This window comes from Pipistrellus hanaki, assembly GCF_964339955.1.
Source record: "Pipistrellus hanaki genome assembly, chromosome: 8".
Lineage (NCBI taxonomy): Eukaryota > Metazoa > Chordata > Mammalia > Chiroptera > Vespertilionidae > Pipistrellus > Pipistrellus hanaki.
In genome coordinates, this window is record NC_140510.1 from 64,157,829 (window position 1) to 64,302,007 (window position 144,179).

At 40.8% G+C, this 144,179-nt stretch overlaps 2 protein-coding genes across 4 annotated transcripts; both read left to right on the forward strand.

Annotated features, from left to right (window-relative positions):
• The first annotated feature begins 2,240 nt into the window (after window positions 1-2,240).
• On the forward strand, window positions 2,241-40,443 carry WDFY1 (WD repeat and FYVE domain containing 1). Of its 3 annotated transcripts, XR_014795799.1 has the most exons (14): window positions 2,241-2,448; window positions 17,081-17,148; window positions 21,252-21,325; window positions 24,455-24,509; window positions 26,159-26,309; window positions 28,306-28,418; window positions 30,232-30,358; window positions 31,466-31,571; window positions 32,041-32,142; window positions 33,672-33,773; window positions 34,225-34,277; window positions 35,147-35,277; window positions 36,386-36,494; window positions 37,204-40,443. XR_014795799.1 is itself a non-coding variant. In XM_084892917.1 (13 exons), exons 1-13 carry the CDS (start codon window positions 2,312-2,314, stop codon window positions 37,261-37,263), a joined length of 1,335 nt encoding a protein of 444 aa, XP_084749043.1. In that variant the 5' UTR covers window positions 2,241-2,311; the 3' UTR covers window positions 37,264-40,443. The 3 variants fall into 3 exon arrangements, 2 of the variants coding, with proteins under 2 accessions (XP_084749043.1, XP_084749044.1); XM_084892917.1 differs by lacking the exon at window positions 34,225-34,277; XM_084892918.1 differs by lacking the exons at window positions 33,672-33,773; window positions 34,225-34,277 and having other exon boundaries at window positions 2,242-2,448.
• Window positions 40,444-52,648: 12,205 nt separating this feature from the next.
• On the forward strand, window positions 52,649-106,240 carry AP1S3 (adaptor related protein complex 1 subunit sigma 3). The gene is made up of 5 exons (XM_084892632.1): window positions 52,649-52,772; window positions 91,335-91,513; window positions 93,290-93,398; window positions 98,817-98,954; window positions 103,734-106,240. Exons 1-5 carry the CDS (start codon window positions 52,770-52,772, stop codon window positions 103,767-103,769), a joined length of 465 nt encoding a protein of 154 aa, XP_084748758.1. The 5' UTR covers window positions 52,649-52,769; the 3' UTR covers window positions 103,770-106,240.
• The last annotated feature ends 37,939 nt before the right edge of the window (window positions 106,241-144,179 follow it).

Here is a 144,179-nt window from a genome sequence, read left to right on the forward strand (position 1 = left end):
GCACTCCTCACTCACTCTGCTCCCGTCGCCCTAGCTGTCTCACCAATCCTAGAAAGCCCTAGGCATGTGCTCTTCCCTTTCCCAGGACAGCACTTGCCCCTAATTTCCACACAGCTACTCCCTGCTCTCCTTTTCTGCTCAAATGTCACTTTCTCCATGAAGCCTTCCCTGGCCATTGTCCCAGGTCGCCTTCTTCTCTGCAAGCAGGTGCTGACACAGAGGTTGGCGTACAGAGTGTGTATGAGGATCCATAGCTGTGAAGGAAGGGAGGTGAAACAGGAGTAGGCAGATACAGTCAGCGGCAGTGCCGGCCTGGCAAAAACTCATCCAACCCAGGAGAGAGTTCTGGAGCCTGTGTCCATCAGAGTGTCCTGGGTCTGGTTGAAACAGCCAGGCCTTTGTATTCACGTCTCATTTAGTTACCGAATTCAGGCTGCCTGTGGAGGGCATGGCTGAGCCACAGTGGCTCTCTGCAGCAAAGGCAGACTCGGAAAGAGAGGAAAGCTAGAGGCTACCTGCTAACCACCCTCCTTCCAAGAAGTCACACGCGTGGAGTGTATCTCCGGGTCTACCCCACTATCCTTTGTAAAATTGCAACACCTCCTAGAGTCCCTATCACCCTGCCAGTATTTATTTTCTCCACAGCACTTGGCATCTGTTTATATACTAGATAATTTAGTTATTTATTTTATCATCTGGTTCTTTCACTGGAATATAAGGTTTTTTTTAAAAAATATATTTTTATTGATTTTGTATAGAGAGGAAGGGAGAGAGACAGAGAGTTAGAAACATCGATGAGAGAGAGTCATCGATCAGCTGCCTCTTGCACATCCCCTACTGGGGATGTGCCCGCAACCAAGGTACATGCCCTTGACCGGAATCGAACCCGGGACCCTTCAGTCCCCAAGCCGACGCTCTATCCATTGAGCCAAACCGGTCTCGGCTGGAATATAAGTTTTAATGACTGAGCGATTTTTGTCTCACTTAAGCATAGCTGTATTTAGAATGGTGCCAGGCTCACAGCCCATATTCAATAATAAAGACATATTTGTTGTTGGGGGGAAAAGTTGTTCATTAGCCTGTTTAGCCATTATACTGTACAGCCTTATAAGAACCACATCTCATTCATCTTGTCAGTGCATGGCACACAGTAGGTATACAATGCATTAACATCTCTGAAATGAAGATGCCTTCCAAACAATGGCTTTTTAGAATGAATACAAGGCAGTGGTATCATTTTCTGGTTTGGGGGACAATTCCTCTTCCCTGCCAACTGCTCAATCCATTCTTGTGTAAAGGACTTAACTTTTTGTGGACAAAACAAAGGGGCCACATAATAAACCTGACAAGCTCAGGGGAGGCCGGTATGTCAGGCCTTACAGACTCAGAGATCAAAAGCAACCACGTAGTGAAAAAAGCAACCACCTAACTGAAAGTGACTCATGGTGGGTCATCACACAAAGTGTGATCAGCTGCCTCTTGCACACCCCCTACTGGGGATGTGCTGGCAACCAAGGTACATGCCCTTGACTGGAATTGAACCTGGGACCCTTGAGTCTGCAGGCCGACCCTCTAGCCACTGAGCCAAACCAGTTAGGGCCCTCTACCTTTTCTTTTTTTTTTTTTTAATTTAATAAATCTTTATTGTTCAGATTATTACAATTGTTCCCCCCCCCCCCCATAGCTTCCCTCCATCCGGTTCCCACCCCACCCTCTGCCTTTACCCGTTACCTCGCCCCCATTGTCCTCATCCATAGGTGTACCATTTTAGTCCAGTCTCTTCCTGCACCCCCACCCCCCTTCCCCTCTGATAATGATCAATCCACTCCCATTCTTTGCCCCTGATTCTATTATATTCGCCAGTTTATTCTGTTCCTCAGATTTTTAATTCACTTGATTTTTAGGTTCACTTGTTGATAGATGTGTATTTGTTGTTCATGATTTTTATCTTTACTTTTTTCTTCTTCCTCTTCTTAAAGAATACCTTTCAGTATTATTTCCTCTACCTTTTCAACCTTTACCACTTTCCCTCCTTGGGGGAGAGGGGGGGGCGAGCGTCTCTTCCCCCGCCCACCCCTCCCCACACCCCCAACCTACTGTAGTAAATGTGGTAAATGTGGCTGCGCAGCTTCCCCAGGCAATACGGCGGTCCCGCGCAGCACTCGGGAGCTTACGGCCGCGCTTGCCGCAGTGACGCCCACGCGGCCGCAGCCCCTGGGAAACCGGCGGCCGCCGCCCCGCCCCGCCGCCGCGGTCAGCTGATGGGCCGCCCCCGCGAGGCCGCCGCCGCAGCCGCCGCCGCAGCGCGAACATGGCGGCCGAGATCCACTCCAGGCCGCAGAGCAGCCGCCCGGTGCTGCTGAGCAAGATCGAGGGCCACCAGGACGCCGTCACCGCCGCGCAGCTCATCCCCAAGGAGGACGGCGTGATCACGGCCAGCGAGGACAGGTCTGGCGGCGCGGGGCGGGGGCGGGGGCGGCCGGTCCTCCTCCTGCAGCGGCCGTGGGGTCCCGGCCGGCCCTCTGCGCGCGGCCCCCCGCAAGCCCTCCGGTTCCCGTCCCCGCCGCTCGGTCCCGGACCCCGGCCCCGCCACGCCCCTCCACCCGGACCCTCACTCCCGGCGCCCCGCCCGCCCGGCACCCCCCGTTCCTGGTCCCACTGCGCCCTCCCGCCCGGCACCCCCCGTTCCTGGTCCCACTGCGCCCCTCCCGCCCGGCACCCCCCGTTTTCGGCCCCACTGCGCCCCTCCAGCCCGGGATCCCCCGTTCCTGGTCCCACTGCGCCCTTCCCGCCCGGCACCCCCTCTTCCCCCGTTCCTGGGCCCACTGCGCCCCTCCCGCCCGGCAACCCCCGTTTTCGGCCCCACTGCGCCCCTCCAGCCCGGCACCCCCTCTCCCCCCGTTCCTGGTCCCACTGCGCCCCTCCAGCCCGGGATCCCCATCCAATGCGCCCGTGACTCGAGTCCCCGCCGCACCTCTCCCCGCGCAGACCCTCTCCCGGCCCCCGCCCCTCCAGCCCGGACCCCACGCCCGCCTCCGCCTGTCCTCGGTGGGATTTTGTCCGACCTGAAGGGCTTTCTTTGCCCGCCCTGGTCAGTTCCAAGCCTCCTGCTGTGGGGGCCGGCGGGCGGGGGGACGGAGGGGAGGGGAGGGCGGGGGGCGGGGGGGGGGGGAAGAGATGGTCCCGCGGGCCCTGGTGTCGGGGATTCTCTGATGGCGAGGAGCCTCCAGGGCTTCCACTCTCTTCCTTAGGCTTCACTGGGCTTCACAGGCCTCTTTCCGCAGCACCAAGGTCCCTAGAGCATTTATTTTTGCACAGCTGCAAGAACCACCTGAACTCTTCTTCTTTCTTTCTTTTTTAATTAAATAGTGTGGGTTTGTGTGTGTGTGTTTTCTAAAAGGGACTTCTTTTTTTTTTTTAAGCCTTAGATGTTTTTATTTTCAAGGAAATTTTACATTCCCACCGCTAATGGAAAACCAGCATCACTTGTAGTAAAGAATTAAACTAATAGCTAAAACATGTTCATCTGTGTGCGCCTAAAGTCTATTCTTTCTCCTATTAAGACGTCTTGCATTGAACGCCCACTGTTCTCTGGGAAACACTGGTCCGATCAGATTTTCTCATTACCCACGAAGAAATGGAGGCCCACGAAGAGTCACCGAAATATTGAGATATTGGTGAAGCCAGAAATGCATCCTGGCACTCCCCACTCCGTCTACCTCTCTGGTCTTCCCAGGGCCGCGTGATTGACTGGAGACATAGATGTTAGAACTTGAGCGTTTAGAAACCCTCAGCATTTGAAGGGTTACTGCTTTCCTGTGGGAATTGGGAGGCAATGACTTAGGTTTATTGCATTGAACCCTTTCCCTGGTACAAGGAGTGAGATTCCCAAAGTTAAAAGGCTTTCTTTTTGGAAGACAGAGGTCCTGCTGTTCTCGGAGAGCTGGAGGCATAGTGTCCGGCCTTTTGTAATCATGTTTGGGAATAACTAGCATTGAGAGCCTGTCCATCACTGGAAGCTTCCAGCGCCAATTGGACCTCTGTATTTTGCTATTTTATATATATATATATATATATATATATATATATATATATATATATATAAAATTGATTTTTCACAGAGGAAGGGAGAGGGATAGAGAGTTAGAAACTGTTGAGAAACATCGATCAGCTGCCTCTTGCACCCCCCCTACTGGGGATGTGCCCACAACCTAGGTACATGCCCCTGATCGGAATTGAACCGGGGACCCTTCAGTCCACAGGCCGACGATCTATCCACTGAGCCAAACCCGTTTTGGCTGTATTTTGCTTTTGAGTGAGTTTATTGTGAGCAGGTAGTGGCCTCTTCCTGCCAGCTTGTAAGTCACTGACCTCTAAGTGGGGAGTGATGGGTAGGACCTGGGTGTGGGGGAGAGAGGGGTGTGTGAGTCCCAAGGAGAAAAAGGGAATGTAAAAAAAGGTAAAAGACAATGATATTTGCATGATATGAACGTAGGTGGATGCACTCCATAAAAGTTAGCTGTTTTTTTATTCAGTAAAATATTTTATTTATGACTCATGCAAGTTGGATAAATTGCTGAATATTTGAGGTTATGGGGCAGGAGCAGTGCTGATAAATGTTTTATGGGAAGTGATTACATCCCTGCCCTGGGACAGAAATGTTCTGGGGGATCCATAGGTCAGCTCACTTTGCCACTCGGGCTCTGTAGGGCCCTGGTAGTGACTGGACCAGGTGAGGGGTGACGCTTTGGGATTCAGGCCCATGGAACTTATATGGCGCTGGTTAAAAAGGTAGGACAGCCTTTTTAGCCAGTGCCATATTTTATGAGATTTAAAAGCACATGCTATGGGTTTGTGTTCTGTTGTTGGTCGTGGTGGTTTGTTTTAACATTGTCATAAATATGTATCATACTCTTCAATCATTCACCCATTCACTCATTCATATATTTAGAAAAGCTGTGCTTATTGAGTACCAGGCCTGGGGATACAACAGTGATCAAAAATCTTCTCTCGCCCTAACTGGTTTGGCTCAGTGGTTTGGCTCAGTGGATAGAGCGTTGGCCTGCAGGGTCCTGCATTCGATTCCAGTCAAGGGCATGTACCTTGGTAGCAGGCACATCCCCAGTAGGGAGTGTGCAGGAGGCAGCTGATTGATGTTTCTCTCTCATTAACCTGTTAACCGAACAGGACCTATAAATACGTCAAACGTAAACAATATCGGGAACGGGTAGGACGTATGAATACGTCCTTGAAATATATGTTGTGCCCTGAGAGGGACGGTATATATTTTTTGTAATTTTTATAATTGTTTGTAAAATTTATAATTTTTTAATTCGATGTTTCCATTTTTTTTTGTTGGTATTCTTTTCTATTTGTTTGTAATTTTGTATTTTCCTTTGTGCTTGATATATAAATAAACAAAAAATATATATTTCATTTATTTTAATTAAGTATAAATTAAAAAAAATAATAATATGAAATTACGTCCTCTGGGCGTGATGTACTGACATGTCCTAGTGAAAGAGTACTTGCCCGTTACAGGTTGCATAATTAAAAAGGGAACTCCCCAGTTAACAGGTTAATGTTTCTGACTCTCTATCCCTCTCTAAAAAAACAATAAAATATATATTTTTAAAAAAACCTGCCCTCATGTAACCTCTGATTGATTGATTTTTATGGCCCCGACCTGATGGTACCAACATATTGAGGAAACAGATTGCTGATGGCCTTATTCACCAAACAAGCATTTATTGAGCACTTACTGTGTAAGTGCATTTATTGAGCACTTTGAGATAAAAGACATCTGCCTCCAAAATTGCTGTTTCCCAAGGGCTGGACAGAGCTCTCAGTTTCTAGCGCGCTGGGAAGACGGAGGGAGGAGTGTCATTAGGTGAGGCCAAGGAGAGCCTCCTAGGGGAGATGTCATTGGATAGAGCAGTGGTCGGTGTGAAGGAAGGAGGTTGTAGATGACAGTCCAGGCCGAGGGAGAGAACAGGAGGGAATAAAGAACTGGTTATTTCTACGTGACCAAAGCAAAAGGTGTATTGGCGGCCAGGCAGAAGAGAGTAATAACAGCCGGAACAGCCCGTGTCCAGTTTTGGAAGGGACTTCATTGCGGGCCACTCCTTGCAATTTGGATTTTAATTTGTAGGTAGTGAGGAACCATCAGAGTTCAAAGCAAGCAGGTGACATGGTCAGAACTTGCAGTTTCCCAATAATAATAGCTATTTAACCCTTTAAAAGTCCCTTCTCGTGTCAGTAGGAATGGGACCTCATGTGTGTTACCACATCCAATGCTCACATCTCCCCAGGGAGTGGGAGCAGTCACCTGCCCTTACCAGCAGTTCTACCACCCAGAACATTCTCAAAAGGTAACAGTGTGGGGGAGTTTGTTTTTGCTTTTTTGTAAATTGGACCTGAAAACTCATTGGTGCTAAAACTTGACCTGAATAGGTGAGACTATTTGTAATCTTTATCCCATGCAACGTGAAAATATGTTTTACTGCAGAAAAAGCAATGCATTTAATTGCAGGGTCTGTCCCAGGCCTCCCTGGGAGTGTTATTGGATACGCCTCCTATTGCAATGGACATTTGACAGTTTAGAAACTTAGGTACAAAAGACTGAAATAACTGCCTAAGGTCACATGGCTAGTAAATAATAGGACTGAGATTTGAAACTAGGTCTGAGTTTGAGGCTCTAATTCTTTCTCCTATGCATCCAGTTTTTCTACACATTTGGAGAAATGGAGTCCAGGCACTATCAATCAGTAAGTGACTATCTGGCAGGAAGTGTAAAATATTAGGATTGTACCTTTTGCTATGAATCAATTATCCTTCCTTTATACTAGTTTTCAGGGTTTAAAAAGATTGGCTCACACCTTTTCTCTACAACTTCTGCTTTAATGCCCAGAAAAATAACATAACTTTTAACCATTGAAGTAAGGCAGGCTGAAGTTAATTCATTTATGAAGTTAAAAGCAGTGAGGCCCAGTTGGCATGGCTCAGTGGTTGAGTGTTGACCTATGAACCAGGAGGTCACAGTTTGATTCCTGGCCAGGGTACGTGCTCCGGTTGCAGACTCAATCCCTGGTGTAGGGCGTGCAGGAGGTAGTCTATCAATGGTTCTTTCTCTTCGTTGATGTTTCTGTCTCTCCCTCCCTCTTTCCTCTCTGAAATCAAATATATATATATATATATATATATATATATATATATATATATATATAGAGAGAGAGAGAGAGAGAGAGAGAGAGAGAGAGAGAGAGAAAAGCAGTGAGAATGGCTGATAGCATTTGGAGAGGAAAAGTGGAAGATGTAAGGGTTATCTTTCTAGTCAGGAAACTGTAAAATAAAATAAACACAGCATTAAGTTGAAAAATGTCAGCTGTAGCTGTCATTTTCATGGGGGGGGAAACAGAAAATGAGACTCTGCTTTCAGAGCTGAACTGAATGTGGTGAGGCGGCAGGAACCGACGACTCTCACGACAGAGACTCATTTGCCTTTTGAACTTCTTTCCTGCGGAATGCACCAAAATTTTAGTCAGTTGGTTGAAGGATAGAATTTTTTAAAGGTAGAGCTTTATTATAAAGCAGCATAAATAAGGCTGTAGACTGGCTGTCTTCGTGTTTGAAAATAGAGTTTGGATATGAGTGTCCTTCGGGGACAAGACTGATTTGCAGAAGTCTTGCAGAAGAAACTCAGCTTTTCCTGGCCTACTTCAAACATAGGCAGACCTCGTGTTTGTTAAAATGTTTTAGAATATTGCACTCAAACTGATAAACAAGATTGCAGAAAAACAATTTCTTTTGATTTAACTTAAGCGTTTTACCCCTTAGACATTGCTAATGGTATGGAGACAGCTTGAGGGGAAAGTTGTATATTTACTAACAGTTCACATGGAAACAATCTTGAATAAACAACTTGATTGTTAAGTGTTATGCTCAGAAGGAAGCCTGGGGGAGTTGGGAGTTGCTAGTTTGTACAAAAGAAACCAGGCTGCTAAGTGCTGATTTATGTCATCTCCATTGCGGAAAAGTAGACCCCTACATTTATGTTATAAAGTAAAGTGAAAAAGTGAGAAGACGGGCAGCCTGGCTGGGAATGCCCTTATTCCTCTGTTGTGAGAGGGGCCCCTCATAGTTCACTCATTTTATTTTTATAGCATGGTTAAAAAAATGATTCTGGATCCAGGATGCCCGAGTTTGAATCCCATGAGACACTGGGCTGGTAACATAACCATAGTTTTCTCATTTGCAAAATGGAGATAATAATAGGACCTACTCATAGGGTTTTGAGATGCTGTGTAAAGCACCTAGAACAGTGCCTCGCACAGAGAAAGCACTGATGTTTTGACTATTATTATTTTCATTCCCACCTATTTTACATTTAATTACTGGTGTTTCATCACACACAAAAAATTTTCCTTCTGATGAATAGGACAGTACCATTTTGAGGGTCACTTACAGACCTGAGTTATAACTGAGTCATGCCTTTTCATCATTTCCGTATCTGTTCGCTTACAAGTCACATCAGCCATGTTTTCCCTTGTGAGATCTTTGCTCTGATGCGCTAGGGGATCCAAGACCACCACCATGTGCTGGTCCATGATGCATTGCAGCCAAAGGACATCAAACCAAATGGGCCAGGGAAGGAAGCGCAGAGGAAACCAGGCGTGAGCTTCCAGAGTCCTCTCCCCACGCAGTCACACCGGAGGGGCTTCCTTCCTCCAGGGTGGAGTTCTGACCACATGGGTGAGAAACTCCCAGGAAGTGCATGAGATTCTCGGGGTCCAGGGTGAAGGCGGGGCTGGTCACGTAGACACCCTCCGCTAGCGCCTGCGGAACTCCAGACTTTACTAGGACAGCGGTGTTCAGCGGTCTCTCAGATGCTAACTGAACCAGCCAGCATGGTGTAGGAATAAGGAAGGCTGGAAGGTGGGAGTTTAAAACAGGCTCCTCTTCCTTTCTGCCTCAGTGGTCTCTTTTGGCTGGTTTAACCTTGTGTTTCAAGACTTCCAGCTAGACTGGGGATAGAGTTGGAACTTTGTTTTCTTTGTTTTGTTTTGTATTGATTGCAAGTTAAGAAACCTTGTTTCCTGGACCACACACTGATGTGGTCCTACCTGGATGGCTCCTGCTTTTCAGACGGGATGGTTTTTAGCCTTCCTGGTGGCACAGAGCTCTCAGGAAATCACTTTGTTGCTAAGTGAAAAGGTAACAGCAGGATTTGTTTCTCCAGTAAAAAAGAACACATCTGTCTCCAGGTAGATAACCGGCCATCTGGCTTTAGGAGAGGAGTTACTAGTTTAGGTTCTGGTGCAGATGCCACGAAAGTGGTCCCCACCACCTACACCCCCACAAACACCTGCGAGCCAGGAAATCCACGGAGCGTCGTCATTGCCATGGGCCCTCCATCTGCCCGGGATTCCTTCCCCAGACTGTGGAAGGAATGGGAATTCCAATTTTTCATCGCCAACCTAATTCTCTATAAAAAGAGGCTAGTTTCCCTCTGCCTTTCCATTTAGATAATCGATTCAATAAAAATCTGTGCTTCCCCTCTTTGTGGCCAGAGGAGAAAGCCTTCTTTCTGCGTCAGGAATGCAGAGGGCAGAGTTGGGAGACTTGGCGGAAGGAAATTGCTGTTTATTTGATAAAAGCAGACTGTGCTGATGACCCTGTCTGTCCCTCTCCCCTTCAGGCTACATCCTGATGTCATAGGATCCGTCCAGGCTGCCAGAATTACACCTCTTTGTCAGACTAGGAAAAAATGTCCTTTTCAGTAGGTAACAGAAGTGCTTGGAGATTTACCAAGATACAAAATAGTAGCAGCAGCCCAAAGAGTGACTGGAAAATACATTTTTCTCAAACTTACTATTTTTGTTCTGAGTTTAAAGAAATCAGGCCTTGGGCTTAATTTGTAACATATGTTCTACTCTGTATTTTCTTTTTAATTCAATAATCCCTCTATCAGTTTATAATTTAAATATGGTTAAATTGCTTTAAGTTAGCTGTTTGGAGGTGATGAGGATTTTTTTGAGGAATTTTAAAAGTGTCTGATTTTAGAAATGCTGATTCGTCAGGTGTGGTGCAACTTGGCCTTGTGATTTTACAGACAAACTTGTGTACTTATTGGAATCTGTCTACTCAGGTGTAGGCACAATTTTCCCCATAATCGTACTGGATAGTAACATGTACTGAACCCAAATGCATGTTCTTATGGAGTTATAGGTTTAAACATGATATTGAGCATGACACCCACAGATGCCTCCTGGCTAGAGAGACAGTGCTTTTCAGAAGAAAATTCATCCTTTAAATTTGTCATTGCTCCCACTGTGTTTGGCTTAAGTAGATGAAGCTTTTTAGATTTGGTGATTCCCTGAAGTACTGTATTTTTAACTTCCTTTTAGTCAGCTCTTTGAGGGAGTGAAACAACGGGGCTGGAAGAAATTTAAAGGAGCCTCTGTACCTAGCCTGACCCTCAGGCATATCTCTGAGCAGATCAAAGATTAATCTTCCTGGAATAAATACCTTACTCTTAATCAGAACTGAGGTTTTTGTCTACTTTTCATGTATCTACTGCAGTGGGGTAAAAGAACATACAGAATTATTATCCTTGGTAGAGAGGGTGAACAATATTGAACATTTGAGTGATAACTTCACTTATGCTTTTACAGAAATTTCTTTCAGTTTCTTAGGGTTCGAGTTAGAATCTGTTCAAAGTGAGGATCCTGTATTTCAATTCAAAGTGAAAGTGGAGTTGTTTGTTTATTAAGGACTTTGGAATCCTTAGCCCTCAGTTAATATTATAGCAAAGGCTACTTTTCATTTTAATCTCAGATTCCCAAGTATTCTTAAAGGGATACTCTTTGGAACAGATGACATTGGATCAGTTAGCTATTGCTATGTAACAAACCACCTCTAAATTCAGTGACTTAAAACGGCAATTATGATCAATGTTCATGAGCCGGTGGGTCACCCAGGTGGCCCTTCTGGTCACACAGTCAGGCTCACTTGTGTGTGTGTCTGCCCTGGGGTCTTGGCGGGTCCTTTCCCCTAAGGGGTAGCTACTGCGAGCTGGTGGAGGATGGCTTCAGCTGGCTCCTCCGCAGGGGTTTGTCTTGTAGTGCTTCCTGGGAGGGTGCTGGGGACCTGCTCTTTCCCCACCTTCTCAGCTCAGCTCTGGGGGCCCCACAAGAAGCCAAAGTCATTGTCTGCCTCTCAGGTATGTTACCTTCTGACCTGCTTGCCCCTACTCAGCCGGCTCACCTGCCCTGTATAGCCTGACTCCACGTAGGTGTGGAATTTAGTTATATTATTTTATCGTATGCTTTTAAAAGTAATGTTTCATAAACTTTTTTCATGGTTCCATGGTCTTCATAACTAAATTTAATGACTTTATAAGCTACTGAATTAATGTCATTGACCTATCATTACTTAATGTTTTTTCTAATTTTTATTTCTTTAACGATGCTCATATGAATTTTGTATAAATGTATACCGTAGTTCTTTTTCTTCCTATTAAATAATGTCTTTAGAATCACTTGCCAAACCTGGAATTCCTGAATCAGTCTATCATGGTTGTTGTTATTACTGTTACATTATCATTAATATTATCACTATCAGGTGGGAAATATGTATGGAGCAAAATTGGAAAATTCTTGCCCAAGAGTCAGTTCTAACTTATAATGCTGGCCAAAAATTATGAGACCACCTAGAAATGGCATTTGATACTGTTTTCAGCTGTTTCTTTGCTTATTCCTACACAATAATACATTTTTAAAACATTTAAGTCTAAATAAAATAAAGAACTACAATCTAACTTTGGGATTTATTTCATTTATCTAGAAAATAAGTGGGTTATCTCCCATGCTGAACATCAATAGACAAGTAAGGGATGGTAGTGGTGTGTGTACATTGTAGTTATCCTATGAAATAAAAGGCTAATATGCAAATCTACCGAACTGCATACTGACCACCAGAGGTCAGACGCTCAATGCAGGAGCTGCCCCCTGGTGGTCAGTGTGCTCTCACAGGGGGAGCCCTGCTCAACCAGAAGCCAGGCTCATGGCTGGTGAGTGCAGCAACAGTAGCAGGATGTCCCCTGAGGGTCACCAACTGTGAGGGAACAGGCTGGGCTGAGGGCTCTCCTTCACCCCCCAGTGCGTGGATTTTCGTGCACCGGGCCTCTAGTGTATACATAACATTGCATAGAGATGCCTTTCCTTGTCTACCCAGAGAAGATACTGCAGCTACATGTGAGTCCTCTGACTAGAGGGCAAGGAGGTTGATGGTAGAGTTCTTCACAGGAATATTGGCAGCATGGGGAGGTTGGGAAAACATTTATGTAGGCCCTGAAAGAAATGACACGTTTCCGTTCTAAGAGCCTTTTGGAAACATATCAGACTATTGTTTTAAATTAACTTAAAAATAGAGCTGGGCACAGAATGACCATGTTCTTCAGGTTTTGGTTTAAGAGAAGACTTGTTTTCAGAGAGACATGGTCTTGGAATATCAAAGAAAATCTATCCTCTAGAAATATGGATAGAATAAACAGCAAGAAAAACATAAAATGAGTTTAGGTGAGTGGGTGTAAAGTTGTCAAAATATTAAAGGAAATGTTTTATCTTAGTAGAGAGAGTGGCTTAGATATCCACCAAGGTGGAATATATTGTGGTGTGTTTTTTTTTTTGTGTGTTTTTTTTAAATAAAGCCATATGACCTTAACACTTTTGTGATTATATAGCTTACTAATATCATCCTAGAGTTTTTAATAGTTTGCTCCTGTAATATGTTACAAGACTGTATTATTGTGTTGCTTTCAATTTTTTTGAATAGATTTTGCTTCCGTTCTACTGAATAGTGATTTTTTTGTGCCTGTGAAATTTGTTTACTTTTTAATAAGCAGCCAAACTTAAGTTTGTTTTTACAACCATTTATTAAATCAGTGAAACACAGTCTGAAGAAAACACAAAACGAATTTCTATATTATTTATAGAAATTTAGTAGTAATTGCACAACTTCATTAGGTTCTTGGGAGTGCTGGAGTGTTAGGGGTCAAATTTAACATTTTTTTTTTTTTTTTTTTTTTTTTACTTAATCTTGGAAGTGGGAGGTTTTAATGCATTGTCCAGGAAAGGGAAAGACTATGGCTTGAAAAAATTGAAGGAAGGGAATTCCAGGTAGAAGGTGTGAATGCAGAGGTGGAGCTGACTGTCAAGTGCCCAAGTAGGAACCTAATTCCTAAGCAAACTTGGTCTTTTCTCAGCCTGGATGTGATTAACAATTTTTAAAAGGAGAAAGATTTATGCGATCTGAAGAGAAACCAGAGTATATGATGATTAACAATTTTTAAATGAAACACCCCAAGAAATAATTTAAGTCTTGCTAATTTCCTAGTGTGTTAGCTGGGTACAGACCGAGTTGTAGTACTGATGCTTGTCCCATGGATATTATACTGTTTCAAAAACACTGGGGTCTAGGCAGGTTCCACTTCGACCTTGGGCTAGTTTAAATATTCCAACACTGCGTGAAATTAAAATTTGACTTTTCTAGGTTAGATGATGGGTTGAAGCAGACAGCCTTTAAGGTTTCCAGTTCACAGTAGACTCCTTTATTGTCTGAATCAGCTCTTCTCTCATGGGAACACAGGGAAGAGCATGTGCTCTCTATTGAGTCCTCTCTCTCTATTGAGTCCTCTGTTGAGCTCCCAGTGAATTCATGATCCACACTTTGGGGTTGATTTGAAGGATTTTACAATGCACCAGCATTCTTTTCTTTACACACTTACCTAACAGGTAACTCACAGGCTCAACTCCTTTGTGATACTGTGAGAGTGAGGTCAGTGAACTTGATGAGGCGCTGCACAAGGACCTGTCCTTCAAATGCCTTGGTTGGCCTTTCTGTCTCTGGGAATGGAGTAGAGTTCTTGATCAGAGTTAATGTTTCAGGGAAATTGGCCTTTCACTTACTGCAACTCCCTTAGCTGCATCCCCCTTGTTGAACGTAAGTAATAAAATGTATCCATAAGCCTTCTAAGTGAATTCAGTGACATAGACTGTAGTCAACAAAGTGTGACATAGTGTTGGTAGTTCAGGCCTAGGGATCATCCTTGTGAGCTTCCACTGCATTATTTTTGATGAGGGAGTCATCCTGCAGTGGTACCCAACCTGCAATGTGCCCAGATACACTGGAGAGGAAAGTTCTTGGTGGGCAAGGACGGCTTAGAAATATAACCTGAGCTCCTCCAATAGGGCCACTTGAGGATCACATCTCCGTGGGAAGCAGGGTCTGAGTTGGTTGGACCCGATTTGAGACAACCAACCCCTGGTGGGCCCTAAGCACAGGGCAGTGGGAGATGCAGTTGCTAGTTATGCCCAAGGTGGACCAGGCAACCTCAGAAGAAGCTGCACTGTGTTGGGCATGCTGAGAACAAGGGCCAGCGCCTTACTTAGGAATTGCTGCTTCTTAAAAAACAAACAACACCATATCACACCTAAAGAACAGTACCTTTTAAATAATGAAATATATAGTCAGTGTTTATATTTTCAATTGTTCCGTAATGACATACGTGTATTTAACAGTTTGATTGACTCAGAATCCAAATAAGTCTATGCATTGTGGTTGCTTGATATGCCTCTTAAACCTGTTTAATCACAGGCTCAACTTCCATCTCTTTTTTTCCTTCCTGGCAAATGATTTGCAGAAAAAACTAGGTCATTTATCCTAGACTTTGCTGCAATCTCAATTTTTGTTTTAGTGTTTATTATGTTTCTCTGTATTTCCTGTGATAGTTGGATCTAGGGTTTGGTCAGATTGCATTTTAAAGTAAAGATATTATACTGCATTTATCAGTTTTCTTTCACTTAACATCGTGTTGTGAATATTTTCCCATGCCATTAAGAATTTTTTGTAACTTGGTTTAAATGATTCCAAACTGGAAAGAGGCATATTATGAAAAAGTTATAATCTTTTAGATTTGTGAAAGAGGAAAGCCAGGTAATCATGAATAGTAACCAAGAACTCACAAGTAAGAAGAGTGGTTTAAATGTTATCTCAAAGAATAACTCATTTTGAATAAAGATGTTAAATTACAAACTGTAAAAATCAAAGTCTGTTCATACATGCTTTAGTCTGATCGCCCTCTCTCTTGTTTGGGATTAATTTTGGATGTGAACCTGGACTTTCTAGAACATCCTGTTACAATATAGGTACCTCACAAAAAGCCTGCCTATCTTACCTTGCTAAATGGTATTTGAATGAAGAGGCTGTATTTGGGATTTTTCTTGGTGTCTCATGCAAAATATATTAGTACGTGCAAACAACAGAAATAATGCAGACTGGTTTAAGCCACTAGGGGTGTTTATGGTAAGGATGTTGGGGGTCATAGCTTGGCCTCAGGAGCAGTTGGCATGATGGATTTTCTATCTCGACTCTTTTCAGCTCTTTTCTGCTTCTCTCTATAGGTCAGCTTCGTTCTTTCTCTTTTCTTGATATACACAATCCTCCATTCCCAGTTGCAAAACATATGACCACAAATAGTCATTTCAAGTACTGGAGACACACTGATCTTTTCTTTCCTGGTTTTCAATTTCTCAGGGAAGAAACCGATTTATCCACCTGGATTAGACGTCCATTTCTGGTCTAACCGGTTGTGATTAGGGGTGGGATATAAAGACAAATTCAGAGCCATTCAGCTTGGCAAAGGTCCTGTTGTGACCAAGGCATACTGTATTATTGCCTGCTCCTACAGGAAGGCCATATCCACTTCACTTACAAAACAGCATCATGCACACCATGCTTCTGGGTCATCTGATCTATCGTCTGATTTATTTTGATGACTGAAGGTCAATATCTAGTCTTTGATTTCTTTTATTACAGCCTAATCCTATGCAGTAATCTGTACAGCTCCTCAGTGTGGCTGGATCAGTTCTGACAAATGCTGGCACCCATATGCCCATCTCTCCACAGCTTGCCATTCATCATCCTAGCAAGTTCCCTCATATTCCTTTGTGTTCTGTCCTCCCACAGGATCAAACATTGTATCCTCATGGACCAGTCTTACTTGTCTTAAACTTCAATCAGAACAGACACACACAGTGTCATCTTTAGTCTTAATGTATTTTAGTTCAAGGTTGTGAACATTGATCCAGTGCTGGCTTGGTGCCGGGATCTGTGTTGCTGTTAGGGATGCAGGGATGATGGTGGCAGTGCTGACAGCAAGGGACATAAGACAGGAGTCGTACAGAGACAGAGCATGGCGGCGCTGGGGGCAGCGGGAGGCCTCGGGTTCAGAGAGGAAGAGGCCCAGATCGGTGAGGCGGTTCTGTGAAGGGACGAGCCAGGGTGCCAGGGTCACAGTATTCCCTGTTGTCCTTCAGGCGATAAGCTGAAATATTTAACTTGGGCGATTTGTCGTTTTCCTGCCTTATGCACCGGATTTCCTGGTCTTCCTGTGTGTGCTCTGATGAAAGCGAGGCCCCGAGGCCTGTGGTGGAATGGCTTCCTCCTAGGGATGGAGACTGGGAGTTCCCTGAGCCAGCCCGGCCTGGGCTCTGCTTTGTCCGCACATCTGCTTCTCCAGGAACGGCCCCTTCCACGCACATCTACGGCTCCCCTCACTCACCCAGGTGTCAGGCGACCAAGTTTACACTCAGTTTTACTAAGAAAATCTCTGTTTTCTTTATATGTTGATCATTATATCATGAGTATTTTTCATACATTAAAGTTATTTCAAACCTGACTCTTAACTACTATGTAACCTACCACATATGGTCATACTATAATATATGTAACCATAATTAACATGTACGTATACATATACGTATATATGTAGTTATGTAGAAACATACTATGTGTGTGTACAGGAGTGGGCAAAAGTAGGTTTATAGTTCATATGGAGACATGCAGGTTCTGATTAATACAATAACTACTAACTCTGATTTGCATACTCATATCTATAAACCTACCTTTGCCCACCCCTGTATGTGTTTAAGGTCAGCTGGGACATAGTATTAAAAACAAATAAGGTTTACAGGAGCATAAAGAAGATACAATTACTATGTGCTTTTTCTTTCCTCCACAGAACCATCCGAGTATGGCTGAAGAGGGACAGCGGCCAGTACTGGCCCAGCATTTACCACACATTGGCCTGTAAGTAGGGAACTGTTTCACTCGATGAACATGTCTTTAATGTCTTTGGCGATTTAAATTTCAAACTGTCTTATTAAAAAGTGCTGCTAGATTTCAGAATGAGTTTTTCAGTTGTCTAATCCCTCCCACTGGCGGTGCCTAACTTCAGGAAAATTGGTTTTCTTTTGCAAAGGAAGTTGGGTCTACTGGTTTAACTGAAGCAACCTTGAGCAAAACTGTGGGCAGAGGTGGGTGGGGGTGGGGTGGGTGGCATGCCCCTCCCAAACACAAACCCAGTTTTCCTTAATTTTTCCAACTTAAACTAGTAGTCACTTAGTACTTAGTAGTAGTTGATACTGACATTCTGGGTCCTCATAACCAGCCTTGTGCCCAACCTTTTCACAAACCTCTGGGTTCCAGTGGGAGATTTGGTCCAAAGCACTGCACATACTAAAAAGAGAATTTTCTCAGGAGCTAAATGTGTTCTAAAAATAAATGTAGATCAGTCTTCTGCGTTGAGATTTTTAAGGCAGCCCTAAGCTAACGTGCCATAAAATTACATTTTAGTTGTAGCCCGTCATGCAGATCTAAGCGGCATCACCATCCTCTCCCTCTTTCTTTCTCCACCATTTCTACAAAAGAGAGCCCTGGAGGATGCCTGGACCCCACCAGGCTCACCTGGGGTTGAGCCCTGCTGTCCCAAATGGCGACAGAAGCATCCAGAGTCTCATTTCCTTGTGATTTGGTCCTGAATAAGGGATTTTCCTCAGTTAAGTGATCCACTGTTTAGAGGGCCCCCGGGAAGAGAAGGAAAGAAGAAAGGCTGTGGGCATGCTCAGTGGTTTTACTTCTGAAGAAGTTCTAAAAAAGACCTCCTGCCAGTTGTTCCAGACACTGGTGACAACTTTCTTGAGAGCTGATGCAGAGGCAGTGGAGTTGTATACACAGAGTAGCCAGTTATTCAGCACATTCCCACGGTCAGCGGGAGCCACCCTCCCGGGCACTTTTATTCTTGCGAACATGCATTGTTCAGGCCCTGTGGACAGTCTCTACAAAACACCAGTTGGTTTGTCAGGGTTTTCATTTGTTCTGTCTTCCACTTGCAGCTTGGGCAGCCTCCTCAGCTTCTCTGTCTTGCTAATCATTCAGTGAAAATGAAGTAGACTTTTTGGACTATTGCTATAGAGATAATTATTGTAAAAGGCACCATAAAGCTTTATAATATGGAGTGCACTAGAAGAAAACCCAATCATATTGATGGGAGCAAGCAGTAGTATCTCCTCTTTCCATATGCTGTGGCTGCATAACTTTGGTCACTCCTCTGAAATATGAAGGACCAATGTCTTAATAAAGGTGCCCATGGGCCCATTTGATAAATTTACTTTGGGATTTTGTTGGGAGCAGGGATCAGAGGTGGGTGGGACATCTTGGGCTTTTGAGCCCACCTTCTACCCAACCAAAAAAAGGGGTTTCTTTTAGACTTCCAGTGGCGGTAGAAGTGAGTACTCTTCCGTGGCTCTGAGGTCCTGGGCATGTGGCTTTGGTCATCCCTTGCTAACTTGGCTTAATGGGACCTTCTGGAAGTAGCTCCCAGAACATTGTGGCTACAGAGACCAGTACAAACTGGAACAAACAGGCCCAGCATCTCTGCTGTTGGTGGCTGACCCCCACATGTTTATGTCTACACACATTTGGCTTGTTGTTTCTGAAGCTTCTTTATTGCATCCATCTGGAGATGTATCTGCTGATAAAACTGCAGGAACATTGCCAGAAGAACACAATGAATGAATTATGAGAAATAATTGCTTGGTATTTTAGGATGACTTTCATTTTAAAAATAAATTCAAAATACGAGAAGCAAAGTGCCATGTTGGCTCTTAAAACTATCTGTAGATTACCCAATTTAGGACATTTTAGTGGTCAGCCACCAATTCAGACTTTTTCCTGTGACCTGACTGTGATCAACGAGCCGAACCTTAGCATATTGCTCTGTGTTCTGATTAAGTTTCAGAATGTTTCCTCCCATAACAAAGATAACTTTCAGAATCTGCTTTAGCTGAAAAGAAATGGTAACTCTTAGTTCCTATATCTATTGGGTGCCTCATACCTTTATAAGAAATAACATCACTTTATGAGTAATCACACAACTTGGGAAGGTAGGTGACATTTTCACCATTAGTAGAAGAGGAAACTGAGGCCAGAGGGGTTACGTTGGTTGCTTGTGATTGGAATTCCAATCCATGCCTATCTGACTCCAAAACTATGCTCCCCACCACAGGTATGGGGTGTATCCATGAGCTTTTCCTGAGAGGGCCAGACAGTAAATATTTAGACTTTATAGGCCAAACAGTCTACATGGCAACTCTTCAACCTTCTGCCCTTGGAACTTGAAAGTGGCCATAAACAATGCTAAAAAGAGGAGCCTGGCTGTGTTGCAGAAAAACAAAAAAACAAAAACTTTATTTACAAAACTAGACTTGAAGCAAATGATTTGGGACTGCAATGATGCCTTTTTAAAAGGCCACAGATTTGTATTTTGTTTATAAAACTATGTGAGTATCTAAACTTAAAAAAAAAAAAATTGTATTGCTTATCTTGCTAGAAGCTTGTCTTCTAGGGAAAAGAGCCAGGACATCTTTATATACAAAGCAAATAAACTAGGACAGCTTTCTGTTTAAACTTCAGAATTCCATAGCCGCATAAAATAACTCAGCCCATTGTAATTTTTGCACAGAGGAGGGTTCCTACATATTTATGAGCAGTTTGTTAGAGGGTTAGGCATAAAAATAATTGAAAAGAAGTTTTAAAGCATTAAGATTTAGTACCACCTGAAAAGTAAAAATGATGACAGTGAATCTTTGAAATGATCAAAGTATAATTTGATGTGTCATTGATAATTTTATGTATGGTTATTAAAGAGCACTGTGTATGAAGATGCATATATCTTTGTGGTTATAATTCTTAAACATGATCATTCTTTGCAGTTTCAACAGCAATGTGGGGCTAAGGGGGTACAGGCTTCTTGCCACTTCTCATTGTTCTGTTTACAGGCAAAGGCAGTACCTGCCTTTCAGCTCGATGGTTCTTTGCCGCTCTAACAGTCTCTAACAGTTTCTTTCCATAAGCTGGTCATGCAGGTAGCTGTGTTCTTGCCTTTGAGTACAATCCAGTACTGTGTTATAGTTTATTGTCTACCTTTGGTGGAGAATACCCAGCCCATTGTAGAGAGAGAACTTTAAATTAAATTAAACAATTTTCAAATGGTGACTTCACGTATAAGGTTTTTTTTTTTTCTTTACTTTTTCATATGAAGTTTTTTTCAAAGCAAACTCAAGTTTGTTTTTTTTCCTGGCACACATTTATTTCCTTGTGATGGTTCCTTCCTGGGCAATTACAATTCTTAGGATGAAATGAACCCATACGTTCTTTTTACAAATGCTCCCTTTCCTAAATCACATTAATTCTGATGTGTAGCAGAAGACAAGGTGGAGTTACTCCTTTCTGAAACTCATTCTCCGGCCCTTGCTGTCTAGAGGGTAGCCAGAACCTGGAGGGAAGCAGGTGCTACCCAGTCACGTGATCCCGCTGTGGACAAAGAAAAGTATGCACACAGCTTCACGGACTACACGCAGGGTTGGTTGTCATTGCATTAGGGAAAATTTTTTGGCCATTGAGGAGGAAAAAAGTAATTCAAAAGTAATTCACATATGCCTTGGAATGGAAATTCTTGTGCCGGAACCCCTCTCTCCGCAGATCACAGCTACTTTTACTTGTGTTAGGGATGGGAGGCGGGAGCGGGATGACCCATTGAGTATAGGGTGCAGATCACCCACTGTAAGCACTGGTCCCCAAACCTTTCCAGAAACAGGTAGGAGTTTCAGTCAGATGAAACGTCAGGCTGGATCGCTTAACCCAAAGTTTTAAAAATAATTTTGTGTGAGGATTTTTAAACTGAAATAACAGAAAGAACTTTATTAGCATTTTCAATTTACATCATTGTTTTTTACAAAACCTTTTTACCCTCTTTTTTAACCTCAGTCGTATAGCTCTTTTTTAATAATGAATTTTGCACAATGACACAATGCTTAGCTTTGCTCATAATGTGATCTTTGTCTTTCTGGCAGCTCCTTGCTCGGCTATGACTTACCATCATGATAGCAGGCGGATATTTGTGGGACAGGATAATGGATCCGTCATGGTAGGTACTTTCCAGGATGCATGTATTATGTCGACCTCTCCATGTTCATATCCGTTGGGAAGTTTAAATAAAGTTAGCAATAAATGCCTGATTGGCATAAAATTTTTGAATTCGGTATAGGTGTTAGACCTAAAAATTGATTAATTTTATTATTTTTTAAAATATATTTTTATTGATTTTAGAGAGGAAAGGTGAGGGAGAGAGAGAGAGAAACATCAATGATGAAAGAGAATCATTGATTGGCTGCCTCCTGCATGCCCCCAACTGGGGATCGAGCCCCAAACCCTGGCATGTGCCCTTGACCGGAATCGGGACCCTTCAGTCCACAGGCTGACACTCTATCTACTGAGCCAAACCAGACAGGGCAGAATGGATTAATTTTAATGAGTGCTTAATTTTAAACCAGTTTTGTGGAACTCAGAATGCTGTTATGATGGATGGTTGTGTGCATAGGCTAACCACAAGGTACAGTCTCCATGCAGCCCCTATCCCTGAACCACAGAGAAGGCCAGGACAAGGAGGTTGTGGTGGAGAGCCTGTGTGTGTGTGTGTGTGTGTGTGTGTGTGTGTGTGTGGTGTGTGTGTATGCACTTGTGCACTACCTATAACAGAGGAAGGGGAAGGAGAACCAAGTTATGGACTAGCTGTTCAACCAACAATTTGTATAGCTCTTTAGGGCAGTGTTTCATAAGGTATCTGGTGAAGGATCACATATTTACATTTTTAATTTATTATAGGTACTTTTGTAGGTCAGATTGTGTGTGTGTGTGTGTGTGTGTGTGTGTGTGTACACACGCATTTTTTCTTAAGGAAACATAATTCATATATCAAAGTTCATCATTTTAAAGTGCAATTCTGTGGTTTTATGGTATGTTCATAAGATTATGCAATCATTAACACTCTCTAATTCCAAAACATTTTCATCACACCCCCTCCCCCAAGGAAACACCAGCCCATTAGCAGTCACTCCCCACTCTCCCCCACCAGGGCCCTTCTCCCCCAGTTCCTGGCAATCGCTAATCTACTTTCTGAGTCCAGAGATTTGTCTGTTCTGACATTTTATGTGAGTAGAATCACATAATGCATGTTGCCTTTTATGTCTGGCTTCTTTCACCTAGAGTAATAGAATAAGGTTCACTGCATTATAGTTTAAATCAGTACTTTTTTGTTGTTGTTTATTATGTAGATAGACCACATTTTGTTTATCCACTCATCAGTTGATGGACTTTTGATTGTTGCCACTTTTTTTTTTTATTGTGAATAATGCTGCTATAAACAGTCGTGTGCAAGTTTGTGTGTGAACATAAGTTTTTCATTCTGTTGGGTCTATATACCTAGGAGTGGAATTGCTGGGTCATATGGTAAATCTATTTTTAACTCATTGAGGAACCCCCAAGCTGTTTTTCAAAGTGGCTGAACAGTTGTACACTCCCACCACCAACATGTAAGGTTCTAGTTTGTCTACATCATTGTCAACAGTTGTTATTTTCTCTTGTTTTTACTGTGGCCATCCTAGAAGGTGTGAAATGGTATCTCATTATGATTTTTGTTGGCGCTTGCCTAATGACTAGTGATGTTGAATATTTCAATTGCTTGTTGATGATTTATATATCTTCTTTGGAGAAATACCTATTCAAGTCCTTTGCTCGTGGTGTGTGTGTGTGTGTGTGTGTGTGTGTGTGTGTGTGTTTAATTGTTGACTAGTAAGAGATGCAGACTTGCAGCTTGGAAGAAGTTACCGGAGAAACCACCTGATGTCCTGGGTTTTTCACTGTGGAAAGATTTTGGACTATTAATTTAATCTGTTCACTTGTTACAGATTTTCTATTTCTTCCTCAGTTCATGCTTGTTGTTTGTGGTCTTTCTGGGCCAAGAAGGGAAGAGGCAGTTCAAAGACATGTTCTCAGCCCAAACAGTAGGTGGTGGTAAGGACTTGGGGGCCACAGAGTTAGGGTTTGATGAGTTCCATGCCCTATGAAGTTGAGGCTGCTGTAAATACATTATGAAATATGGCTTTAATTAAAGCCAACATTCTCACTCTTCTTTTTCTGAAAATATTGTAGGAATATAATGGTGATGAGCATATACAAATATTATAAGGAGCCATGAACTGCAAGCCTCAAATAGTTTCTCCAATGGTGGCAATGGTTGAGCATTTCTTATTTTAGGGACCCTTCTTGTGGCTCCTGGTTCAAGGACATCAGTAATAGGATAGCCTATAGAAACCCTTATAGCTCTTCATTGGAAAGGAGCAATGTAAATCCAACTTATCATTCATTAGCTATTGATCTATTGATTTCCCACCCAATACAGATTAGTATCCTTAAGACGCTAAGACATATTTATAGTTTGCAAAACCAGGATGGAGTACAAGGAATTTATATTTTTTTTCAGTCTGAGTAGTTAACAAATTATAAAGACCATGTTACTTGGAGCCTTAAAAACTTACCAATTTAGCATTGGTCAATAGAAATTTTTATTAGGGCCTTTTTCTTTCTTTTCTTTTCTTTATCTTTTTTTTTTTTTTTTTAAGAGATTCATCTTCTTCGTTTTGTGTTAAAGCTTATTTTATTCATTAAGCGTATACTTTTAACTTTTTTCCTAGTTAAAGTATTACACAGTCTGTAACAATTTAGAAAATGCAAGAGTATAAAAAGAAGAAACCCACCCACAACCTCTTAATGTCCATTTTTTTGTGTATTTGTATATTAAATATGTTTAATTTTCCCCTTACATTAATTGGAATACCCTATGTTTTATTTTCACTATAGTTGACAGCTCTGATAGTAATGGGTTTTTATACTTTCACTTTATATATATCATCTGAGGAATTTTTGATGGAGCCCAGAGGGAAAAAATGAGCAAGTTGCTTCCTTTGCAGTTAGAAGCAGAGGGACTTCAAAGCTTTCACTGCGGAGAACTGGATAGAAATTCTGTGCTGGTCAGCGGCTCTGTTCCATCTGGTCCCAAAACAAAGGGCGGCCTGAGGACAGGTCCTAGTTATTGTTCTGTAGCTGATCCAGTCCCAGGTCTGGCGATAGCTATTTTTGGGTTTAACTGTTTTGTAAGTTAAATTCCTGTTGTTTTTAAAACCGTGACTATTTTCTTATTGCATGTGTTTACTTTTAGGAATTTCATGTTTCTGAAGATTTTAATAAAATGAACTTTATCAGGACTTACCCAGGTAATTATAATACACACACACACACACACACACATACACACACTCACACACATTAGCATACATAAATTAGATCTGCGTACACAAAACTAGAACATCTCATATGATCAAAAGTAGGTTTGGTGAAGGCCTGGGGACGGGGGCAGGGACAGGCTAGAAGGGGTCAATTCGGGAAACAGAGGGACATATGTAATATGTTCAGCAATAAAGATTTTAAGAATAAAGTTACAAAATATAAAAATAAAAATGTAGGTTTTCATATTAACTTTTTAGTTTTGTTACCTCAATTAAATAAGAGGCTATTACTACTTTGAAGTTATTTACCATTCTTTTTCTGCTTATTGATATTTAAATTATTGTATACTATTCTATTTAGGTGAAAGTTTCAGATTTAATTTAACTATTGCTCTATTTTTGAACATGAGTACTGCTTCTACTTTTTTATATTGCCTATTCATTAACACATATGATAGTGGATGTGGATGTACTAGTATGTGTATATATATCTGTGAGTCTATGTATTTCATATCTATGTATATACGTGTGTGTGTGTGTCCTTGACTGTTACTCTGACTCTAATTACTTCTATTTAAGACAAATTCATAAAAGTAGAGTAACTGGGTCAAACATTAAAATGGTTTATAATGCTCTAGATTTATTTGCAAACCTCTTCCCAGCAATTGTGCAAGTTTTGCAATCCTGTGAATGGTGGTTGAGAGTGCCTGCTCTTTAAATGTTTACGTTACTCCTTATAAATGCTTTTTGCCAGTTTGATAGTCAAAATAGTTCTCACGTTAAAAATTATTTAAGCTGTATTTAACGTTAACCCTTTGTCATCCTTTATTCATGTCTGGTTCATGCTTTGCCCATATTCCCAGAATCATTTGCTAATTAATTTATAAGAAAGAGTTTCTCAGTGCTCCCGAAGCAGCCTGTCCAGCTGAGAACAACTTAGAAGTTTCTCTGTCTAGTCTCAGACTTCATTCATCAGCCTGGGCATTTACTAAGCTCCTGCTACATCCAAGGTGCTGTAATCAACATTGCCCTAGTGGCTTACAGTTAATCTGCAAACACAGATATTTCATAAGTTAGGTCCCAGAAAGAATAGTTTCCTTATTCTCGGATCCTATTTTGGAATATAGAAATATTTTGTCTTTATAAATAGTAAAAAGTTACACACAAATTGCTTACAGTACTTTTTAGTTACAGAAAAGTATACTTGCTCTTGTTTACAAAGTCGTTTCTAAAGGGTTAAAACATTGAAGTTATGGACAATAAAATTTTTTTCTCTTTTAAGAAAAGACTCCTGCTTTCCTCATTGGGAGGTAGGGTTTTTTAGAGCAAAGTACAAGTCTGTTCTCTAATCTATTGTTGGAATCCCTCTTGAGCATTACTCTAACAATTGGTAGCTTCCATCTGTCTGCCATGTAGGCAGGCAGAGGACAGGGCCCAGGGAAGCCGGTGATAGAGAGGCAGGGCAGGGCAGATTACCTGACACCCGCTCCTGGTCGGGCATTCCCATGACGGAATGTTGTGCCTCCCCAGGCCAGCCAGGTTGAGAAGGTCAGCCTCAGTTCTCTCCCCACGAGATTCAATTCTGAAGGTCACATTTCTTCCTGAAGGGCTCAGACTTTCCGTTTCTGTTCCTGCAGCTCATCAGAACCGGGTGTCTTCACTTATCTTCAGCGTGGCCATCGAGTGGGTGATCAGCACCGGCCACGACAAGTGTGCCTGCTGGATGTGCGCCCGGACCGGGGACATTCTCGGGACACACCTCTTCCCCTCCTGGGCTTCCTGTTTGCAGTATCCTTCCAAGGGCTGGGCCTTTGCCTCCTTGTCTCAATGATTGATTTCTATTCTGATCATAAATTGTTGATTGACAAAAGCATCCAAAAACTAGAATAGAAAATATGAAAAACAAAACAAAGGAAAAGTAAAAAAGACTAAAAAAAAAAAAAAAAAAAAAAAAGAGAGAGGAAGAAAATAAAAAAAATAAGATAAGAAATTGTTAATTGAGATCCAAAAACTAAATGATTCCTGATATTTTACATAAAATCTAAAATTTGCTGTATTTACCTTTATTGGTATAAAATTGGCTTATTGAAAATAATTAAGTGACTTACTACTATTCCCTGCTGGGAAGTGCTGTATGTTTAATACTAAGTCTTAGAAAATCTAATCCTCATTAATGCAAACTCCTCCCCTCATTTCTTTACATTTCAAAGTGAAAGAAAAGACTTTTTGTATAAAGAAAGAAAAATAAAGAATTGGTCTTCTAGTAATTTATTATTTCCAGACCCTGCAATCCTATATAATAAAAGGGTAATATGCAAATTGACCAAACAGTGAAATGACCAGAATGCCTGCAGCCCCTTGCCCCAGCCGGCCCACTCCCAAGCAGGCTCCCCCACCCTGATTAGGGCCAGGGCTGGCCAGCAAACCACCCGTGGCCCTTCCCCCGGCTGGTCCCACCCTCAAGTGGGCACTCCCACCCAGATTGGGGGCGAGGCCAGCTGGCAACCCACCACGGCCTCTTCCCCCAGCTGGACCCCACCAGAGCATGAATTCGTGCACTGGGCCTCTAGTAGAATATAAATCCAGTAAGGCTTATGACTCTGGAGTTCATAAATGGGCTACAAGTTTTATAGTTGTTGTTTTTTTATGGATAAAAAGGGCTCATAATTCTTATAGTACTCTCAAAGGTGCCTCTGCATCCCTAGAATTCCTGCTTTAAAATTTTTTCACTGGTAAATGGAACCTTTCACGTGTAGTTTGCCCTTGCTTAAGGCTAGCAGTGGTAGTTGTGTATCTATACACAACTACCACTGTGTATCTGTCATCAGTGCCGGCAAGATCAAGGCTGTCAGCATCAGTAGTTCTTTTTCAGAGTTGGACACCTGGCTACTAAAATTCCTTTTTTCCATTGAAAGCCTTCATAGAAAATGTTTGCTACAAATGAATGTACCGAGAACATGAGATACTTAAAATAATCATATAAATTAGTACCATACACTTTAGAATCAAACAAAGGAAAATACTCAGATACTTTATGTGCTAATTGTTTCTGTTGCGAGTTAGGCTTTTCATATGGATTGGAAGAAAATGGCACAGAACCACAGTCATCACCTAGCCCATGGTTGTCCTTCTGACCTTTAAGTAGTAGTATCCTACTGTGTGTCAACTACCAATTTGCCACAAGTTTCTATGTCTATAATGTCACTGAGAAAGTTTTAAAATGTAAATTTACTATTGGCCCAAATAACTGCCTTTTGGTTGAATGAACTCTCCACAGCAATTTAAAGGGAGCCATCCTCTTTACTTAAAGCTAAATAATCTAGGGCAAAGGAAAGATGGGTCATGTCCGTATTGGCTGTCAGTTTTACATTATTTCCAGAGATATTTCACAAATAGCCATTTTCTTCCAGTTCTTTCTTGCTTTTTTCACTATTGAGCAGATCATCTTTTTTTGCATTTTATTATCATTTGCTTATAACTACGGTACTTGCTCTCATGTCTGTCTTCTCTGTTAGCTGTTAGCTTTTTTTTTATTGCCAAGTTCCAAATATTGCTTAGAGTAATGACAGATACTCAGTGAATTCTTGTTGAATGATTGCATATTAATTTTCTCCATGAGTCCAGCTTAAAACTGTTTTGTCAGTATTTAAATCTTACTTGATTTTCAGGTGGCGATTTCCTTTCTCAGAGTTTTGGGCTTGTGCTTAGTAGTCTCTTTAAAGCGAACATTTTCTGCTTTACAACTTTGAGATTGTGTTGGAGATCCTTGACTGCTTCCCCACAGATTCGATTTTGATACCCAGTTTGCTTTTGTTGGCGATTTCTCTGGAAATATCACCCTGCTGAAGCTGGAAAGGGCCGCCTGCTCCCTTATCACAACCCTCAAAGGACATGAAGGTAGTCTGCGTCCTCACCCACAGCTTTCCCACCTAATTTGGGCATCCGAGTTTAGTTCTCAGCCCTGTGGTTTCATGGATGATCACCTCCCCATGACCTGTCAGATTTCAATTTGATTGGCCAGACAGGGGATTCAGATCTCAAAGAGTGAAGGCTAAGTGAAGGTAGGATGCTGAATTAGGTTTTGTATTGTCAAAATCCCTCCTAGGTTGCTGGTGTGGATCATACTTTATACTTTGCTTACCGTTTTCAATGAAATTATTTTCAGACCTTTTAAAATTTTTTTTGTAAATGGTAAAACCTTTCCAAGAATGTTATTATTTTTAAATTACCAGTTTCTAGGACACTGAACAAGACTAGTGTAGTGGATCAATACAATGAAAAGAAATGTATGGGCCGGGTCAGCCTCTACTTGGGAAACTTCCCCTGGGTAGGGGCTGTGGAAAAAGGTTAGGTGCAATTTCATTATTTCTGCAGGGCAGTGAGTTGGCAAGACTCCAAGAAAGTGTTTTAAAATGCACTTGGCTGTGTTGGGTAAGAAATTAGAAGCTTTGAGGCCATTTGGTTTAGATTGAAGAATTGGGGATTGTTAAAAAGAATTAATGATGGACTTTTATGAAAATATTGTCTTAAGTTTAACAAATTAAATGTTCTCCACACTGTCTTAAGTAATCTATTTGGGTGAAATGAGGAAGAAGGAGAAAGAACAGTAAGTAGGAGTAGACATGGGCAGGAAAGCACAGCCCCTGAGGACACCTCTTTCCATTTATGACTAAGAGTCTCATGACTCCAGCCTCGTGAGTTTTCTCCAGGTTGCTAGTTAGAGTGGGTTCTGGTAACGGCTTAGTCGTGTTTGTATAGAAAGATCCTGTTTGTCTGCTATTAGGCCTCTAGCTAAAATGTGTGGGGCATCGGTTTAAACAGTGTCAGTGTATATACAAAATTATGCCTGAAGCCAGTTTTGCAGAATACCCCCCCCCCATACACACACACACTTTTGTTAAGTTTCTGTGAGAAACCGCTTGTGTTGTTTGCTTTGAATATGGTGTCATTCATTTTCTATATAGCCACAAAAATATTATGAGTTTGTATGACTGGTTCAGTTTTATTAAGTTTATTAATCATTTTCTTCTAGGTAAACAACAGTCACTGGAATAGTGATGAGTTCTGTTGAAAAGAGAAATCTTTAGAAAGAAAGGTTTTTCTCAAGAGTTATGTAATTTGATGTTTAGCCAATTTGGATTTTTTACCTAAATTTCTGAAATACCTGTAAACCTTTCCTTGGAGACACTTAATTTTCTCAAACATCGGCTCGGCATCTTGGGCTGTAAACCGCCTGCCAGGTCCCAGAGATCTGCAGTAGTCTCGCTTTCTAGCTTCTATAAGATGACCACAGTAAACCTAAAGGCCTGTTCTCATTAAATGTCAATGGCTATATTTTTTTAAAGTTTTTTTTTTAATAATCTTTTCAACAGCTGTTTTATAATTTTATGATACAGAACAAGGAAACATTTATTAAAACATCTTTGCCCTTTTGTACCTCTTTGATGTACAACCGAAGATTTTAGTCTTATGACCAGGAGAGTGGATGTACTGTGTCTTCTCATGACTCGTGATGAAGTGCTGAATGGCCCTTTGTACACGTTTCCTGAAACTCAGCTGTGCTAGTTGGGTCTTCAGCTGTCAGATGTGTGTGCCCTGACATGGAGTTATATTTAATATAATATAACAATCCTCTCTCTCTCCCTGCCCCTCCTACTCTCTCCCTCCCTCCCTCCCTCCCTCCTTTTCTCCCTCCCTCCTTTGCCCCCAGGTGGTGTCACCTGCCTCTGGTGGGATCCCATCCAGCGGTTACTTTTCTCTGGAGCCTCTGACAATAGCATCATCATGTGGGACATCGGAGGAAGGAAGGGCCGCACGATCCTGCTCCAGGGCCACCAGTGCGTGACTGTTCTGGGGGTGTGGAGAGAACCTGAGTTGAGGGAAAGCAGGGGAAACGTTAGTGTTTCAAAAACGGCCATCTGATAGGGCTGACGGGGTCCACTTTGAACTGTTTTTCTGATAGTCCTGAGTGTCTGGTGTTCTGTAGCCAAAAGGGAAATGAAGAGCACAGGGTTTTCTTCCTCCTTGGCCCAAAGGGCACTCCCCACATGTCTCTCCCAGTGAGTCACCCTGTTGAAATAAGCTGCTCAGGCCTGGGGCTCAGAACTGGACTTTGACCGTGGAAGAGTGTGTGTAATGTGATACTAAGCTATTCTGCAATCGGATGCCTAACTCGTTTTCTTAAATTATAAAATTATTTCATTAAGAAGGAATATGTGGCTTGATGTAGTCGTATGGCCATTGCTATGACAGTGTAATACTCAGGCTCTTGCCATCTAGTCTTGAAAGGAAAAGGAACCCTCTCCCCTTTGTTGGCTAGTTTGACACCATTTACCATAACCAGAGTCAAGCTGAAAAGTAGCCAAGGAAACATTCTCCGTACAGGCCTACAGGCCAGGAGATTGTTTCCCAGAGCCTCCACGGTATCTGCTTGTGTACATACATTTGAGCGTGTGTGTGTGCACGTATGAGCATGTGTGAGCAAATGTGTGTAGGTACATGTGATCATGTGTGAACGTGTATGTGCACGATGAGCTTGTGCACGTGTGAGCATGTGTGTATCAGTAGTCTCTGTAGTGTGTGACCACTTGTTGTGGTTGGGTTCAGGCAAGGCAGTTACACCTCCTTTGTCCTTTGTGTCTGAACAAGGAGGTAAATCTTGTGCACCTGACAAGGGAATCATGGTGATTGATCCAGAAAACTGTAGTCATCATCTCATCTCTGACCTGCAGTTCTTGAGGACTAGCTTGAAAGTAGTGTTTGTTTTGTAGAAACTATTATTCTTATAGTAAGTTACAGAATGCCAGGTAGTTTACCCCAGGATCCATGTTCCCATGCCAGAGTCAGCGATAAATGCCAAGGGCTGATGCTAGCAGGGGAGGGAGTTGCGCCTCCAGGGGCCTGTTTCCCACCCTGAGACCAGTACTGGCGTGTGTCATCTGCAGTGACCGGGTGCAGTCGCTGTGTTACCTTCAGCTCACGAGGCAGCTTGTCTCCTGTTCCTCCGATGGTGGGATTGCTGTGTGGAACATGGACGTTAACAGAGAAGAGGTAAGAGGAGGAGCAGGCAAGGCTGGGGGGCAGGGGTGGAAAATCTGTCTGACCTGGTGCCCAGCCACAGGAACTCTCCTATTAGGCACTGTGTGGTCCCACCATTGTGCCTCAAGTGGTTGTTTGCCAGATTCTGAAAAAGGGGTTTTTGCTCAACTGGTTGAACAATTTTCAAACAAATTTGGCATAACAAAAGAAATATACAAATACAACTCTAAGAGTTCAAATGAAAATTGAATAATTTCCTCTTTTCTATAAGTTGAAAATTGAGCAATCCTATAAACATTACTAAAATGATAATGATTACGCAGAACACAGACATAGTAGTGGATATGGCAATAGCTATAAAATATTGAGGAATTTTTTAAAATGCTAACCTCAGTTATGTTTAGAACTGTCGTATGAATTGCTGAAAAGCCAGTGTGAACATGCAGCCGCACTGATGTTGGCTCTGTCTCTCTCCGCCCAGGCTCCTCAGTGGTTAGAAAGTGATTCATGCCAGAAATGTGAGCAGCCCTTTTTCTGGAACATCAAGCAGATGTGGGACACAAAGACACTGGGGTTGAGGCAGGTACGTAGCCAACTTTGAGTCACCACCGGGTTAATCATGCATTCTTTCATTTGTGTAATTTTTGTTTGGAATCACACTTCTCCAGAAGTGTTAATTCATACTTTTTTGGATATGACCATCACTGTTAATAATGAGCAAGACCTTTTCTGGGCCAGTGATACTGTCTCCTACCTGTCCCATGGCTGGTCCTGCACTGGAGACTGTCCCTTAACTGTCCCATGGCTGGTCCTGCACTGGAGACTGTCCCCTAACTGTCCCATGGCTGGTCCTGCACTGGAGACTGTCCCCTACCTGTCCCATGGCTGGCCCTGCACTGAAAGAGTAGGATGCATAGAAAACCCAAGCCTGCTGGTAAATAGAATCAGATCTTTCACTTTGGGACTGTTTCATACTAGCTGAGAAACAAATTAGAATGAATTAGAGCATACAAGCCTCATGCTTTCACAAACTGATAAAAAGTAACAATTCAGTACTCACTGGAATACTGTGGCTCTAATAATTTTAGATTATTCCTAAATTGTTCCACATAAATCTACCTGGAATATTTTTAGTAAGCATGTATAATATTTTTAAGCATGTTTCAAGAATAATTTTTGTTTTTTAAATTAAAAATAGTCTATAGATTTCAAAGATATTCTTCTCACTAGGTATGTACATATGCTAAAGCTCTACAAATACTATATAACAAAAGAGTAATATGCAAATTGACCGTACCTCTGCTACACTAACAAGCCACGCCCACCTGCCAATCAGGAACAAGTATGCATATTAACACAATCAAGTTGGGTGCGGCCATGGAGAGAGCAGGAGGCTTGGGTTGCCCCCAGCAATGGAGGAAGCCAAGCTTTCCCTGCCCTGGTGGGCCCAGGCCTCTGCTAAAGGCTACAAAGTTTCAATTATAGAAGATAAATAAATCCCAACAAAAATGGCTGCAGCCACTAGCAAGCAGGAGGCTTGGCTCTGCTCAAGGCTACAAAGTTTAATTATAGAAGATAAATAAATCCCAGATACCAGGGCTTTCATCTGAGTCACTGGTGGGTGTGGCTGGCCTGCAAACCACCACAGGCTCCTTGCCCAGGCCACCCCACACCACAAGGGAACCCCCACCCTAATCCAGGAAAACCTTCAGGGCAAACCAGCTGGCCCCCACCTGTTCACCAGGCCTTTATCCTATCTAATAAAAAAGTAATATGCAGATTGACCATCCAACACACAAGGTAGCTGCCCCTATGAGGTCAAAGATGGCTGCCACAAGATGGCCAGCAGGGGAGGGCAGTTGGGAGGGACCAGGCCTGCAAGGGAGGGCAGTTGGGAGCAATCAAGCTTGTAGGGGAGGGTAGTTAGTAGCAAACAGGCTGGTAGGGGAGTGGTTACGGGGTAATCAGGCTGGCAGGTGAACAGTTGGGAGCCAGCAGTCCTGGATTGTAAGAGGAATGTCCCAGATTGGAGGGGGTGCAGGCTGGGCTGAGAGACACACACCCTTGTGCATGAAATTTTTTTTTAATATATATTTTATTGATTTTTTACAGAAAGAAAGAGAGAGGGATAGAGAGCTAGAAACATCGATGAGAGAGAACGATCCATCAGCTGCCCCTTGCACACCCCCCACTGGGGTTGTGCCCACAACCAAGGTACATGCCCTTGACTGGAATCGAACCTGGGACCTTTCAGTTCGCAGACCGATGCTCTATCCACTGAGCCAAACCGGTTTCGGCCCATGCATGAATTTTGTCCCACCTCCCGCTACCCCACCCCCACCAGAGCCTGCCAGCCAGGGGGAAGGACCAAGAGGTCGGCCATTCCCACCTGCTTGCCAGCCCCGCCCCTGTCATGTGTCTCCCACTGTGTGTGGGGTGACCGGCGGGACAGGGGTCTTGCCCTGGCGCTGCCCACGTCCCCTGCCACCACCCACATCCCCTGCCACCCACCCGCAATTACCCGTTTGCCATTGGGTGATGGGAGCTTGCCGGCCAAGGAAAGGGACCAAGAAGTGGTCAGTGCACCTCATAGTGACTGGTTGAGTGGTCGTTCTGGTTGTTCTGTCATTAGGTTTAATTTGCATATAACCCTTTTATTATATAGGATTTTTATAGCAGACTTGAAGGTAACCAGACACTCAGGTTTAATATGTGCAAGTAAGTAGAATTTGTGCAAGTAAGTAAAAAGGAATGCTGATTTTATTCATTTTACTACTGGTTACATCTCTTTGAAGGATTGGCCTAAAGTTTGTGTGTGGTAATAAACTTTGATTTTACTTACAAAATTTTTATCCTGCGAGGTTTAATATGAGACTGTCAGGCAATGCAGGAATTATTTTAGCACTTAAAACTTTCTAATGCTCTGAAAATGAATTGTTTTGTTAGCTTTTGCTAACAATGTGTGTCTGGTGGAAACTAGTGCAGTGTAATTGGTGGGTAAAGAAGTACCTACTTCTAAAGGAAACATGAAGAGATTAATATTACTTTTATGATTAACAGCTAATAGCAGAGGAAGTGTACAGGTCTTTCAGTATAAAAGAATATGTTCGAATCAGTAATAATAACTGGGCTATTTTGGAATGTTCTTGAAGCTTATTTCTAGAGTCACAATTTGAAAGACTAAAAAAGATAGTAAAACATCTGATTATGGGTGTTGGTTTCTTAATGAGGGCATTTACATTTAAAACCTTATTTCTTAACTTTCCTTTGACATAGGAATAGATTTTTCCTTCCTGAACTCTCTAGTCAGTTGGGCTCTTCAAGTGAACTTGAATTTGTTTTTTATATTTTTTCACATATAGACACAAGATGAATGAACAAAAAGCAGTATCTGACCAATATAGTAAGGTTGTTTGGCAATCCTTGTCAAATACTGCAGTTGCCCACTTTTTGGCTGTCAGTTGCTACATTAACTTGGAATGTTTGTAAATCAAGGCAAGGCTTCCCCGCTCCGCTTCATTTCCCTGCTCTGAAGGGACACCCTGTGCATTAAAGCAAAAGTGAAAATCTTCCTTTTCCTCCTGAAGCACCACTGCAGGAAGTGCGGGCAGGCCGTCTGCGGGAAATGCAGCAGCAAGCGCTCAACCTACCCCGTCATGGGCTTTGAGTTCCAGGTCCGCATGTGTGACTCCTGCTACGACTCCATCAAGGATGAGGAGTGAGTGTTTGCCTGTCTCAATCTTACTATGCACCGGAAACAGGAAGTGACACGGATATACTTCTGCCCACGTGTTTGTGTCTCCCAGTTTTGTAGGCGATGTCTCAAGAGAGGATCCTATTCTAGCTTTACAACATAAGACAGATTTCTCCCCAAAACTGCAAGGAATGATGTTGCTAGGACCAGCCCAGTCTTGAGCCCCCCCGCACTTAGGGTGCTGTGCGGGGTCAAGGCCATGTACACACTGACACAGTGGCTAGCTGGTTCTCTCCAAAAGCATTGAATGCTCTCATCTTTGCTCATCTGTGCATGGAAATTTAATTACTGGGAAAATTCTAGACACCAGTGATTCCCCCCCCCACCCCACCAAGATCTGACCTAGCAGTCAGTTCTTAACTACTAGTGTTCAGACATTTCCGTCCGTTCCCCATTCTGTTCTGACTCAGGCAATTCTACTAGGGCAGAACCATCATTTTCGTTCCCTTCCCATTGAGTCATCTTTGAAAGTAGTAAATGGGCAAACCTTGGCAGAGGCCCACGGTGGAAAACCAGTGGGCACCATTGGTGTTGGTGGGTGAGTGTTGCTCCCTGGGCGCCAGAGAGGTTTGGGAGCCTGTGGCCGCCTTGTGCCCACACTGTGATCTCATGCAGGCAGTTTCTCTTCTACATGAAAGGCTCTTTAAGTACAGTTGACCCTTGAACAATGTGGGGATTTGAGGTGCTGAACCCCTGGCACTTGAAAACCCACAAATAGCTTTTGACTCCCTCAAAAACCTAACTACTCGTAGCTTACTGCTGACCAGAAGCTTTAGTAATAACATAAACAGTTGTTGAACACATATTTTGTAAGTTATATGTTATTATATACTGTATTCTTAAAACAAAGTAAGCTAGAGAAAAGAAAATGCTATTAAGAAAAGTACAGGAGGAGAAAATACATTATAGTACTGTACATACTTATTGGAAAAAATTTGCATATTAGTGGCCTGTGCATCATACCCATGATGTTCAAGAGCAACTGTATTTCCTTTCTGTTGCTAAGAAAACGTGTCCCTCAGCTCTAGATACAGTCGGGTGACTTCTAAATGATCCCTTTTCTCTTTGTTAGTCGGACTTCTCTAGCAACCTTTCATGAAGGAAAACATAACATCTCCCACATGTCCATGGATGTTGCTAGGGGACTGATGGTGACCTGTGGGACCGATCGCGTTGTAAAGGTAACCTGCATAATTGTCCCAATTAGATCTTAGCGTAGATTGCTCCCTCGTCATGCTACGAGTGAGCATGACATTTCTAGTCCAGCCTCACTTTCTGATTGGCAACCTCCTCTTCCCTTTTCATAAACAACCTGTAGCCATATGAAGATATGCAGTAACAAACTGCATGCCTGTGAGTTTCCACACCCTTGGCCTTGGCGCTTCCCAAGGCATTTCCCTTTGCCTGGCACCCCCATCGCCATGTGGCTGAGCGAGCCCAGGGTTTTCCCTCCCCAGCTGATCCCATGGCTGACCCTTTGCTGGAGCCATTCCTTCCTGTGCTGGTTTCCTTCTATCCTGGGCAGAAGGCTTCTAGTTGTAAGAAACAACCATATATTATTATTATTATTATTATTATTCATGAATTCCCACTAACACAGAAACTGAAAGTAACTGTTTTATACTTAGTACCACTCTTGAGTTGTGAAACTCTGACATATATTATTTCATAATAAGGTATAGTACAACATCATTCTGATGAAAGTTTCAGGTGTCTAGATACTCATGGTTAGTGTTTTATCACTGTGGGGGTCAGGAGGCGGTTTTGCAGTGAAAGAAAAGAATGAGCTCCTCTGGCCCTTTTCCAGTTCCACACCTGTTTGTGTCAGCCTTGGCTCTCCTGGGCAGACCTGGTGACCAGGGCCGCCTCCCGGCACCTTCTCTCTTGCAGATATGGGACATGACACCCGTGGTGGGCTGCAGCCTGGCGACTGGCTTCTCTCCACACTGACCTGGGTCTGCACCTTCCCAGCGGCAGCCTGTACGGGCACCACCCTTCCCTGTGGTGCCACGGTCACTGTCACGTGGACGGACAGTAGCTTCTTACACAAAGGAAAAAAAATGTAAACATGTGTTTTGGGACATTTGTGTACCTATCTGTGGTTCCCGAGGAATGCAATCCCTCCAGCCAAACTTCCTCACGGACAGTGAGCTGATGTGGACAAGATTAGTCTAGCAAATAGCGTTTTAGAGAAAAAAATATTGAACTAAAGAGTTGATGCCTAGAACTTTCTTACAACAGCTGCAAGTACACACACACACACACACACACACACACACACACAAACACAAACACACACACTCCCCTCCACCTGCTGGGCCTCCGGGCCCTGTGGCTGCTGTGGGAGCAGGAGTGGGGCAGGGAGGGCGCTCTCTTGAGGGGACACAGGAGGAGCTTAAGATCCCAGAGACTCCTCATGTGCTGGCATTTAGTTATTGACAAGCTCAATAGAGACATCTGTTCTCTTCAGTGCCATCTGCACCTAGTATTTGGCTTACTTCACTTGTTTGTTCTGCGGGACAATAGGCCAGGGGTAAACCTCAGGGTGGTTGTGATGGTTGTGAGTGGCTTGTGAAATTCCTCTATTAACCATGGCAGTCCCAGTTCTTCCCTCCCCTCACACATGCTCTGAGGACAAAATGTTTTTGTGTTGCCATTACCATGGGAATCACACAACCCCAGGACTATTTGTCACTGCAGTTAGTAACGACTGCAGGAAAACACACCCACCAGCCTGCATGCGGTGGGAATGATCATTCTGTTGCATGGAACAGCCCAGTCCTCCTAACAGACACTTTCTATTTCTGGTTCAAGGTGAGCCCCGTGATATTGTGGCAATTAATACACACCTCAAACAAGAACTCCCAAAACAATGTTGACTTGTAGTCATTGTAACTTATGTTAAATATTCCATACAAGGAAGCTGGGAACCCAGAGCAGTAGTTGTTAAGGAGGTCCTTTGCAGCAGTTCCCACCTTGTAAATTTTTTTCACAACAACTTGCAAAATCTGTTGTACCAAATGGTGTTTGAAAGGGTTTTGGCCACTTAGTACCAGAAGGGGAAAGAGGTGGGAGAAGGAGCAACTACTTTTAATATTCAGATATTTATTGTTAGTTTTTAGCAATAACACATGTATCTATTACTTTACCGCTATGGAAGTGAATGGAGAGAGTCCTACTTTTTTTAGGGATAAATTTAAAAATAGCACAATATTTTTGTTAGTCTGACTGATGGATATTGATAAAGGCTCATTATTGTGTTACTCTGTTGGGTTTGTATGAAGACCACATGTTATTCTACATGATACAAGTAAGGGATGCAGCTAAGAGGAACTATAACATTTGACAGGCAGTTAAATTGAAATGTCAAATGGCGAAGGGACAAACGCTACAGGAAAGGGATGGGGTCAGGCACATCCTGTTTTAGAATGATCTGCAATGAAAGTTGACTTGGCTTCAGAAATAAGCCTGAAGGATGTGTTCCTCCTTGTAATTTTTGTATTATATCACCTGAAAAATATATTTACTCTAAAAACTTTCCCTAGGCTTTCTGCAAAATGTACATTACTAATATAATCTGGAAGGAAAATCTAGTGATGCTAACTCCTAAATGGCATCATTGACTGTTGACTTGTGTTCAGTTAGGGTTCAGCCCCACAAAGGTGCTATCCTGGGGATTTTATGAAGTCCTAAAAGGAAAGTAGGACGTGATCAATTCTTTTCCACAATGAAGATCGCTGAACTGTGGTTCTGTTTTTCTTTATTCTGTAAAATGTGACTTTAAATGTCTATGGTGGACTGAGTAGAACATCACAGCTGCTGAGAATATGCCATAGCTTTCAAACTTCTTATTTTATAAAACATTTTTAATGAAGAACCCCAATGCTCCATGGAGACTAAGGTTGTTATAGTGCCTCTAAGGGGTTAAGCTAATAATATAAATCGAGGAGGAAATGCATATTTAAGGAAGGATAAGAGTGTGGTATCGGAAAGGGAAGGAGATGTTTCTGTATTGTTTTCTCTCCACCTGAGTCTGTTACCTTTTTTCTGTCTGAAAATACACATGATAGCCTTGTCTTGTCTCTGTCACAAACTAGCAAATGAGGGCATATTTTCTATAGAGGTGGGCAAAAATTTTCTCAATTTTACTGACGGGGCACATCAGGATAGTACAGCTAGGCTTATAGTTATTGCCTTACTTTGACTGTGTTCATCTTAAACGGATTACTTAAGATAGTTCTTCAAGTAACGTTGACTGGTTTTTCCATTCCTGGATACTCACGCTCATTTATACAAACAGGGGTTAAGAAGTACAGAATGTTAGAGAAGATCCTTATGCTTAGCCCTAGAATTAGAGGACATGAAAATGCCAATTCTTCATTTTAAACATGTTTTTAAATTGCCCTGTATTAGTGCAGGTGATGGAATATCCCTATAGCAATAGGTGGAAACGTTATTTCATTTCATTGTAAATCTCTGTTTGCCATGTTCTAGTCCTGTCCTGCTCCTGGTGGATATAACAAACATATTGCTCTAAAAGGTGTCACTTTGTCCTCTCTGTACAGAATTCAGTTTGTTCCTGTCCACATTTTTAAGTTAAAACTGGCCCAAAGTATGTAATAAACTTAATAGTGGTTCACACCCAAGGAGCTAATTTCTAAGATCAGTTTTTAAAAAATTAGTTTCTACTTCCATTACTGGATTTGGTGTCCCTTAAAATGTAAGAAACCAGTTACTATTAATGATAAACCATCTCCTCATTGTACATGTGAGGCCTAACAAATAAGTAAGCATGCTATATTTATTCATTGTGAGCAGATTACTGAATGCCTACTCTATTTCTGCAGTTTATTATACAGTAACTCTTTGAGTAAGTTGAAATTTAATTGTGTGACAAATTTACATTAGAATATCTCATTTAAAGTGTTTTTCTCTATAGCCTTTTTGACTGGGGAGGCAGGGCAATGTTGATTAGTACATTTTGTCCCCGTACCAGCTATGTTTCTATAAGATATGGTGTCCTACGGATCCTAGAGAGCTAGAAAACTTTGTCCTTTGCTCCTATTTGTGGGTTCTGTTTTTGTGGTTTTTTTGAGAAAATGTGTACAATAAAATATTCCTTGCCCGTAACTCTCTTGCTTAATTTAGTTTTTGTTGTTTGATCTGGACACAAGGCAATAATAGTAGCTGCCACGTGGTTAGCACCCTCGGTGTGCTGCGTGCTCTGCCGACTTTATGTTATTCAGTCTGGCAACACTTCAGCCAGTCATCACTGTCCCCATTTACAGAAGAGAAAACCAAGAAGGTCCTATCTGACTTTCTGTCTGTCTGACTTGAAGCACACACCTTCATACCACCTGCTTTACTGTGCTGGTATGTATGTGTTTTGTAAGGGAGGCAGGTGGTGGTGTCTCTTTTGGAGTTTGTGAAGCCCTGGGGTCAAGTGGCTCAGCATGTTCAGGCTCTCAGCCTGCAAGGAGCTATGAAGAGACGCCAGATCTGTGCCCGGTCTCCCCCTCACAGCTGTTTTGTCAATAAACACAGTGGTTCTGACCTAGAATTGATTCTTGGCTTACCTGATAACAGGTTGATTTGGAAACCAGAATGGCTGTTTACTACACTATTAAAGAGATAAGCTTTATTTTTTCTTATCCTCAAAATAATATGTTTGTTATAATAAAAAGAAACTGAAAATAAATAAATACCAAAAATTATTAAAAAAAAGATTTTTTGAAAACCTGGTTGCACTGATAAGTGGCTTTTGTGATGACATAACTCCAATCATTTCATGCCCCATGCATTCTAAAGAGCAGTTAATCTAATCTGTATTTTATGACACTATTTTAAGTCACTTTATAGCTGTTACAAAATTTATTTTAGAAAATGAATTTTATTTTTATCTGAACTAGATTAACAGTAATGCGCAGAAAAGAATATAGAGCCATCCCAAAATCAAGCTAATTATTTGAAATAACTTAGGAAATCACTCTTCTAAAATATGCCTGTTAAACTTGTAACACTCTTAGCTGGTAAGAAACTACGTATTACCTAAATCTAACTTCATAACGGGGATTGTCACCTATTCCTATATTATTAAAGAATAGCCAATAAATAGCTTGTAGACTCTACCATGAAAATCAAATCCAACTAATAAAGTCACAAAGCAGTCACATGATGTTAATATTTCAGAATTACAGGTATCATTCCCTTATTAAATAAATGTGATATTAAGTTTTGGTAAGAGAATGGAAAACAATCAGATATTTCCATAGCTGTGAATTTTTTCACTGAATTCTGTTATGACAAGATTTACCTGATTGCATTTTGTTGAATTCAAGATACCTTAAGCCATAGACAGGGAAATTGAATTTGAACAATTGCACCTTTTTATGTAAACCATTCTTCTGGACCCACTACTGTGATTTGACTCACCTCATGAGACTTGAAAGGTGCCTGGTAATGACCTGCTAACCAGCTCTGGTTTTAGTCTGAAGCTCTGTGAGGCAGGGACCAGCCTCTATGTCTATATCCTCAATGCCCTTCACACAAGACCTCAATTCTTAAAAGCTCATTAGCCCTTTGATTCTCTAAATCTTTTCTGTGTTTCATTTATTGATTCAACAGATTGGAGAGCACACCTAGGGATGTTCTTCCCATTCTTTGACAATGTCACATAAGGCTGAATATGCAAACATGTTGTGTTATGTGCACTTCATTGAGCTGTTACCTGGAGTTAGAGGAACTCATTGGGGAGCAACTTCTATAAATAAGTAGGAACATCTGGTTGAATTACCCCATGCGGTACTAAAAAGAGGAAGAAAGGGAGAGGTAAAAGCATATGGCCAAACGGAAATTTGTTTACTTCTGGATTTACTTGTGTAAAAATAATTCTTTACATAAGTAATGCTGGGCTTTATTTCCAAGTTATTAATGTACTTTTGCATTTCTTGTATTTTAACGTCAGATATGCCCACTTACATCTCTTGCTTCAGTAGTCACATCTGTTAATCTATCAAATGAATCCCAAGTTGCAAGCTGAAAACAAGCAAGCTTGCAGGCACAAGCCTACCTTCAAATGTATTCCAGAACACTTGTCACCATTCGACTACCATTAACCATGGCCCAGTCCTTCCACTGTCAACTGGATTGTTCTAGTAGCCTCCTAACCAGTCTTCCTGAGCTTGCCTCTGCCCTGCCAGCTGGATCTCAACACACAACTCAGATCATGCCATTTCTGTACACAACCCTCACGGCTCCCATCCCAGTGGAAGCCCAAGTTTTAGAATGGTGCCTTACCTCCCTGACATCTATGATGCTCTCCTTGCTCTCCTGTCTAACCACACTTCTTGTTTTCCTCCCATAGTTGTCACTAAACAAATAATGATGCTTGAATGTGTACAGTTTGGCTGCTATGTGCCTAAATGAAAAGGAACTCATGTGAACTTTCTTTGGGAATGAAACAGTTTGTTGTGGCTGCCCACTCTCCTGACATTTCTACCAATCTTGTTCTACCTGACAAACTACCGTACAATTTCCAGGGATAGGTTATAGAGGATAAGTACACGAGGGACATGATGAGAGGTTTCTTGCTTTTCTAAAACATCAACTGCTAGTTCTGAGTGTCCGATCATCGTAAGACTTAACTTTAAGACGACTCCACTTGAGTGGGAATGTTGGTTTTGAAGTGTTTCTGTAAATTCTTAAACTGTGTTATTGAATGGTTTCTTCCCTTGAGTCTGGGCCAATCTTGGTGACTCACTAATGGAATGTGGCAGAGTGAGAAGTGACACTGTGCAACCTTGGAGGTTAGATCAGAAAGAGAATGCTGTGCAGCTTCCACCCAGTTGTCTACGGGGAACCAGATCCCTCTGAGACCACAGGAGTCCTGCTGAAGTGGAGATGGGACCTGCTTCGGAGAAGTGGATGGAGAAGATGAGAGTGCTGTGTGGACATGCCATTTGAGGCAAAGCTCACTTTTGGTGGAGAATTGAGGTATCTTGTCTAGCCCATCCCGAGTTCCTGGTTCACGGGCTAAGCAGAACGTAGAGGCTTTCACAAAAGGTTGATGCTGGACAGTACCACACAAGGCCCACTGACCCAGACCCTAGGGCTCTTGTTACCAGTTAAAGAAGGAACTAGTGAAGTCTGAACGAGCAGGGTTGAGGCTGTGGGAGAGACTTGCTCTTCAAGAGGCCAATAGTGCTATGTAGACATGGAGGGGAAAAACTCCCAGGGGCCTGAGATAGAGCTGCTGGCCGAGAATCACTTAGGATTCAGGAAAGAAACAAAACAAAACAAAACAAACAAACAAACAAAAAAAAAAAGGAGAGGGAGGTGCTAGAGGAGTCTGGAGCCCAGGGCTGTTCCTCAGTGGGGTCTGAAGTGAGTTTTATTTTTACTCATTAAAACATTTATACAACATTGATTCATTCAACATGTATGCATTGAGCACATACTCTGCAGCAGCTGTAGTGTGGGGGCATTGGAGGGCGGCCAAGAGCCCAGTCAGCAGAGCTGGCCACCTGGCCTGGAATCCCTTTTAGGAGCTGTGTGGTCTCAGACCAGTTATTACTCTCCCTACCGTACTGACACTAATTATAAGGAAATCCGATGCCAGATTTCTTTAAGTGCAAGGTAGGGAGAATAATTACCTCTAGGGAGTGTTGTAATGAAGATTAAATGAGTTAATGCATATAAAGTGTTTTAAACACTGCCTGCCATATACTCAATACCCAGTAAATGTGAGCTATTTTGATGTGCCAGAGTGGGCCAGGAGATCAGAAATTCAGAGACTAATAAGTCTCAGGGACTTCAAGGTATTCAGAGGCCCTCATCCACCGCAGGTAAAGTCTGTGTATCCTCATCAAGGCAAAGGTAGTTCCCAGTCCTGCTGGATGAGGTGGTGTCTGAAAGCCCAAGTTGCACTCGTGGTTTCATGTCAATCTTTCTTCTCTGGTTTCTGATTGGCCTTTGTCACTCATGCCCTATCTTTTGGGGTCAGAAACCACAGTGCAATGGAAGCTGCACCAGCCTGAAAGCCATGTGTGCGGCTGCCAGCGACTTAGATAAGTTGCAATGATGACTGTCGAGCCTGCGAAGTTGGGTGAAAATTTTGAAAGTTATATGTTTAAAGTAGCTAAAAACTGACTTAGCACTGAATCCTATCCCTCACCTCTTCCATGACCTTGAGACTGAATGAAGGTCAGTGACTGGACCACCAAAGCCAAAGGCAAGACTAGAATCCAGATCTCCAATTCACATCACAGGCTGCTGGGATTTAGAATTGAAAAGAACCCGGGGCAGTACACAATCCAAACTTCTAATTTCACCGATGAGAACACTAAGGCTTGGTGGTTGAAAGAATTCATTGCTGGCCCTACTTCTCAGGTCCACTGAATTGAACTGACATTCTTTTTTATAAAGTTGTACTTAGGAAGGTGGAGACCAACTACAGGAAAATTAAAGTTTCTAAGAATGGGCTGAGTGCATAAAGGATGCTTTCCCACCTATCTTTAATTTTCTTTAGATAGGGAGAAAAAAGGTTCATACTGGTAGCTGTTACTCCAAATGAACACAGGGTGTCACCATGCTCACGCCTTATTCTGAAATTAGTTCAGTCTTCTGGTCTTTGAAAGCCTTACTGATTCTTGAATTGTGGGGCTAGTAAGATGTGGGTGCCATTTTGCACAGAAGGCTAAAAGCAGTTCTTTAAAAAAACAAAAACAAAAAAACAAACAAAAAAAAACACCCAGGTTTTTAGCAGAGCCCACAAAGACTGCCTCACTTGGGACGAGATCTTGGATTGTTCTGCTCCCTCCTGTGCTCCAGCCCCACCGGCCTTCCTTAGTGCCTCCAAGCACTCATAGTCCTCTCCCATCCCCCTCAGCTGGCTACTTTCCTTTCAGCCTTCGGGTTAGGTGTCCCTTCCTCAGAGTTTCGCCCTTTATTTCCCTTTGGTATAAGCTTCCCATTGTTCTTTATCACTGATCCCTGGTTCAGCCTTCATAGAACTCATCACAGACTCCAAGTATACTGTTTTTGTTGATGTACTGGTCTTCTGTACACTAAATTATACACTCACATAGGGCAGGGGACTATGCACCCAGCACATAGTAGGTACTTAATACAGAATTGCCAAATATGTGGTACTTGTAAGAAAGTGTCTCATAAACTGTGGGTTCTCCAGTCATTTATGTTAAAAACCGGGGGATAGGTGTCCTAGCGTTGGGGTTCTCTAGCTAAATAGCCCTGAGGGGGAGCTTCTTAGTAGGCAGCTTTGGGACTGAACCAAATTGAAAATAAACTAACTTTGGGGCCTGTGGAGAGCGCGTGGTTGCCAGGGGCAGAGAGGGAGAACTCAGAATTTGAATTCTTCTACTTTTCTTGAGGAGGACGCAGTCCGAACAAGAGCTTTGATTTGTAGCAGTATAGGAAATATTCGCTCACCCATCCAAGAAAGAGGCTCACAAACTCTAGTATCAATGGATTGTTGATCTCTATTAAGAGCATACTATGTACCAGGCACCATGTGAAACACTTTGCAGGTATTACGATTGTGGTTAATTCTCACACAGAAAAACTATTGAATTGCATAGTAATATTATCTCCACTTAAAATTGAGGAAACTGAGGCACAGAGGTGTTACACAATCATTCCAAGGTTGCAGAGCTAAGCAGTGGAGAGACCAGGACTAAAACTGAAGCCTTGTGGGAGAATCTGAGCACACAACTACCTCACTATCAGCATTCCTCTGGGCAGGGCTGGGCTCGGTATCTTGAACCTGTTCCCTCTGTGATTCTGTGCTCACCAAAGTCTGAAGTCCACTGGCTCCAGTGAGAGGGGCCAGAGTTCTCATGGCCTCCTATGGACTCAGCAGGACTCTCCTCACGGATGTTTGAGTTCTGCCATCAATCAGTGGGACCCTGACTGTCCAGGGTAGTGACTCATCAGGCTAGAGGTGGAAGAATGAATGCTGAGTGCAAGACAAGGAACTTGTCAGACTCTTGTTCACAATGCTGAAAGGCTTGGATATAATAATGCAACCAAGTACTTTGGGAATGAAGAGGGCAAAAAAAAAAAAAGGAAAGCTCAAAGTCTGGGTAAAGCATGCTGGTGGCTAAAAGAAAACTGTAGTGAAAAGATATGGACTTCGGAGCCAAGATCACCCAAACCTGAATCCCAGCTCTGCATTTTACTGACAAATTGTTTAACTATTCTGGGTCTTGGTTTTCTCATCTATAACAGAAGGATGATAACTTACAGAACATCTGGAGCAATCTCAGTGCTTACTCAAAGGTGGGAGTGGGGAGAAAATAAGTGTGAAGTAAGTGTGGCAGGAGAGGAAACAAGTGACTAAAGATGAAAAGACGGTGGTTTAAGAAAATAGTTAATTGTAATCATTATGCATGGTGTCAGATATGTACTAGACTTATTGGGGCAATCACTTCGGAAGGTATATAAATATCAAATCACTATGTTGTTTGTACACCTGAAACTAATATAATACTGTATGTCAACTGTAACTGAAAATTTAAAAATTACAAATATATATATTAAATCACATAATTATAGGGGAAAGAAAAAGAAAAAGAAAAGAAAGTAGACAGAAGAAAGGAGGATGAGCCTGCACAGAAAACTTCTACTGCTACATGAATTCCTGGCAATTTAAAAGATCAGAATGTGTGTTTTAAAGTTAAGATTAGTAGCCAGTATTTATTACCTTAACACTTTTTAGAAAAAAACCAGCATGTAACAGGGTATTTATGATGACGTAATGTCATAAAGTCATAAAGTATAAGGCAAAGGACCTGTTCTCCTTCAACAGAAGAAGGGGAAATATTTGCTTACATAAATCTCTGTATAGGTGACTGCTTGCTGACATTTCCTCAGGTGACAATAAATCTATCTGTGCAGATTACTATGCTGCATACACACACACACACACACACACACACACACACACACACACACTCTAGGGGCCGGGTGCATGAATTTGTGCACATTAAAAGGAAATTAATTGGAAGATGGCCAGCTTTGCGGGCCTGGGAGAGAGGGGTCAGACATGCCAGAGCCAACCTCCCTCGGCCCCTTCCTGGCCTGCCGCACCTGGGGCAATGCCAGGACTGGAAGGGCACCTGTGGAGGTGGGGTCCTTCAGCCTGGTCTGTAGGGATCCAACTGAAACCAGCAGCCTGACAACCGCTGAGGGGTCCTGGAATGCAAGAGGGCACTCTGCAAAGTTGCTGTCCCTCTGCAGCTCCTGTATTGATCATCTGTCCCCTGGTGGTCAGTGTGTGTCATACCTACTATCTTGTAGGCTAGTTGGCTGGTTGACTGGTCGCTTAGCCTTTTATATCTATAGATATATTGTTATTGATTTCATAGAGGGAGAGATAGAAACATCAAGAATGAGAGAAAATCATTGATTGGCTGCCTCCTGCACATCCAAACCAAGCCCACAACCTAGGCATGTGCCCTGACTGAGAATTGAACCAAGTTCACAGGCTGATGCCCAACCGCTGAGCCATGCCAACCAGGCAATCTCCCTGTTTCTTGAGCTTCATTTGCAGCTTGCACTGCTGGAGAAGAGCTTGCTGGAGCCATGAAGCTGCCATGCCAATCTGCTCAGCTCTCTCCATTGCTTTGAAAGAATGCAGGACTTTTGAGGGGCATTTTTTGACATGTTTTGGAAAAGGTATTTTGGTCAGTGCGTATACAAGGCAGCTTTTTAAAAATTATTATTCATTCAAGTACTTAGTGAGCAGCTAAGGAGATACAAAGGTGATTAAAACATGGCTTAAGAAATGAGGGAAACACACGGGGAAGTAGAAAACAAAGTATCGGTTCCCTGAGTCATAGCATCAAAAGAAAGTGCTGTAAGCTTTTTTGAAAAGTGAATACAAATTAAAATTTTTGACTAGTAGTAATAACAGCAACAATTAGTGAATACTGACTTTTTAATCCTGCCAGTGTCTTTAGGACGTGTGGATGAAAAAGAGGCTCTATGGAGAGCAGCCTCACAGAATGATCTGATCACAAATTCCTAACTGGGCACGTCGGAGTGGGTAGTCACGTCCCAGGCCTATAATTTTTAGTGGAAGGCTTATACAATATTTGCCTTAAGTAAGCTCTGTCCATTGTTTCTGTGCATCTAGGTTAGCAAACTTCTCAAACGCCTCTTTTTCAGACCCCTCCTCTAAAGCATGACCACCCTTAAGAGAACACAGAATCTTAATCCTATCTCTGCCTTGCTCTCTTCCACCTTCACATAATCATTTTTAGGTTCCCTCCCTCATTCCAAATGCTTAAAGAAGCTTCAAACTGTCACATTTATCTACTGAGATAAACACCTCTCCTTCTGTAAGTCACTCAGCATGGGTCCATGGAGCCACATTACTAGGGCAGGGGGTAGCTCTTAATCTTTCCCCTGCCTCAACGCTTTGGAGAGCTAGATGGTTCTGATTGTTCTCCATCGCCCTCCCCACTCCCTGCCCATATTTTTTATCACTGGTCTTGAGGTTCAGTCCTTTTCCCAACACATACATTTATCAGTTGACTCTACACTTATGCTCACCCTATACATGGCCATGGGATTACACGAGGAATGCAATGGAGAACAACAAAACTAAAGGTGGATGTTTATCAGGAGCACCAGGGCTAATGATTCTCTAGCTGATGTTGAAATTCAAAACCCAACCAAGGAGTTTCATAGAAAACTAACAGTGTTTAATACCAACGTGGCATCCAGCTTTGGACCAAACTGAAGGCTTCTCATGTAGGAAGTTGTCTCTTTTTCCCCAACTAGAAGTCTGACTCCCAAACATCACATCTACATCTTGGGAGATTCCTCCGTATCCCCACTGACCATGTTGAGCAGCCACAAGACCTTCCTGGAGGGTGGTGATAGTCTGAGCACTCAGCATTCCAAAGTTCAGTGGACATAAGGAGTAAGGAAATGGTAGCAAAAGTCAGACAAAAGTGGGATGCACTTTTTAATTTTATTTTATGCTAGTACCATGGTGTTTTGCTTACTATGGCCTTGTAATACAGTTTTATATCAGTGGGATGCACTTTTAAAAGGAATGATGCCAATCCTTGTAAAGCAAGACCCAGAGTGAGGAAGGCAAGTCTCCAAACACTGATTGGAAGATCAAGTCAAGGGCCGGTCCTAAAATGTGAAAATGTTTTGATTGCTTCAAAGTCTCTCAATCTTTGTTTAAAATGGAAAAATCATTACATTTATTATTTTTGGTTTAAGTATAGTTTCTGTAAAATATTATATTTAGTTACATTAGTTTCAGGTGTACAATACAGTGATTGGACTTTTGTATACCTTACAATGCGATCAGCCCACTAATTCCAGTAATCACCTGTTATTGCCCTGTTATCTCAATAGGGCAACCATCCCTTTAGTCTCTGTTTCTATGAGTCTGTTTTTATTTTGTTTTGTTTGTTTGATTACACAACAGTAAAAAAAATAAAATAAAAGTGAAATCTTGCCATTTGCAACAATATAGATGGACCCCACGGGTATTATGCTGAGACATAAGTATAAGTCAGACAGAGAAAGACAAATACTGTATGGTTTCACTTATACATGGAGTCTAAAACCAAAGACTTTCAGCTTTACTTGACCCCCATTACATTGATATCTACTGCATTTTTAGTGGTGATTGTAGCTGCCAGACCAACAAGGTGTATCTGCATTCTGTTTTCTTTATTTCTTGTAGATTTAGCAGTGATAACCATCAGCCCACTTTGCTGACGTATCTTGTATTTAACAAGACTAACAAAATGAGAAACCCAGGAGTTCCTCCTCCCCGTTCCATTTATCTTTAGCTTAGTTAACATTTAACCAGATTACCATTATGATTGGAAAGAAAGACTTCCGGGCAAACCTTCTTTTCTTTCTTTATTGTTTTAAACTCACAGCTTGATCTCTCTTAATTTCTAGAAAATTCGCATTTTCTAGAATGGCATCATTTTACTGTTATCATGTGCCTAATTTCTTCTTCTCCCGGTGGACTCCAGGGTAGCCTTTACTGCATGCTCTATATCTTCTGTTAGGACACAACCGTGGAGTGATTTGAGAGGTGAAACTCATAAATCAAGCTGACCTATACTACCAGGGCACTGTGTAGTCACTACACACACACACAAGAATTGCATGCACGGGCTCAAGGATGACCTAATCTGAAACACACAACACACTGTGCACCCTGGCTTCTGCCAATTGTGAGAAATAACATAAACTGAGCCACTTTAAAATCAAATCTGCCATCCCCCCATGAGCTGCCTTACACCTCTTACTCCTCAAACCTTTGGGAATATTAAAACTGGGCAAAGCCACCTTTGGACTAGGCCTAAGCAGCACCGTATCCCAAACAACTGTTAGTTATAACTAGAACTGAAAATTAAAGAAATTAGAGCGAGCGTCACTATTTAGCTTAGCTGCACCTTCTACTTCCTCCTCCTATTCATGTAAAATAGTTCCCTTCCCTTTCTCATGACCATCCTTTGCATTCACTTCCTAATGGGGACACTATTTGAGTTTCTACCTGAATTAGTGCTTCCTGCAAAGCTATTGTTTTGGATCGCAAATAAATGCTTATTGCCTTTCACTTTGGTCTTGTAGTTTTAGGCTAACGCTAAGACAGCAGATTTTGAATCTAAAGGCTCTGTTAGGCTTAGGCCAGGGAAGCCCTCTTTGCAGTGAACCATCTTGAGTTATAGGGCCTCCTTGCTGACCTTATGTAGAGCCTGGAGTTTGAAAGGGAGCAAAGCTGAGATATAGAAGTCAGCACTCGAAAATTCAAGTTATCCCACTGAGACAATGAATGTTCCAAAGAAACACTGGTGACACCATGGCTGCATTCTGAGCAGGTCTGCCAGGAGTGAGGCTCCCAAGGGAATTGGCTTGAGCCTGGGTCCCTCAATGCCAGGCTCAGCCCTGCCTCAGGTTGCTTTCTGTGCCTGCTTTGGCCTCATTGCCTCTGAGTCTCAGACTCTTATCTGTACAATGTTGAAAACATTCACAAAATAAGAAGGCAGCCTATAAAATGGGAGAAGGTATCTGCAAAACCATGTACCATATTGAATTACAGGTTGTCTTGAAGGCCAGATAAGATAACATATAAGAAGTGTCCAGCCCTGAGAGCGATTTGGGGTGTGGTTTGAGAATCTGGAGGGAAGGACATTTGGGGGAGAAGCCCAGGATAGCATCCATGGCCTATATCAGCAAGTCACGAGGGAAGGCAAGGGATGGCAATAGCTTTTAAGTTAAATTCCCCTCATCCTCTAATCAAATTTTCCCTAACATGAACCACACGAGGAACTCTGTCCTGCTTTAATCTTTTACTTAATTGTCAGAGATTTTTACCAGCTTTCAGACTCACCTTTAGTCTTTCCATCTCTTTCCACTAGTGAGAAACCCTTATTGCATAGACCACATGTGTCAAACACAAGGCCCGCGGGCCAAATCCAGCCCGCCAGGCCTTGCAATGTGGCCCGCACCGCGCTGTCATCACTGCACTCCGCTGTCAGTTTATGACATTGTCAGTTTATGACTGTTCAGTAAACCATTCGGCCCGCGATTTAGGCTGGATTTTAGATTTTGGCCCCTTCTCTGATTGAGTTCGACACCCCTAGCATAGACTGTAGTTGTTTTCCATAGATCAATCAGCGAGGTGTGTGGGACAGGGCTGAGCCTTGCTTGGAAATCAGATAGAAAGAGAAGATCCAGGTACCAGGAGGCACCAGGTCCCAGATGGAGAGGAAACGGACCCTGGCCTGAGAGTTAGAAGTTTGGAAAGCAGCTCTCCCGAATTCACAGAAACCGTGGATCATTTGTCAGGAGACAAACGCACTACACCATCTGGGGTTTCATTATTAAATAATCCTCTTTCAGAGCCCTCTGACAGATGCAGGAGTGGAAGCCATCAGGCAGGTAGCAACAGAAAGCCCTGGATAGGGAGGCACTGAGGTTTTTGAGAACTTAGAGGTTGGTTGGAGGCTGTTACTTGTCTTGTGGGCTTTTCGTGTAAATGATGCCCTAATGAAGGAAAGGCCCGTTGCCTTCGGGCTCCTGCTCACCTCTCGAACCTCCTCTCTCTCTTAACTTCAGCCACAGAGGCCTCGTTTGGGGTCTACTGAAAAGGACAGCTAACTCTTTTTTTTCCTGCCGGGTTGCATCGGAGGCGCGCAGGTGACTTGTCACCTGAGGCCGCCAGCGCGGCGCTGGGCGGGGCGAGGGCGGGGGAGGAGGAAGAGGAGGGGAGGAGGGGTCACCGGGGGAGCCGGCGGGGAGGAGGAGTCTGCAAACTTTCAGTTCGAGGGCATTGTGGGAAGCAGCCATGGTCTGAGGCAGATAGATGCCTCACCTGTCAGCCGCGCGGGCTCCTGCACTTGGCTCTCGCCGCTCGGCGCTCGGCAGGCTGGGGCGGAGGCGGCCGGGGCACCATGGTGAGTGCCCGAGATCGGGGCGGCGCTGGCCCGGGACGGAGCGCTCTGGCTCTCGGGAGGCACCTGCGGAGCCTGTCCGTGAGGCAGGCTGCCCCGCCGGGTCCTGCCGGAGTCCCCCGGCCCGCGGGTGTCGCCGCCGGGGCACCGGGGACACCAGCCCGGGACTCCCGCGGCCACCTGGCGCCGCCGCTTCATTCATTCAGCCAGCGTTTGCTGAGCACTTAGGCTGTGCCAGGCGCGGTGCCAGGCGCGGGGGAGATCGCGGAGGATCGGTGGAGACCTAGCTCTCTGGGCTCAAGTTCTAAGAGGGAGGGAGGTGTGGCCGGAGGGGGACTTGTAATACATGGGTAACATGCAGAGAGTGGGCGCTCTGTCTTCTCAAGCCCAGGGAGACCACGGAGGGGTGCAGAGGCAGGACTGCAGAGTGGGCGGGCGTGCGGGGAAGGCCTCTGGGAGGAGGCGGTGACCTCTGAGGTCCCGGAGGAGCCTGCGGTGGTGGGAGCAGGCAGAGGAAAGGCCATCCAGAGAGGCCGGGCGTTATAACTCCAAGTTAAGGACTTCGGTTTTTATGCCATCTGAGTGGGGGATCCTTGGAAGCATATTAGCAGGAATACTGACCTTATCTCTTTTATATATTTGTTTTATTGATTGATTAAGGTATTACATATGTGTCCTTATCTCTCCTTTTGCCCCTACTCCCACCCCCCAACTCCACTTATGTCCTCACCCCCCTGGTGTCTGTGTCCATTGGTTAGGCTTATATGCATGCATACAAGTCCTTTGGTTGATCTCCCTGCTACCCCCAACCTCCCCTACTTTCCCTCTGAGGAGGTTTGGTTGTCTGATCAATGCGTCTCTGTCTCTGGATTTGTTTTTGTCCATCAGTTTTTGGTGGCTGGTGGTTAGAGGTGTGTGTGTGTGTGTGTGTGTGTGTGTGGAAGTGACAGCTTCAGGCACCTCTTGCTCTTGCCTTCTGTCCACGTAGCATTTTGAGAGCGCAGTGGCCTGAGCTGCACCAGACCCACTTCATCCGGTGACCTCACTCCCAAACCCCAGGAAGAGTGACCTGCCAGCCCCTGGTGCTCTCTGCTCCGGTGGCCCACTGCAGGCAGGTCAGGAGGACATGTGGGTTCAGACAGCTGATGGACAAGGAGAGCAGAGCTCCTGGACAGGAAGACCCAGGGGTCAGTTCCTAGGGGGGCTTTGGCTGCACAGACTAGAGGCATGCAGAGGCACCGATGCTCGTTTGCTGAGGGTTCCTGGTAAATACAGTGTGATGCAAAAAGGAGGCTGTAAATAATGGAGCAGCTCTCTGGGCTTGCTCAGGTTTCCCAAGGAACAAGGTGACTGTGAGCTGCGCAGCCCGCCAGTGTCATTCGCCTGCTGGAGGTGGAAGGAGGCCGTGGAGTTCCTGAGTAGCTCTAGACAGCTTCCAGCCAGGGACTGCGGCAGGGTCCATGCTCTCACACCTGCTGTGGAGATTTAATTCTCTTGCTGGTGAAAATTGTGGTCAATTGATCAGACATGTGCAGAGTTGCCCTGGTTTCCCACTAGATATTGCCCAGCAGGAAATATAAATGTCTTGGGCACTTGTGATGGGCAAGTGGCATGCACAACCCTTGCATGTATGATCTCGATCCTTGCAACAACCAGATGAGAATAATTGGTATGCTCTTTGCCTTTTACCTGATCTAGCAATGCGTCCTTGGATAAGCCCTTGACCTCTCGATGCTAGTTTGCTCATGGAAATGATATTTGTTCTAAATTTGTAAGGCAGTGGTCCTTAGGAGACCTGAAGACTTTTCAGAGGCCAAACTATTTTCATGATAACATATGATATTATCTGCCATGTCCATGTTCATTCCCATGTGACTGCACACGAAATTCTATTGAGGCGAATATAACAGTATGACCTGGGGTAGTGCACCAATTGAATGCAGAAGCAGGAGAGTCCAACTGCCTTCTATTGAGCCAGAAATTATGGAGACTTGCCAAAATGTACCAGTGCCACCCTTCTCTTTTTTGCTTTGGAAAATATTGTTATTCTTCATAATAAAAGTTATCTCTGTTAGTGTGTAATAGCTTTATTATTTTTTTAAAATGAGCCTGGTTGGGCTGTGGTGGCTTAGTGGTTGAGTGTTGACCTATAACCCACGAGGTCACAGTTTGATTCCTGGTCAAGGCATATGCCGGAATTGCAGGCTCGATCCACGATTATGCAGGAGGCAGTTGATCAATGATTCTCTCTATCTTTGATGTTTCTATCCCTTCCTCTCCTTTCCTCTCTGAAATCATTAAAAATATATTTTAAAAAAATGAATCAGTGAATTTCTAAACTTTTTCTTCATTTCAATGTAGAACATATGGCTACAACCTACATACACAACAATTTAGGCCCTAGCCGGTTTGGCTCAGTGGATAGAGTCTTGGCCTGTGGACCAAAGGGTCCCGGGTTTGATTCCAGTCAAGGGCACATACCTTGGTTATAGGCTCCTCCCCAGCCCAGGCCTTGGAGGCAACCAGTTGATGTGTTTCTCTCACATTGATGTTCCTCTCTGTCTTTGCCTCTCTCCTCCACTCTCCCTAAAAATCAATGGAAAAATATCCCCGGGTGAGGATTAATAAAATAAAACAACACAACAAAACAAACAAAAAACCACAACAATTTGGGGGCTGTCTATTTTTAAGAGTGTAAAGGCATCAGAGACAGATTGTGTGGGTTAATGTAGATGAAAATGCATAGAGCAGCTTTGCCTACTATACGTGCTCAGTGACCATGATGTCTCATCTATTTTTTCTGTCAAATGGTAGGGAATTATCACTGGTCCTCTCTATTGCCCTGCAACACTAGGCTCTTTTGGCGAGGGCCATTTTGTAACCCCTGTCTTTGTCCCGCTCCATTCCTGACTCTTGCCAACTCTTACTCTAGGAAACTGGCCAGTGCTTAGAGCATCCCACCTGGAATGTGCACACAGGAAAAGGTTCTGGGTTCCACTGTGCGGGTGGCCCAGGTTTCAGGCACAGAGATGTCACACCTCACGCATCTTGGAGGTGTGCTTGTGTTTGAATCATACCTTATGAATCGGCTTTGTACTTCTGCACCCTGCCTTTGTTTTAGAAATCTCTGCCTTGGAAAACAATGCCAGGGTTATTGTGTTTCAGGGGCCGGGAGCCCAGTGCACATAAACATCTTACTGGGAAGAATTTGCTACTGAATGGTTAAAATGTTGATAAAAGGATGTTATCTTTAAATATATTTCTTATTGATTTCAGAGAGGAAGGAAGTGGGAGATAGTGATAGAAAGATCAATGATGAGAGAGAATCATTGATCAGCTGCCTTCTGCATGTCCCCCACTGGGAATTGAGCCTGCAACTTGGGATGTGCCCTGACCAGGAATCGAACCGTGGCTTCTTGTGGTGATCACATCATAAGGTATATAAATGCTCAACCGCTGACCATACCGGCAGCATGATGGAAGGATTTTTTAATTTGTTTCTTTATTTTTCTGCCCCGTATGAAGATAGCAGTGAAGATTTATAGGATGGATTTTAAAAGGCTTTGGGGACACCGTAAATAAAAATGCAAGCAGCCTTTGCTTTATGCAGGCCACGTGCTTCTGAAGAGTTGAAGTGACTTTGAAAACCATGTGTGAACAAAACAGGGGAGTTGCCCAGTGAAAGAAACTCAAATGAGAAAGCCCCTTTGAAATATGAGTAATCATCTGCTTGGGTTGCAGATTCAGTTCTCATAATGTATGTTATTTATCTAGACTGAGACAGACGTCAACAATTTCTTGCTGTGATTTTGTCTTCTTTAGAGAGACCTTCCCAAGCTGAACTGTGACGCCATTTCTTTCCCAGAATGCATGTTAGTTTGACGCAGCATGAGTGCACCCTTCTTCTACATCAGATAATTCCTTTCCCGTGTTCGTTGCAGTCTCTTTACGTTACGTAGACATAGGCAAAGTGAAAAGGAATTGGGGAGGGTGAGGGAGGAGAACCCCAACTATGAGCCTGTAGATCCTGTCATGTGCCCCCTCCCCACCCAGCATATTAATTTTATTGTCTGTGGCATAAGGGAGTTGTCATCGGGATGTAGCTCTTTGGGCGGTTTAAATTCCAGTCGGAGGGCGAAGCCGTCTATTGCTGTAATGAGCGCTTTCCTCCCCTGGAGGCCCGGTCTGGGCTGCTGGCCAGCGGTTGGTGTGGGGGACAGGGGCTTTAGGGAGGGAAATGACCCTTTGTGGTGCTCAGTTGTCCCAAGAGGGTTCACCCGCTTCCCTTCCCACAGATCTCCCAACAGCACCAGGGAAACTTGTATTTGCCTCTCGCCAGGACTGTTACTTCTGGGTTCCTATTACTCGTTTTTATGACAAATACCGACAAGAGCTTATGATTTTTATGTGGCATTTTACTAGCAGCAGCTGGAAGGAAAGGCCCGCAGACTGCGTGTTTGCCACACTGTATCGTCAATGCTTGTCCCGTTGGGTCCCATGAATTATTTCATTATGGACAGACAGAGGATAATAAAGTTATCCTTTCCCTTCTCACACCAATAAAGCCCCTTTAAGAGTCATGCATTGCTTGCCATCTCTCTGAATCCTTCGTTTAGAAGCATCATTATAGTTCATTGTAGTTGGCATACAATATTATACTAGTTTGAGGTGCACAACATAGAGATTTGACATTTATATATCTTATGATGTGATCACCACAGTAAGTCTAGTAACCGTGTGTCCCCAAACAAAGTCACGATGTTATTGGCTCTGTTTCCTGTGCTGTACATTGCATCCCCATACAAAATTATTTATTTTATAACTGGAAGTTTGTACCTCTTATTCCCTTCACCCTTTTCACCTACTCCCCACCCTCTTCTTCTCTGGCAAGCATCTATTTGTTCCCTGTATCTATGAGTTTCAAACAAAACAGAACAGAAACAAACTCCTTCCCCTTTTTTTTGTTGTTACTGCATCCAGAGATCATCCCAGAGATCGAAGACCTCTCTGAGGTTACCCTCTTCCCTGGGGCCTCTCCTTTGCCCTCACAGAGTCTCTGTTCCTGGTATAGCTTAGTCTTCTCTGAAGGAATTCTTTGTTTCCCCTGAAGTGTCACAGTCATTTATTTACCCAGGAGAAACTCCCTAATCACCACTCGAAGCCCCCAGATCCCAGATCCCAGATGTGATAGAACGTAAGCAGAAATCAGAAGCAAATGCCCCTCAAATGCTCTGTGTTGTACTAACCTGTCTCACCAGCACCCTGACTGGGGAAAGACTTGTTGCGTGGCTGCCAATAGCAGAATAAAGTAATTATTTATTTGTTTGTTTGTTTGTTTATTTATTTTTAAAATATATTTTATTGATTTTTTACAGAGAGGAAAGGAGAGGGATAGAGAGCTAAAAACATCGATGAGAGAGAAACATCGATCAGCTGCCTCCTGTACACCCCCTCTTGGGGATGTGCCCGCAACCCAGAATAATGTATACGACACGTTGTTTGTTTAAGTTAGAGATGAGATGCCATTGACCCTTCTGAGGAAGGTGGGCTTCAAAAAAATCTCCCTAAAGCCCCAAGCCTGAAAACTTTCCCACAGATAGATCTGGCTGTGAGATAGCTCTCTCTAAATAGTTTTTTTAAAACTGCCTGGGGAGGAATAATAGGATCACTGGCTACTTTCTCAGTGCGATGGGGCATAGACCTAAAGAACATTCAGTGAAGAATAAGGGCATTCAGGATTCTATTTTGGGTGCCCTTTTTGCAGCGTGTCCAGCAGGACTGTGGGGTGGTAAGAATTTATGGGTATGTGGTGAGGCCCAGCGGACACTAAAACACTCCTGGAGCCTTCCTTTCATCCAGGTCTATGAGGAGGAGGAACTGAGGTCATAGTTTGCAGCATGAGGTGCTCATGCCCTTTTTATACTCATCCTTACAGAGGGGGGCCTCGGAGGATGAATACTACTCATCCAGATGATTTTTAGATGGAAAAAAAAAATACCTTTTTTTTTTTTTTTTTGCGTTAAGACATGAATATCCTTGGGTCCAAGATGTAAAATTCACATAAGCATTAAAGATAAAAGCCTAACAAATAGCATGCTGATGGCAAGTTGCTCAAGGCTAACCCTCTATGTCTCCCAAGGCTACTTGCCTTGGCTGCTGTTACAACTATTAGGGTAGAAAAATGTAAGTCAGCATTCTAAGGTGGAGTCAGAAATTTTTTTCTGTCGGGGGCTGGCTTGTAAATGTTTTAGGTTTTGTGGGCTCTGTAGTTTCCGTCACCATTAACCCCTCTACTGTAGACTGAAAGAAACCAGGGACAAGGTGTGAATGAGTGTGGCTACATTTTACTAAAACTTTACTGACCAAAACAAGGGAGGGCCAAAATTGGCCTATAGGCTGTAGTTTGTTGCCCCATGTTCTAAGGCAACTTCCATGTAGTCACTCCTAAGTGTATTAGACCAGTGTTTTTCAACCTTTTTTGGGCAAAGGCACACTTGTTTCATGAAAAAAATCACGAGGCACACCACCATTAGAAAATGTTAAAAAATTTAACTCTGTGCCTATATTGACTATATATAAAGTAATTCTCTTGAATAGGAATCAAATAAACACAAAGAAAGTATTTTATAATTACTTTATTATGAAATATTAAGTAAACAAAATAGTGGAAAATTATAAAATTCTTGTCTTCTCTGCACCTACGGCACACCAGGCAAGTGCCGCGGAACAGCGGTTGAAAAACGCTGTATTAGACAAATGCATCAGACACACGGGCCATGTTCCAGGCACGATTGGCTACGCGATTGGTGGAACCTGGTGCAAAATGAAAATGGAGTGGCCCTTGTTTGGAGTTTACTGAGAATTTGCAGATGATGATGGCAGTAATCTGAAAAAAAAAAATCGTTATGGCTAATTATAGCTGGCATGCAGCATTTTACTAGTTTGAGGTGCCCTTCGAACCCAGGCATCCGGTGTCCACAGAACCAGCCCTGCGCCTGGGCCCCAGAGATTGTGCTGGATAAGCTGGAAGTTTCCTACTCTCCTGGAACCCCCATTCTTGGTGGGAAGTTCTGTAAACTTTCTAAATAATTTTGTATCAATCACACAGCAAAGGATTATACTGAACAGCTTGGCTAAATCCTCCTCTTTTTGGAAATTGCTGCCTTTTCTGAGATGGGCGGTGTGGGGACCCAGTGGAGGCATGTGGGTGAGGGAGCAATGCTGGCCTTGTGGGCTAACTCAGGTCCTGACACCTCCAGCCCTTCTTGGCCTGAGGAGGGGACGCCATTGCTCAGCTGGAACCTTTGCAGGGTCATTTCCTGGACCAGTTCTGACGGAACACAGCGTTCAGGAGCATCTGCCACATTTAGTTTCAGGTGAATGCTTCTGCCACAGGCATGCCTTTCTCCATCTCCCCACAGAGCCTCGGGCGCTGGACACCATGGCTTCCAGCCCTTCTCATGTCTGCTCTGTTCATCCAGGTGTGGCGTAGCTTGTCAGCTTAGATCCTGCACATTCTTCCCCCATTTGTGTAAAATAAACATACAGATACCCCTCTATGTAAACTGAAAGCTTCCAGAAGGATATGCAAGAGACAGCGATTGTCTCTGGAAAGGGTTCTAAGCATCCAGCGTGGCAAGATTTTTATTGTCTGTTCTATCATTAGATGCTTCAGTGTTTTCTATTTTAATGTAATACCTTTTTTAAATTTTATTTTTTATTGTTGACAGTATTAAAGATGTCCCCCATCACCCCCCACACACACACACTTTTGACCCTCTCCACCCAGCCCCCCACCATGCCTCACCCCAGGCCTTCACCATCCTGTTTGCGTCCATGGGCTGTGCATCGATGCATATAAATTCTTTGATGAGTCTCTTCCCACCCACTCTACCTCTCTTCCCCTGAGATCTGTCAGTCTGTTCCATGAATCCATGTCTCTGGACTTATTTTGTTCCTCAGTTTATTTTACCTTTTAAATGATATAAAAATGATTTCATAAATATGTTGTATTTATTGCTTCTCCAACAAAACTCTGTTTCGTTTTTCTCTGTTTTATAACTTCTTGAGCTTGGAGGTGTTTGGAATTGGGATGGTAGCAGAAGGAGTCCCCTTAAAATACACACACACACACACACACACAGTATCTCTTTTTTCTCACTAACTTGGGCTTGGGTTCTTGGCTAGAGTTCAGAACTTCTAATTGTATTTTACTTTCATATGAGAACTGAGAATAGCTGGGGGAGGGGCGGTGTGAGCTAACTTACTCACTTCAGTGACTCTGAAACTTTTGGTCACAGGTAAAATAATATTTCTAGTTGCTTCACAGGACTGAACCATTCAAGTAGAGATGTGTTTGTCAGGTCATCCAGGGCAGGCCTCTCCACATTTAGTGGGCAGCTGAACATTCCAGCAAAATGGAGAAGTCACATACTAAAAAAGTCAGGAAGGACCTGTCAAGTCTGGCATTAGATCCAGATTATCACTGAATTGTTCTGCCCCCAGTTTCAGTGTCTGTTGCTTTTCCTCGTTTTCCTTGAAAAAAAAAGAAAAAATCGGGTTTCATCCTACAGCTGAAGCTATCAGAGGACTAAAAAAAAATGAATGTTTCTTCAATGAGACATGTGAGAATTTCATCCGGTGACAGAACATTCTGTCAGAAGAGGCCTCTCTCGTGTGACACACGGAGCATTTCACACAGGTTGTCCCGAAGCCTTTGCTTGCTTGCATCTAGAAGAAGGTGTGGGACCAGGTGTGATGTGGCAGGGAGTGGGAGGTGGCGAGGTGGACACCCCTAGCCTACTTCCTTGGGTTACCTGAGGACTGAATGAGAGAATCCAGTTCAAGCCTTTTATTATACATGGGGGGCCTGGAATTCATTCCATAATGTTAGCGAGGATATATTTTAAAGAAATAGGAAAAAGCTAATAAACTACTTAAAAATTGTTTCATAAGACTTACCGTATCTCCCCCTCCTTTCCCCCCTCCCTGAGGAATTCATTTGAACAGATAAAATAAAGAAACAAAATATCATAGACTGCAAATACTGGGGAAGTGGGAGAAGGTAAGGGTTATCCTAAGATCCCATTTTTTTTCTGAATGTGATTAAAAAAAACTCCATGTATGCACAGAACATTTTTCTTTTATTAAACAAGCACATGCCCTTGGTTTCTTTACTAAGAAGTCAACGCCTCAATTCTAAGTGTGCTGTGTATAAATTTCTACTTTTCAGAATCCATTTGGCCTCATGGTTTTAAAACCGTAAGAATTCAGATGATGTAGTCTACATCAGCAAGCTTTGGGAGGCTTGACTGTATACCAAGGCAGGTCAGATTGAACCTGAACTTGGAAAGAGTACATGGGTGTGTCTCTTCCCACCTCTTAATATAGTTTGCTCATCGCTGTAGGTATCGTTATCAAGGCCTGAAGGCCCTGGCATCTGATTTTTCATGAGTGCTGGATTGGCTGGAGTAGGAAGAAAATGAAAGTTCTTAATAAACATTTCAGTGGTCATTACCATGCAGGGTGCTGAGTTCAGCATATTTAAGCATATTTAGCTTACTTAAGCACAGCCTCTTCAACAAGTTTTCCTGATCACACACACACAAAATGCACATGAAGATCAAATAAGCTTCACTGTGAAATATGAATAAGGTCCCAAGTTATTAATGTTTCATTCAGCTTCAAAGTCATATTGAAAATTGCCTGGAACTTTTGCCTCCTTTTCCGGTATCTTTCATTTCCTTGAAAGATTTGAAACAGAACCAAAGGCCTGTCTGCCTCTCAAAAGACTCCAGGAGAAAAATCTAATTAGAGGCATATTTTCTATTAGACAAAATTAACCAACTAAGAAGTATCCTTGATGTAATCTAAGTTGATTATTCTGTCCAGAGGAAATGATAAATGGCAGAATAGTACGTGATAAATGGAGGAAAATGATAAATGGAGGAATAGTACATGAATCACTATTTAGTGTGCCCCCGCCCCCTCCCGTTAATCCTTATGTTCTTAACTGGAGGTTATCAGAAAAGAAAATGCCACAAGCCTGAGGTCTGTTTCCTGATTTCAAGAAATGGTGCTGGTGGGAAGAGATTTCTCCCATGCATAGCAAACCTAGCCAGGTGCGGGGGTGGGTAATTAAACTCCGCAGCGTGTTGTTTGGATTGTGGAATTGCTGCAGGGACTCTGTGGAGGAGGCCATGGGAGGGCTCTGGCGGGACAGGAGTGAGGCTGAGCCCAGAAGGGCCGGCTGCCCGGCCTTCAGCTTTTCAGAAAAGCGTGTGGGTATGCATGGATGGATATGTGTCTGAGGGGGAAGGATTGATGCGTAGACTATAAAGAAAGGTGATTTTAAGGAAATGTAGGTCCTGGAGAAGAGAGCCTGCGGAGCCCACCACCTTCTTCTCTGACTGTGCCTTCCTGTCAATCCCACGGAGGGTTGATTTCTCCAGAATATTCGGGCAATGGCATTTCTCACAGGTGGACTCAAGAAACTAAAAGGAAAAACTTGTAAAAGTTTTAGAGTTACAGAATAAATATTAGTACCATCCTTAAGCATGTGGGGAAATGAGTCAAAAGTCCTTGGTGCATTGTCCAAAGTCAGGTGGAGCCTCCCTGCCCCTCACCACAGGGTTTCAGAGGTGACTTGTTTCCTGCAGCCACGGGGCAGTTCTGCTGAAGCTGCCGGTGTGTGTGTGTGTGTGTGTGTGTGTGTGTGTGTGTGTGTGTAGTTTGTCTCTGAGTGGGTTAGTTCCCTTGTGCTTTTCTAAAAATCCGTCTGCTACCCTGTATGCCTGTTTGCCCCCGAGCTTTCTTCCTCCAACACTAACGTCTGTTCTGAGAGGGAAAGCTTTCTTTGAATAGCAGCATAGGGCAGACGTCACTAGAAAGACAGACGGGCATGGTGCTTGGAAGGACTGCTGGACTGAAAGGTGAGGGGATCCAGGTCCTTCACCCAGTGATGGTCATAGCTGTGACCTTCATAGGGTCACCCAACCTCCTAGGACATGCTCTCAGCTGTCACACTAGGAGAGCTTGGGCCTAAGATATAATCTTAAAAATTCTTTCTGGTTCTCATACCCTGTTATCAGCAATAAGAAAATCATATGCCTCTTCAATCCTAACAGACATTAGTAGCAAAATGAGAAGCAGGGCTGATCTGGGGCTAAATGGTTGATCTGCGTGTCCTCGTGTTATTGTTGATCAGGAGCTCGGCTCGTCCTAGATGTAGCTTACAGGTGGGGCTCTTGTGTCCAAAGCTGGCATGAAGGGACAACGGCCACACCAGCAGAGAGCGCATGTAACTATCTATGGAGCCTCGCATTGCTCACCCACCTATTTGTGTGCCGAGGCACTGACTGGATTGAGTGAAGTTTTGGCTTCAATCAGGTCCAGTGCAGAAGCAGCACAGCATTATCATTTTGCTGTGGGTGCACATTTACTGAATGCCTACTGTGTTCTGCCCTCAGAATTGAGATTATTACGAGACGCAGAGAAAATAGAAATGCTTATGATAGAAATGCTTATGCTTCTGATCCCACCGGGAGGAAACTTATATAAATGGAGCAGCTGGTATTCTACACTCCCCTGTGGGTTTCTTTCACGAACATTTTTGTGGAGAACAAAAATTTTGTTGAAAACAAAAATGTGGTCAAGAAGGGTTAGGGTACATGGGGGGTGTGAATTTTGAGAGAGGTTCTCAAATTGTTACTGACTTGGTTTGGTGAGGAGCTGGTTTCACACATGGAGGAGGAAGAAAGTGGCTGGGGGTGAGATGGGTCTGCAAGTGGATTAGCGTAGCTGCATATGGGACAGATTTGGGAAACTCTCATCTTTTGTGGTTACTTTAGGTCTCTGAGTTTGCAAAACTGTGATGCAGGCTTTCCCTGAGCTAGTCAGGGTCTTTTTTCTGTCCACAGCTATTAAAATTTAAACCATTAAACTTACTTAAGAATCAAACATTTTAAAACTTAATGGACCGAATGCAAAAACTTCAACCAAGACTTCTATGTAAAGCATTATGGAAAAGGCATTTATCCTGTCTCAACTGCAAGACCAGCAATTTTCAATATGAGAAAAAACAACAACCACCTTTCTCAAAGTGACTTCCTTTGAAATCATGGGCTGTTCTGATTAACTGATGTTTATCAATATTTATTAGCAAAATCAATATCAAAAGTGCCTCAAATCATAATAGAAAGTAAATTTTGGAGCGACTAGCTTAGCAGACATTGTGCTGATAAAATTTGCATTGCTGCAATCTCTGCTCCCCATAAGTCAGCAGCAGGGCCAACATATCAATACTTTAAAGACCACACTAAATCTTTCTAACAAGAGTTATGATAAGACTATTAAAAAAAAACCAACACCTTCTAAACCCCTTTTGCTTGAGTACCTTTTTAGAAGTAGTGAATATAATTGTATTTTATCAGTAAGAGTTCAAAGGACAGAATGTTTAAGATAACTACCTTTGCATAATAATTATATTTTTAGCAAGTTTTTACAACATGAGTGCTCTATAATATACTTCTAATTTACAGTTACAGTTTCATTCTGTTCTAGAATCTTGATTATGGAAGCTAAAAATTTTGGACTTTGATCAAGAGTTATAAAAAGACACAACATTCTTTTTTGTTGTTGTTGTTGACTGTGAAATAAGATAATCACAGAGTAGGACTTCCTTTTCTTTACAAAGCATCTTTTTTTATTTCCTAGTTTTGTTGAGAAATCATTAACTAGAACATCTTGGGATGGTATTTTTTGTAGCATCTTCGAAAGATGTATAATTAAATATCAGCATTACTGCCAACTGCCATAGTGTTTATGGGTGCCAATGACTGTAGTTTATTCTGTAGCTACACATTCCTACAATTAGGTTAGATTTCTGAATTTTTAAAATAACAATTTAAAATGTTGGTCATGGGAAAGAGATGAGAAAATAGAGTGTGCTTTACTTACATTGCCTGTTTCTCTGTGGGGTGATGTAAAGAATGGTTATTTCCAGCAAAAGTGACCCCAAACTGTCTGTTCCATTCTCCCTTAAAAAATTCATACTATTTTCCAGATCTAATGAAAGAAGAAACAAATGTTCAAAATTGAAGACATTAAGTTCATCTTCAGCACTGTCTGCACATGGCTGATTGCTCTGTAGTGGGCGTGGTCTGGAGCTGGCTCTCTGTGTGACTTCTGTATAGGGAGCTGGGGGCCATCAGGTAGAGAACAGATGTCCTCTTGCCAATGCTTGTTTATCTTACTGCCCACCCTTAATCCCATCACATTTTTACAGTAGAAAAAGGCCTTCAAAGGAATCACATAATGAGATTTGCAGAAGGCCAGGTTCCCTATCAAGTATTTAGCCCTGGAGTTACTTTAATGGCAATTCGATTAATATTGAACTATTTTTCCATAACTGAAGCTTAAATCCATGACAGTTAAATAATGTTACCTCCAAAGAAGTTGATGGTTCTTACAGTTTTCTGGGATATAAAACTCCTTTGGGAATCTGCTAAATTTTCTGGATCTTCTCCTTAAAGCAATTCTTCTTAATGAATCCAAATTTTGGCATATACTTTCTGGAAGTCTACTGACATCCCCTTTCCCTTCCAGATTATCCTAGACTTGAGCATTTCTTGTAAAGCTGTAGAATCCTATCTGAATTCAATACCTATCCCTGCTACCTGTAGTTTGCTAACACTGGGAAAGTCTTCTAAATGCCAACAACATAATTTTTTTATTTTTATTTTTCTTCAGTATTGGTACATCACCTACGTATGCGGAGTAAACAATGAAATGCATGTAAACGTGCTCAGCATTGTACCTGCCATGCAGAAGATAATTTTTATTTTTTTATTTTATTTTATTTTTTTTTAATATATTTTATTGATTTTTTTTTGCCCCCTTCCCTCCCTCCCACACATCCCCTCCCTCCCCAGAGTTTTGTGTCCATTGGTTGTACTTATATGCATGTATAAAAGTCCTTCGGTTGATCTATTATCTCCCCCAGATCTTCCTCCCCTCCCCGCTGTAATTTGACAGTCTACTTGTTGATATACTGTCTCTATATCTATCTTTTGGTTCATCAGTTTATAATGTTCTTTATTATCCACAAATGAGTGAGGTCATGTGGTGTTTCTCTTTCATTGATTGGCTTATTTCACTCAGCATGATGTTCTCCAATTCCATCCAGGTTGCTGCAAATGATGAGAATTCCTTCTTTTTATGGCAGCATAGTATTCCATTGTGTAGATGTACCATAGTTTTTGGATCCAATCATCTGCTGACGGGCACCTAGGCTGTTTCCAAATTCTGGCTATTGTAGATTGTGCTGCTATGAACATAGGGGTGCATATATCCTTTCTGATTGGTGTTTCTAGTTTCTTGGGATATATTCCTAGAAGTGGGATTACTGGGTCAAATGGGAGTCCCATTTTCAGTTTTTTGAGGAAACTCCACACTGTTCTCCACAGTGGTTGCACCAGTCTGCATTCCCACCAGCAGTGCATGAGGGTTCCTTTTTCTCCGCAACCTCGCCAACACTTGTCGTTTGTTGATTTGTTGATGTTGGCCATTCTGACAGGTGTGAGATGGTACCGCATTGTGGTTTTGATTTGTATCTCTCGGACAATTAGTGACTTTGAGCATGTTTTCATGTGGCTTTTGGCCTTCCTTCTGTCTTCTTTTGAAAATGTTCTATTTAGGTCCATTGCCCATTTTTTAATTGGATTATTCATCTTCCTTTTATTTAGTTGTATAAGCTGTTTATAGATGTTGGAGATTAAACCTTTATCAGTGGTATCATTTGCAAATATGTTCTCCCACACAGTAGGCTTTCTTGTTGTTTTGTTGATGGTTTCTTTTGCTGTAAAAAAGCTTTTTATTTTGATGTAGTCCCATTTGTTTATTATCTCTTTAGCTTCCATTGCCCTAGGGTTAGTATCAGTGAAGAAGTTCTTTTGGCATATGTCTGAGATTTTGCTGCCTGAGGATGCTTCTAGTATTTTTATGGTTTCCCGTCTGATGTTTAAGTCCTGTATCCATTTTGAGTTTATTTTTGTGAATGGTGTAAGTTGGTGATCTAGTTTCATTCTTTTGCCAGAAGATAATTTTTATTGATAGATATAATTGTCATGTGGAATAGCATGTTCAGATTAGTTGAGCAGCTGATTTGAGTCTTCCTGGAGGAAAGTCTCCTTGAGAGGTTAGGTGATGATCAGAAGATTTCTTGGGAGAGCTAGTGAAAGTTAGTGGGCCAATGATAGTGTCTGTACAGTTTTCTGTAAAGACACTAACTCATTGCTGTTGCATCTACCTCCATGTCAGGTAAACAATTAATAGTGCATACTTTTAGAAGGCAGATAAGACACATTTTCCCTCTAGAGTTGTGTTCACAAATTCTTTCAAATTATCTTTTATCTTGCCGAAGCCGGTTTGGCTCAGTGGTAGAGCGTCGGTCTGCGGACTGAAAGGTCCCAGGTTCGATTCCGGTCAAGGGCATGTGCATTGGTTGCGGGCACATCCCCGGTAGGGGGTGTGCAAGAGGCAACTGGTTGATGTTTCTCATTGACGTTTCTAGCTCTCTATCTCTCTCCCTTCCTCTCTGTAAAAAATCAATAAAATATATTTTTAAAAAAATTATCTTTTATCTTCAAGGACTCTACACAACCATTTTTGTTAATAGCAATTTCCTCAGACAGGCCACTGTAGGGTAGGTCCTGGAGCCATTTTCTGGTTGCCATTGTAACCATATCATACTGTGACCATGCCCTGGTTATGTTGATTGACCATGTCTTTTACAGAGGGCTAATGTCACTGCCTATCGGCTTTTAAAATTTCCAATTTTTAAATTACCTGTAGTTTTTTATGAATGATCTATTGTATTTTTGACTCTATGTGTCTATTTATCACATATTTAAAAGTTTTAAGTAGTGTAACCAGCTGTCCCATCTATACTGTATGCATATGAAGACTGCCTTTGATTGGTGGAAGGACTGATACATGGATGTTGGGAGGACTTCAGGCTGTAGGGTCAGACAGATCTGTGTTGGAATCCCTCTTGGCCATTTTCTAGCCTTTGAACTCAGTCACTATCATGGGTATTCTGATATGAACATCCACTATCTCTTCCTTGCCAGTGGTTATTATGATTATGATGCATCTCTTAGCAATATTGTGTCTTCATGACCTGGAACACTGGCTTTGCTCAAAAAGGGCCATCTGATCTCTGGATTTGTTTTTGACAAGTGACCAGTTAAAGTAGTTTTTTTTTTTTTTTTCTCTTTTTCCCCAAATGTGTGGGAATGGAAGGAAAAATCACCCACTATTTTTCATAGATGTTTATCATTGAATATATTACATGGCATTTCCAATTTAACCAGTGAGCCTAACTGATGACAAAATTCATTCTGGTAGTTCTACGTGTTCTGTGGAATGTGGAGTAATGTATACAGAAGAATGATTTATGTGCTTGGATTATCTGTGGAATTTAAAGAATTAGTTTTCTTAGGAAACTAGGACCCATTGCCTTAGTTCTTCTTACAAGGTTCGTATATTAAGTTGATTTTAAACATTATGTATCATGCATTTTAGGTTGGTTAATACCACAGTCCACAGGCATCTAAGGTTGGTTTATATACTTAGGAGGGACAATGATTATTATCTAAGAGTTGGGTAAGACCCTAAGCAATCATTACGTGGGTCTGTAAAGAATTAGTTAGCACAGTATCTCTGCTTTCCTTGGATTGCATCCAAAATCAACCCTGGATGGTAACTTTCAGAATTGGCTCCTCCAAACTCTTCCTCCCAAAGTGAATGTGTCACAAACACTGAGCCCATGACTAAAACTTACCAAGCAAGAAGAACCAATGGCAGTTCTTAGTTTCATAGTTAAAGATACTCTAATGCTTTCCAGTGAGGTTTATAGAACATTGATATTTAATTTTAGAATCAATGGTATTGTTTTACTAACTCTATCCACCCTAAAACTAAAGTAAAAAATGAAATTTCATTTATTTAAAGTGAAGATTGGGTTTTTTGTTATTGTTATCAGCCTGAGACCTCTTGTACAGTCTTGGAATGCTTGCATTTGCTTTGGTCAAAAGACAATCATATTTGAGATCCAGATCTCTTCTTGACTCAGCAGCTTACCAGCCATGCATCTGTGGGCAGTGCCTTTTCCTCTAGAACTGAATTTTCATTAATTCATATCATATCCACAATTCTCCTTAGCTTTAGCATTCTGAAAAGTGTCTTGTCCATTATGTTGGTAACTAGAGGCCCCATGCACAAAATTTGTGCACGGGGTGGGGTGTTCCTCAGCCCAGCCTGTACCCTTTCCAATCCGGGACCCCTCAAGGAATGTCCAACTGCCTGTGTAGGCCCAATCTTACAATCCAGGACTGCTGGTTCCCAACTGGTTGCCTGCCTGCCTTCTTGATTGCCCCTAACCGCTTCTGCCTGCCAGCCTGATCACCCCTTTAACCAGTCCCCTGTCAGCCTGTTTGATGCCTAACTGCTCCCCTGCCAGTTTGTTTGCCCCTAACTGCCCTACCCTGTAGGCCTCGTCACCCCTAACTGCCCTTCCCTGCAGGCCTGGTCTCCCCCGACTGCTCTCTCTTGCAGGCCTGGTTCCTCCCAGCTGCCCTCCCCTGCTGGCCATCTTGTGGCAGCCATCTTGTGTCCACATGGGGGCAGCCATCTTTTGTGTTGGAAAGATGGTCAATTTGCATATTACTCTTTTATTATTCAATGTGCACACATATTTAAACATCGCTCTCCACTTTAGATCCTTATAGCTCTTTTCTAAACCAGAAAACACCCCATGACTGATTTTCAAAGATAGACAGGAAATCCAGGGGACTAGTTAATAGCCCAGAGTTGGAAAGAGTCCTGGTCAAAGATCTAAAGGCATCTTGATGTTAGAAGGTGTTCTATTACATCATTCTCAGTATTGTTTAGGGAAGCATTATTGTGAAAAGTCCTGTAAGCCCTCGGTGCTGATGGGATCAGTTATTAATTCATTCTGGAGTTCTGCAGCTGGTGGACAGTGCCGCTGTCCTGCCACTTGAATGGCACCTGGAAAAATCATAAAGACAACATCAAGAGATGGATGGTGATAAAGGCTTGGTTCTCATTCTGAACCTATTGGTTTAAAAATGAAAACAAGTTTTCCCAGGAAAAAAATAGTGACATGGCTAACCCTAATGGATGGCATTAATGAAACTCTTAAGTTTTGTACTTACCCAAAGTTTCAGGTGTCCTTAGAAACTTGTTTTCTGCTTATTATGCCATAGTGATTCTCCTAATTTAGCTGCATGCTAGACCTACAGCCCAGTCTCCTTATTTGTCAAAATTATTCCCTTAGATTGTTATATTATTTATTGTCTCTATCTCATTTTCTGGGAGGGGTAATGTTGAATGCATTGGAAACAGATATTTGGTAGTCAGTTGAAAAGTTAAATGTTTAATACTTATGGCAATTATATCATGATTGTTAGTCTTATCAGTAAATGGCTCAGGGATATTTTCATTGACTATGCTATGATGATGGATCATTGCATTTCTTTTACTATAACATATATAGAAAAAAATTCACTGTGCTCTTATGTTGCTTTTCACGACTTATCCATCAAAATTGACACCAAATATACTTGTATGCTGAAGTATATCAACAATTCCCAGAAGAGATTAATTTATCTTCTCTTCTGCAAGCAAAGTTCTGCCATTAAAATGTGAGGCAATGATGGATTTAGACATAATTTGACACCATAACATTATTCTAAACATTAATCATCTCGATTCTCACAGTTCTATTGTAAGTTAACTAAATAAATTACATCTTACACATTACATTTTCTTTCTTATATTATGAAACTGCCTTGGAGTAAATGACTGCTTCATCTTCTTCATTCAAGTGATCATTTGCCATAGTAATTCATTCACTCATTTGCCATGAATTGAGTGAGGGCCTACTATATGACAGGCAGTGTTCTGGAAGCTTGGGATACATGAACAGAAGGGAAGATCATTACTCTTGGAAGCATACATTGTAGAATGTGGAATAATGACAATAAAATAAAAAATTCCTAAAACAGTAGGTCATAAATACTGTGAAAAATAATAGAGTGGGTCAGAGGATGAGGAGTGTTGGGGAAGGGTGGTAAAGGTGGTACATGGTATTCATGGTGGTCAGGGTAGGCTTTACAGGGTAGGATTTGTGAACAGACTTGATGGGGGAAGAAAGTGTTGAATGGAGAGCACAACTGGTGCAAAGGCCCCGGGGTAGGGTGAGCCAGTGGGGCTGGGATAGGGTGAGTGAGAGGAAGAATAAATGATGATGTCAGAGTTAGGGAGGAGTACTTTGAGTGGGGCCTTGAAGATCATTGTAAGGACTTGACTCTTCCTTTTGGAGAAGGTTTTGAGCAGAGAATGACTTGCTCTGACATACGGTAAATCTGTTGTCTTATTAAGAACAATGGTAACAGAGCAATGAATGAAGTAATTGTTATGGTCTTCCTAATGAGTTCTCCTAAAATTTCACCAACTTGTCAAAAAATTTTTAAAATATATTTTTATTGATTTTAGAGAGGAAGCAAGAGGGAGAGAGATAGAAATATCAATGATGAGAGAATTATTGATCAGCTGCTTCCTGCATGCCCCCTACTAGTGATGGGGCATATGCCCTTGGCCTAAATCCAATCCAGGACTCTTAAGTCCACAGGCTGGGGCATGTGCCCTTGACCTAAATCAAACCCAGGACTCTTAAGTCCACAGGCTGATGGTCTACCCACTGATCCAAAACAGCTAGGGCCAACCTGTAAAAATGTAAGGAAAGTGAAATGAAATTAAGTTTCTAAGGAAATTTATTTGCATTGTTTTCTAGTGCACTAGTCTAGTATGTTCAGGTTTATTTGCCATCATAGTATCAGAATGTAGGAGTCTGTTTAGGTTTAATGAAAAGATGAATCATTTAAAATTAGAAATTCTACCTCTTTCAGCTTTTTGATGTAAAATGACTGAAAAGAGCCCTTCCTTCTTTGATGTTTATAGTGGCCCATGGTTGACTAATAATAATAATAATAATAATAACCCCCCCTTCTGTGTAGCATTAGATTAAATTCCTATTACTTGGGAGGGGGCTACACAGGGCAGAGCAGAGGCAGCACTTCCAGCCAGGCTCCCTGACCATCAGGGGTAGTGCTGGCTCCCAACTGCCAGTGACACCATCAGAGAGAGCTGGGTTCTCAGAATCCTTGCCGTTCAGTCAAGCTGCGTCTCCTCCTGTGTTCTGGGGTCTCACTTTGCCATTGGGAAGAATTTATGTTAACTATTTTTCACTTCTGATTAAGAAAATGCTTACAAATACTGGGCTATTTCTTGAACTAATCCCAATATCAATAAAGCTGCATTTTCTTGGGTGGGGTGCGTTAGGATATGGGGAAGCAGTGTTTGGCAGAGTCCTTGTTCCAGTGTCCCTATTACTAACTCTGCCTCCAGCTGTCCAGCAAAAGTTCTGAAAAACATTGTAACTCTATCATGTATACTACCTGGGTAACTGGGAAGCCCAGCATTTCCCTTCCTGTGTTAGAGTATTCTCTATTTCCTTAGCAATCTTTATAATTTATAAAATTATTATAATACCTAATTATTAAAGAAGTTTTGGGGGGAAAAGCAGAAATGTAAATAAAGAGAAAAATAAAAGTCTCCTGAAACCATGCCTTGAGAGAACCATTGCAGTGTTATTTATACTATTACTTTTTTTCTTCTAATATTATAAAAAGTGTTCACAATATTTCAAATGATCGGGGCTCAAAAAAAGAATGTTTACAATCTTAATCACATACATATAAAGAATACGCATATATTCCTGCTTTGGCTGGTGTGTTCAGTGGTTAGAGCATAGCCCCAAGCACTGAAGGTCATAGGTACATACCTGGGTTTCGGTTTGCTCCCCACCTCCAGTCTGGGCAAGTGCCAGAGGCAACCAGTCAATGTCTATCTCACCTCCCTCTCCTCCCCCCCCTCTCTTTTTGTTTCCCCCCTTCCACTCTCTCTGAAAATATATTCTCAGGTAAGGATTAACACACAAAAAGAATTTACATATATTCTAAATATAAATTCTTAAAGTATAAAGTTACCTTCTAAAAGTAAGAAGGATAAAAGGGAGAATCTAAAATTATATAATAGTATATAGCAAAAATGATATAAAGCAGAGCTAAATGACATAAAATAACTTCAAAATAATATAAAAATAATAACTAAAATGATATAAAAATAATATTTTTTTTCATATCAAACACTGAGATGTGACCGTGAATTTCACAAGGCATGCATTTCACATTTACTGGCGTGACTACCAGGGGGGTTTGGCAGTATCAATAATGAAAGCCTGTGGTCATTTGCTCAGTTGGAACCTGTCTGGTTTCTTTTTAACTTGGCAGGCATGCTGCTACAGAGTTATGCAGTTTTTCTAATGTTTGTGTTTAAGTCTGTCCTTATTTTTATTTTTCTAGAAGTTGAAAGCTTCACATTCTCTCTCTCTCTCTCTCTCTCTCTCTCTCTCTCTCTCTCTCTCTCTCTCTCTTTGTAATCTGGAAAACCTTTCCTTAGTACAGTCCCAACTTTTCTGTAACATTTGTAATTCTGTCCTTGGGCAATAAATGTTAGAAATAGATGTTTCTGGTAGACTTAGACTAATGAAGGCCCAGAAAGTATTCAAGTTTAACCCCAGAATCATTATTTGCAAAAGCCCTGAAAAAAAATTATGACTAAATTATGTATACTACTTGGGCAAAATAAATAAAACAGAAGGGAGAGTGTGGGGTGTGAAACCTCAACTCACTGAAACCTCAAAGCAAAAACAGTTGCAGAAACCAAAATACATTTCTGCAGAAGTCTAAGAAGTTAGAGATAGCTCTGAACCACAATGAGGCATTAGCATATAGTTGTTCATTTGGAATGGTATTGGATACACATCTGAAGAATCTGATTAATCATTTACCTTGCAGAATACATTCTGAGACTAAATTATTTTGTTTTGGCATCAAAAGTTTAGCACGGTAAAAACTTTCTGCTCCAATCTTAAGAAATATCTCTGGATGTTGTCCAGAAATATATATTAAAGAAGTAGCAGTCACAGCTGAAACCAGTTTGGCTCAGTGAATAGAGCGTCAGTCTGTGGACTGAAAGGTCCCAGGTTCCATTCCGGTCAAGGGCATGTATTTTGGTTGCGGGCACATCCCCGGTAGGGGGTGTGCAGGAGGCAGCTGGTCAATATTCCTCTCTCATCGATGTTTCTAGCTTCTATCCCTCTTTCTTCCTCTCTGTAAAAAAAAAAAAAAAAAAAAAAAAAAGTAGCAGTCGCTATTTTCTTCCTAAACCCACGGACACATTTCCAAGGCCCCTCTTCCACGCTGGCCTTTCCTTGTCGAGCCATTCAGGGGCAGGTTCTTTCTGAAGTTGTTTCTCACAGGTTCTTTCTACTTGACTAACAGTATATACCAGTTTCAAGCACATGTAATTTCAGCAGATTGTTTAAGGTGGATTTCAACTAATTAGAACCAGGCTGCTCATTTCATAGAGCACTGTTGCAAAGTTAAATCTTTTCTCAAGATTTCATATTCAAGATGGGCATACCAACACAATATGCAGATTCACCATTAATATCCTTACTTTCAAATACTCCCTTTCCTCTCATTTGATTCAGGAGATCTTGGTCTTCTTTACTCTCTCGTAATCAGTGCCCTGGAAAACTGGAAGTCAGAAAATGATGGCCTTGGCAGGCAGGCATCTCCCCTTGAGTGCGCATTGTGAGGCTAATTAGCTGTTGCACCGCCACCTTGGCAGCAAGGCTCTGCAGGAGGGTCTGTGATGTGTTTCCAACCACTGCCGATGGCTGTCCTGTTACGTGGGAGCCATAGGAGGGACCTAAATTTAAGAGCGTGAACCCAGGCATCAATAGGGAGGTTCTCCATGTTTAGCTCTACCTGGCTGTGATCACAACTTATTATTATTATTACTACTATTACTATTAAAGGACCATTGTTCATCCTCTGGGAAAGAGACGCAGTGTAGGGTGGATCACAATTCAATGTTCTACTGAAGTTGGAATAAAGACATCCTTGCCTCCCACCTTTGTGCTCTTCATCCCACCATTCACAGGTCAGGGAAATTGTCATTCTCTTTGGGAGCCGATGCTTCCATCTTCCTGGTTCTTCTCGTAGTTACCTTAGATTTCCCACATGTTCTTCTAGAGTCAGACACGCAGAGGGGACAAGTGACCTGCCATCCTGGGACTTTTAAAAATACTTTTCTTAGAGAACACCCTGTGGCCCGACCCTGGTGCTGGGTGCCATGCTATTAGGGTAAGACCACTTAATAGTTGCAGGAAGTGAAAAACACTTACATATGGAATCCTGAGCACTAACACTGACAAACACTGAAGTGAAATTGGGGCATTATAAACCTTGTTCACTGCATCCAGTTTTCCCTGTCCATTTTGGCTCCTTTTGGATACAAATTTAAAAGGTAACTGGCTGCATTTGATTTTCAGTAAAGCTTTAACGTTTAGAAAGAGGAAGACCTGTAAATGAACTTATCTCCAATGTGAGGATGTATCTTGGAGTTCGGGTGAATTGTCTTCACTGAGTACTGGTGATTTACAAAAAGAAAAATAAATATTTGCACTTGATTGATAAATGTGTTTGCTCACATTTGATAACACTGCAGTTTAAAGTGCTTTAAAAGGTTCATGCAGTCAAGAAAAGGGTTGGTCTCACCCAGTACAGATTGATGGACATGTTCATATTTAACATAGTTACATAGATAGTAGTAATGGGGAAACCATCCTACTGTGGCTCTAGCACATTCTGGTTTATATGCCCAAGTATGTACATGCTTATTTACTGTGCTCTCTCTCTCTCTCTCTCTCTCTCTCTCTCTCTCTCTCTCTCTCTTCACCTGAGGATATTTTTCTATTGATTTTAAAGAGAGAGAGAAATACATCAAATTATTTCCTCTTGTATGCACCCTGACTAGGATCCAGGCTGGGGAGGAGCCTACAACTGAGGTATGTGCCCTTGACCAGAATCGAACCCAGGACCTGTTGGTCCGCAGGCCAACACTCTATCCATTGAGTCAAATCTGCTAGAGTTTTACTTCAGTTTCATCGCATATTGGTTGTTCAAGAATATTCTTGAACTATAGGTTTACAGAAAGATAATTTTTTTTTTTTTTGCGGGGGTGGGAGGATGGGGGGAAGAAATGTGGATAGTGGAGTGGAATCAAAATTTCAGGAAAAATGGTCCTTATTGAAACCATGGATGAAACTCTTAATAATTTACTTCACACTGAGGTTGAACACATCTCAGAGATAATGCAGGAAAAATGCCCCATTAAAATGGTTTGCTTTTGTTCATTTGGGATTTGTGAGGTTATTTGTTAAAGTTGCTTAAGAACTACTATGTCTTAAATACAATCCACATATTGCCCAAGAATATAATTTCTAATTATGGCAATTATTTTTTAAAGGTAGGGTTCATTACTAGGAATCAAAAAGGCAATATACTATTAATAATTTTACATTACATTCTATGAAAAAGTACTTTTAGATGCCCTTATGTTGAAAAACTGTCAAGTGTTTAAAACAATGTAGCAAACAATCACTATTATTTTTTTACACTGTTAAAATAACATTAACTGGGACATTTTATATAAGCATTGCTGATTACAAGGGTCAGCATTGGAAAATGGTTCATTATTGGAAAATATTGAGATTTTTTATTTTTTATTATTGAAAGCAACCCAGGATATAACTAACCTTTCTTACCAATCTACACAGAATTATATATTTTCCCTGGGATATTTTGAAATGCTATCTTTTAATTAATTCAGAACTTAAAAAAAGAATTGACAAGCAACCCAGGATGTAACTAACCTTTCTTACCAAGTTGGACAAATTTTGCTTTAGGGAGGTAGTGGGGAGGGGTAAAATGTTTGACTCTTCTTCATGAGAAGCACTGTAGGACCTGGATTTCACACCCAGTTTTACTCACTTCCTTTGTGGTCTTAATGAGTCTTTTCTTGTCTTGGCGCCTCAGTGTTCCCATTCAAGAATATGGAATTGGAACCAATAATTTAACAGTGTTCTTCCAGCTTCACTCTAATCTAAGCCTCTCTTGGAGGACACGCTCTACATTTCAGAGGTCTCTAAACTTGACCTGATAAAGTATGCAAGCCTGTTGCCACCACCGTGACTGCTCCCTTTCCTTTCATTTATCTCCTAGTCCTCCTGGGTTCCTTGGCTCAGAAAATTGGCCACCACACTTGGGCTTTATTCTTGACTCTTCTTTCCTTCTCAAACCCACAGCTTACCAAGTCCTATTGGTTCTATTGGGATAGCTTAGAATCCCTCCACTTCTCTCAGTCCTCATTGCTGCATTGGAAGCCCCTGTGGCCATCATTTACATGTATCACCTGCTTCTTATGCTTCTTCATTCCCATCACCCTTAGCCCAAAGTCCAAACTCCTTACTGTGGCTTATAAAACCATCCTTATATTTGCTATATTTGCGCCTGCCATTTCTCTTCACTCTTCCTCTCTAGGTAACCAGCCATATGTACTATTCTCGTTTCTTTGAAGACACCGTATCCTTTCTCTCCCAACTTTCTTTCCTTGGCCTGATCATTCTTTTTTCTTTAAATACCAATTTTTATTTATTTTTTTATCATTATTTTTAATATTCTTATTGATACCATAGGGGAAGGGAGAGGGAAAGAGAGATAGAAACATCAATGATGAGAGAGAATCATTAATCAGCTTCCTCTTGCATGCCCCCACTGGGGATTGTGCCCTTGTCCGGAATTGAACCCAGGACCTTTCAGTTCTCAGGCCTATGCTCCATCCACTGAGCCAAACTGGTCAGGGCTGGCCTGATCATTCTTAGTTAGTCTTACCCTCTCTTTTCTCTAATCATTTCCATTTGGCTAATCCTCTTGATCTTTCAGGTCTTATCTTGAAAGTTACTTCCTTGATATGTTTAGACAAGGTTATTTAATTTTCCCATAGCTGCTTGTACTACTTCTGCTTTAACACATCATACTTGGATGTAATTCTATGTTTAATTGTCCATCTCCCTCTGCTAGGATGTGTGTTCCATGAGGGTAGGAACTTGTCTGTCCTCTTCTTGGTGGTATCCTCATCTCTTGGCACAGTGCCTGGTACATGGTAGTCATTCGAATACTGGCTATATTAATACATGAAATAAATAAGGAAAGAAAGGTAAAACCGAATACATTTTCAGTAAGAAAGAAAGCCAACAATATATCTTCATCCTCTCCTTTCCTGCCATACTTCTCTTTACCTCCCACCCCAGGGATTCTCCTACCAATACAGGCCTGTTGAAGTTATTTTATAATTTCAGAGGAAGTAATGGCTCTTCCTCTCTATAGCATTATACACCCTTGGTAGAGATATCCAGTCCATTCCCTCCCCCTCCTAAGTTCAAGTTCCTCATTGCACTTATTTGTATAAGAAGAGATAAGAGCCTACGTTTGATCTAGTTGAACTGCATAGATGACTTCAGATTATTTTTTACTGCTTAGCGAAAAATTGCCACTGCAATGAAATTTGTTTAAAGCCTTTTTCATCCATCTTGTTGTCACTGCTGTGATATATTTAATAGTAGTGACCCAGACTGATTCAGTACTAATGTCATCATTACCTTTAGTTGAATATTTCTTCTATCTTAACCTCTGTAAGCACAGGCCTTTTGTTCCTTTTTGCTCATTTAAAAATTTGGCACAGAAAATCTTAGTATTGGATAGGGTGGGGAGATCTTCAAGAAATACTCTTTAGCCACTATGGAAAACAGTGTGGTGGCTTCTCACAAAATTAAAAATAGAGTCATTATATGATCCAAAAACCCCTCTTCTGGTTTAGCCGAATAATTTGAAAACATATATTCACAAAGATGTATGCACCCCTATATTCATTGCAGCGTTATTCAAGTGGGCAAAACTTGGAGACAACCAAAACATCCTTCGCTAGATGATTGGATGAAGAAGATATCACACACACACACACACACACACACACACACACACACACAATGGAATACTACTCAGCCATAAGAAAAGATGAAATACTGCCATTTGCGACAACATGTATGGATCCACTGAATAAATCTCATACTAATAAGTCAGATGGAAAAAGTCAAGAACCATACAATTTCACTCATATGTGGGATATAAGATTGAAAGCCATAAATGAAAAAACAAGAAAAACAAACAAAAACTCAGGCATAGATAACAGAATGGTGATTACTAGCAGGAAGAGGCATGGAGAGTTACTAAAAGGTAAAGGGCATCAAATATATGGTGACAGAAGAAGATTTGATTTCAGGCAGTGGGCCCACAATGCAATATACAGATGATGTATCACAGAAGTGTGTACCTGAAATTTATATATCTTAATAACCAATGTCACTCCAATGAATTTAATCAGTTAACTGCCACAATATTTTTAATTTAATTTAAAAAGGTCCTCCACTTGAGTCTATAGATGCTTATGACTGTTAACTGGTTAAATAAAAAATAATACCTTCTAGTTGTACAGATAGTCCAATATCATATTTCCTTTAAAGGTGGGTGAAGTCAGCCTAGTTGGTGCCCAAGTCTGTCTTTGCTCCTCCTTAAGGAGACAAAGTAGCATAGTCAGTTAAAGAGCAGGCTCTAGAACCAAAACCCACATCTGGAACCTTCTAGCTGATTGACCGACCCAGAGCAAAGTACTTAATTATCTTTGGCTCCAGTGTTCTTATCAATCAAATGGGGGTAATACCGTGTTTCCCCGAAAATAAGACATCCTCTGAAAATAAGACCTAGCGCATGGAAAGATAAGACATCCCCTGAAAATAAGACCTAGCGCAACTTTGGCAGAAAAAATTAATATAAGACACTGTCTTATTTTCGGGGAAACAGGGTAGTACTACCTACCTCTACCTCTTACCCATTTTAATGAAGATTAAATGGGGTGCCTGTAAAGTGGAACACTTGCAACACATGTCAACCATTATATAAGTAGGTCTCTGATGTTAGCATAAGACTTGCCTGGTTATAATTATTTGCATACATGGGGGAAAAATGAGTAAAAGTGGTAGTTTTGGCTTTGCCAGAAAACAAAAAGTGGCTTAAGGTGCCAAGTTCAAAGAGCCTTGGGCTGGGAGCCAGGAGATCGTGTTAAGTCTGCTGCTTGCTCACTACACGACCAAGGGTCCAGCCACCAGCTCTCTAGTCTGCATGTCCTTATTTTAAGAGGAGGCAGTTTGTGCGCAGTCAGCTCTGTTGTCCTTTCTAATGTTAGCATTTTATGGGTCCAGGTATAAGGAATTATTTCATTTCATTTTTCATTGTTAAATATATTTTTTATTGATTTCAGAGAGGAAGGGAGAGGGAGAGAGAGCTAGAAACATCAATGATTAGAGAAAATCATTGATCAGATGCCTCTTGCACAACTGCCACTGGGAATCAAGCCAGCAACCCAGGCACATGCCTTGCCTGGGACTCGAATTGTGACCTCCTGGTTCATAGATCCATGCTCGACCACTAAGCAACACCATCCGGGTGGATTATTTTATTTTAAATACTTCCCTGTGCTAGACACTGAATAAATATTTGCTAACCTTAGTGGAATCTACTGACTTTATCTCTGGAATGTGGAGGACTTGGTTTTATGATTTTGAATTGTAAACATAGAAAACAACGATGACGATGCTTGCAATTAAAAAAAAAAAAAAAAGACATAAAATTCAGAGCCAGAGACCAGTTGTGCATTAAGGCTGCAGTAATAAAATGCCAGGAACTGAGTGACTTAAACAACAGAAGTTTATCCTTTCCCAGGCTGGAAGTCCAACATCAAGGTCTCAGCAGAGTTGAGTCCTTCCTGGGCCTCTGAGAATCTGTCCCGAGCTTTTCTCCCAGCTTCTAAGGCTTTGCTGGCCACCTTTGGCATTCCTTGGCTATGCCCTTGTCTTCACAGGGTGTTGTCGATGTGAGCCTATTTTTTTTTTAAAGTCTCCCCCCTTTTTTATGATACCTGCTATATTGGATTAGGGGCCTAGCCTACTCTGGTTTGACTTCATATTAACCTGTAATGACCACTATGGGGGCAGGAGAAGGGGCAGGAGTTGGTTGACTTCAACACATAAATTTTAGGTGATGCAGTTCACCCCACAATAAGCTGCTGATCTGTTTTATCAGTATAACTACCCATCTATCCATCCTTCCTTCCAGTAACCCTGTCATGCATACAGGTGGCAGGATAACAGACGATCTTATGCGGAATTTTCTTTACAGGAGGCTTTTCAATGTTTTACATAAATGTCCACTAGCTAACTCTCACCAGTTAACGTTTTGATTTGTGAATTGTTCATAACTTTTGAACAATTCCACCTCATTCCTCTTTTTCACCTTACTGTCCCTCTTTTTCTACTCTTCCCAACCCTTCCCTCATCACCCAATTCACCTGATTTTCCTTTCTCACTGAGCATTTTGCTTGTTATAAGCAGATAGTTCTACCACCAGATGGTGTGCAAGGATTGGCAAAAGAATTGAAATACGTTGGCCAATGTGTCTGCTTTTCTACATTTTATTTCAGGAAAAAGCTTGATATAACAAGCCAGACAGGAGAGTCTGGGATTGTCTAGATTTTAATTAGCCCTATAAATGTCCTCTCCCTTTATTGTGGAAACAGAAACCTGAGCTGGAAATTTTGAGGAAGAAAGAAACCTATAGAGTTTGATGAATAAGGGTTACTAGGAGATTCTGATCTCAACATTAGGCTGAGAGGTGGGAGCAATATTCTTGAGCCAGAGGGCCACTTCCTCAAACAGAAACAACAGAAAGGGGAAAGCCATGGAGTCCAATAAAGCTGTAGAATGACGTTTGTGAAATAGGGACTTTTTCATCTAACTCCGGAGTTTCCAATGAGACCTGAGCCCAAAAGCAGCACGCAGACCACCACCACCACTTACAATTGGCTTTGTCAGCTTGAACATTGTTGTGTTATTATTACTGTTACTAGAGGCTCTGTGCATGAAGTTGTGTATGGATGGGATCCCTCAGCCTGGCAGGCGATAAGGGCTGATTGGGCCATCTTGCCCAGTCCCGATGGGGGTCTATGAGGGTTGGCCAGCCCCGGGGGGGTGAGGGGAGATTGGGGGGTGCGCTATTGGATGGCTCCAGAGCATGTCTGACCCTCTCACCCAGTCCCGATCACCAGACCCCCTGGTGGGCAGTGCATCATAGCGACTGGTGGAGCAGTCAACAAATAGATCCGACACTTAGCATATTATGCTTTTATTATATAGGATTATTGATTCCCAGCATTTAAACATTCCCAATGTTTTACATAACCATCCACATTTCAGGCTTTTTTTGAGGGGGGGAATAAAAAATTGGAAGAGCTGGCCATACTGGCTGATATTTTTCTCTTGGCGACACCGTATTATGGCTGAATTGTGGCTGTTTCTTCAGTTGGAACTTGTGATTTACAGTTTGACTCTGTCCCTTCCAACCCTATTGTATTACACCGAACCTTTACCCTCATTTAAAATGTTACCTGTTTCTGCCTCACCCAAAGAAATCAGCAAAATGCCTTTTTGGGTACCTATGACATGGCTGTCAGGGACTCTTCCTATCAGAACATGGAACCATTTGGTGAAAGGTGATGGAGGAGGAGTGGCATGATTCACAAGGAGGAAGCAACGTGTGTTTTTTTTCTTATCCCAATGAAGATAAATGGGAGTATAAATGGGTGGTACAGTCTTCTGGATGATTTGTTAGTGATAGCAAGCATTTATTTTGAGCTCACTCTGTGCTGGACACTGCACTAAGAAGTTAACATGCACATTACATCCTTCAGCATTACTGACATCATTACTGTTGTCATCCCCATTTTACAGGTAAGGAGACTGAGGTCCAGAAAAATCAGGCCATTTTCCGGGTTTATTTAGCTCATAAACGACAGAGCCAGGATTCAAATGCAAGCTCTCAAAATGCCTGTGAGCACAGTCTTTTCACTAAACCACCAAGTTGCTCCACTGCCCTCCACCTCCAGACCCAGATGTGGCTTGGCCTCATGATGGATGCCTGACATGCCTTGGGTTTAATCTGATACAGGGATTCAGTTACACCATTTTGGCTGGATGACATGTAAGACATTTCAAATAGCTGAAATTTTAATTTCTGGTAGGTAACAAGCTTGTTTCAGAAAGTCACTAAACTTGAGGACTGGCAGATTGTCAATGGACCTTCATGCTAAGAACATATATAAATGACATCAGGGATACTTGTAGTCTGGCAAATCAGATTTCCACTATGGGAATGCTGGTAAAGTCTGTAATAGGATAGATCCTTGAAGGCTTAAGCAAATGACCGTCTCCTCTACTCTGTCACCCTCCTCCTCTACCTTCTCCTCCTCCTGTTCCTCTTCTGCCTTCTCCTCCTTTTTTTCCTTCTCCTCCTCCTCCTTTTAGCCACAACAAATCACACACACACACACACACACACACATACACACACACACACAATGCATTTTACACCATTACCCAGTAAAAGTATATGCAATTGAATCAAAAGTTTCTTGAAACATACCCTTAATATACTTGATTGTTCTGAAATTATAGATTGTTTGGAAATTAGAGAAAAATGATTACTAGGGATCCCCCATATGAACACAGCAGCCATGATAATTTTTATCATTCCTCACCTGCTCTCTATGTTTCCACCTACCTCCATAGTCATGTGGCCAGGAGACAGGCTGTGAACCAGTCTGTCTGGTTACAGAACCACAGGATCTCCTGAGTATAGAGCTATTTCCTTGAGGTATAAATGTATTTGTTCAAAGCACTTTGACATTTACGTAGTACTTGGCCTTCAGATAGAATGTTGACTGATTTTTATTGAACTTGCTAACATTTTCATTAAGCATTTTTCCTCATTAAAGAATGACACATATGAATTTTGGAAAATCCAGGCAAATACAAAGAAGAAAATAACATTTATAATTCAACTATTCCAAGATAAACATAATGAACAATTCAGTGTATTTCCTTTATATAATTTCTATGCAACTATAGTTTACAATGTTGCTATAATATTCTGTGTGCTATTTTATTTCTTTTAATATATGTATTTTTATTGCTATCAGAGAGGAAGAAAGAGGAAGAGATAGAAACATCCAATGATGAAAGAGAATCATTGCTTTCAAACCTCCCGCACCCCCCCACTGGGGATGGAGCCCTCAACTCAGGCATGTGCCCTGACTGGGAATCAAACTGTGACCTCCTGGTTCATAGGTCAACGCTCAACCACTGAGCAACACTGGCCAGGCCTGTGTACTATTTTATATTGTGTTTTTTTTTTTTAAGTTAACATTATTCCATAGGCATTATCACTTATTAAAATCCTTTAACAAATACCATTTAAATTTCTTTTGTTATTGGCAATTTAGGCAGTTGCCAGTTTTATATATTTATTTTTTGTGTGTGTTACTATAAAGACCTGCAGTAAACATCTAATGCTCGAATATGTACCTACATATTAAGGCACATCCTTAAGAAATATTTTAAAAGTAGACTTACTGGGTGTACAGGCATGGGCACATTTGGACACGTGGCACTGACCCTTGAGTCACCTTTGGGGAAGGTTGGAATTCTAGAGAAGGCCTTTGATTTCAAGATGAGAGGGGATTAGTTATTCAACATCTACATATGAGGAGTCTCAAAAGAGAGGGGCGGAGACTGGCAGTGTCAGACTGAGAACCTATGTTCCCAAAGAGGTAGGTGAGAGCTGAAAGCTAGGGCAGGAGATAATATTCCCTGACAGAGGAAGAAAATAAACCAGCTGAGGGTGGGTTGGCCAAGTTTGTGCATATGGGTGTCCAGGTGTGGGAGGAGCTGGGAAATCCCACAGAATGGTGTTTGCACTCTTGGCTTTTTTTTTTTTTTTTTCCCCTGAGAGTTAGGGAGTGATGATGGAAATGGGAACTATGAGGGATTTTGGTGGTGATCTGGAATAACCTGTGTAGGAAGTAAAAGGGTGTTCTGCTTAGTGATCCTTTTTTTTTTTTTTTAAAAATATATTTTATTGACTTTTTACAGAGAGGAAGAGAGAGGGATAGAGTTAAAAACATCGATGAGAGAGAATCATCGATCAGCTGCCTCTTGCACAGCCCCAACTGGGAATGTGCCCGCAACCAAGACCGGAATCGAACCTGGGACCCTTCAGTCCGCAGGCCGATGCTCTATCCACTGAGCCAAACCAGTTTCGGCTTGCTTAGTGATCCTTTACATGAAGAGGTATCTGGAAAGTTTCTAAGTAACACAGGTGATTCAGATGAGCTGGAACAGCATAGATTTATGGCTGCACCAATCTGCAGAGTGCCTGCTGTCTCCGTAGAGAAGCAAAGACAAGAGTGGAGGGACTTGTCTGGGCTGGGAATTTGCCATGGTGGCAGAAGTTGGAAAAGGGGCAAAGTTGGTAAGGACCCTAGCAATAGGATTATTTAAGTGATATATCATGAGATCCGACCACTAGAGGAAGGGTTGATGGAATTGAAGGAAAGGGACATAGTCTGTGTATTTATATTTACAGCTCGGATCCTGAAATATAAGCCAGTTCTGAAAAGGGGGTATTCATGGTGTGACAGTATTGGGACAGACAAAAGTCCTGAATACCCCTCTTCTTGGAAGCTGGTTGTGGGTCCACAACATGGATTCAGATCAGGAGCAAGGAGATTTTCAAACATTAAGAACCAAAACTGCTATTGGAAGTGTTCGTTGTTTATCTTCAACTGGAAGGAAAATGCTAGTTGGTGGGAATGCAGATTTGTGCAGCCACTACAAAAAACAGTATGAAGTTTACTCACAAAATTAAAAATGGATCTGCCTTATGACCCAGTAATTTCACTTTTGGGGATTTATCCAAAGAAATCCAAAATACTAATGTGAAAAGATATAGGCCTCGCTTTGTTCATTGCAGTGTTATTTACAATAGCTAAAATAAAATACAGAAACAACCTAAGTGCCCATCAACAGACGAGTGGATAAAAATGCTGTGGTACATTTACACAATGGAATGTTACTCGGCCATAAAAAAGAAAATGAAATCTTACAATTTGTGACAGCATGAATAGACCTAGAGCAGTGGTTCTCAACCTTTTTAATGCCATGACCATTTAATACAGTTCCTCTTATTGTGGTGACCCCCAATCATAAAATTATTTTTGTTGCTACTTCATAACTGTAATATTTCTATTGTTAATGAATCATAATGGAAATATCTGTATTTTCTGATGGTCTTAGGCTCTACAGCAACGGTTCTCAACCTGTGGGTTGCATAGGGGACACTATGTAAAATGTATGGTTGTCTAACCACAAGGTGTACACCTGAAACCTATACAAAATAAAATGGAGAGGAAAATTAAAATTAAAAAATAGAAGGAAGATGCTAATACTGGATCAGAGCAGCAGCACAGATACATTGGTATTGGTCTGTTTTGTGCTTTCTTCAAAAGATTAATGGCACCTCCCTAGACATGCTTCAGAAATATATGATGAAGAAAAGAGTCAGTTCCTGCTCGAGATCAAGGTGGTAATTTTGGGCTGTTCTCAGTAAGGTCAACCATTGTTGTAGCAGGGGTCCTCAAACTTTTTAAAGTGGGGGCCAGATCACGGTCCCTCAGAGAGCTGGAGGGCCGGACTATATGAACTACTAATCCCTACTGTAACACCTCGGCTGCGCTCACTGCCCAAAAAACCTGGCGGGCAGGATCAGACTCCCCTGGGGGCTGCATGTGGCCCTCGGGCCGTAGTTTGAAGACCCCTGTTAGGGGATACTCTGAGGACAAGGAGTGCCTGGATTAACTTTACATGTTTGGATTTGAGGGATCATGTGGGGCAGAACCAGACCCCTCAAAAGAGCTGCTGACACGTGTTTCCTTCTGGGTCAGGGATGGGAGCTATTGGTGCTACAGGGTGCCCACTTGAGCCAGAGCATTTTGGTCAAATGTAGGCAGTAAGCCAGCTCAGTCAACTTCAATGGGTTTTCTGATTATTTCTGGAGTTGGTGTTTGCAGGTATTACCAGTCTCTCCATTACCCCTTTCTTCTCAGCAACATTATTGGGGAAAAAAATTTGTCTGGTGGTTGTTTTCTGAAGTCAGATGAAGTTTGTTGAGGATGTCAACTCGAATTTAACTTGGCTCTTTGTAATTATTGAAGAAAACCACTCAATTTCCTTTTTTCCTGCTCTCAAGCTAATGCTAATCAAAAATGATATTTGATTAACCTCTTGAAACATCTGCCTTGAAGGACTAAATTGATAAATTGGATTAAATCAATTGCTGGAGGTGATGACTCTTGTGAACCACTGGGATTCATTTTGCCAAGTCTCTCGAGCTGTTAAATCTGGAGGAGGTGTAACAGACACCAGGCACCCGTGCAGGACCTGAGAGATCCAACTCTTTCAACACTGTCTTATGCCGTGCAATCACAGGATAAACTTGAACCTATTTGTTGCTTCTTTTGAATTTGGAATGCATTTTTATATTTTGTATGGGCTCATGGATATGTGTATTATGTCCCTGATTATTCTTTTCCTTTGAATTTGTTAGAATGAAAATAATGCTCCTTGTTTATTGTTCTCCATTGTTGATCCATGTTTTAAAAGATAGGCACCTGTTCTTGAATGAAAGTTGCAACATAGAGGAACTAGAAAGTGTTCTACAATTAAACTCAGCAATAGTTATAGCCTCTCTCTGGGACTTGGGCATTGATCTCAGTGCCCCAAATTAAAAGAACATAGAGCCTATGGAGAAGTATGGAAGAATTGCAATCATGATGACTCTGGCATCTGAAAATAGGACCAAGAAGAAGAAGACATGAAACCCGGGTTATTTCTTCTGGAAGGAAAAGATTTAGGCTATACTTAAAGGCTGTCTTCAAATTTTCGAATTTAGCTATTATTCTGAGGATAGTGATGTCTTTTTATACACTCTGTGGATAAAACCAGGGAAAATCCGTTTAATTTGAACTGATTTAGATTAAACTAATTTTAAAGAGATTAGATTAAATGGTAAGAAGAAAACTTTCTGTCAGGAAATGCAAAGTGAACATTAAGAAAATGTGTAGATTTCATTTCTCTAACAAAAATCTGCTTACTTATGAAACATCAGACGAAATACTCTTATCCATTGGTGATTATCCAAAAAAGGGCTTGTTCTCAAGATTCTGAGGTTTTATTCTATCACCATTTAACTTTGTACTTGTAGAATGCTACTTTATGATTATTCTAGAGGCCCAGTACACAAATTCGTGCATGGGTGGGGGTCCCTTGGCCTGGCTGGCTATCAGGGCTGATGGGGCCATCTAGTCCAGTCCTTATCCGGCCGAGAGGGGGAGAGGGGAGGACCACAGGAGTTTGGCTGGCAGCGGGAGGGGAGGTTGGCTGCGGGATTGCACTGACCACCAGGGTGCAGCTCCTGAATTGAGCATCTTCCCCCTGGTGGTCAGTGCATGTCATAGTGACTGGCCGGTTGTCCAGGTGTCCAGTTGTAATGGTCACTCACGTTTTTATATATATATATATATATATATATATATATATATATATATATATAGCCTTAGAAACAAAAACACCTTTCTTGATATGATTCTTAGAAAATAATGACTGTGTTGCATTATTTGGTTACCTATACTTGCTCTGATAGTGAAATGGGTATTTAAGAAAATGCTGTGTGCTAAGTAAATATTTGAAATTCCAGACTGAGGGTAATTTTTCTTAAAGATAGCAGGTGTGTAGGGCTCTGTAACTTGCTTTCTCTTCATTTACCATGTCTTGGTCTTCAAGACCTTGTTAAAACATATGTTTCCTTTCTAAGGAAGAGATAGTTTATTAAGAAGACCTCAAATTCTATAGATTGGAGGTAGGGAAAGTGCTGAGGAAAGCCTGGTTTCTTTCGGCCCTCAGACATTGCCACCTATTGAGTTTGTATGACTTAGGCCAGGATGTTCAGAGCCCAACCTTTTCAATAAAAGGAGTTAAATATTTTATTTGTAAAAAGTTTAAAGAATTATTTTAGTTCTCAGTATACAGGATGTCCCCTCAAAAATGTATACACTATTAAAATCTGATAACTCAGTTGATATTTCTTTCTTTTCAGATTTAACCTATTGGAATTAATAATTATTCAAAGTGTATATACATTTTTTGGGGGACAGCCTGTATTGAATACTGGAAGTTTGCTGAGAGTATATTTCAGTGCTTTCATCACACACACAAAAATGGTAACGATGTGAGTTGATACTTTAATTCACTTTGCTATGCACATGTATTAATAATGATGTACACTTTAAGTATGTACAACTTTTATTAAAAATGACAGTTTGTGGCCCAGTCAATGTAGCTTAGAGGTTGAACATTGACCCAGGAATCAAGAGGCCACCTGTGGGAACCCTTAACACAACCCACGTGATTAGGGTCCACTCAGGGTCCGGTTTCTGGAGGAGGCCACACACTAAAATGAAAAGAGAGACTAGAAAAGAGTTAATTTGGGACAAATGGAGTGCCAGGCGGGAGTCAACCTCTAGTGGGAAGACTCTCTAGGCTCTGGCCTTGCTATCCTTTTTATTGAGGCTGCCAGTACCCTTAAGCAGCTTTGGGAAACACCCAGTACCCTTAAGCAGCTTTGGGAAACACCCATAGCCCTTAGGCAGGTAATAAGTGGATTATCATATCAGTAAGGATTTACATGATTACAAGATGGGGAAGTTGCCTCAGTTACTATCGTCTCAATTATATAGGGTGTGGTTGGCTCTGACCTTTTAGAGCTTCAAGGTTGACCAGCCTCTTTCTATTAGTGAGACAATGATTGGTTTTCGGCAGCCACCAGTTCGATTCTTAGTCTGGGCATATACATGGGTTGGGCTTGATCCTCTGTGAGGGTCATGCAGGAAGCAGCCAATCAATGATGTTTCTCTCTGTCTAAAAAATCAATTAAAAAACATTTTAAATGACAAAATATGGTCTCCTTCTCACTCTGCCCCCCTTGCTTCATTCTCATTTCTTTCCCTTACTTCTCTCCATTATTTCTCTATTATTGTGTGTCTATAGTAGTGATATGGAACTAGGATATAACTTTTAAAGAAAAGTCTTCCACTGTTCTTAACATTTTCTTTTTGCTTGTGAAGGATGAATTTAATGTGTTCTTAAAAGAATTATGTACTTCCTTGACATATATTTCTCCCTATCCTGTATTTGTGACTCATAAGAGGAATTTTAAAAAGAACTTAACTTTCCCCTATAATATAAATAAACTTTGTGGTGTCCACATTTCTTTGTTTCTCTGATGAACTAAAGATAATTTCAGAGAGGACATTGTTTTCAGTCTGGGAAGCCTTTTTTCATTGGTTCAGAATTATAATCCTTTGTACACCCGGCCACTGAACATTAGTGTCTACATAGAATGATTTGGTTGACCAGGTTCTGTTTTTTTCTCTGTCCCCACTTTATTATAGATACATTTCATATTGCTCTTCAGTCGACAAGGGAAATTACGGCTGCAGAAATGGTACACAACTCTCCCTGACAAGGAAAGGAAGAAGATCACCCGGGAGATTGTTCAGATTGTGCTCTCTCGTAGTCAGAGGATGAGCAGTTTTATTGACTGGAAGGAGCTAAAACTTGTTTATAAAAGGTGTGAGTAACTTTATGAGAACTGAATTTATTCCTGGTTTGTTTAATCCTGAGCATTTTAGGATTGCAACACCAATTTCATCATTTACTGAAATCATTTGGTTTGTTTAATCCTGAGCATTTTAGGTTGCAACACCAATTTCATCATTTACTGAAATCTTTAAAGACTGGAGCCCAAATAACTGTACCCATAGACTAACTAGGAAAGAACTCTCATTTACTGAAAGAACTTTGATGTGCCAGGATGGAGTCTAGGTACTTAATCTACAGGTTGATAATGCACTCTGGCATCCTTATGAGCACCTACTGTATTCCCAACACTGTCCTAGTGGCTGTGGATACACTAGTGAACAGGACACAGGGCATCCCTGCTCTCATGGCACTTACTCATTTGTTAAGTAAACAATTTTTTTTATTTAGTTATAAGTACTATGGGGAAAATGTAGATTAGCACACTGCAGAAATGAAAAGCTCTCTTTATTGTTATTATTACTCATATTTGCAGATGAAGAAACTAATGCCACAGAGAGTTTATTTACATAATTAGTCCCCACTTACGGTAACTGAGTTGTAATTGGCAGAGCCAGAATTCAAATTCAGATCTTTCTGGCTTTAAATCCTATGTATTCTCTCTTTATTGTACCTGCTTGCCTGGGAAGACCGTACTGGGAAGAAACCTCAATTTATAGATGAGAAAACTGAGACCCCAAGAGATAGAATAATTTTTCCTATTAAGACCTAGATACTGGTATCCAAGCCAGGATCAAAACACAGAAAACATGACCCTGCATCCAGTATCTTCATGCAACTTCCAGAAGAAAAAAAAATTAGAAAGGCTCTTGCAAGGAGTGTTTATAAGGAGTGTTTGAAGGAGAAAGATGGAGTAACCTCTACAGACTACATTTAATGGGTTAAATGACCAGAAAGTGGGATCCAAGGTCAATATTTTTAGTATTTGCTGACAAGAAGCTTGTCAGTATTCTCCACCTGCTAGTTTTCTAAAACATTGGGTTTAATTGTATTTTAAATCATTATATAAAGAACTAGAGGCCCAGTGCATGAATTCATGCACTGGTGGGAGCATGGCCTGTGGGGATCAGCCTGCTGTGGGAGCACCACTCACCCTGTCAGCCAAGCAGCTGTGGATCCACCCTCTGAGTGGCTGCTCCCACTGTGGGAGCACACGGACCATCAAGGGGCAGCTCCTGTGTTGAGTGTCTTCCCCAGGGTGGTCAGTGCATGTCATAGTGACTGATCGACTGGTCATTCTGGTCATTCTTCCATTTGGCTGCTGAGCTTTTACAATATATATAAAGATAGGCTTTAGTGGTTCTCTTGACTGATATTACAGCTATTGGCTGTATAACAGTGAATAAGGCAGACTCTGTGCCTGCCTTTGGGAAACCCTGATATGGTGGGGGAGATAGACCATGAAATGGACAATGAAGAAACCTGATGCTCTGAAGGGGGAGGCACAGGGATGCATAACAGGGGAGTCCAATCCAGTCAGAGAGGATAGACATTTCTTGGCAGAAATGACATCCAAGCTCAGAGCAACAGATCAAGTGAGAGCCACACGAATGGGATAGGGAAGAAGATACACACAGAAGAAACCTGTAGAAGAAATACAAAGGACTATGATTTTGAGATATGGAATGTGATGAATAATGATTTCATTATTGGATGGGAAGCAGGAGGTAACTGCATCTTCACTGGGGAAAATCTACCTTCAGGTTGTTTAATGGGTCATCATATTTTACTTTTTTTTCTTTTCAAGGTATGCTAGCTTATACTTTTGCTGTGCGGTAGAAAGTCAGGACAATGAGCTCTTGACGCTAGAGATTGTGCATCGTTATGTGGAGTTGCTGGACAAGTACTTTGGAAATGTAAGTTGTTCTGGTCTAGTAGAATCACTAGGTCTCCATCTCAGCTCTTACTTCAGTCTGTCTTCCATCACATTCCTTCTCTCTCTCAAGTGTAAAATATGAATTGCATTTGTACCAAGGATCAGAGCACAAGGCTTTCCCCACTTTCTGGAATTCTTAATTGACAGATTTCAAGGCAAATGGTGTCCCTGTCTTCAGACCTCAGTGCTTGAGACCTTTTTTTATGCACTAGAGTGTAACTGTGAAAAATTCCTTCTTTGTCAAGGACTGTCATCTCTCTTTTAGTTTATTCTTTTAGCTCCTCTATGGCTTCTTCTACTAAGTTACACATTCTTTAATATTATTTATGCATGAGAATAAAAACAACAAAAATAATACCCTTTCCTTTCATATTGCTGTTTTCTCTCCTTGCCCCCCAGTAATGTCTTACAGGAGGTGACCCAACCCACCAAACTCATTCACTCCGCAGCTGCTCACAGCTTGGTTCCACCTCTGCGGCTCCAAGGAAATCAGTTACCACCCGCCTCGCCCTCGTGGCCAACACCAGTGACTCTTCTTAAATCTTCACTTGCTTAGTCTCCTGCAGCACTGGACCCTGGCTCACCACGATTCTTTCTTTAAATTTTCTCCTTATTATGTTGCCAGGACCTTGAACTCTGCTAATGGCCCCTCCTGGCTTCTTCCCCTGAGCTGCCTCCCTCCTCCTGCTCCCTAAAATGCTCTGCTGCTCTTCCTATTCTGCTGTGTCTACCTGATTTTCTCTCCTGGAAACCTGTGACCAGGTGACTGTTTCTCACTTTGCTGAAAATGCTCTTTGCTGGGCTTCTCAATCATCTTAGTCTTCAGTGCAACAAGAACCAAACTCACCTTCTGTTCTGTCTTGTGATTGAATTTATTGTGTCTCAGGATCCTTTGAGCTTAACCAACATTTACTATAATCTGCCTCTGTCTATTAAAACTAGGCTAATATTCCTCTCCTTCGTTCCTGTCACTAACTAGTCTAGGTTTTTTTTGGATCATACTTTTGCTTTTTTGGAGCCTCATCTCTGGCCCTCACCTGGCCTATTGGTTACCATCTTTTTTTTTTTTTTTTTTTTTTTTTTAATATATTTTATTGATTTTCTTATAGAGAGGAAGAGAGAGGGACAGAGAGTCAGAAACATTGATGAGAGAGAATCATCGATCAGATGCCTCCTGCACAACCCCCCCCAGGGGATGTGTCCACAACCAAAGTACATGCTCCTGACCGGAATCGAACCTGGAACCTTTCAGTCCACAGGCTAATAATCTATCCACTGAGCCAAACCGGTTTCAGCTCATCTTCCTTACAAACCATAGGTCCAGGGTGACATTCCTCCTCAGTCATGCTCCATCTAAAATTCAATCTTCTTAGCTTGCTATTGAAGCTTTCTAAACCTTGGTCCCAGGCCACTTCTTCCACTCTCTCACTTCTCTCTCTTTACATCCCTGACACACCCAAGTGCTCCAGTCACATGGGCCAGTCTGGTACTAGCCTTCACTCACACGGGATTTGCTTGGGCATTGAACTGCTAGTCTTTCATGATCATGACCTAGGACTGACTTTGTTTTTTTCAACACTTGTAACCATCTGTGGACCATATTTTAGCAACCGTTCCAGAAACAATTAAGGTAGTTCACACTCCAAATACATAAACATTGGCTTTGGAAAATGATTTGGTAAATGATTTCTTGCTCATTGAAGATTTTTATGTTGTGTTATTAGAAGCACTTACTTCCACTAGAGTTTTCTGTATTCCATTTAATGGAATGGGCAGCATTTACAGTATTGGTTGGGTTTTCATCAGATGTGTTGCAACTTTTTTTTTTATAAAGTGAATGCTTAAAAGGTCTCTCAAAGAATTTTCCTGCTCTCTCTCCTTCCCTCCCTATCATCCCCTCCTTTTTTCCTTTGTGAATTATGATAAGACCTAAGTGTTGCTTCAGGAACATCAGGTTGTTGGTCCCTATAGAAGTAATGAGACAGCTAGATCACTTTTCTTTCTCTTTCTCCTGGTCCCCTAAGGTTTTTTTCTTTCATTTTTGAAAGAGAGATTTGCAAAGACATAATAGCATATTTTTATATTTGAGATTATTTGATATTATGCTTTTTGTCATTCAGGTGAATTCTGACATTTTGGTAATTCCTTTTCAAATAACCTCCAGGCTCTGCCTTTTGCAAAGGCCTGCAGGAGTTCCACAGGATTCGCCTTGTCCCCTTCATTTCTGCACTCTGGTCTGACCTGTTGTGTTTTTCTGGATTATTCCAGCTATGACAATGTGAACTGGGGCTGAATGTTGATCTGGATCTTATCTGACCAAATTGAGGACACTTCAGCACATGTGGCTTTCTCAAGAGAATTAGACTCCTCTTCACTAACCCGAGGCTCGTTTAAAATACAGGGAGAATCAGAATGAATTCCTGTTTCTCTAACATCAATCTTTCATCCTGTTTGGGCAGACCTTTAGGAGGATCCAAAATTTAATTCACTAAAAAATTCAATGAATCTTTCATTAAGCTAAGAGCAGCTAAGAGCATTTCAAGGCATCTGCCCAGTAGGTGTTCAATCCTTATTAATTAACAGTGATGAGCCAAGCGTACTGATTCTCATTGACATCTCTCAGGAACATTGCTCTTTGGTTCACTTTCTCTCTTTTGTCCTTACTGAAGATTTCCTTGAATTCTGTCCTTCTGTTATCTAAGAGAAAACTTTGTACTGAGCTTCTCTTATATACAGCACTGGAAAAATATTACCTTCTGATGACAGATAAATCAAAATCTCTGGCTACTGATTTAAGTTATGTATTTTTTTTTTTTTTAGCACTTTTCAATTCCAAGGAGATTTACAAGGATTAACCAGTTAATCTTTTGATTTGCAGTAGCATTAACCCCAGTTTATAGAAGCTATAAATGCTCCAGGTCTCGGTAGATAAGGGTCTGCTCTGGCATTTCCAGACCTGCCTATTTCCCCATCTCACACTCTTGGCCAGTTTTCTCGGATGTCCTCAGAAGGTGTGGCTATTGCTGTCTTGAAGTGCTTGGATCTCCAGGGAGGGGATTTCCTTGTAGGAAGAGGTTAATAGAAATATCTCCTTTGCTAACCCCATAGGGCTATTGTGAGGATCAAAGGAACAGTGCAGTTAACAATACTTACTAAATTGTCCATTGCTATTTAGCTATACCTTGCATTAGGGAAGATAATTCAGGAAAGGAAGGTCCTTCTTAGACTCTATCCAAAAGGATTTAGTTATTAAAATACCAGAAATATTCTTGCTACATCACATATTCTGCTCTAAGAGAAGACCCTTACTACAAATTATAGTAAAGCATAAGTTTTGAAGATCAAATATAAAGTGTTCTGGGGCAGGGCGGGTAAGGTGGAATTAGAAGTATCTGAAAGAAAGAAAAAAAGGAAGTATTTGAGTAATCAGGCAGTAGCTGAAGAACCTGCATTTAGGCTAAGATTCCCCTGAAATGTTTTCTCTTCTTACTCTGTGATACATAGCTTTTGGGGTTAGACTCAAGAAATAGCCACAAAGGAGAATTTTGGAGTTGCTGTATATGAAATAGCTGCTCATGGGTATTGTTCTCTATCATTCCAATAGAACTTGTACATTCATTTTCCTTATGACCTAGACATAGTAACTGTATAATCCAAGTTGTGTGTGCATGTGCATGCCTAGTGTGTCTGCGTTTTGTGTGTATTTGGCTTTGCATACCACTTCACATTATCCCTATCCCTTGAACTGAGGTGCAGTCAATAAATTCCCCCATGGCTGCTGGGGAGCCCTACAGACATGGGAGGGGCAGCTGCTCTGAGAGTGGGGTATGAGAAGTTCTCAGAGAACTTGCATTAGTTTCAGGTTCACTTTGCAGAGTTCTGGCTGCTGGTTTCTCCTAATGAAGTCCCTGCCTTCTTGGATTCCTGGTCTACGCCTGCCTTGAACTCTGAGGTTCCTCAGCTCTTGCTACTATATCTCCCGATTTCCTGCTTCTTCCAACTTCTGGTAACTGCTTACTTCTCCTACATTCTTTCATGTGCATGGTGTCTGATCTGCTGTGCTTTCTTTTTATCTAGATTGCTTAAAATTGCAAAGTAGTGCATATTTTTACCTATAACATAAACTTTAAAAAATAAAATGGCATTGCATTATGCACATTTTGCAAGTTTCTTTTTCCTCTTACAACCTTCACTTTTCTCTTGCCTGATATGTCCCAAGCACTCTATACTTCTTTTTTTTTTTTTAATTAATTTATTTTCCAGTTACAGCTGACATACACTATGATAGTAGTTTCAGGTCTACTGAAACTACTATCATAGTGATTAGGCATTTATATCCCTTACAAGCTCATCTCTGCCCTCCTCCCCCCCATAAGTCTAGTACCTATGTGAAATACTTCTTAAACAAATGTAGGTGGAGGGGGCAGGGGAGATAAACAATCTAAGGAGCTTGAAAAGGAATCATCAGAGATGAAGGAAGAGGACAGGCCTTGAGTGGGATCGCCACAGTCAGGGACGAGATTGGTGAAGAGTTTCCAAAGCTCCAATCTGCTGAGAGGTAGGGCTCAGGGAGGACTGAAATATTGCCATTTCCTGACCTTCAGGAGGCTGTGGAAATGGAGAGTTAGGTGTCAGTGAGTTGAAGGAAACACCAAGGAGAGTGCCTGAGTGGCTATTGGGTTAAATAATTAGAAATGAGCTTTATTTGGATTATGGGGGGTAATCTTATCACTGCTTCACTTGACCAAATCTATCAGACTGTTCTGGTCTATGGCAGTGTCATTGGTTCGCCACACATCCAGCATCATTAGCATCACCTGAGACTCCGTTAGAAGTTCAAACTCTCGGGGTTAGCCAGGCACTCTGCACTAGAAACTCCAGCAGTGATGTTTTAACGTGGCTTATGGGTGATTTAGACATATTCTGAAGGTTGAGAGCCACTGGCCTGTGGCATAATTTTGAGAAAAATTAGCACCATTGAGGTCTGAAGTGTGACCCTCTGAGGGTCCTAAAGCTAGGAGCCCAGACTCTTGAGCAGAGAGCAGGAGAAAGGAAGCACTGCCCCGAGCCTGACATGTAGAGGGCCTCAGCTTTCATCTGTGCAGATGGAAATATGAGCTGGGCAGCCTTATTCCTCCACGGAGTGTCACATCTTTTGTTGTGACATTAAACATTACCTAAGGACATGCTCTGCTTTAATGGAATGTGATTTCACTACTTTTATTAAAGGCTTACAATTCCCTAGTTCCATTTTTCTGTCCTTCACATGCTATCTGATATTTTTATCTTTGGTATGCCACATGGGTGTTACTTGAAAAGCTTGAGACACTGGTATATGTTTCCCTTGATATCACTGCAGGTTAATAAAAACATTTGTTGTTGTTTTTTGTCCTACCAGGTCTGTGAGCTGGATATTATCTTTAATTTTGAAAAGGCTTATTTTATCCTGGATGAATTTATAATAGGTGGGGAAATTCAGGAAACTTCCAAGAAATCTGCTGTCAAAGCCATTGAAGATTCTGATATGTTACAGGAGGTCAGTACTCAGTTTCTCATGCAATGGGAAAAGATGATGATGATGATTATAATAGTGGAGGTGGTGATGGTGGTGGTGGTGGTGGTGGTAGTTATGATGGTGATGGTGGTAATGATGGTAGTAGTGGTTGTGGTGGTGGTAGTAGTTGTGGTGGTGGTGGTAATTATGATAAATATTAGCCAACACTTACTAAGTGTTTACTCTGTGTTGAGTACAGTTTCCAAGCAACTTACATGTATTAACTTATTTAATTATCGCAGCAACTCTAAGAAGTAGGTAGTATTGTTGCCCTCATTTGAAAGGTGAGTAAACTGGGGCACAGAGAGGTTAAGTGACCTGCTGAATGTCACACAGCTACTAAGTGTGGAATAGGCATTTGAATCTAGGCACTTGAGCTCCAGAGTCTTCGCTCTTCATGTTGGATCTTTTCAATGAGGATACCTCCCTATCAAAAAGCTATCAAACACTTGGTGATATTCCTTATAAGAATAATTTTATGAGGGGGTATAAAAACTTTCATTAAAGTATCTATGCTGCCCCAGAAAGGAGAATAGCAGCCCATTGTTATCTCATTTGCCAGGGCTATTAGAGCTTTATTCTTGAAGAGGGCATTTATCATTTTAATTAAAGTTTCTTACACCTCCTCGGGAGGCTGTGTATGGGCTTGGATTTACATAAATTAATTGGGAATACTGAGGCTTGCTTGCCAAGGTATAAAAGGGCCCTGAAGCATCCATTTGTTTGTGCTCCTGACTCTGTGGTGCTCATATAAAGTAGAGTGGGGCTTTGCTTTTCGATGTAGTCCAGATTGGGATAAAGGAACTTACCTCCATGAGTCCCTTCAGTTTTCCAGGAACACTGTGAAAAATAGCGCATCCCCCCACTGGCCTTTGACCTCTTAAATGAGATAATCCAACACAGCTCTGCCGCCTCTGGGTACTTCTTCCCACAGCATCCATTTGTCTTGCCATCTTTCTATTTTCATAACAGCAGGTCAAGAGATTCCAGAGTGTTACAAAGTACTAGTATCTTTGAAAAATTGGCATTAAAGCCATTCTTCCTGCTGTTTTAAAGGAATAAACTGATTAAGTTAATAAAACAACGTGAGGAATGATTTCCCAGCAACTGTGTTTGCACTGTCTTTGAGCTGATTACTTGTTCCTGTCCATCTAGGGCACCAGTCCTTGGATACTGAGAAAGATGTCTGTTTGAGTTTGTCTGTGCCGGGTAGGAGGCCGATGTAATTATTGCCCGAGGTGTTCTCACCTCAAAAAATGCACATAAACTTTCAGCTGTTTACTTGACTCCCTCCAAATGCTATGGAAAGGGAATTTTACAAGATACTTGAGAAATCAGTGGTTTGGAAATTCCACAGAACAACCTTTCTTTCACTATGCCAAGAGGTTGTTTATAATTCTATCCCAGGGCTCTTACTGTGGAGTCTCCTTGTAGGAGAAACAGACTTGCCTGGTTGGTGTGGCTCAGTGGAGGTCAGGGTTTGATTCCCTTATGCCTGGGTTGTGGGCTCCATCTCCGGTAGGGGGTGTGCAGGAGGCAGCCGATCAATTATTCTCTTTCATCATGGATATTTCTCTCTCTTCCTCTCTTTTCCTCTCTCTGAAGTCAATAAAAGTATATATATTTTTTAAATATAGGAGAAACAGACTTTAAATGGGGTCTTTTGGCACTTACATAATTAAAATTTCTTGAATTGGTGACAAGACACACCTAGGATATTTTGAACACCCCTGATCCCCTACCCCCTAGGAAAATTTTTTAAAGAGCTTGCAGTATATCTAGTATTTCTAGTTCCATTTAAATCTGGAAGCAAGTATTTCAAGAGAGAGCCCTTTCACAATTTTAAACACTAATTGGTAGTTCGTGTCCCCTGTGATTGAGTGGAAGGTCCTGATGAGTAGGTCTCTGGGGCCCTGTGACCCCCTAGTGAGCTGGCAATGCCACGACTGCCCTATAAATCTCATTGATTTAACAGCACCTGCCAAATCAAAACAACATTATCGGTATTCTGATACAGGCTAAGTCAATGAACATTTGGGAAGCTGGTTAAAAAATTGACTTTGTATATCTGGTTTGCTTTGTAAGTTCAGTCAGAGAAGTTTAAATGAGTGCACACAGTAATATAATCACATAAAGAAAAAAAATTACTGCTTTTTTTTTTGTCCTTGGGACTTAAACACATATTTGAAGTTACTAAAGATTAAGGGAGTAACCTTAAGATTAAAGTAATAACATTGCTTTCACTTTAACCCAATTGAAAACCTGCACGTAGCCCCTGGAACTTTCTCTGGACTCCCCATATATACAGTCTTAACTCTCCAAATGCTGAAATTATTCTGAGTATACAAGGGCAAGATATTGATAATGTGGAAGTGAATGAACAGTTTAATTGGTAGGGGATGGCTTTAGGCAGTATCTTATTTTGAAGGTAACAACTAAGAATTGCAGATGACAGGTGCAAAGTGATTAGAAGGAAAAAGAAACTCAGAAAGAAGATAGTGATCTTGAATTGTAGAGATTGCAATTCCTGAGATTACCAATTTGGGCAACAAACATGTTTTGACCGAAGAATAAGAAAGCAAGTTTAGAAGGGAGTCTGTTCCTACAAGCTCAAGACAATACCAACCTCATACATTATTGGGTCATGTAACTTGAGTAGCAGCATGGCTCAGGAAGGGCAACCAGGCAGTCTTAGCAGACTGAATTCACCAGTGCCTGTAAGTAGGGGCCAATGAATGGTGGAGTCAGCAAGGTGACAACTCCCGGGTATCTTAACTGCAAAGAAGAAGTAGCCAGACAATAAATACATTATAGAGGGTGTCGGGCACTTAATGACTGGAAACCATACACTCTTGCTCTGGACTTTGCGATAGTTGTCATCTTTTAAAAATAAGCCAGTCAGTGAAAGGAAAATACCACATGATCTCACTCATTTGTGGAATATAAAGAACCTTATAACTTGATGAACAAAAGTAAATACAGAGGCAAAGAAGCATCCAACAGACTATCAAACTACAGGGGGAAAGCTGGGAAGGGTTGGGGGGGGAGGGGGGAGGTAAGAGAACAACCGAAGGACTTATATGCATGCATATAAGCATAACTAATGAATACAAGACACTGGAAGTGGGGATGAGGGGGGTGTAGGGGAGGCTAGGGGAAGGTCAATGGGGAAAAATAGGATATGTATTACTATTTGTAATACTTTATTTTTATTTTTTTAAATATATTTTTTATTGATTTTTTACAGAGAGGAAGGGAGAGAGAGAGAGAGAGAGAGACAGAGAGAGAGAGAGAGAGAGAGCTAGAAATGTCGATGAGAGAGAAACATCGACCAGCTGCCTCTTGCACACCCCCTACCGGGGATGTGCTCGCAACCAATGTACATGCCCTTGACCAGAATCGAACCCGGGACCTTTCAGTCCACAGACCGATGCTCTACCACTGAGCCAAACCGGTTTCGGCTATTTGTAATACTTTAAACATTAAAATAACATTTAAAAAAATTTGCAATCTTCTGTCATTCCCCCCCCCCCCTCCATTTTCAAAATCTTTATACTCAATTTTGTATTTGTAACTTTGCATTCCTTTATAAGTGGTGCCACGAAATAAGCATGGGCCCCTGGTCAATGCGACACCCTTGCTAACTGTGAAGACATGGGCAGCATCTATAAAAGGACATAGAGGGCAGAGGTCTTGGGGTGTCAGCTCTTATTGGTTAATGTTCACCTTTAAGGTGTAATAGCCTGAGACCACAGGATTTTCAGAAGAGGAACACTGGCGTTCTAAATAGAGCTGGTGAAAACCAGTTGAAACACACCTAATTTGTAACCCTAGTATCCTCTGAACAATCTGGCTTGGCCTTGGTCTTGGCTTTCATCTGTTTGGCCCATACTGGTTGATTGTCTTCCTGGCAGGGTCAAGTGAACCACGTGTCCTGGGGTTCAGGCTTAAGAATGCGTTGAGCGTCACATATTGAGCTGTTAAAGGCAAGGGTGTTACCTAAGTCTCCCCCCATGATCAATCTTGTTGATTTAACCCAGAACCCACTGTGTTGCACACATAGATATTATAGGAAGGAGTGCAAGAGAAAAGTCCATCCAATCGTGCATGGTAAGGGCTTGCGTCATCACCATACCTTCGAACTCTGCTTGTCATTGTAAAGCCACTCAAACATTTAAAAAGTCTGGACAGAAATCATGGCCTTGTAGCATGTCACAAACCTGGTAACTGTTGAGGAAGATGAAGAAACCTAATTTATACTTTGGAGGAAAGCCTCCTCAAGATACAAGGCAGGAAATCTTAAGACTTATGATTGTGTATTCATTATATCTTGGCAATAAGTGTAAGGAAGATGTTCTGTACAATATCTGCAACAGTAAATATGTTCCACAAATAGAATTCGATATCTCTCATACATGTGCCTGGCGTAGTCCTCATGATCATTTTAGCAGGCACACTCCTCTGAAGTCAATAGTGATATCTTGTAGCTGTTGCTTTAGTGTTGCTCTTGCCTGATGTTCAGTCTGTGATCCTGCTTAGCTTCTCCTCAGTTGATCTTTAGTTAGTTCGAGCCCTATGGGTGCGTATACAAATGGCACTCAACTTCGAACCATCCTTCTTGATCAGAATGCAGAGATTTAAGTTCACACGAACTTTTCAACACTACCTTTCAGTAAAGGCAAAGGAATACGGGAAAGATTTCACAGTCTGCTACAGGATGCGGCTCAAGGGAAGCTGTTCTAACTCGCTGTTCTCTTGCAGACCTTGGAAGAGTACATGAACAAGCCGACGTTTTGACTGGGCACCTTCTTGAAGTCGCTGAGCGCTGCATGCTCTGGCCTTGCAAAGAAGCAACGCCTCGCCTCCGGTCATTGGACAGAGCCTCCTGCACCACGCCAAAAATAACTTAAAAGGGATCTTTTGTTAACTAGCAAAATTTGAAGTTGTTTGACATATTTATCATTATTACACTGCCTGTATCATACTGTATATGAATACTTATTGTAGCTCTGGATGTTCACCTAACAGCCACATGACTCCATAGACTGAACATTTGTTCGTAATGTGCTAACTCCATGTAATTTTCTAAGCTAATTTAAATACATTTATGGTAGTACTTTTTTTTTGCTGCATTTGGTCCTCTACTGACAGGCTGAGTACTGTAATGTAATAATCTGTGCTTTAGAATGTGAAGTAGCAATACTTTTTCTAAAGATTTAGCTTTTGAAATTGTCTGATTGATAATTTAAAATTATGTTAATAGTTCAGAGTTCATATGTAATGCTAGACATTTTTAAAATATATATGATTTTATTGATTTTAGAGAGAGAAGAGGGAGAGGAGAGAGTGAGAAACACTGATGGACTGCCTCCTGCACAGCCCCCACAGTGGATCGAGTCCCCGACCTGGACCTTGAGCCTCCAACTGGGGCATGTGATCTAACTGGAAATAAAAATGGCAACGTTTCGGAGCACAGGACAATGCCCAACAAACTGAGCCATACCGGCCAGGGCAGTGCTGACATTTTAAATACACTTGATAATAATGAAATTTCAGTCCAGATACAATGTATCTGCTTTTACTGTCCTGAATTTATTTATTTTTCGGGGTTGGAATGAAGGAAAAGAACCAAAGATAGTATAAGAACCAAAGATAGCTGTATTTTTGAGGCCTTGGAAGCTACTCTCTTGGCTGAGGTTTTAATTTTATCTTTTAATTTAATGTGAGGGATAATATAATGAGGTCATGTTTTCTATAAACTCTATATATTGATTAAGGTTTTTAGACACCTGGAGATATAGTGTCTATGACTTATTTCCCTTATTATAAAAATAGTATAATAGAGGTAAATAACAATAGTAATAATTGTTATTATTATTGCTATTTTAATTATCTTTATGTTATAAAGCACTCGTAGTTGCTGAAGAGATTTTGTTTTAACTATGTTTTAAGGTATTTTTAAAATATTTGAAGACTTATGTTTATTAGGTGTACTTAGAGCATTTAATACAGGGTGGGAAAAGTAGGTTTACAGTTGTTCATATGGAAAATGATACAATTATCTATAATAATAAAAGCATAATATGCTAATTAGGTCGGAAGGCTGAGCAGCAGAACGACCTTCCGGACGACCTTCCAGATAAAGCCGGGGCTGCCAGAGCCGAGGTAGCCCCTGGGGTTGCAAGGGCCGAGCCCCTCTAGTTAATAAATGATAATAAAGTAATAAACTCTGTTTCTCATCTTCACAACTGTAACCCTACTCTTGCCCCACCCTGTGTTATTGCTGTATGGGAGATGCGTTTTCTCCTCTTTTCTTTCCTCACCCTGAAGAAAATATTTGCTGCTGACCATTATTATTGTGAATATGTCACTTTCATGCTACCTGGAATGAAAGTTCTATAAAACCAGGTAGTGAATGTGATCAGACCTTGTATGGAAATAGCTCGCAATGCTTTTATCCTAGTGCCCACTTCTGATGTCTTACCTGTGCATTTTCAATGTTAGTGCTGAGATCTGATATCATTCACACTGCAGTGGGTAGGAAGTGCTTTTTCTAAGAGTGTGCCTGCTATTGGATCTTCTAGGAGATCCAATAGACCTTTAGAGACCAGGAGGGGAAAATGTTCTCATTGGGTAATCTTGGCAGAGATGTTTAGGGAAGAATGGCAAGGCAGCAGTGAAGAAGGAAAAATGGACCAGTTTCTCAATATAACTATCATTAAATGGAAATAATGCAGATTAGCATATAAAGTAATTATTGGGCTTTTCATATCTAACATTTCCTTGATTAATCATGTAATTACAATGATGGTATCAAATAGAAGTTTATCATTTCTTATCACTTTGTTTACCTAAGTTCTTCAGTTTGTGGTTTAGCTTTCATTGTTGTTATATGGTGGAACCCTATTTAAAAAAAAAAAAAAAAAGTTTTGTAAAGATGGACTTTGAACCTCATTTTTACATACATGGACAAAGTAGGGCCACTGCCCAGAATTTCTGTTTCATATTAAAATAGAGATTAGAGACTTCCTAGCTATAGATGGGGCTCCTCGGGCTTTATGTCAGCATCACACATAGAAAATGAACATAACAATATGGCACGCTGGGGTAAAGCTGAGGGGTTTTGGAGGCATTTTATGTGAGCCTTGGTGAAAATAATCATTGTTTTCTTTGTAATGTACAATTATAATAAAACTACCAAGTGAAAGAAAATATAATAAATATTAAATTTTATAAAACTTCCAAATAAAATGTTTTTTTTTTTTTTTTAATTTTAAGTGAGGAACATGAGTGTGCTTTAAGGAATAAATTTTTAAAAATTCAGATTTTATGCTTGACATGAAAATTCCATGTCAAATCCCTTTAATAGGACATCTTCATTTTCTTGGTGCTTATCATCAAGGAGAAACTCCACAAGTAGATGATAGCAAATGAGGGAAGAGTATTTACTGCTTTGTTCCTGTTGACTTCTTTCTTACCATTACCCACATTTTTATAATCTCATCACTTTACCCATAGTTAATGAAGCAGATCATTCTTTAAAACTAGTAACCCCTTTTATTTCATTAACTTATGTAAGGTTAGGATTTATTGTGATAAAACAAGTTAAATTTTAATTTATTCAAACTATTGTTTTTTTCTATACCAAATTTCCTAAAATAATGGTAAAGCTTTTCTTCAAACATACATAGATGTTCTTCTGAGCCTGTAATTCTTCTTTAGAATTCACATGTTAATTCCCATGAAACATCACTGGTGAACTGTTTAACTTTACTTTTTTGGGAAATGTTAATACATTTTTTTCCCCCCACATAGTTCCCACAATTTTGGATTAAATTCAGTCAGATGCTCTGGAGTGTAAGTAAAAGCAAGCCAATGACTATCAATAACTTGCAAAAAGAGGGTCATTAAAAGTTTTTTCAATTTCTATTTAAAGACAATGTACTTTGGTATTAAACAATCATAATCTATTTTGTCAAGTAAAGTAAAAAACAGGACTGTAACAGTAGGGCTGTATTAGATTCACCTTTTGGTAGTACGACTGTTATCAGTGGAAGTGGAATTCTTGGGGTGCCGTGAGGGAAAGAATTTCCTGAGGCCCCCACAGAAGAATGGGATTTTGTGGAAAGCTTTATTGATGATGTAATATTAAAGGGACTTCCAAGGTCCCATCTCTGTCCATCTCATCATGGACAAAGTCCAAACTTGTGTTCAGTAGGGCCAGAATTAAGGTCATTGCCCAGAATTTCTGTTCCATATTAGAACACAGTCCAGTCCAGTCCAGCATCCTGTGTGTGGAGTCAGCATGGCCATGGGCCATGTGGCTAATAAGGCTACATGGCTATGGAGAGAGAACTGGCGCATACAGGGGTGAATATGGGTCATGGAGCAAGAAAGAGCAAGAGCAAACAAGAGGAACAAGAGCATGAAAACTCATTTGGGGATTTTAATCAGAAAATTTCTTCAAACTAACCAATTAACTCAAAATTTTGCATACTTGTAATGGGGTTTAGTCCCTAGCCAACCCATTGTTCCCTAGGCTAAACAGACAGGCAAACACCTTCCCTGTATCACCCAACTTCACCCATCTTCCCCTTTGTTCAATCCTCCCCACCACAGTGGTCTGCAGGGAATAGACCCATGGTTTTTTAAGGAGTGTGAAGCTGCCCAGATGGCCATGCTTATAATGTCTGGCCTCTCCTTTGCTCTCTTTCCTTTATTAATATTAACTAGCTAATTTCAAGGAAACATTATTTTATGTAGAATTTAGGCCTACAGATGAACTTTTTATTTTTGTTAAATTCTTTGTGAGTAAACTCAGATAGTCACTAAATCTCAAGGTTTCCACCTAGCATTTGTGCTATCAGTACTAACTTATGCAGTGTTTCCATCATAACTTAATTGTTTCAAAGTGTTAATTTACTATTTTGTCAACTAGCTTGTTTTGCTACTTTACAGAATAGATAAGGTTTTAAACATTTCTCCTTAGGCTAGTTCATAACAAAGATAGATTAATCAGAGATGATACATTTATGATTTAACTGTCCTCTAGATTAGAATTATCTTCTTGTTGTTGACAAGACCCCTATCTGCTTACTAATAATATTATTCAAAAGTGGCGCCTTTTTTCTTTTTTTTTTTTGAAATGTTGAGAGTGTCCATGGAGGCTGGTAAAATGAACAACTGCAATCCACTGACTTATGGGGCCTTTGCTTTATTAGCAGGACCTCAGAAGCTATCGAATACTTCTACGAGGTTTATGAGCTATACCTGACCTTGTTGTATAACTTATAAGAGAACTTTGATTCATATTTTATACTTGCAGTTGTTTGAAATGTTCATTAATCCTGTGCATAAAATGGATGTTTAGTAAAAAGATATCAGCATAATTTACCGGATCATATTTTGAAGTAAATAAAATATTTAGGCTGGAGAAAAAGAATTATGAGTACACTTGGTTCCAAATGTGAGATAACTCTCATACTGTTTCAATGGTGACTTAAAGTTTAAGAAAAATATTTTTTGGAGGGGAAAAAAATCTTTTGAATTTTTGAAGCCTAGAGTTTTAATAAAATGTTTCTATTATGGTGGGAAACTATCTGTAAAATTTAAGATTACATAAATGTGAAGAATAAAGAACTAATGTGGTTGTAGAAAGGGGTTTCTGGTTAGAAAATTGTTTCAAAAATAATTTGGGTCATTTGAAATTTCTAGGATGTTACAAAAATAAATGTAAAAATTAAGTATAGTGAAGAATAATTTTGAAAATAATGCAGTCAAAATTTGAAAGTATTAAAATACACATTTTATTACTAACATAAACTTTTAAAAAGTCAAACTATAAGTATTAATTTCACTTATGTAGAATTAAATAACTTCGGGGAATCTAACGAACTGGTTAAGTTATATTTTTCTGTTTTTATAAATGAGTATTTTTTAAGTTCTAGAAACAAATTTTTATAATATTTTATCAAGAGTTTGACTTTGGCTAATTATAACATTAAAGACTAAACTGAAATGATGGGTGGATGAATAAATAAATCAAGGCACATACATTTTTAAAAAGTGAATAAAATTAATTATGTTCTATTTGCAATACCTAACCTCATGTGATATAATAGTAATAGTTGTAAAGAAAACTATTTGTACATTCTTTATTAGTTGAAAACTTTACTTAAGATATAAGAGAATAATGCAAGTTAATATGAAAGAAAATTTAAATCTTATGCATACTATAAAGAATGTCAAGAATGATGAATCATAAAGGAAAAATGAGAATAACTCATTATTTTAGGAAGTGTTACATTTGTAGATATTTTTATTCCAAGTCCTCTTTGCTCTATGCATTCGATATTCAAAATATTATGAGATAAAATAAATAATCAATACATTTAGATATTTTTCTGAGGCAGCCATCCAAATACCATTCAAATATAAATTGAACTTATGAACTTTGGAATCGATGGAAAATAGTGGCTTAATTTTCTTTTTCTAAATATATATGATTTTTAGCCATCAGTCTCTCAAAGCAAGCAAGTGGGCCATAACTTGCTGGTTGTGATATTCTGAGTCAAAAGACTAAATATCATATATATATATATTATTGATTTTTTATAGAGAGGAAGAGAGAGGGAGAGAGAGTTAGAAACATCATTGATTAGCTGCCTCTTGCACACCCCCCACTGGGGATGTGCCCGCAACCAAGGCACATGCCCTTGACTGGAATCGAACCTGGGACCCTTCAGTCTGCAGGTGATGCTCTTATTCACTGAGCCAAACCGGTTTCGGCTCATATTTATATGTAAGCATCAAAATGAACTAGGAATTGTGGCCTTCATGCTGGTCCTGGATGTCCCACCAACAAGGCTAATGAATTTGCTCTTTGAGTGAATAGAATGCCAGAGTCAGATGGGAACATGGAAGTGAACTAGTCTGAACCACTCTTTAAGCATGAGAGGGAAGAATAATTATCACATTAACATTTATGCTTTGATCAGGTCCCAGTGCTAACCACTTGCTTAATTAAACCTTGTCTTGATCAAAGTGTTCCCTCATAAAAGTATTTGATGAGCCTGTATACTGGTATAAAATATAAGCCAAATGACATTCAAGCCTGTTTTTCACCCTTTTAAATGACCAAGTGAAGTACATTGAGTGCACTTTAAATGAAGGATACCATTTAGGAGGAGAAAGAAGTGCTACTCCTAGAATGTAGATAAAGGGTGAATTACCAAGTGTGTTTAATTTTGGAGGTGGAATTTCTTACATATTTCATATTTTCCAGTGTTGAATAAAAGGGATTGATAATCTTGGGAGGAAAAGTCATTGATTCTGTGACTATTTTCTGCATTTGGCTAAGGCCATGTTCGGCAAACTGTGGCTCGCGAGGCACGTGTGGCTCTTTGGCCCCTTGAGTGTGGCTCTTCCACAAAATACCACGGCCTGGGCAAGTCTGTTTGGAAGAAGTGGCATTAGAAAAAATTTAAGTTTAAAAAATTTGGCTCTCTAAAGAAATTTCAATCCTTGTACTGTTGATATTTGGCTCTGTTGACTAATGAGTTTGCCAACCACTGGGCTAAGCTTACCATTTCGACCTTGTTTGAATCTACCTATGAAATAGCACCTTCACATTTGAGCCAGGGAGCCAGTGCTGAATGAAACATGAAGCAAATACCAGCTGTTTATTTATCCAATCATTTGCTGTTTCCTCCAGGGCATAGAGCTAGACTTCATTTCCCAGACTCATTTGAAGTTTGGTTCCTCTATGGTGGAATTATGGCCAGTGGAGTGTGGGTTGAAATAACATATGCCCAACTGCAGGTCTGACTCAGAGACATCCTCCCACATATTACTTTCCATTCTTTCTCTTTTCCTGTTTGCAGCTGCAGGAAAACACTCCAGGATCCAGAGAAGGCAGAGCCATGAGATGGCAGAAACCTAAAAAAGGTCATCAAGAAAGCCAACCACACAGGAATAGCCACACTGGATTTAAATGTGTGTCAGAAGTAAGTTTATGTTGTGTTAAGCCACTGAATTCCTGGGATTGTTTGTTACAGCAGCGAGCCTGCCCTAATACATGAAACAATTATGGGCTACTATCAACAGGATCCAGATGCATGTAATGAAGTTTATTTTCAGAGAATGAAAAAAATATAGCATCTTCTAAAGTTAATACAAGCAACTATACCAGTGTCAGACACACTAAAATATCAATAAATATTTGCTGAATATAAGTTGGATAATGAAAGACTAAATTCAATATGGCTATTAATTGGCTGCAGGTGCTCCTATGACGTCAGTAATGTGATCAAAATGAAAACGTAGCACTTACCAGTGGTGCCATAGAGATATGTGTTGTTTCTTGTGAAAAAACAACAACTAGAAAACAAGTGGGTTGGGACATTTCCAGGCCAGCCTGAATTTAATATATTTATGTGAGTGACACTAAGATTTTATGTCAAAGCCATTCATCTGGGTGGCAATTAATATTGTTGGTAGAGACATTTGAGGAGTATATCATTTTCTCTGATTAAAATGTGTACAGGAAAGTGTTAACTCATCAGTTCTCGTTGCTCAAACCCTGCATATCCAAATAAAACCTGCCTCCAGTGCTGACTGCCTCCAGGGAGATAAACTCTAAGCCGTTGGAATGATTTGCCAGATAAGAGTGTTTCTGCATGCCTGAGGGCTTGGGCCAGGCTGTACAATTATTATCCTAACACTGTGATTTATGGTTTTTGCTCTGGGTCGGGGGCTGGAGACTGAGTAGCTGAGGTCAGTCACATGAACCCCACATGCCTACATGACTAACCCCCCGCCTCCCCCCCCCCTCCCAAAAAAAAAATCCCCTGGATATCAAGGCTTGAGGAGCTTATCTGACTGGCAGTACTTTGTATGCATTGCACTTGGCTGTTGAGAGAATTCAGCATATCCCTGAGCTTCCTGGACCTGTCCCAGGTGCCTTCTCCTTTTGCTGATTCTATTCCATATCCTTTTACTGAAATAAGCAATACTTATCTATAGCAGCTTTTGAGCCCTGTGAATCCTAATGAATTGTCAAGCCTAAAGGTGGTCTTAGGGACCCTCTCCCTCCATTCAGATGCTATGATCAGTTGTATGGTATGTGAAAAACAACAATTACGGAGATTAGGAAAGGGAGAATCTGGGAAGGTGTTTTGGGGGTGAAGTGCAAAGGGTTCTTTGAGAAAGTTGAATCTTTCTACTTTATCAGGATTGTGTGGTTAGAGCCAGAACTGACATACTGACATGGCTGGGGGCAGAAAGCATTGCCTCTTCTGATACTAAAGGGAAGTGGGTGAAGTAAACAAAGAGTGTGTGTATATATATATATATATATATATATATATATATATAGCAACTTTGCAGATTTGGGGCTCTAACTTTGCTCAGGGCAGCTTACCCATCAGCCTTGCTCGGTTGGTCCCTCTGGGCAGCAGGAAAGGTAGACCTGCATGGAAGCAAGTAGAGAGGTGGCCTTTGTTAACCTTGCTGGCTGTCCCCCCTCTAAGACCAGGAGCATCTCTTTAGGTATCCCATTTGATCAACTCTTGCAGTCAACATTTAGAATCTCTTAGTTGATTAATAAGATGAGTTTTGGGCCTGGAATTTCAAGGTTCATAGCCTGAGGCTGCTACTTGCCTGAGATGACTTTGGGCAGGTAACTTCTTCCTGCCTCAGTTTCCTCATCTGTATCTGGACTGCATCTGGAACTTAGTACGTGCTCAATACATGTGACCTTCTGGTGTTGCTTCTATTCTGGGTCCATCGATAAACAGCAGAAGAGCTATCCTAACTCTGTTGTTGGGAAGAAGAGTTATGTTGCCAAAAATAGCTTTATGGAGCTAAAACAAAGAAAAAGGATGGAACTGGGTCAGCATTTTATAAGTGGACAACAGAAACTGCACTTAAATACCATTTCTTGGCTTTCTGTTCAAGGAAGAGGATTGCTTTATAGCTAATAGATTGTGGTGTGTCCCCTGGAGGTTTTTCCTCTCCCCCTTCCTCCTCCCCCTACACTCCTCTCCTGACTCCTGCCAGGGCTGGGATGAGCTGGCTAGGATGAATTTCTTGCTTCACTGGACAAAGCAAGCATGAGGCTATTATCTCCCATGAGGCCAAGATGGCAAATCTGACAAAATAGAAACTTTAATCATGGGCAAACTAGTTTTAAAATAGTTTCTTCCTTTGACATATTCAGGATAATCCCCAAATGATAAAACTTATTGTCACACAGATTTGAAAGGCTATGGGAAGGTTATGTTCCCCAGAAACTTAATGTCTTCAGTGCGCTGAGGGGCCTTATATGACACAATGATGTTGCCCCTCCACAGGGCAGTAAAAAAAAAAAAAAAAAAAAAAAAAAAAAAAAAAAAAAAAGCATAATGAGGCATTTAATTTTTCTGGGATAATGGGCTCTATTTCTAACCTCAACCATTTTAGCAAGATTGATATGTTTTTAAAAAATGAATAAGAATTCCCAGCAAAATTTCTTAGTCTTTAACAAAAATTCAAATTATATTTAACAAAAAACAAAAGCTAAAAAATAACACCCAATGTTGGATGATACATGTAAACAGCATACCTTTTGTTTGTGGGTATAAATGACATCACAATGCTCATAGCCTTTGACCCAGGAATTCTGAGACTGGTCCATGGGCTGAGTCCAACCCGAGACTTGTTTTTGAATGGCCCTCAAGGTAAGGAAGGTCTGTACAGTTTTAAAGGGTTTGTTACAAGAAGAAAAGGAAGGGGAGGAGGAGGTGAGGAGGGCAGAGGAAGCACATAGGAAGGAGGGGGCAGAACGAAAGGAAGAGACACACTGCTTTCTCTAGAAAGCCTAAACTTTAACTAGCTGACCCTTTCCACAAGTTTGCCTACTCCTGATCTTATCTAAGAATAATCCAAAACATGAAAACTCTACATGAATAAGGATAATCTTCACAGTAGTTTTCTAGTAGTTCAAAAGATTAGGAACAATCTAAGTGCCCAGGATAGAAGAGTAGATAGGTAACTATTCAGTAACTCATAGAAAAGAATATTTTGCCACCAGCCAAGGGATGGCTAGTGAGGGTCATGGGCCTATGACCATGAGTTTTGCCCACCTTAGGGACATTTTACTGACTACCATGGCTCACAAACATTTCCTTACTTTTTAGTGTTCAATGCAGCTGCTGGATAAGGTGCACATTTAAAAATTTGATGATATTCTGCCTTAAACATGAAGATACAGTAAGGCACATTACATATATCTCCCTACATGGGACTTTTGTCATCCTATGTAATAAAAGGCTAATATGCAAATAGACCGAATGGCAGAACGACCCGTGAAGTGCACTGACCACCAGGGGGCAGATGCTAAACGCAGGAGCTGCCACCTGGAGGACAGTGCACTCCCACAGGGGGAGCACCACTCAGCCAGAAGCCGAGCTCACAGCTAAGCTGGTGAGCACAGCAGCACTGGCAAAAGCATCTCCCACCTCCATGGCTATGCTAAGGATGCCCGACTGCCCATCGGGAGCGGGCCTATGCCATCATTCAGACATCCCCCAAGGGCTCCTGGACTGTGAAAGGATGCAGGCTAGGCTGAGGAACCCCCTCGAGTGCATGAATTTTGTGCACCGGGTCTCTGGTAATTTCTATAAAAGTCAGGCTTCAGAACCATGACCAGAAATATAAACTGGGTCACATTTTTGTTTTATTGAAGAACATCAGATATAGTTTACATTGTTTGCCCTTTTCAGAGAAAGATACAAGGTCTATTGGTTCAGTCTTTCTAGTAAACAGTTTGAGAAAAATCTTCTAACCCAGACTTTGTGCAGTGATTTCTCAGTGACTGAGCAAAGCACAGTGAGCACAGATCAGATCTCTTCCCTGTGACTATAAACCCTGTCGTCATCTCATATGATAATATCTAAGCTCCTTGGTGTGGAACCAGGTTTCGTCATGGTCTCTCCAGCCTCACTGATCACAGGACCCTTCATTTGACTGTGCCACCAGCACATGACCCACTCTTGCTTTCTTCTGCATGTTCAGAACTTACAACTTATATGTCACCTTCTCAGAGAGCCCTTTGATGATAGTTCCAGAGAGGCAAAATGTCAAGTTCATTCCCATAATCCTGTTTTATTTCCTTTATAACATATTATTTTAAATTATCCCATTGGTTTGTTTGGTTAACCTCTTTATTCACCTATATGTGCATGTCTTTATGTATTTATCTTCCCCTTTTTCTTCCTCACTAGGATGAATGATTTTTGAGGGCAGGGACCCAAATCTCCCTTTTCCATCATGTGGCAGAAAAACCTTCTCTTCTTCAGGACCCAAAGGTCACCTTCCCAGACCTCCTCGGGTAGAGGAGTACATCTCCTTCTCCGTTCCGACAACACAGCTTTTATGTAGCTTCTATAGTCAAGACATGTATCAAATCCCCCACTAGCCTGAGAAGATCCTGGGGAGGCAAGAACTGGTCTCTCTGAATCCACAGCTCATAGTCTGGCTTTTAGTAAGGGCAGATTTTTGTTGCCTGAATGAACAAATGAATAACTCTAAAGTAGTTTCTCAATGAACACTCCTTATGTTGAGTTGACTCAAGTCTGTAATTTCTCAATTCCTTTTCCTTAAAGAGAAAGAAAGAAACAAATGAAAAAAACCACATTGCTATATCTATTACCTAAAAATTATGCTATATTTATTAACTTAATATTAATTTTATTCAATTTTTTAAAAATATGTGAGTTTATGGAGAGGAGAAGTTTGACTCATATTTGGTTTAGCCTTTTTCTTTCTTATTTTTCTGTCTTAACTTGATACACAAACAAAAACTCTAGAAACTGTAAATGCATAGTACTTCTGGCTATTATTTTGCTGTTATTCATCCCTTTCCCTCATTAAAGTTATTTATAGTGCCATGGAAAAATGGAGTTCTTGAAATAGCTTCAAAAAGTTCATTTCATGTTTCCGTTGGATGAGTTTGTATTCAGGCAAGACACCTCACATACAAAGAAATAGAAGTTAATCAGAGTCAGCTGCACAATGGTTGTCATAAGATAACGTTAAGGAAGATGTTCACAGACTCAGGGTTTAAGATACAGGGAAGATGGGAAGATTGCTCACTCATCCATTACTTTGTTCATTCATCCATTTGCCCATTCATACATCCTTATGTATGATTTTTTTATTTAATAATACCTCCATTGGTTAAAAAAAGAACTTTAAGTGAATTATGCTCATGCATAAGCACCATGAGTTTTAAATCGAGCAACTAGCTTGAGATGGGTAAGGTTCACAGGGGGCTCAATTTCAGATGGGAGCAGATCTCGAAGAAACAATGGTAAAAATAAGGCTGTGCTGCCTTGGAGTCTAAAGTCCAGTTTTTTGAAAATGTCCAAAATCATGATGTGAAAATGTCATCTAAGCCATTGTTTTCTAAGTAGAAGAACTCAAAAGAATTGTAGATATGAATAACTAATGGACTAATGAATTATTCATACCTGTGCACACTTGCCACTTTTCTAATGTAAGACTATGAGAATGGATAACTAGAGTAATTGAAATTAAAATTTCATCCTCATTTGTTACTACTGGCTGGGGAACATAGATGACATAATCTATTGAAATGGTTAGCATAGTGCACAGTGAGTGTTCAATAGGACCCAGGTTTGGATCCCCGCTCTGCCATTTATTCTCTGTGGGACCTTGGGTTTTGCCCAACATTTCAATTTTCATCAGCAAAATTGGGTGGTGGTCGGGGGAATCCCTTTTTGTTGTTGGGGAAATTAAGTAAAGTAAAACTTGTAAGAGGTTGGGAATTAGAAAATATTTAATAAATCTCAACTAAACCCAGTTATAGGTACATGAATGAGTAGAATTGAACTGATGTGGTGATAGTCAGCCATTCTTTTGAAACATCCATACCACAGTCAGGAAATAAATTGACTCGGAACTCACTAAATAGTAGCTCTAATAATAACAAGAAAATAATAGCAACTAGCATCTAGTGAACACTCACTGTGCACTATGCTAACCATTTCAATAGATTATGTCATCTATGTTCCCCAGCCAGTAGTAACAAATGAGGATGAAATTTTAATTTCAATTACTCTAGTTATCCATTCTCATAGTCTTACATTAGAAAAGTGGCAAGTGTGCACAGGTATGAATAATTCATTAGTCCATTAGTTATTCATATCTACAATTCTTTTGAGTTCTTCTACTTAGAAAACAATGGCTTAGATGACATTTTCACATCATGATTTTGGACATTTTCAAAAAACTGGACTTTAGACTCCAAGGCAGCACAGCCTTATTTTTACCATTTGCCCTTTGGAATAGGAACTGACTTCAGCATTGCCCTCAGATAGCAATCTTACTGTCAAGTGATCTAATTACTGATTAGGTCTTATTTCCACTCATTTAATGAAGCTTCAGTCAAAGAAAGACATGGATGAAGAGGAGAAAGGAGAGGAGGAAGGAAGGAAGGAAGGAAGGAAGGAAGGAAGGAAGGAAGGAAGGAAGGAAGGAAGGAAGGAAGGAAGGCAGGAGGGAGGGAGGGAGGGAGGGAGGGAGGGAGGGAGGGAGGGAAGGGAGGGAGGGAGGGAGGGAGGGAGGAAGGAAGGAAGGAGGGAGGGAAGAAAGGAATAAACGAAGGAAAAGAAGGAGGGATGGAGGAAGGAAGGAGATAAGGAAGGGAGGGAGGAAGGAAGGAAATAAGGAAGGAAGGGAGGAAGGAAGGGAGGGATGGAGGGAGGAAGGAAGGAAAGAAGGAAGGAAAGAAAAAAGGAAGGAAAGTAACAAACACCAAAAACCCCAAACCATGCTTTGAATATGTTCTGCCTTGTAAGTCACAGGTGGGGGTGCTTTTCAACCTTAAATAAGGATGTAGTTAATAAAATGTCCCTTCCTCCTTTCTGGTTTAGCCAGATAAAACGATATAAGCCAATACAAGAAACAGTTTCAAACGGGTGCTTGATGGAAAACAAGATAAACTTTTGGCCATGGCTCTTATAAATTGCTGGAGCTCTTGATGCTATATTTAGTCTTCTGAATTCAAGTCCACATCATAAATACAATAACCTAGAGGAGTCTGATGTAACTGATATACAAGCTACTGATGTCCTTGAGGGATATAAGTCACATATCAACAACAGCTATTCTGGTTTTTCTGCGTCATTCCCTCTTCAGGGAAAATTTTAAATCATCTGTGGGTAGGGAGTTCAGCCCACTAAAACTAAAATCTGCAATTTTCATAAAATAGATTCTGTGCAACTAAAGTAAAAGAGCATAGGAATCTCATTCTCCTTTTTGAGTATTTTTCTCTCTATTTTTCCCCCTTAATATTATAACCATTCATCCCAGAATAGACTCACTATATGCTTAATATATAATCATAACTTCAGAAAATATTCAGCAATTGTTGTCATGTACCACATCTTTCTGCTAAATGCTAGGGATAAAACCATGACCAACTCGGAGCACTTGGTCTCTAGGAACTTATAATCTAGAGAGGAATACTGATAAGTAGGCAAGCAGTATGAAAGTGCTAAGACAGGAAAGTACTAAAAAGACCAGAAGTACCAAGCCTGAGTGTATCTCTATTGAGTCAGGGTAAGCAGGTATCAGAGAAGGATTCTAAGGTTGACATAAGAATAATTTAATACCAATCATTTATTTAAATTATTTATTAAGCCCCTTATCTGTAAAAGAATTATCATAGTCCCTGGAAATATAGTAATGAATAAGACAAAAATACCTGCCTCCCAGTAATTTATTGAGAGAGACTGACAATAAAAAGTAAGTAGAAAATAAGTATTCATTATCATTTTAAGTAGAGATAACTGTGAAAAGAAAGCAATGAAAAGTAAAGAAATTGAAATAAACTATTCCTAAAGAAATAGAAATAGAGCTTCCTATTATACCTTAATCAAATTCAAATATTTTACTGTCATCTACTTGAATCTGGCTCCTGCCAATGTCTCTTTCTTCAGGTTGCAATCCCAGTTGCCTATTTTATTGTGGCCAAGTTGGCTTTCACTCCTGGTTTGTGAGTGAGCCAAGCCAACATCCCAATGGGCTGAGTTGGCAGTGTGGGGTCAGTGGCTTCTGTCCAGTGGTCCCTGTGGAGCAGTGAGGGGGCAGTAGGTCATGACCAATTGTCTGTATGGGGCATGGAGAAGGTGGCTGCTCCTGGTAAATGGGCTGCATCTGGCAGTGCGGTGGAGAGTGCTGGTCCTGTCAAAGGGCCCAGTGGAGCAGTGAGGGGGTGGCTGGTCCTGGCCAGTAGGCTGTGTGGGGCAGTGAGGGGGTCGTTGGTCCTGACAAATGGGCTGCATCTGCCAGAAAGGGGCTGCTGGCCCTGTCCAATGGGCAGTGTGGAGCACTGAGACGGTGACTAGTCCTGATGAATGGGCTGTACCTGGCATTGAATGGTTTTCTGGTCCCAAACCATAGGCTGCACATGGCAGTGAGGGGGCAGCTGGCACTGGCCAATGGGCTGTGTGGGGTAGTGAAGGGACAGCTGGTGGAAATGAGGGGGTAGTTTGTCCTAGCCAATTGGCTGCATGTGGCATTGAGTAGGAGGATGATTCTGATCAATGGGCTGCACTGGGCAGTAAGAGGGCGGCAGATTCTGGCCATTGGGCTGAGTGGGACAGTGAGGCATGGCTGGTTCTGTCCAATAGGCTGTGTGGAGCAGTGAGGGGATGGTTGATTCTGTCCAAAGGGCTGTGTGGAACAGTAAGGGGGGCGGCTGGTCCAGACCGGTTGTCTATATGGGGCATGGAGAAGGTGGCTAGTCCTGGCCAATGGGCTGTGTGAAGCAGTGAGGGGGCGGTGGTCCTGGCCAATGGGCTCTGTGGAGCACTGAGAAGGTGCTGGTCCTGACCTATGGGTTGCATCTGGCAGTGAGGTGTCACCAGGTCTTACAATGGCAGTGAAGGCATGTCTGGCCCTGGATAATGGGCTGCATGGGGCAGAGAGGGGGCGGCTGTGTGGAGTAGTGAGGGGGTGGCTGGACCTGACCTATGGGCTATATGGACCAGTGAGAAGGTGGCTGGTCCTGGTTAATTGGCTGCATCTGGCAGTGAATGGGAGGGCACTCATCTTAGCCAATGGGCTGCTTCTGGCAAAGAAGGGGCTACTGGTCCTGACCAATGGGCTACTTGGGACAATGAGGAGGCTGCTGGTCCTGGCCAATGGGCTGATGGAAATGAGGGGGCAGCTTGTGCTGGACAGTTGGCTGCATGAGGCAGTGAGTGGGAGGCAGGTCCTGACCAATGGGCTGCACCTGCCAGAATGGGGCGGCTGGCCCTTTCCAATGGGATGAGTGGAGCAGTGTGTGGGCTGGTCCTGGCCAATGGGCTGTTTGGAGCAGAGAGGGGCAGCTGCTCCAGGCCAATGGACTATGTGGGGCAGTGAAGGGGCGGCTGGTCTTGGCCAATGGGCTGCTTGTGGAAATGAGGGGGTAGCTTGTCCTGGCTAATTGACTGCATGTGGTAATGAGTGGGAAGATGGTTCTGACCAATGGGCTGCACCTGGCAGAGAAGGGGCGCTGGCCCTGTCCAATGGGATGTGTGGAGCAGTGGGGGGGAGGGGGGGAGGCTCGTCCTGGCCTGTATACTGCGCATAACCACCTAACTAAGCCTCTATCTAGACACAAGGGCAGCAGAAGCTAAGAGTTGTATTCACGGAGGTTTTGTGATTGTTTACTTTAGGCACCAATGGGCAATAAAGAAGCCTATTGGCTGGCTTCCTTTACTCATTTATTTTTGTATGCCTCCTATTCCTCACTGTTCCATCTCTTTCTATTCCTTTATTTGTATGATTTATAATTTTTCTAGTATCAATGACTGTGTCAGGTAGGGTCCAGTCACAAAACAGCTCTTATCATTTGAGCAGAGAGTACTTATTATAAAGAATTTTGTAGACAGTATGGTGGGTTGAAAAAGTTGAAAGGGATTCCTGATGTATCACAGAGGTGGTGACTGCAGTTACCATTTTAGGGAACAAAGAAAAGAGATTAAAGTAGTTAGAACCTAGAATCTCAGAGAGGGAATCCCCCAGAGCCTGGCCTGGGACTCAGGAGTTTCAGAACTTGGAGGAGGACCCTGCAGTTATTGACATTCACTCCTCTGCTGAGGAAGAATGAGAGAAAGAACAGTAGGAACTCTGTCGGACAAATTGTGGGGCTAGGAACCAAAGGTTCATTCAAGGCTGTAGGCACACCACTTTATCCTTACTGCGTTGGGAAATTTATTTGACTTGGATTATTTCAGGAATGCAGTAAGGAAGTAACATAGAAGATAATGCTCAAGAAAATTTAGGATAAATTTTGTGCAGGTATCTCTCACTTTTATTATTTCACTTTAAAACCAGTGTTGACACAGATGAAATGTTTACCAAACACAAATAGAAATTCAATGGAAATAGAATGGCTGACTCCTGGAACTGAGAGCCCACAACCCTGGAGCCCAGCACATGATAAGAAGTGCAGAGAGCCGAGACCGGTTTGGCTAAATGGATAGAGTGTCGGCTTGGGGACTGAAGGGACCTGGGTTCGATTCCGGTCAAGGGCATGTACCTTGGTTGCGGGCATCCCCAATAGCGGGTGTGCAAGAGGCAGCTGATCGATGACTCTCTCTCATCGATGTTACTAACTCTCTATCTCTCTCCCTTCCTCTCTGTACAAAAATCAATAAAATATATTAAAAAAAAAAGTGCAGAGAATGTCTGAACCAGACAAAACTTAATTCAAATCTCAGCTTTGTCACAAGCTGTGACATTACTCAAGTTGTTTAATTTCTCTATATTTCAGCTTTTTCATAATTAGGATTATTACCACCATCAGACATGGAGTATTATAGAGTTAAAATCAAAGTGCCATCATGCCTCCTATACCTATCAATGCTTCATTTTAGCCTTTCTCCTCCCCTAAAGCTCTGTATTCTGATAATTGAACATCTCCTGCCTATTTATGATTTCTACCGATTATTTACGATGCTTCCCTTTTCCTCCAACAGATGCATATAGTTTTGATCAGTTTGGGGTGAATTCATGGGATAGTCTCCATTTTCTGACATACACCCATTTTGGGGAAATTCCAGATTGAATATTAGAAGAAGGGTTAGAGGCTGTCAGACAGATGTCTTCCACGAGGACAATAGAGTCTCAAGGAGAGTGATAATAAAACCATCCAGCACAGAAATAACTTCCTAATGACAAGGGAGAAGGTGGAGAGCTTTGCAAATAAGATGAACATACACAAATCAGAAGATGCACATTTACATAAACTTTAGAAAAGGGAGTTGGAGAATAAGTGTTTGTCATGGTGATTTTTGGCATTTTCCAAAGGATTGGGGTTCCAACTCCAGTTGACAAAAATTGTACTCTTCTGCAAAAATGAAGGGCCTTTCACCAGATTTCCAAAGCCTATTGAAAATATCTCTATTTTGACTCTTATCCAATATTTACCAGGCATGTACTTCTCATTCTAGTGTGTTTTCCTTAGCAGACTTACATGTTATGGAGGACATGCCCTCTGCTAGTGTCATGGTTCATAGGCCAGGTCCTTCTCTCATTATAATTTACAAATTGATAATTGGTTTTCTGTTATCAGCTGGTCCTGTGTAAATTTGGGTGATAATGTTATACTGAGGCCTACCTTGGAGCATCAAACTAATGAGGTAGTTTTCCATATCAACAGCACATATGTGAATATGTTAAGGGATTCAGAAAGTCCTTCTAATCCAAAATTATCTTTCCCAGCTATATGCTATAATATCTGAAATGCTACTATTTGGTTTATGCCATTGGACTGTGGTTCCTGAAGTCACCATCATGTAAATTCAATTCAACTTTGCAAACTCTTAATGGGTTGATCTTTAAAAGCATTGTGATAGGTGCTCTGAGTAAAAGAACAAAATAAAAATTAAGATGATGATAAAGTAATTTTACTCTTCTTAAGAGCCACAAAACAAATAGTAAGATACAATAAAGACTTAATATATCAATAAATACTCAAAGGAATAATAAAAGTCTCTTATATAATAAAAATTCCAAAAGCTAAGTGATCAGTGGGTGCTAAAATAATGACATATGACTTAAATTGGGATTTCAGAGGAAGACCAGGTAATCCATGAGTAGTCATCAATGATTTAGGATTATTCTGCTAATTAAACATCTAATCTCCTTGGGAAGAAGAGAAAGATTTAGAATGGAGCTGATGTATTCCCCAAGGCACTAAACAAAAAGAGAAGTGGCCTAGGCAGGAGGCCCCAGGACAAATACCTTGGAGGCTGAACTCTGACATAACCCAGGAATTTTCAAGGGCACATTTGTTTTACTATTTGCACAGAGATGTCAGAATTTTATTGAATTGTGACATTGGAATTACTTGGTGCACTTGAACCTCTGAATAAGTATGATAGTGAGAGGGGGAATGGCTGGTGCATAACCTGATAAAGTCCTTAGAAATTATGAAGTAAAAGGCAAACTGGAAACAGTCACTATTAAGATGTTGTAAACAAATTGTTATATATGGCATGTTTTTTGTCCCTGGCCCCCCCACTCCCCCAATTCATAAGTTGATACCCCAACACTATGTGATGATATTTGTAGGTGGAGGGTTTGGAAGGTAATTAGTGTTAAATGAAGTTATGATGGTAGAGTCACACTCAAGATAGATTTTAGGTCTCTTATTTAATCATTTAATTAATGAAATTAGTTTCATTATAAGAAGACAAAGAAACCAGAGCCCCCTCTTTCTCTGCACCTTGTTTCGGATGCAGCAAGAAGTCCAGCATCTGCAAACCCAGAAGAGGGACCTTAACAAACATCAAATCTGTCGGCACCTTGGTCTTGGACTTCCCAGCCTCCAGAACTGGGAGAAATAAATGTTTGTTGTTTAAACCATCCAGTCTATGGTATCTGTTACAGCAGCCAGAACTGAGACACAAATCAATACAAAACACACTGTGAAAGGAATTTCATTCCTTCAGCATTTTCCAATGGAGAATTCACAACAGAGATTTGGTATTCTTGATAGGAAGAGAGAATCTCATTTCTAGTTTTCTAGTCAACTTGACTATGAAATTTTAGTTTTCACAGTTTAAACTTTGGGTTGAAATCATCATTACCAGTCAGGGAAGGAGGAAGCTGTTATGACCCACGAGGGACTCAGAAGGGCATCTGGGTCATTCTACCCAGGAATTGCCATTCTCTTCCTGCTGTTCTGAGAGGAAGGAGGCATTGACGTCAGGTGTGGATGAGTCATCTTTCCTCTCAGGGCCTCTGGCTGAAATTTGCAAGCTACCTTTGCAGTTGCTATTCTGTTACTCATTCATTTAAAAAAAAAAAAAAAAAAAAGCATATTTCAAAAGCTAAAGGGAAATGTTTGGATGAACAAGAGATTACATTTCTATTTTTGTAGCAGAGAACTTGCTTGCTTGCTCACAAAAGCAGCCTCATCCGGTACCAGGAACCCTAACGGCTCTCAGTAAACTCTTATTGATTGACAAAAGGATCTGCTGGATCCTTGTAAATATTGGCGTTGAAGCTGAATGTTCAGATATGGTTATGTGGTTGGTATACAGAAGTATGTGCTTACTCGTTCCTCTGTGGTGTGGGATGTCAACTCAGATTCTTTGGATTTACATAAAGAAGTTAGGAACATCGCTGGCCCCACTACCATGAACATTCTGAAAGGAAAATAAATAAGGCCCTTTGTGGAGCTTTATCTGCTTGGGCACAAGTGAGACTCAATGGAAGGAAAGTTGAATAAGGATCTAAGAATTGTTCTTTGTTTTGCTCCAGGAAGCCATAACCAAGCTTTCAATCCATCTGACAATCTTCTAGGAAAAAAACAAATCCTTACTTGCCAGCAATATAGAGGAACCATCAAGAATGAAGTAAAATGCCGAAACCGGTTTGGCTCAATGGATAGAGCGTCGGCTTGGGGACTGAAGGGTTCAATTCTGGTCAAGGGCATGTACCTTGGTTGCGGGCATATCCCCAGTAGGGGTTGTGCAAGAGGCAGCTGATCGATGACTCTCTCTCATCAATGTTTCTAACTCTCTATTTCTCTTCCTTCCTCTCTGTACAAAATCAACAATATATATATATATATATATATATATATATATATATATATATATATATATATATAGAATGAAGGAAAAGAGGGTGTTAGGTCTAGAAACTATGGCCTAAACCTCTTTTCTTTCCTCTTTTAGTGAACTCCATGACTTTATGTACCATCTATGATGCTTATATTTTACCTCTAGCCCTAAGCTCCAATTACATGCATGCAACTTTGTACTTTATACTTTCACATGAAGGTCCAATAAGAAGTCAAAATTCACCTGCAAATTGGAACTCAAGACTTTTCCTCAAAACTTGCTCCTGCTGTCTCCCTTAGTTGGGACCAGCATTTGTAGTTATCTAAGACAAAACGTCTAGGAGTCATCCTTGATTCCTCTGTTCTCATTCCTTATATCCAGGTCATTAGCAAGACTTTACATTTCTCTTTCTATTCCCTTCTCTCCATATCCAATGTCAATACCCTAATATAGTGTTCGGCAAACCACGGCTCGCGAGCCACATGTGGCTCATTGGCCCCTTGAGTGTGGCTCTTCCACAAAATACCATAGCCTGGGCAAGTCTATTTTGAAGAAGTGGTATTAAAAGAAGTTTAAGTTTAAAAAATTTGGCTCTCAAAAGAAATTTCAATCATTGTACTATTGATATTTGGCTCTGTTGACTAATGAGTTTGCTGACCACTGCCCTAGTATAAACCGTGATCATTTTTTTCTTACTCAGCAATAACTCTGAACTGGTCTTCTTTAACTCTTGACTTCTGTAATCTAGACTCCCATATGAAAGTTAATATTCTAAAAATATTAATCAGATCTTTTTCACTTCAGATCTTGCTATAAAATATACACTGGCTTCCCATTGTCTTTAGGATGACGTTGAAACCTCCTATGGTGGGAACAGGTCTTACATGATCTGGTTTATCTCTTTACACTTTCCCTCCATGTTCTGGTCTCTCTCAATGTCCCCCATACACTAGTCTGGTCCCACCTTTGCTTTTTATATTTCCTTTGCTGGAAATGCTTTCCTACCTTTTATATTGCTGTTTCTTTTCCATCTTTTAGATCTCTGTTCTAAGGACCCTTGCTCAAAAATCTATTTATGAATATTTTTTCTAACTCAGTGTTTCCTACCACAACCCAGCCCCTATGCATTCCATCACTCAGTTTAATTCCCTTGTAAAATTAATCACAAATGGCAATTGAGCAGCTTACTTATTTATATTTTTATTGAATTCACACCATCTTCCTGCCTGTGACCAAGTAGGCTGGAAGCAACACATGAACAAGAGCCTTGTGTGCCTTTAAAGAGGTAGTTTAGAGCAGTGGTTAGGCTCGTACACTCAAGGTAGATTTCTTGGATTCAAAGCCCAGCTTTGACACTTATTAGACATATGACCCTAGAAAATTGTTTAACCTCCTATACTCACTGTTAAAATGAAGGCAGTAAAAGAATCTGATGCATAAAATTGCTGTTAAGAGATCACTATCCACATGACATCCCTGGCACAATGGTACATACTCAGCAAATCTTAGCTGTCACTATTGTTAACCACATATCTGTTTAACACACATTTGTTGAATGACTGGCACATTAATTTTATGAATTCAAGAAAGGCTTCTGCTGTCTCACAGAACAGATTTAGAATATACTTTGAAAGGGGTCCCTGCCTGGGTGCTGGAGAGTTGAGTCTTTGGAAACTGTCAAAAGCTGGCTGAGAGAGCTGCAGGTGAGGAGAGAGGTGGGGCGTAGAATGTTGAAAAGGAAAATGGTAGCAATAGAAGCCTAAGTTCATTTAGTACTTATTCTGTGTGAAGTACTGTGAGCCACTTTTTTCTATTTCCCCCCTCAAAGTCACTAATGCATTACTCAGAAGTTATTTTATGAAGTGCTTCTTACGGTTCCTTGTTACACCAACAAGCTATGTTGTGTTCTCCACTGCCCTAATAATCTTCCCATCATATACCCCCATGCCTACTACTTACCTCTTACCCATCTTCAACTCTTAATCACAATGCTATTTCCTTGAGAAGCTTCATCTGACCTTGGTGGAACATTTCAGGGGTTCCTGTATAATGTGATCATCATGCCACCTATGTTTCTTGTCTTGTATGTACCATAGCTTACATTAATTTACATGTTTATTTTAGTCTATTCTCCTGACTAGATTCTATACTTTGTGGGGCCAGATTTCGGTCTTGTTTTTCCTCACCAATGTATCCCCAGAGCACAAAACACTGCTCCCCAATGGTTGGCACACAGGAAATACTTACTAAATAAATAAGTGGGCATTAATACTTCAGCAGAATAAATCTTTCCCCATACCTAACTCACTCTTCTTTGAAGATTGAAAAATGAAAAAGCCAGTTTTATTTGAATTGACTTTTTGTGTTTATCAATTCCCATGCTTCTTCCTTCCTTCTCAACTGAATTTAATCCACGATAATAATGGAAACAAAATTTGTATTAAGCTCTAGAAGAGATGTTACAGAAAGAAGGAAATTGAAGTGAGATAGCAATGGGAACTGGAAGATAAAGTCAGAATACTTTCTAGAATTTAAACTTGATAGTTTTTAATAAATAATTATATTTTTCTCTTTGAAAGTAAACAGACACAGTCTCGTCTGATTCTTGTACAGAGTTATCTGTTCATTCACTACAACTGCACTGAAAGTTTGATTTTTTTCTTTTAAATTTTCAATGGCAGTAAAGACAAATTCTACTGATAGCATCAAACTTACAAATGAAAAAAAAATAGTTCTGGTCTGATTAACATTATTTCTTAAAAGTCAGGCTCAACAAAACCCAAGAAAATTTAAGAGAAAAGAATCACCAAATAGTAAATTTTAATCATCACTTGATGTCAAGGTAATTCTTATAAAAATAAGAATGACTTTAATTCATTATGAACCACACACATGGTTTGCAACCTTGATTATTCATGCTAATGATTTCCATTAGGGCTTATTTTGAAACTAGCTGGAAGGCTGATGAATTTCAGAGAGAGAAAAAACACACAACAGATTCATAATGATGAAAGTATCAATAAAGATGTCAAAAGTGAGGGAAATACCAAAATAAGCTATTGTTTTCCCACTCAATTGATGGCTTATGAAAAGAGAAATGCTTCTGGGGGGAAAGATAAGAAGGAAACATGACAAGTTTGAATTAAAGACAATTTGTAAGATATTTATCAAGTCTGACCTATTTCACATGTAAAAATCAAGTCTCTTGTCTGGAATTTGACTTCTTCCTAGCTGCTAGCAAATAAATATTTTAGTCAGGGACACAATTTTTCAGAAGGACATATGTAAGGTATATTTACCATTTGTATTGGATGTAAGAAAAAGAAACTAAAATTACATTATTGATGAAGTAAGTAACTGAAGACCTTTATAACTGAAGCTCCAGAACTTGGAGATGCTAATTCACACAGCCATGTTAACCCTCGAGGAAAACTCTGAAGGGCAAAGGAAAGAAAATAACATAAAAGCTGGGTTTGGGGATTGAAAGGTCACTCCAACTAGAAGTCAAGGATTACTTTTTTGCCATAGCATCATAATGAAGTTACTGAAAAATCTGGAATTTCAAGCAATTTATCCACTGAAACATGTTTAATGTATGTTATATTTTGCAGACTCTTTGTGTACTTATTTCTACAAATGGACTTTTAAAAATTGGCACATAAATCATAATAAACTATATTAAAATGCCATATCCTTTTCTGCATCTATTCTTTATTCTGTGTTCTTCCACTGACTGGAGAACACCTCTGTCATATTCTGAAGCTCCTACTTTTTATGCAAAACTAAGCTCTGAAGGCAACTCATTTGGGATTTTTTTTCTTTTTTAAAAAAAAAATATATATATTTTATTGATTTTTTACAGAGAGGAAGGGAGAGAGATAGAGAGCTAGAAACGTCGATGAGAGAGAAACATAGACCAGCTGCCTCGTGCATACCCCTACCGGGGATGTGCCCGCAACCAAGGTACATGCCCTTGACTGGATCGAACCTGGGACCTTTCAGTCCGCAGACCGACGCTCTATCCACTGAGCCAAACCGGTTTCGGCGGGATTTTTTTTCATGAGCACTCCATCAAGGTTAGGCCAGGTATTCAGCTCTTTCACACAACATTAGAACCTTCCCAATAAATCTAGTCATTGATTACATTACAGATTAATTTTTCACAGGTTTATAGGCAGGTTTGCACAGTGGTTATGACAGGGCTCTGATATCAGAGTTCTAGAACTAAAATCCTGGTTCAACTATTTCTAATTGTGTGGCCTTGGACCATTTCTGAACTCTGACTCCATTTCTTTATTGGCAATATGGAGAATTTTAATAGTGCTAACCTCCTAATAAAAACAGGTGTCATGATAACACAAGGTAATACCCTTAGTAAATTGTTCTCCATTATTCAGCACTTTCTACATATTAGTTATCATTTTTAGTAGCAGTAATAGTGTATCTCATGTTGGAATCTTTGTTTTTTCTTAACTCTGATTGATATTGGAAACCCCAAACCAATAAGTATAAGAACTTTCTAGTATGTTTAGAGTTCTGTGTACTTAGAGATAAGTACAGAAAAAAAGGAAGTCAAGGTATGTATAATAATATAGGGGGAAAGGCAGTGAATTCAATGTGTGGTACAACTTCAAAAATAGGTTAGAACTTATAAAGAAAGTGCTTTATAAAGCTTATTTTAATAGTGGAAAGATCAGTCTGGCCAAAATAGACATTTGAATCCACCATGGAATAATATAGGTTAGAACTTTACAAAAAGAGCCATTTTGAGTTACCTTGCAAGGTGACTTTGAATTAGATTATACTGAGATCTATTTTAAAGGACTAAAACTATAAAAATGTATTATTTTATTTTATGAACAAAATTATAGACATTATATAATACATGAATTTTATGTTTCAACAACAAAAACAACATAAGATAATTCACCTTTTCTGATGAATTATATTTCCCTTATGCCAAGCATTTATGAAATAAAATGGTTAGATGGGATAATAGCTAAGGCAGATTATAGTCTTTTAAGATTGCCTCTACCGGACATTCTGACACTTTTAAGAAATTCTGTTTTATCAATTCTAAAGTAGAGAAGGAATAGTTATATAGCAACCTCTTTTTTAGTGAGCTTTCCTCAATGGAAGGTCACTTAGAGTTTAATGGGATTAATTTGGCTGACACGTTACATTTTAAAAGGAATCCCAGTTCCTGTGCCAACCGGCATGGATTTTGATGGGCAAAAGGCTCAGATCCTGCCAATTTCACCCAGTGTACAACCCCTTAAGCCCATGACTCTTGCTGAAAGCCGCTCCGCTGGCAGACCCTGTTGCTGAGATGATGAACAGACAGTTGGACAACATGTTCCTGAGCTCCCATAGAGCAAATCCTGCTTGTCCTCCAGGGGACTCCAGCCCTGCCTCTAGGACCCTCTTCCCAATCTGTGCTAAAGGGCCATCAGATTAGAAGGGACCCCTGTTCCTCTACCTCAGGCTTCATGCACAATTGAAGATCCTTTTTGTACTAAGAAGGCTCATTCCAAAAAGGCAAAGCAAAAAACTTCCTTTCACGGAGGCAACATTGGCAGCTCCGTATATTCCCCTCTCCCTGTTCGACCTTTCCCTTTCTGTATCTCCAGAATCTCCAAGGAGTGGCTTTCAGTTTGTGGTACCAGCATTTTCCAACAGCAACTGCCCTTTTACATTTTTCCAATGCTGGCAGAGCCATTTCTTTTAAACTCTAGTTGCTTTAAAATTTTTTATTTTATTTTAAGTTTCTTCCTATGGATAGGGATGGCATTGGTGACTGAGGGCAGAAAAGTTATAAATTATTAGGACAAATCCAGCAGAAGCTGAACCCACTGGGATTCCAAATAGATTTTCCCTGCACACAAATACCACCAATTAGCTAGATAGATTCCATTTCTATCTTTCTTCTAAAGCTGTGGGTGAAGATCATACCAGAATAGGAAGACATCGATTGATGAAAAACATTTCTGTGACCACTATATTTTTGCACATTGAACTTAATTGATTTGGGAAGACTTGCCCTGGAGGAAACGCATGGTAATGCCATCAAACTACCTTATGACTCTTAGAATCTGGCCCTGAAAGGCAGTATCTGTACTGATGAAGATTTATACTTTGGACTCAAACAGACTTGGCTTCAGCCTAAGACCCACTTCTTACTTGTACATATATGTGGTAACTGGGCAAGTTACTTGATATCTTTTCATATAGTCTTCCCCTCTTTATGCTAGGATAATAATAATGTCTGTATTATTATAGAATTATAGTAAGATAAGGTGAATTAGTTTAAATGAGCTATAGTAACATTAGATGAATTAACTTAAATACTTAATAGTAAACACCAGCTAACATCAAGGCTTACACAGTATTTTCTTTACCTCTGTATTCTTTAACCCTGAATCCAGGATTCTTGGCTTCCAGTGAAGTATTTTTATAGCCTGAACTATACTGGAGGTAGAGGTAAGGAAAAGAAAAGTTTAGTTTATAGAGACTTAGCAATAAAAAAATAGGATAAGGTCAATCCTTTTATGGGAGATAAGAGTGGAACCAAGAATAAATATTATATTTGGAACTTCAGAAACAAAGAAGATGGTGATATGAAGGAATGAGAAGTTAGGAAATAAAAATGTTTTGCGGCAGAAGATGAAAAGTTTAATTGCTGCTGTATAGAAGTTGAGACATTGACAGAGTATCCAGGACAAATGTCCAGCAGGCAAATGCAAGAATTGGGAAAATAATTTTGTTGACTATTTTTAGAAATTATGAAAAGATACTAAATATAGTATGATTCTGATAACTTTGTTTTAGATATTTTTGCTCAATATTTTACATAGTACAAAATTACCTTCTATTCACCAACATTTGAATGCATCTTTAATTTAATTTTTAAATAAAATTTTCTTTTTGAAGAAAATTAAAATGTATGTGTGTGTATGAAGAGGGCATAGATTCTATTTTATTAAAAATAATTTTACCATTATCTGAAAATATCTTGCTCTTTATTCTAATTTAAATGTCTGCAGAGTTAATGAACAAAGTATACGTCCTAAAACCTAGGGGTCTAACTACACAGGAGTGTGTTCATTACTTACTGCTTCATTAATTAGCAAATCAGAAATCTCTCAGAATAAAACTCCATTAGGAAAGTGTCTCCTTTTTTAAAAAGAGGTTCTGAGAATAATCCTATTAGGCTAGAAGCTTGCTAAGCTTATCAACTCTGGACACATTTCTTCACTAAGGGGAGAAAAAGATCCAGCTAGAATGAATGTGACAAGTAAATGTTGATAGAAAAAAAATATTTAACTCCAGAAAATAAAAATCATATTTTATCCAAATGTCAGTGTCATGCCAGAATAAATTTGGTGACCTTTTATGATCTAAGCTTGATAACATTTAGACATGAAGTGAAAAACTCACTCTATCTTCAAATGTTTGGGTCAGTATAACTCTTTAAATAGGCATATGTATTTTTAAAAATTAAGAGAAAAAATTAGCCTTTTGCATATTTACATATATATATCAATTCTAATGCTCTTTATTATTTCCTGAAGATTTATGTTTCTACCCCCGTCAGCCTAAAAAACATCCTGAAGTCCAGGCCTGAAGGTTATGAACTTTTAGCTTTCTCTTATCCAAACATGCCTTTATTTGATCTTGAATTTTGAAGGGTAGTTTTGCTGAAGATTAAACTATACATTCACTATTTTAAAATTATTTTAGCACTTTAAAGATTATTGTTCTGATGAGAAGTCAGTGATTCTTGTTCCTTTGCGTGCAATGTGTTATTTTTCTTTGTCTACTCTTAAGTTTTTCCCTTTGGTTTTTAACAGGTTGACTATGTTAATTTATTACTTAAACCAAATTTGGAAAAAAATTAGTCATTATTTTTAAAAAATTGTTTTTCTACCCCATACTTTCTCTGCTCTCATTCTGGGACCCCATTACACATAGTGTAGACCTTTCAATATTGTACACATCTCTGAAGCTCTGTTCCTTTTTTTATTTTCAATTTTTTCTACTCTTTAGATTAAATCATTTCTATTCATCTATTTTCAGGTTGGTTGATCTCTTTTTTAATCTTCTCCACTCTGATCCATTAAACCAATCCAGTAACATTTTAATTTCAGATATATCATTTTCTAGGTATAAAAGTTATATTTGATTCCTTCTATAGTTTGTTTTTCTGATGATATAGCCTAATTTTAACATACTATTATAATAATGATAATAGCTGCTTTAAAATTCCTAGTCAGATTCAACATCTGGGTCATCTCTGGAATAGTCTATATTGTCTTTACACTGGAGAATGAGCCATGTTTTCCTGTTTATTTTTATGTTGAGCAATTGTATATTGCATCTTGGACATTGTGAAGAATGTTATAGAAACTCTGAATTCTATTATGGTTCTTTGAACAATATTAATTAAAAAAAAAATCAGACTGGTAATTTGGTTAAACTGAAATTTAAAAAACTTTGCTTCTCCAGCAATAGGTGGCAAGCAGCTCAAATTTCAATGCAGTTCTTTTATCCTTGAGACTGAATTCTATCGAAAGCTATAAAAATTGGAATTGTACCCACTGCCACTCTCTTTTTACAAATATTGACTCCACTCTATTTTTTCACCCTCAAAGACCTTCAGTCAGTTGCTTTTTATACCTGTGCTGAGTTTGTAGTTGTTATTTACTAGAGGGTTGGTCTGATAGAAGCCACTCAAACACCCTGGAAGGTGAACTACATAAATCTTTCCCTACTGCCCAGAAAATGGAATGGCTGTTTGCACTAAATTCATTGTCTTGAGCATTCACTTGGTCTTCTCTCATCTTCTGTCCTTTTTTCCTTTCCTCATTGTCTTCCTGAAAAATAGACAGTGGATTTTTATAAGTGAAGATTAAAATGCTTGAGCAGATGACAAAACCTATTTCCTCCTAGTCCTAGTTCTGTTCACATTATTAAAGTGCAAGGAACTTGCCTATCCTTCTGGGCAGGTGGTTTCTCAAGAGGAAGAACAGCCTGGCTGGTGTGGTTCAGTGGTTCAGTGTCGACCTATGAACCAGGAGGTCACTGTTGGATTCCCAGTCAGAGCACATGCCCAGGTTGCAGGCTTGATCCCAGGTAGGGAGTGTGCAGGAGGCAGCCAATCAATGATCCTCTCTTATCATTGATGTTTCTATCTCTCTCTCCCTCTCCCTTCCTCTCTGAAATCAATAAAAATGTTTTTTTTTTTTTTTAAAGAGAAAGAACAATAAGTATATAATATAAATAGAAATAAAATGCAGCATGAGTCCGAATTGCAGAGATTATTTTAAATCTGCTGCTTTTCTACATAATGGGAAGGCTAATACAGGTACTGAGAATAAGAAGATGAATTTATAAGAATTCTCAAATTAAATATAGTACATTAATCATTATTATCTTGTGGAGTATTTCAAAAAAATTTGCTGAGATGAATGTACCTTAACATATTTCCTGGATAAAGGACTATCTGATTTGAAAAATTTGAAAATAACTATGGGAAATAGAAATATGGTTTATTACCTCCCATAAGTTACAGACTTACCAAGATTGGGAGTGCAATAAAATCCTCTTCACATTGGTTAACTGTGCTGCCCATGATTAATGTTTTCTTAGATGATTCAGAAAGTACACTGAGATCTCTCCTTGCTTAGCTTTCTCTTTCTACTATCTCTGTCTAGGTAACTTCATCCTTTTTCATAGCTTTAACTGCCATCTATGAGCTGCTGATGCCAAATTTATCTTTTTACTATCTTTTGGTAAAACCTCTTCCCTGAATACATTTATTAGCCTCTCTGGCAGCTTTTCTTTGATGTTTCACAGACATTTCAAAATTAACATTTCAATTCCCAAATATATTTCTACCTAGTATTTCTCATTTTATTTTATTTATTTATTTATTTTAAATATTTTTATTGATTTTTTACAGAGAGGAAGGGAGAGGGATAGAGAGACAGAAACATTGGTGAGAGAGAAACACCGACCAGCCGCCTCCTGCACACCCGCCACCAAGGATGCACTCTCAACCAACGTACAAGCCCTTGACCAGAATCAAACCTAGGACCCTTCAGTCCGCAGGCCAACACTCTATCCACTGAGCCAAACCGGTTTCAGCATTATTTCTCATTTTAATAAGTGGCATCACTATTTATTCATGCTAGAAAGTTTAGGGTCATCATTGATCTCTTAAATTCAGTCCATTAGTGAGTCCTGTTGTTGGTTCTGCTCAAAAATGTATCTTGAGCCCATTGACTAGTCCAAGGTCTACTATCAGTTAAATGTGAAGATAAAAAAATAAGTTTATCATGTTATTTTCTGAGAAATTAAAATCCTATGGATTATTTTCATGCCTAAAATGTATTGTTTTGTGTTTTTAATTTCCTCATTATTACCTGATTAATGAAGAGTAGAAAATGTAAGAGTTCCTGTGATAAATAGATCAGGATTTGGTCAGAAAACTTTGGCTACAGGTCATACCTTGTCTGCCTCATGTTTTTGTAAATAAAGTTTTACTGGAACACAAGCAAAGTCAATTCTTTTAAATATGCTATGTGGTTGCTTTTGTGTTACAATAACAGAGCTGCACAGTTGTGACAGAGGCTGGGTGACCCACTGGACCTAAGATATTTACTCTCTGACCTCTTATAGAAAAGGCCTGATTTAAATAAATGCTGGAATACTTTAAAGATAGTGACTTTTTAGTTTTAAAATTAGTGAATATTTGGGAAATTATCTCTTTTTTTTCTACACAAGTACAGATTACACTTCTTAGGGAGTGTCAAGGCATGAAAGTAATGAATGAAAACTAAAAATATCGAGCATCTAACATTCTATCAGGTAATTTGCATATTCTGCCAACACCTTAAAATGATAATTGATCAGACATTTTAAATAAATGTGAATATAATCAATGTTTGAAGTTGTATGTATATATTGAAGAAGCCAAGAAAATAAATAACAAGACAAGATTAATAACAAGATGACTGTAGTAAATCCTTTGCTATCAATAATCACTTTAAATATAAATGGATTATTTATCCACTAAAAAGATGTAGAATGGCTAAATAGAGTAAAAAAACAAAACAAAACACAATAATGATATATTGTTTACAAGAGACTCATTTCATCTATAAGGAGACACGTAGGTTAAAAGTAAAGTAATAGAAAAACCTATTACATGTAAATAGAAACCAGAAGAGAGTAGGGATAGCTATACTTATCTAAGAAAAATATACTTTAAGTCAAAATTGTAACAAAAGACAGAGAAGGTCATCTTATAATGCTGAGAGTCGATTTATCAATAGGATATAGAAATTATAAATATACTAGTGTTCCAGCGCATGAAATTTGTGCACTGGGGGGAGGCGGGGATTGTCCCTCAGCCTGGCCTGCACCCTCTCCAATCTGGGAACCTTCAGGGGATGTCTGACTGCTGGTTTAGGCCCAATGCCTGCCTGTCTGATTGCCCCTAACAATTCCCCTGCCAGTCCGATCGTCCCCAACTGCCCTCCCCTGCCATGACCCAACTCCTCCACCAGGACCGGCCTCCTCCATGCCATACAGAGCAGTGAGACCCCCAGGCCTCACTGTGTGGAGTGGCCACCAGGACCCACCTCTGCCGTGTGCGTGGTCGCCTTGTGGTGGCCATCTTATAGTGGCCATCTTGTGATGATGTCACACATGAGGGCCACGTAGGCTTTTATTAGTATAGATATGCACCCAACATCAGAATACCCAAAGATATTAGGCAAATACAGACCGGAAGGGAAAAATAAACAACTATGCAATAATATTAAGTATTTTAATATCCCACTGTCAACAATGAATAGATCATCTACTCAGAAAATCAATAAGTAAACACTAGTCTCAAACTATATTTTAGACCAAAGGGACTTAGCAAATAGTACAGAACATTTCATCCAAACAGTAGCAGAATACACATTCTTCTTGGGTGCACATGGAACATTCTCCAGAAAACATTATATGTTAGGTCACAAAAGTCTTAGCACATTTAAGAAGATTAAAATATCAAGTATCTTTTCTGATCACAATGGTATGAAACTAGAAATCAATAAACAGGAGGGGAATTGGAAAGTTCACAAAAATGTGGGAACTAAACAACACACTGTTGAACAGTCAAAGAAAAATATCAGTTAAATTAGAAAGTATTTTGAAACAACAACAACAAAAAAAGGAAAACAACATACCAAAACTTGAGGGGCAACAAAAACATTTCTAAGAGGGAAGTTTTAGCGATAAATGTTTACATTAAGAAAAAAGATATCAAATAAACAAATTAAGTTTACACCTATACACCTAGCAGAATTGGAATAAAAAGGACAGATAAGCCCAAAGTTGTCAGAAGAAAGAAAATAATAGAGATCAAGAGCTGAAATAAATGAAGTAGAGACTAGAAAAAAACAATAGAAAAGATCAGCAAGACTAAATGCTATCTTCTTGAAAAAAATTAACAAATTTGACAAATCTGTAGCTAGACTGACTAAAAACAAAAAGGGAAGACTCAAATAAATAATATCACAATTAAATAAATCACAATTCCTCAACTTGTACACTTTAAATATATACGGTTTTATTTGTTAACTATACCTCAATAACACTGAAAAAAATGTTATCTTCAAAAAGTTTGGATGAATATAAGAGAACCAAATGCAACAGAAATTTAAAACCATGTTTTCCTCTAACATGAAAAATTTGATATTTTGTATTTCACTGGATAAATTAGTCAACATTTTCTAAACCGTGAGGGTGTATATTTTATAATGTGGCTGCTATATAGTTGCCACAGTTGGCTTTCTGAATAGTTAATTTAGCTTCTTTTTAATACATATGAATTTATATTCCCCACAGGGAGATCATAAATTATTTTATTGCATTTATGAGTTTCCTGTAATAATAAGTTCTATGACTAATGTAGATATTTACTTGAGAAAAATAATAAAAATTTATTGGCTTTTGAGAGTGAAATTTTTTTATAAGGTTGATCTAAAATTATGGTGTTAAGAAATGTATTTTATCTTGGAAAATAAATGTATTACCAATAAAAGTAGTATTTAGTAAGTTTACTTCTCTACTTTCAAACTGTATATCAGATTGGCTGAGTGTGATGCTGAAACTCAAAGAGCTTAATCACTGTCTTATGACACATTTCCTCTAGTTAGTAACTGAGTCATAACTCATCTTTTTTCATCTCATCTACGCAAGAGGTTTCAAGATAAACACTAAAGTACTCCATGTTCTTTTCGAATAGGTGTGGAAATACCTAAGCACATCCTCATTTTCCTTGATGGGCAGCAACATGAGCTATCATTAAACACTGTCTAGAATAGCTCAGTCTCCTCCTCTTCATTTTCCTATCTTGCAAAAGTTTTCTCCTTTAAACTCTCTCTACCCCCATGGCACCCTTTATTTAAAAAAAAATAATAAAAAAAAATAAATAAAAATATATAATATACATATATAAAAGATCAGCAAAACTGTCTTCTTGAAAAGATATCTTCTTGAAAGGGAAAGCAGTGTGTGTGGGGCGGGGGGGCGGATCAGGACTTCAGGGGAGGACAGTTGGGCCTTGTGGAATTAGGCCTAAACCAGCAGTTGGACATCCCCCAAGGGGTTCCAGATTGGAGAGCAGAAAGGAGAGAAAGAAACATAAATGATGAGAAAGAATCATTGATCAGCTGCCTCCTGAACACCCCCTACTGGTGATCAAACCTGCAACCCAGACATGTGCTCTTTACTGGAATCAAACCCAGGACCCTTCAGTGTGCAGACTGATGCTCTATCCACTGAGCCAAACCGACTAGTGTCACCCTTTCTGCCTCTAACACAACTCAAGTAAACTAAGAGGGTAGATCTCACAGTCAGTGTTCATATTTCATACATAAGAATAACAACAAAGGAAAAAACAAAGGAGCAAAAGGAAACTTTTGGAGGCAATGGACATGTTTGTTATCTTGATTGTGGTGATAGTTTCATGGGTATATGCACATGTTCTAACTCTTCAAATTGAATACATTAAATATATGCAGTTTCTTGCCTATGAAATATACCTCAATAAAGCTGTTAAAAAAGATTGATGTGCTAACAGGGATGGTTATGCGGAAAACATATTAGAAAAAGTGACTAAAATAGGGAAAAGGTACTTATGGGAATGGGGAGAGGATATATCCTAAATAATAAAGAGGTAATATATAAATTGACCATCATGCCCTTGCACAAGATGGCCACCCCCATGTGGTCAAAAGGAGATCTCCACAAGATGGCCAGCTGGAGAGGGCAGTTGGGGGCGACCAGGCCTGCAGGGGAGGGCAGTAGGGGGTGACCAGGCCTGCAGGGGAGGGGAGTTGGAAGCAACTAGGCCTACAGAGGATGGAGAGCAGTTTGGGGTGGGGGAGTCAGGCCTGCAAGGGAGGACAGTTAGGGGTGACCAGACAGGCTGGGCAGGGCAGTTGGGGGTGACCAGGCTGGCAGGGGAGGGCAGTATGTGTGGGGGGGATCAGGACTGCAGGGAAGGACAGTTGGGCCTTGTGGAATCAGGCCTACCGGTAGTTGGACATCCCCCAAGGGGTTCCAGATTGGAGAGGGTGCAAGCTGGGCTAAGGAACGCACCCTCTACCTTCGTGCACAAATTTTGTGCACAAGGCCTTAGTATATATTATGTTTCCCCACCAAGTAAGGACACAGATTCCCTTCCCCTCACCTCCACCCAGTCCTGAGTATTGGTTCCCCTTGAAGTTAGAATTGTTGTGCTTTACATGACAAGGTAAATGCAAAAGGTAATAGGTGATCTACTGCCTGGAACTGAGAACAGTGTGAATGTGGATTCTCAAGTGTGGGTGGTGAAACTGTTCTTGGCCTTCCTCTCAGAACTGAGCTTGGAGGCTGCTGTGTCAGAGAATTACTATCCTGGCCTGCGGGCCAAGCTGGATGTTGTGCCATACTCCTTGACAGACAAGTTCTATCATTTTGTTGTAGATATCTATAATTTTGCCCTTCTAAAATGCACTGTCTTTTTCTTTTTCAAAGCTTAGTAAAACCAGTCTCTCAGCTTCTCCAAGGTTATTCTAACGTTAATGAGAAAAAAGTTTGTTTATTTTGAAACCCAGAAGCAAGATCACAGTGTTCCCTAGACTGAGTCATAAAAAGGAAGCTAAGCGCATTACCTGGTCCTTAATGAAAAGCACGGATTTGAGATCTCCCCGAAGTTGATGTGATTCACAAGAAATAAATGAAAAGGACTGCCTTATAGAACAGTATCAATTGATCTTTCCTTCTCCTGGTAATTACAAGGCTTCAATGTTATTTGGATTCAGCATGCTCAATGAAGGAAGATCAGTTTCTATGGAGAATCATTTCACTTCAATAGTCACAAAACACCTTTTAGCTGTGGAAGTCATACTTTTCATTTAGTAATTTTAAAAAACATGCTACAGTCTCAAAAGTATTCAGGGTCTCAAGGTGCTGGTGAGATTGACACCTACGATATGGATGCTCACTCTTATTTTAGAGATTGAAAGCCTAAGAAAAAGAAATGTTGGAAAACAGGTTAGGAATGACAAAGATGGCCAGCAAGCCAGCAGAAGTGAGGGGGAGGAGGGCATGGAACAGATTCTCCCTCACAGCCCTCAGGAGGAACCAATCTTGCAAACCCTTCATCTTGGACTTCCAACTTACAAACAGTGAGACAAATTTCTGTTGTTTAAGCCACCCAGTTATGGTACTTTGCAATGGCCAGCAAACTAATATACATGATATTGTTTTGACAGACAACGATTAGGAAAAAGGTGTATCTGGTAGAGGAAACAGCATGAACAAAGACACAGAGGTAAAGGCATGTTGTGGTAGCAGAGGTGTGAGGTAGCTATAACACAGAGTCAGTGTGTATACATGGAGGAAGCTAAAGAGTGGCTTTAATATGTATATATTGCCAGAAAGTATATATTAATATGTATATATTGCTTGGGAAGATTGTAAAGAATCTGCAATTCCTCATTAATGGCTATAGACCTTTTCTTTGAGTATTGAGGAGTTATTGAAGATTTCTAGTGGGGGAAGGTGAGATATTTAGAGAGATTTAAATTATTTTTATCTAGAGGAGACACATTTGGAGGAAAACATTGGAGGGAATGCTCATGTAACCCCATGTAAGGAAGTGGAAAAATTCCATTTAGCCTATAAATGCTGGAGCCTTTTTTCTGAACAATTCTATCTCATACTCACATGCTGCTGCCCTACATCTCACCTTTAGCAAATGTCACTGTGCTGCTTTGCAGGAGGTGTTCCCTAACAGACCCACTGTGCCTTGATTGTACCGGGAATTGATTACACAGACTTTTCAGACTCCTAGCTTCCTGACTATAGTTGGCAGATGTACAAGACAATTGCCCACCCCTGGAGTTTAAAAGGATAGACTAAAAGGATGAGTTTGCATTAGATATTTACCAATATCTCCCCATCAACCAGGCCTGCAGGGGAAGATCAGGTCTGCAGGGGAGGGCATTTGGGGACAACTAGGCCTGCAGGGGAGGGAGAGCAGTTGTGGTACACCTCATTTCTCCCCAGATCCCCAATTTAGAAAAACAGGGTAATGATACAATAGACTTGACCTCATGTGTTTGTTGTGAAAACTCAATGAGAAGATGCATGTAATGTGCTTAGAGATTGCTAAAAGAAATGTTAGGTATGATTATGACTGGTAGGACTGAAGGAGCTGGGATTCAAATCCCTGTTTTTTTGACTCTGAATTGCGACTTCTTTCAATGCCTGTGCTTGACTTTTCTTTTTTTAAAATCAATCTTTATTGTTCATATTATTACAAAGGTTCCTCATTTCTTCCCCCGCTCCACCAGGTTCCCACCCCACCCTCTGCCCTTTCCCTACCCCCCATTGTCCTCATCCATAGGTGCACAGTTTATGTTCAGTCTCTTCCCGCATCCACCACTCCCCTTTTCCCGAGAATTGTCAGTCCACTCCCCTCCCGTATCTCTGATTCTATTATAATCAACAGTTAATATTATTTATCAGGTTTTTTAATTTCCTTGTTTTTTTAAAATTAATAAACTTTTATATTTTTAAGAATAAATTTTAAAATCTAATAATTTTAAACCTTGTTTTTTCTGTCCTAAGAACTGAGAAGCAAACTTGTTTACATGTACATTTGCCCTTAGGCTATCAAAAGGCGTAGCCATTCAAATGTAAATGAACACATTGTTTAAAGATAGCTGCTGGCTGGAGTTGGATTACCTGTTCTGGGTGGGAAGGGATTGTGCTCCCCTTTTCTCCATTAAAATTAAGGTGTTAGCTTTAAAACCTCTTTTTGGCAAGAGACCTTAAACTTTCAGAACTTTAAATTTTTCAGGTAGGAAATCAAGTACTTAGCATTTTCTCAAATCAATAACACCTCCACATGCCCAAGGATACACTTCACACAAAAGACACTTCCAAATAGATCAACCAACCTCATCCAGACCCCACACAAGGCACTCACAGATCAACACCCCAGCGCTACAACAACTCAACACATTCAGATCTAAACCTTCATCACTTGATTCAGCAGACCCTCAAGTTCCCCCAAAAGTTTCCAGCCATGTCTGAGAAGCAGCCCTGAGGCATGGGCAGGCGAGGAGCGAGCTTTTCCAGCCCGGCTGCTCCGGGCCTGGCCTCTGTTGCTCCGGGCTGCTCCACAACCAGCTGCTCCAGATCTGGCCTCTGCTGCTTAGGGCCCCGCTGCTGCCTTTCTGGGCCTGGCTGCTGCTGCTCCGGCTGCTCCAGGCCCGGCTGCTGCTGTGCTTGACTTTTCTATGTGGTGCTGATCTCTTAGAATTATAAGCTTTATCTTTCCCTCCTAGTGGTTTCTTATCATTACTTTTTTTTCTCCTGACACATGTTCCAGCAGCGTCTTTCCATACAAATTCCTCATCCATGACAGACATTGACAAGACTCTAGGGGTCATCCAAGGTCTCAGAGAGTAGGGGTTGGGAGCTGCCGGTGCTATATAGGTGAACAGTTGGCAGTGAGCTGCTGGTGTCGCCCACAGTCACAGCACTAGGTGGATCTCAGCTGAACAGACTTGCTCTCCAAGGAGATGGAGGAGGGTGGGGTGGGAAAGGGAAGGGTGGCGAAGCGGCAAAGTCTTGCTTGCAGTCAGGACACTGCACATTAGTACAGACAGAGGATCCTTGAAAGTCGCTGAGAAAGGCTTTCTCTTCTGATGTCTCAAGATCTCATTCCCATGAGTGCTAGTAACTAATTACAGCAGGAAAATAAAAACAACTGGGCATCTGGTTAAACATGAAACTGAACATCTGGCAAGAAGTATATTTCATGTTTGCCTCTGCAGGAATATTTATACATAGATCTTCTCTCGGCATCTTGGCAGATGATCCATTGCTTGAAGAATCTGATCTCCATGGTAACTACGGTTCATAGGGAAAGCTGTACCTGGCAAATAACTACTTTATTTAGAAGCAAAACATTCTTACACCAACTGACCAGGAGAGCTAGGTTATGCAGCAGTAACAAAGATTCCAAAAATATTAGTGTCTATGGCAGCACAGCTTTATTTATCACTCTTATTTGGGGGGAAAAAATTCAGCAAGTTTATAGCTCCTCTCTCCTTTACTAACATCTATTATTATTATTATTATTATTATTATTATTATTATTGAGTATATACAATATGGCAATCATGAGACTAGTGCTTTGGATAACATACCTGCTTTAATCTCACATAACTCCACAAGGTTGTTGTTAATTCTTTCCTTTTTGCAGGTATGAGACTGATACACAAGTTCAGTGAAGAGTAAGTGGTATACTGGGTTTTGGATTCAAATTTTTCTAATGTTTAACCTGTTAATTTCAACTGCTACTTAAAAAAAAAAACATAACCCTTAAGTTTTAATTTTTAAATGTAAATTCAGTAATGTTATCTTTCCAATAATCCTAGGGGAACGGAAGATTCAGGTATTATTATTATACTAGATTGGCAAACCAAGGCATGAACGATCATCTACTTTATCTATCCTAATA

Excerpts from the sequence above, each read along its gene's own strand:
- WDFY1 (XM_084892917.1), top strand. The coding sequence starts at position 2,312 with ATGGCGGCCGAGATCCACTCCAGGCCGCAGAGCAGCCGCCCGGTGCTG. Across the intron at positions 31,572-32,040 it reads TGGACGTTAACAGAGAAGAG|GCTCCTCAGTGGTTAGAAAG; the intron begins GTAAGAGGAGGA and ends CTCTCCGCCCAG. Across the intron at positions 36,495-37,203 it reads GGACCGATCGCGTTGTAAAG|ATATGGGACATGACACCCGT; the intron begins GTAACCTGCATA and ends TCTCTCTTGCAG.
- AP1S3 (XM_084892632.1), top strand. Across the intron at positions 93,399-98,816 it reads TGGACAAGTACTTTGGAAAT|GTCTGTGAGCTGGATATTAT; the intron begins GTAAGTTGTTCT and ends TTGTCCTACCAG. Across the intron at positions 98,955-103,733 it reads ATTCTGATATGTTACAGGAG|ACCTTGGAAGAGTACATGAA; the intron begins GTCAGTACTCAG and ends GTTCTCTTGCAG.